The 143,880-nt window shown below is 45.1% G+C and overlaps 1 protein-coding gene and 2 long non-coding RNA genes across 9 annotated transcripts; 1 reads left to right on the forward strand and 2 right to left on the reverse strand.

Annotated features, from left to right (window-relative positions):
• Nucleotides 1–10,600: 10,600 nt before the first annotated feature.
• Nucleotides 10,601–58,724, reverse strand: LOC142837573 (uncharacterized). Of its 2 annotated transcripts, XR_012908291.1 has the most exons (6): nucleotides 58,561–58,724; nucleotides 13,969–14,078; nucleotides 13,737–13,868; nucleotides 13,416–13,487; nucleotides 12,847–12,959; nucleotides 10,601–12,605 (listed from the first exon to the last, which is right to left on the reverse strand). It is a non-coding gene; the product is annotated as an uncharacterized LOC142837573 (long non-coding RNA). The 2 variants fall into 2 exon arrangements; XR_012908290.1 differs by lacking the exon at nucleotides 12,847–12,959.
• Nucleotides 58,725–74,238: 15,514 nt separating this feature from the next.
• Nucleotides 74,239–87,360, reverse strand: Nr2f2 (nuclear receptor subfamily 2 group F member 2). Of its 3 annotated transcripts, none has more exons than XM_075953018.1 (3): nucleotides 86,547–87,360; nucleotides 78,358–78,885; nucleotides 74,239–75,702 (listed from the first exon to the last, which is right to left on the reverse strand). In XM_075953018.1, the coding sequence occupies exons 1-3, from the start codon at nucleotides 86,587–86,589 to the stop codon at nucleotides 75,428–75,430; spliced, it is 846 nt and encodes a 281-aa protein (XP_075809133.1). In that variant the 5' UTR covers nucleotides 86,590–87,360; the 3' UTR covers nucleotides 74,239–75,427. The 3 variants fall into 3 exon arrangements, with proteins under 3 accessions (XP_075809133.1, XP_075809132.1, XP_075809134.1); XM_075953017.1 differs by lacking the exon at nucleotides 86,547–87,360 and adding an exon at nucleotides 80,446–80,887; XM_075953019.1 differs by lacking the exon at nucleotides 86,547–87,360 and adding an exon at nucleotides 79,080–80,074.
• Nucleotides 85,424–131,253, forward strand: LOC142837731 (uncharacterized). Of its 4 annotated transcripts, XR_012908332.1 has the most exons (8): nucleotides 85,424–85,936; nucleotides 95,309–105,074; nucleotides 106,892–106,950; nucleotides 109,025–109,145; nucleotides 110,962–111,095; nucleotides 120,112–120,234; nucleotides 124,851–124,987; nucleotides 130,748–131,253. It is a non-coding gene; the product is annotated as an uncharacterized LOC142837731 (long non-coding RNA). The 4 variants fall into 4 exon arrangements; XR_012908330.1 differs by lacking the exon at nucleotides 106,892–106,950; XR_012908333.1 differs by lacking the exon at nucleotides 106,892–106,950 and having other exon boundaries at nucleotides 85,470–85,936; nucleotides 104,921–105,074.
• Nucleotides 131,254–143,880: the final 12,627 nt, after the last annotated feature.

Genomic DNA, 143,880 nt, shown 5'->3' on the forward strand with positions numbered 1-143,880 from the left:
GCCACCCGCATGCATAACCAGGGCTAACTTAAACAGCCTCAGCACTCTGTAAACTCAGCAAGAAAGCTGATTAGGCTCCAGATCTTTGGGCACTATCTTATTTTTGATAGCTCTGCTATGGAAAGGGAATAAAGAGAAAGCTATCCACGATGAAAGCCGGTTAGGGTGTCTGCTTACTTAGGAGCTGTACTTAAAAGGAAGGGGGGGGGGGGAGAAATGTGTAAACTAGTGTAACTATTTGCTAACTCTCAAAGAGAGCAAGGTTTAAAAAGGAATTTATTTACAAATTAGAGACGCGCTATGGTACTTCCTTCAACCTCACTTTCTGCATACAGGAAACAAGAGATCGTAGGGTTATCCTAATAGCTGTTTGGTGGTTTAAAGGCAGTTTTGGTACTGCTATTTGCTTGGTTATGAGAAAGTCCAAAATTTATTTCAGGCTTTTGGAACAACAGTAAAAAATGTGAGAAGAACAATTACACATTTCAGTAAGGTTTTCTTCATCTTCATCTTTAGTTAGGGCAAAGTTCAAAAAAATGTGTAACACTGAAGCTGAGTTTACACACCTAAAATTCATTTTTCGTTCAAGTGAAGCCATAAGAATGGCATTTGAAAAAGAAAATATTTTCTCTGATGCACAGAGTCCATCCCCAGTTTGGATCAGTTAACCGTTCACGAAGTCCAGAGTCTCAGGACTTCCTGTGTTTCTGGTATACATACAGAAGAGAAAAATGGCTACCTTCTGAGTATAAAGGCATTGTAAAGAAAAGACATGAGTTAGGGCATGGGATACTGACTGAAAGAGAAGAAGGGTGTGGTTCTAAGTGTGAGGGTGATGTTGACACTTCTGAGAACACCAGCTCCTGCCCTGGCTTGATCCAGGCGTTCCTTGGAGGAGGAAAAAAAAAAAAGAAAAGAAAACCACTCAGACCTGAAGTGCTGGGATCTAACTGCAACAACAGCCAGCCTTGTTCTGTGTCCACACAGGGTGACTCGCAGAGGAGGGGAGGGCTCTCTTTGCCACCTCACAGGTGCTCTACTTTCACTTGAACCCTCATCTCAAGTTACCACTGGAGGTGACAATAGACCCGGTTCACAAACAAAGAGGCTCCAGAGTCTGGCAATGCTGCCACAGTTTCGAGTGGAGGTCGGTGTTGTTATAACCCCAAACTCAACATGGATCAGGAAACGATCAGAATCGAATTTTTTTATTATTATTATTTCAACCTATCTATGTTTCACATTGATGCCCTAGTTTTTAATCACCTGTTACCAGAACAATATCACTTTCTCCTAGAATTCGGGAAACCCAACAGGACACACATAAAGCACATATTGCGAAAGGATGCTTAACAAAGAAAGCGGAAATGCCCCTACCATGTCAAATATTAACAGAGGGAGTTGGGATGCACTATGAAGGATAATATACTTAGCACACAGCAAACATGAGAAAGAAGCATGCTGGTGTCCTTATGGAGTACATGGCTATTTGACTCTTCCAGCCAGGATCTTCTGATTTGATGTGCAGACATTCTGGTGACATTCTCGCCACTTTCTGGAGCTGAATTTTTGGGGAGACTTTACACATTAGGACTTTTTAGTGTGCCTTGAGCATAAGGAAAACAAAGATTGCTTTGCTTCTTTGTGGCCGCTTCATTCTGCTGACAGTCGACTATACTATAGATTTTTTTTTTGTAGCAGTCTTATTAGAACAAATTCAACCTTAGTTTGAGTTGTGGGGTATGGTCATCAAATTATACGTGACCCGGGAAAACATCATCATTTTCAATAGTGATATTAAAACAGCGCATACCATGGGCTATAACAGATTTTTTTCAAATCTGCCTAGTGATAGTATAGAGTTACAATAGCAATTATTAAACTTTCCTTCTTCATTTCTTCTTTATTTTTGAACAAAGAATAAAGCTTCTAGATGGCTAGAAGTGACACCTGCCCGGCTCTGCTTTAAGAGCCTCTCAGGAATTAATTCACATAAAACCCATTCCATAAGCCTTGGTAACAGGTATGATTATTATTTCTCTACATAAAGGAACTTGGGGACAGAGAAATGGAGTAACCTGCCCAGAGCTATACAATTAGAAGTAGCCAAACTTCAAAGGGGTTAATTTGTATGTGTATCAGCATGTATTTAAACTAATCAAAATATTCCCTCAAAAATAGTTGGGACCTTGCTGGATTTGATTTCCCCAGGAAAAAAAAAACATAAAATAATTGTATTCATTCTTGTGGATAATTAACATAGTGTTCTATTACGAAAACTGATGGGGCTGGACAGATGGCTTAACAGTTAAGAGCACTGACTGCTCTTCCAGAGGACCTCGGTTCAATTCCCAGCACCCACATGGCAGCTTAAAACTGTCTGTAACTCCAAGAACTGACACCCTCACACAGATACATATGCAGGCAAAACACCAATGCACATAAAATAAGAATAAATAATTTTAACAAAAATAAGAGACAAGAAAAAAAAACTGGTATCAAATGGTTTTTCAAAAAGTTCATTCCCAGGCCTGGGAATATGACTTGGCTGCTAAAGTACTTACAGAGTATACACCTGTCCCTGAGTTCAATCCCAGCATCACTTAAATCAGGTATGATGGTACATGTCTGTCACCTCACACATGTCACAAGGTGTACCAGAAGCTCAAAGTCACCCTCCAACTACATAGCAAGTTAGAGGACATCCCGGCAACATGTAACCTTGAAAAAGAAAGAACGGAAGAAGGAAGAAAAAAAGAAAGAAAGAAAGAAAGAAAGAAAGAAAGAAAGAAAGAAAGAGGGAAGGAGGGAGGGAGGGAGGGAGGGAGGGAGGGAGGGAGGGAGGGAGGGAAATATTCACTCTCAAAGGAAATCAGTGATTTCTAAATGTTTTGGGGAATGACCATCAATGGATTCACATGACATCTCAATGCTTCCTAAATATATGTGACTGAAATGCATAGAATTTCTTCACTGCAAATAAATCGCCCTTTACTTCACATCACTGGGTGCACCTGGCTGCCATGGAGGTATGGATAAATATTTCCTTTGCCAGCTTGCCTTTCTTTCTCTCTGGATATTGTGTCTGGACTTAAATTTTATTGTGCCTGCTTTCTCGGCAAAGAGATGCCTTTCCTGGAATTCTCAAATGTTCTGAGTATTTTTTTTTTTTACATTGAGCATCATCTAAGGATAAACAGCAACATCTAGAGATAAAAAGAGTTGCTGAACACGATATATATTATTGGCAAAGAAAATGTGCCATTGGTATCTCCCTAACCTGCCCCAAGTATGAGATGATAGAAGGAAGGCTTTAGTGACAGCATTAAAATTAAGGGACATTTAATAAAATAAATATTGATCAAAAATGGGAGGGGTGTAGGAACTTCGGTTAATGTCTTGTCCTTATTTAAAGGCACACACCAAGTCCAAAAAGAGCTTCTGTGAATATTGCTCAAGAATAAAGATGAAGAAGGAAGGCTTAATAATTGCTATTGCTACTATCTACTATCACTAGGAAAATTATAAAAAATCTTTTTCTCCCAATAATAACCTACGAAGTGAAGCAGAGGACTGCATTGGCTATGTTGACCTATGCAGTGTTAATTATGACCTTGACATCTTTCTTTAGTGTCTACATATCTACACCCTGGATATTCATACAATTGACCATTTTGATAATGGTCATCCCATCTGACCTAGAAACCCCAAGCAAACTCTGGAGAGTGGTGTTAGATGTCCAATACTGCCAAGATGACCTTTCGGGATTCGAAAATCTCTAAAAATCACAAACGCAAAACTCACAAGGCACAATAAGCATGATTTTGTCACTGGTCACAGCATACATTTCAAACTTGGATTTTTGCATCCCTTAAAATTATATTACTGGCCAGAATAGCAGTAGTACAAGAAGAAATGTGTGTCCCATTTTTCTCCCAGCAAAATAAACTGTAAAAATGCACATGAGTTAAAGCATGTGCTCTTGCTGTTGCAAACAAAAATGATTATTTTTCCCAATAAACTTCCTTCCTCTTAGAAATCGCGTGAGAGAAACTATTTATTGGTGCTATACTAGGTCTTACTAACTTCGGGTTACATTTTTGCGATATTGAACACAGGCAGCTGAGATGGTTTTCTTTTTTAAAGTACACAAATATTTTGAATGCTTCTTAGGTACACTGAGGAGTTTGTCTCCTGACGGGAGGGGTGAGTCTTTTCTCCTTCATGGAGTTAAATAATGGTAGTAATTCCAGCAAAAGACCTTATGAACTACATTCCAAAGCCACACAAGGGGAGCATCTGTGGGGGAAAAAAAATTCTTTTCTATCTATGTCTTCTATACCCCAAGCCTGTTAATGCGAGAGAAAGAAAAGGGGAAAAAAGAATTCTAGGCTGTGTAACCCTCTCCCCACTACTTCACCCCCAGTCCCAGTTCAAGAAATGCTGGGTCAGCCACAGACTCAAAATGAATTTTCTGCTACCACTTCGGGGATACAGGGTAAATAACAGTTGAATGTCCTGTGGTTGCTAATGATATAAACTGAAACGTTTGGAGAGGTGTTTAAAATATTTGGGGGTTGCAGGTAGAGAAAGGTTTGCTGCCGGTAGTTGTTCATTGAAAACTCTTACAGGATTTTTTTTTCTTCTAGCCTAGTCTGTGATGCAGAACCCGCTGTGCTAAATTATGAACCAAAGGCTTTGGGGTGGGAACAATCAATCAAAATACCTGGGGTAGTGTGTAATGTGCATGCTCTTGTCAGCGTGAGCAGACTGCCCCTGAACACAGTCCCCCAGCAGGTTAAATAAATATGATACTATAGACAAACCGACAGGATCACACGGGCATCAATCAGCTGTTGATAAAATACAATCTTCCTTTAATACATGCTGGGAAAGTTATTTAACGGTTACAAAACCTATATCCATTTCTTGCCTTGTTTTTTAAAAAAAAGTCTTCTTCGAAAGTGTAACTCTTTTATAGGGGCAAGGCGAAAAATGGCGAGGGTGGGGGGTGCGTTTAATGTGTCTCGAAGACACATTGTGGCTTAGCTCGATTAAGGAGGAGGGATGAACTGGCCAAGGGATCTTGACCTGCAAACCATACCTGAAACAGTGCCAGCGTCCTGTAATACAGGGTTAGCTTGTTGAATCAGTCCCTGCCTGGAAACCCCTGGTGCATTTCAATCCCATTTTTATTTCCCTTCCTTTGAGCCCTGAATGTTTGGGTACCTGGAGAACAAATGAGGTACCAGCAGCAGCGCTACTCTCGATTGATTCCGGGGGAGAAGAAAAACAGGACAGGAAACAATTTAAAGCCGGGGAGGATAGTTGAAATAGAAGTGTCCCCAGCCGAGCCGGTGGTAAGAGGGAGGTGGGGACTGACTCTTCAGTCAGCGGCCGAGAAATGGGAGGGCCGCCGAGCAGGCTGAGCTTGGGAGCTGAGCTTCGTGTCTTAGAGAAAACATCCTTACAATGAGAAAGCGCCCTCCTCTTTCGCCCCTTACAAAGAGGCAAAAAATAAAAGGGGAAGACTCCACTATGGTCCTGAACTCCCTCAACTTTGCTCTCATCTCCTGCACGGCGGCGGCGGCGGCAAGGCCAGCCGTGTCCCTGCTTTGCTCTCTGGTGTCGCACGCCGCTCGGCACGTCCCCACAGCCCAGGTGGAGCTCGGGACACCAGCGGCCTTCAGAAGCGGCTGACAGCCGATCTCCTAACAAGTGAAGATTAATGTCCCATCTAAAAACTAAGGTCTCCTAAGTGCTGTCGGTAAAACATAAATGCGGGGAGCACGCAGATGCGTCCCCTGCCACTCAAATCTGGATCGTGCAGGTCCTGTAGAAAGAGCTCACAGCACAAGGTGTTGATGGCCACCTTTGCCTGTGTGTAGTCCTCCCTGTTGGTGAACCTGGCTCCTAAAAAGGCTGAGTCTGTTCCTCCGCGCCTGTAAGAAGTGCCGCGACTCCCTCAGTCTATCTGCACCCTCCCTAGTGGTTTCTGGAATATTCCAGACTGGAAAAAGGCTGAGTTGCTGGCTCCAAGGCCTAAACTCTGAGAGTTCACTCAGCGCTGCCAATGGACTGTCCGGGGACTTAGGCTGGGAGTGGAGGGATTGGGAGCCCATGGGTCAGTTTACGATCCCAGGACTGCTCCGTGACTCTGGAGGTGATGGCAGCTGTCTCCAAAAAGAGCCTAAGGCGGATTCTGAGACCAGTCCTGAAGCCTAGGACGGGGGCTGAGTTGGGGCTCGGGGGAGGGGTCCATGGGTCTAGAAGAGAGTGGGAGCCAGGCTTTCCCAGTACCTCTTCCAACCCCAGAAAGCCACTTGAGATTCGTTAACACGCGCGGTTGGAGTTCCCCCCTCCCCCTGGTCCAGGGAGCTTTGACTTGAGGAGGCACTGAAACCAACTGCTGCAACCTTTTTGGAAACCTGGCGCTCTCAAGAGCTCTGTGCCCGAAACTGACACCCGCAAGCACTCCCCGGGGGCCTGTTGGGCAGATGGAGTGGCAAGGCCAGGCGGGGCCTGTTGGCGAGACACCGGGACATTTGTCATGGGTGACCCTGCGCCTTGGCTTCTGAGCCCACTCCGGCGTGGGGAGACCAGCACTAATGTAATAAAGCGAGAGCGACAAGAGGAAAGGCCTCTCTCGCCCCGGGGCCGCCACATGCTCACTCCGTTTTACTGTCAGGGCCGGTCGAGGCTGTGCCTTCATTTCATATTCCATTAATATTTACAGCAGCTATTGAATTTCCCATTACAAAGTTCACCATACACAGTGCTAATATGAAATTTTAATAGTATTGTGCACATTATGAAAAGTCCCGCCATTAAAAGGGGAGGGGGAGGATCGCAGGGAGAAGTTACCCTGAGAAGTTACTTGCCACTGAACGCTGGAAACACTCCCAAGGCGGGGAGATGGGGGGATGGGGTGGGGGAGTCGTACTCATTTGCACCTATTATCATAAAGATGCGAAGCAGTGGGCTTGTTATCAATATTGAAATCAAAAGAGAGGGTGGAAGTGGAACGTAAAAATGCAGGCTGACTGAATTGAGTTTTCCAAGTTGTGTGTGCCGGGCTTTGCCCTCACTTAGAGAAAACGATTCTGTTCTCGTGCTTTGTATGAGATGCTTGAGGGACAAGGTAGAAGATGTCCAGGTTGGCTCGGGTTCCAGCAGTTCTTGGTGGTCCCTGGAGCTGTGCAAGGGCAGGTGTGCCTTCCTCAGATTCTGCCCCCTTCCTGCCAGCCCCCAGGGTCCTCAAGGTCCCAAAACTGCCATCCTGCCTGTGGTTCCCAGGGAACAAACTTGGCTAAGAGTCGTGGAAATAACCTATTTCTCTGCGTGGAGTTCAACTTTCCTGAATTGATGTCTTAGGAGCTGCACTGGGCACCCCAAGCGAAGGCCAACTTGGGGTGAAAAAGAATGGAGACACAAGGAAAATGAGGCTGCCCAAGGAAGTGAGGCAGAAAGTGGGGGATCTAGAGCCTGTAGCTCAGGTTAGGATTCCCTCTTCGGCCTCTGGAGGGCTGCTTAGGAGGGTCAGATCTGCTACAGCTTCCGGCTCCAATTGGTAGCCCACCTTCTGGCACCCAGGAGCAGGTGGCAAAGCACACCCCTCTGCTGGAGGGCTCCGAACAGAAGCAAATGGGTCAGTTCTCAAAGGTACCCTTCTCTGCTTTGTCCAGATGACCAAGACCTTTGTACAACTGCTAGACGGTGTCACCAGCTCACTGGGAGGTATACTGTCAGCCTATCCGGTGTGAACTCTCCAACTGTTTGACTTCCTAAAACACCCCAAGTTTCTTTGAAAATATCATCTGATCCTGCAGAGTGGGCAGATAAAGTAGAAGGGAAGTTTCTCCCCATCCCCTTTTTGGTTGGGGGGCGGGGACAAACTGTCTGCACTGAGCTTTCTCGCTCTAGCTCTATCCACCCACCCTCGCGCGCCATCCCTCCTCACTCCTCCGGGTGTGAATTAATGGCAGTACTGCAATTCTTAATAGGCTTCTATTTCTGCAAGGAAAGGGCAATTCCTGAAACTTCAGGTTACTTTCTAGCTAAAGGAAGATGCCGGTGACAGAAGGTAAAGATGGGTGACAGTTCTTCAGGATGATCTGCTGGAGACACCACCAGTCACTCCCCTTTAAAACGTATTACTGTTATTGCTATCCCCCATATTCTTGTGAGTTGCGTGTTATGCGAGTGTTAAAGCCCCTAAATGTGTCACACTTTGTCACATCGTCTGTGTGTGTTTTTAGAGAACCTTTGAATAAAAGGCTCGATGCCAGGTATTGGTGACACAGGGGGTGGAATTTTCAGCCGTTCCACAAAGAGTTGGCCGCCTCTATTTGCATAAGGTCAGAGTAGGGCTTGTGGTAGAACTTCACCAGCATCTCTGTCTCTTAGCAACACTCTTGCACTCTTGGTCCCTGCATTAAATTGACTGGTCCCTTCCTTTTCTTCCTTTCATTGGGAGGCTTACAATAAAATGTCACCCTTCCAACCTGTGCCTGTCACCCAGTAGGTCATCTGTATCTCCCACACACACACATTTTCCCTCCCTCCCCTTCCCCTCTCCTCCTCCTCCCCTTTCTCCAAAGCTCCAATTAGAGACTGAGAGGATTCACTGGGTGAAATCCCAAAACTGTTTCATTTTATGGTGTTAATTAATATTAATACCACTTCTCCCTTTGTTATTATTTTAAAAATCCCTCGTAAACAGGCAAGATAAGGAGTAAATTGCCATCACCTGCCAAACAATGGGTTTGGAGAGGGGCAATAAGGCAGATGGAGAAGGAGGGAACAGGGTTTAGTCTCTACACCATTCAAATGGTGAGGGGTTCAGCACAGCCTAGAAACCCTGGAAGTGCTTGGACTGTACCAGGCAGCCCTCTTGGCTCTAGCAGGGGGACCAGTGACAGGATCCAGATGCTGATAGGTAGTGTTAATGGAGGGTCACGTCTGGACAATAGTATCCATCACTTGCCTCCTGGCTCTTCTGTCAGCTGGAGTCATTTCTGACTACTCCATCACTCAGATTTAGGATAGATTCAATTATTACCTTCGCCTTGGCAACAGGATACACAAATTGGTACCCAGAGGACCAAACAGTAATGGTGATAGTTTTTATTAGCAGTTCTTATTATTAGCTTACTGTGCATCCCTTTCTTGTTAATTTTGAAAGAGCATCCTCGATATCTGATGAATCCTTTCCTCTTTTATTCCATCAACAGTTGCCCAGAAACACAACCCCACCGGATAATGGTTGCTTGATTAGTAAACAACACACACACACTTCTGAAAGCCCGGATGATTTCACCTGATTTGTATCATTTTATCGGTTGTGCAAATGAGATACTTTCTGAATTCTCTACCATTTTGCAGTAGGAAATGTCTGTCTATAGACCCTGTTTTATAGTGCACAAACAATGTTTCTTGCCATTTGAGAAGTGCTTATGCTGAATGAAAGTAGAAGTTGTATCTAAGATGGAGGGGGGAGAGTATGAAGAGCCCTTGATATGTTTTTTTTTGTTCATAAAGCTAAGAATTTATTAAAGTAAGTGGAGTTTTAAAATCGTAAAAAAAACTGAAGATGAGGAAGTTGGCAGTAAAGAGGCTAAACTTTCATTGAATTCACCTCTTTCCCCTTGGGCATAGAAACTCTCTTTCTCTCTCTCTCTCTCTCTCTCTCTCTCTCTCTCTCTCTCTCTCTCTCTTTCTCTCTCTCTTTCACACACACACACACACTTCTTAAAGGAACGGTTAGTTTTCTGAAACATATTACTCATCCATTTGAGTGTCGGGAATGGTTAGATATACACCCAGCTTTCCCTGGTATTTTTACAACCTCTTACCTCTGCTTTCTCTTCTCCTCTTTATGGCTTACATACCCTGTAATTCTTGTAACACATTCCCCGATAAATGCGCAGGTAATGGGGTCTGAGCAATGCACCCAGGGTTAAAAGTCAACCAGCTCCTCTTTAATAATTCACAAGTCATGTTTCTTCCATGATGTCAAGTTTGCTAAGGAAGATAGACAAGGTGAGGGCAACCACTTGAGTTTGTTATTCCGAGTCTCAGAAGAGAAGACTGCAAAAACTAGGGCCCCCCTATACTTTTCTAGAGGGGCTGCTCTTCCCTTGCTGACCATTTTCCAGGGCCTCAGCAAGATGTTTGAAATGTTTGCAAAGGTTGTGGTGAAGGGAGGATCCTGGGAGTTTTCCCATACCCATTGATTCAAGTTTACAAAGTCACCCACTTCCTGCTTCTATCATATATTTCCCAATGGCTTCTTCTGCCCATCTAATTCCCGAGGTAAGACCTCCTCAGCAAGAGCCATTTCATTTACAAGGACGGCTCCTACTTTGACTTTCTGTAGGTGAACCTTCTTCATGGAGTGACTAATTTTCCTCCCAGAGGCATAACTGTCGACAAGCTTCCACAGTATCTGACTTACCACCACCGCCACCCATTCCTTTCCTTTCTAGAAGGACCTGGGGGAGATCTCAGATGCATGCCTCTTTCAACAGTTTGTCCTTTGCAGGAAGAGAGAAGGACGCAATGCATAGACAGAAACGGGAAAATAAAAAGTCCAGGGATGTTAAAGTGCACTGGAGTTTTATTCTGAAGCATAAATTGAAACAAGATTCCATATTGAAAGAGGGAAGGAAAAATATGAAGAGTGAAGTGCACCTTTGCCTTTTCCAGATGCACACAGGGTCAGGGAGTGCAACCCCAGCCTGGCTCACATTGCTCTATGGCCCCTGTTACCCTCTCTGATATTTCAGGATTCACTATTACACGGACCATGCCGAGAAAGTAATTTCGTTTACATTGTTCCCCTCACAACCATTTCAAAACCAAAATATTGAAGGAACTTTTTTGACAGAGTTTTTAAGAATTATTTCATATGCTACTTATTTAATGAGAAGAACCACAGCCTTTTAAAGATTTATTCGGCAGTAGTAAGCACACGGTTGTTTTTTTTTTTTTTTTTTTTGAGAACAAACATTCTGCATTTGTTCAGTTCTGCAAGATTTCTAACAAAATAACAGGGGAGAAGAGAAGCAGAGTTTTCTCTTCAGGGTCCAGTTATCGCTAGTCTTATACCATGCAGAGGAAGAAGCAGCACCCTTTACATTCATTCACCTTATAACTTTCTTGTTAGTAAAAATCATGTTTTGTGGTATGTTTACCCCCACCCTCTTAGTTTTGTGGCTATTTAATTTTAATATCTATTTCTGTGGTGGTTATTCAGCACACATTGGGTACCCAGGGCATTGTTTCAGCCCTAGCCACAGGAACCTTCTAACCTTCTCCAACCGCTGTCAGATCTTAGAGGTGGGGATCTGCTCCACGCTGATGCAAGTGAGTGGGGAGTGTCGCAAAGCTCTAGGAAGAGGACAAATAATTCATATTTATCCAAGTCAGAAACACTTTGGCAGAAACAAAGGAAAACGCATCAAGTTCTGAGAAGAAGAAGAAACCAAAAAACTTGGGGTGAGGTTGAGAAAGAAAGTTGAGTAAACAAAGTTAGAAGGCACTGTTTTGTTTGCAAGGGGTGGGAATCTGGCAAAATGTATCCAAGATCCGGTCTTTTTTTGAAACCACAAACTTTTAAAACCTTTAATTCTTGCCACTTCTCCAGTTAAAGAAGAACCCAAAAGCTTCAGCTAAGTTTAGTTTTGTTTGTTTGTTTTTTCTACCAAGCAGGACACAGGAAGCCAGGAATCATTTGTGCCGTAAGCTATGAATTTACAGCGTAGCTGCTCTTTCTGTCTCGATTATGGAATTATTTAAGATTGCTAGTGCTTTTACTTCCATGGATTTTTTTTTTTAAAAGAAGGAGAGGGAGCTGCAGTTTCTTTGTAACCGTTTGCACAGTGCCCTGAGTATTACTGTTTGTCATCTTTCTTATTTGGGGCTTCGGCTGAGCTGGACCCTTCAAGCAAATCAGTTTGGGGGGCAGGAGGCACAGCTGACTTTGACAACTACCAACTCTGCCTTTCTTGGCAAGGATTCTGAGCATGGAGTTGTGATAAACATATTTCACCTTTTGTATTACAAGGTTCCTCCGAAGTCCCTTCTCCAGCACTCTCCAACTGAGGGGGCATCCTCAAATCAACCTGAATTCTCCGAGGTCCGCCTCTAGCTGGGGTGTTTATTTTCTAGTAGGGGTCCCCACTACCGCCCTTTAGGGAAGAGCAGTTCTACCGGTCTGCACAGTTTCTAGGCAGCACTGTTTTTCACTGGGAGATAGGTTGTTAAAAGCGCCTACAGAACTGCTGGGGGCGGGTAGGGAGGAGGATATGCTCTCCCACTCTCAGACAGCAGTTCCTAGAAAGACCCTGGGTAGCTCAGACTGAGGCCACTTTACTAAGCAGCAAGCGGGGTGGGGGCAGAAAATATGTTTCTTCCCTTCGCTGGTATCACTTTCCCCCTCCCGTGCTAACTTCGTGAGAAGAGGGGAGCTCAGAGGAAGAGAGGTGGGGGAAAACTCTAGTAAAGTCTAGTAGAAGTTTGCAAAATGCTGATCGCAGGCAGACAGCTTCTCGCAGAGGACCAGGAAGAAACCAACTTGGGAGAGGGAAGCATCCATTTCCCGCCTGCCAATGAAAAACACACAAAGTTGCAAATTTGAGGAAGGGGTAGGACCAGCCTTTTCTGGGGCAACCAGCTGCAGCAGCCGGCTACCGAGAGAGTGCTGGGGCAGCCCACCGGCTCTGGGCGTCGGCAGCATGGCCACCAGAGGCCAGGGGTGCATCCCGTGCCTCCTCGGCGGGCAGTGTCGCCGCGCGGCTTCCACCCCGCCCAGCCCGCAGCCACGACCTCCAGTCCTGCCCACACCTATCATTTGGAGCCATCTTCGCTCAGTCTTCCAAACATTCCGAGGGTTTTTGATTCCATTCGCTGCTCCTTCTTATTGAGTTCTCCGCGGTCTCCCTGCAACTTGTCATAGCCTGTAATAAAATGCCCTTTCTGTCGGGAGTTAAAGTACAGAGGGCAGCGGTTCTATTTGCAACTGACAGCCGAGAAAAGGAGCTGCGGCAGCCTCGCTTTTGTCTGTCTGGGGCTTTAACTCATGCAGGGCCGGCTACAGAGAACTAGCTGCTCGACAGGCAGCCCCGAGGACCCGAGAGGGCCTCAGGTAGCGGACTAGCATCCCTAGACAGCCCCAGAGCAGAGATCTCAATCCTGACCTATGCCCCGCCCTGAATAAGGAGCTCGGTTGTGAGAAAGTTCTGGACCTACAAAACTGCCTACTATACTCTGTTGAGAAGCAGTCCTCAGATAAAGGACCCCTATTTTACTCTTTGGGCTGAGTGGGCTTGAGGAAGAAAAACAGTGTGGGGTAAGGACGGAAGGAAAGAAAAATGTTAAGTGATTCCAATGTCAGTTATCCAGAGAGTTTTCACCTGGTTTAGTTACCAAACCGCTTCATCTATTTCTTCAGGGAGTCAAACTGTCCAAAAATTATTTCCATATCCCTGGGAACAAAGAAAGAAAGATTTATGCACAAGTTTTGTGGCCCACCAGGTACCTGAAAAGATGCAGTATGGACAAGCGCTCTGAATCTCATCTGCTTGGGAAGTGCCCAGCCTTTAGCCTGCATCCCCCCCCCTCCCAGTTGGCAGTGTGTTGCACAAGGTACTTGGTGCAGTCCCAGGCTGTCTTCTGTATTCCCAGACCTGACCACAACTAATCTGATGCATTTAGGAAACCAAGCCACTTCTTACCTGGCCAACCCCTTCAGAAGTCACTCTAGGATACTCTAAGGGAGGGTGTGGGTGGGTGCCAGAGTCCCCCAGACATTGTGCGTGTGTCTTCAACACCTGAAGAGTTTAGGAAGTAGATGGGAGTGATACCACCTGGTGGGGGAGGAGAATTGGGAGCTCTGGTCAGTGAGGACGGTTCACACTGGGAGAGGGGAGGCAAACAAGAGTTTCTCAAACTACTTTACCATTTTACCTTTTGGGCAAAGGATGTGCTGGCCATATGGGGAGCATGTAGCAGGTGTTGCCCTATCGTGGATTTCTTCCCAACTTCTAGGTCCTCACTCCAATCCTAGAACTCCTTTTCTGAGTTCCAAAGGGAGAGAGAGTGTGAGACTGTCTCCATCCAGGAAAATAGCCCTTCCTCCCTCTGGTTTGCTGGCTGGTCCTCATATTTTCTCATGTACAGTGTCCAAAAGTACATCCCTTACACACAGTGTGCGTCTTGCATACGATGTACATACAATGTGCATAAGTACGTCTCTTTTGGCTGTCCCCATGGGGATAAACATGCCTGTCTGGCCCCCCTGTACCTCTCTATCTTCATACCCACCGCACACTACCTTCTTCTAACTCTGTGAAGATACTAAGCACTTGAAATCAATAGTGTCAAAACCCAGGAAAGCTGAGAAATTGACCAGCTGACCTCCGCAGATGATTTTCTTCTAGAGGATGGGAAAGCCTGTGTTCTAAACTGATAAACACCAAGAAACCAAAAGGATTCTGTTGAGAGTAGAAGTTATACAATATTCCTCAACAGAGAGTCCATTGTGCTTAGCTTGAAAGAGAGAGAGAGAGAGGGAGGGAGAGGGAGAGAGAGGGAGAGGGAGAGAGAGAGGGAGAAAGAGAGAGATTTGAGCATTCCACATCAGAAGTCGCCTGTTAAGGGCAATGCAGAGCTGTAGTAGGGGAAAGTGTGCTGTCTCAGAAAACTTAAGCAGAAGTTTTTTTAATCCCCTAAAGAAGGGGGAAACAGCGGCATGGGGAAACACTGTACAGCACGCTGCCACCTTGTCAGCTACAGTCCTCAGTTCTGTGTTTATCTCTCAAGTTTGATCTCTGGATCTCTAGCAAGGCTCTTGATGCAAACCCAAAGTGGTAGTTTGACATTCTTCCGCCAGCACCACCAGCTTTGTGTAGGTGACCGAAACCGTCCTTTCCTATCCTTAGGAAAAGTTAGAATTCTCTCCCCCACCCCAGGAGGCCAACTTTTACAGGAACCATTGTTCATTTAAAGCACTGGTTGGGATACTCAGGTCATAGCTGAAGATTTGGACAATAATACCCTTATTCTCCCAGTTAGCTGGTGGCTTCTATTCCAAACGAAGCTATTTGGGGACACGTAAAAGACAGGAAATTTCCTGATGCACAATAGAAAATGACGCTGCCTGCCTTCTGCCTATTTCCACTCCAAAGTGAATGATGCCCCAGTTACCACCCGGCCTGACTTGATTTATCTTGGTTAATAGGATTAACGTGTCAGCCTTTCTCCAGAACTTCCAAGTGCATACCCGGAGTGTCACTGGCTGGCTGGTGTCTTCTCTCCTCTCTGATGGGCATAATGACATACCTACAAGCGGAGGGCCTTTGTCCACTGGGAGCAAGCAGATTATCCGTCTCCAGTGCAATAAGGCGTGCGGTAGCCTCCTTTGCCAAGACTCAGAGCCAGAAGCCAGTCACTATAAAATAATTGTGTCACTACCTCCCCAGCACACTGGCCCTGCTTCATTTGTCTTCGGACTGTAATTGAACGGTTGAAGAGCAGAAACGTAGACAAATTCCAGCTGTATTGAGATCTGTTTCTTCCTCCGCTACCTCGGCCCATCATTAGATACTTTCCCTCCCTGTGCAGGAGGTCAGAGTGTATAAATATAAATTGCATTTTGCATTACTTCGAGATGAGTGAAGCTGTCAAAGCAATAATATGAGCTTTCAGTCCTACATTCTACCACTTCTTTCCCATTTTTTGGCCAGGAGGTCATGTGCAAATTGAACGTGACAACCCAGAAGACATGTCCAACAGACTCGTATTGTTACCCGGCTCAGCTGCCTGGCTCATGACAACATTAAACCCACATTAGTCCCCAGCCTCTGCCAGGCAGGGCCTCCCAAAGGCAGGGCCCAGGCGGCTCTGAAAGTTCACTTTGGTGGTGACATGTCATCTGCGAGTCATCGGCAGCAGTGACTGAAATATTTGTCGCGTAAGATTCGGGAGGATGTCCCATTACAAAGACCAGGACGGTGCTCTGTAAGGCAGAAAGCGGAGCACAAGGTGCACAGCCAAAGGGGTCTCCAGCACTCAAATGTTAGAACACACACGTATACACATATGTGCACACACACATACATGCTGTAGAGATACCCTTGATCCTGTCTGATAATATGCATACTTTTCAGAATCCAACTGAAATGTGGTTGGACATAATTTTTGTTGCTATCTCCACAAGGAGAACATCATTTTGAAAGCCACCTGAAAACGCCCATTGACTTTAGCATCTCATTAGCAACTCTGGCGACTTTTGATAATGAGATTCAATTCCATAACAAAGATGAAGCCTCAGCCGCTTACAACACATGCCTAAAACGGTGGCGCGCCCCAAACTGCACTGTACTGAAGGGATATGAAACTATCAATTTCAAGGACATTGAAAGACTTGGAGGATCTGATCAGCAAGTATCTGTCTGCGTGACCCATTCATGTCTTGCCCATATTGCAGCGAAGGGAGAACTGTTGTTCGCAGACAGGGTGTTTGATGGTTTCTAGGAAATGAATGGCTGTTTCCATTCGTGTTCCAAATGGACAGGTGTCGACATCAGAATTGGCAACCTGGTTGGCAGACTCAGAAAGCGGCCAACGGACAAATTGTTTATGCAGAATAAACTTCCATCCCTCCCGTGATGACAGTGCATATGTGAGCACTGGCGGTAGGTGGGGCGGAGATGTGGAGATGCTGGGGCCGAAAGATTGATACAGGGTCCACTGTAGCCCTTTGATTCCAAGAGGCGCCATATGCAATGGCACTTCTGGAGCTTGCCGGGCTCTAAAGGCACGGACGGATGAGAGTCACTTCACCTTCCATAGGAAGCACATATCAATCTCAACAAGTAAAATTAATCGAGCCGCCCGTCTGTGCAGACTCTGTTAAATGAGCCGCAGTCCCACACATCCTTTCTTTCGCAAAGGAAGTGTCCTTGTTTTTAATCCCCTTGAGTGATCTGGATGTGTTTAAATATTGAGTGTGAGAACATGGCAACTGAGGCCCACGCCTGGGAATATGGAATTCAAGTGAGAAGTTCTCCTTTGTTATTGGTGGATATATACATTATATATATAATCAAATACTACCTAAGGGTGACTTCTGGATTTGTGGAAGCTTCCATGTCTCCTATCATCTGTACTCTCATAACTCTTAGGATCCAGATGTCTGTGCTGAATTTTGCTTCTGGAATTAGCACACTATACAGTATGATGGTTGTGCTTAAGGAAAACAATACTATGGCAACTCGGGATCCAAAGTCTTGTCATCCTTCATTTTTATTTTTGTTTTATTATGCTATGCTGTTTAGGAGAAGATCTCAGGTATCCCTGGCTAGTTTCAAACTCTCTGTGCAGCTGAATATGGCCTTGAAATCTTGGTCTTCCTACCTCCACCAGCTGAGTTCTAAGATTCAAGATATGCACCACCACTCCCAGTTAACCTGGTAGCCTTTTGAAATTATTTACTTGTTTTATTGTATGAGTATAATGTGTGTGCACTGCATGTGTGCAGGAGCCCATAGGGACCAGAAGAGGGCATCAGATCCCCTGGAGCAGTTGTGAGCTGCCATATGGGTAGTAGAAACCAAACTCAGGTCCTCTGCAAGAGCTAACTGCTGAGCAATCTCTCCAGTCCCCTCATATACCCTCATTATCACACTTCTCCTGTCACATAAATTAAGGCTGTTTTAACTTGAAAGGTGTTGATAACAATACTAGAAACACCTTTGATTGACTAAAGAACCAAGGTAGCCATGTGTTGACACTGAAAATATAGACTCATAACTGTGGACACTTTTTTCTGGGTGCCTACAGTCTTTTTATTACATGTATTTGTGTATGTGTGTGCGTGCACATGTTCACAGTCACATAAACACGGGCAGGCCAGAGAGCAACTTGGGGAAGTTGGTTCTCTCCTTACACCATGTAGGTTTCCAGGGATCAAACAGCTTTTCAAACTTGGTCACCAGTCTCTTAATCCACCGAACCATCTTGCCAGCACCTAACTATAGTTAAGCATGTCGAGCTTTTAATTACACCTTGAATCCCAGCACTTGGGAGGAATAGGCAGGTGGGTCTCTGTGAGTTCGAAGTCAGCCTGGTCTAAATACTGAGCTCCAGGCCAGCCAAAGTTACACAGTGAGACCTTGTACCAAAAAGCAAAGGTATAGATGTTTGAAATTTAAAGCCATTAATTTTCCAGTCACAAGTAGAATATAGGTCCACTCCTATATTAAAAGGCTTTGATAAAGCTAACCTGTATTCTTCATAAAAACTTCCCATTAGCCTTGAGTGGAAAATTGCACTCTCTAGCCTAAGAGTGCTGGTAGTTTTTAATTGATAAATTATTCAAAGATTCTTAAAGTCGTGTTTCCCAAAATCAGAGCAATTTCTCAGAGGCAAGTATAGTTATTGCTGCTACTCATGATAGTCACAACAAAGCAATGAAGCTAGGACCTCCTTAAATATCATTATCTTCCCTGTGAAATGGAATTCCTGATTCCCAAAGTCAGATAAAGTGTATAAAGTATCCAGCACGGTGAGGACACTGGGACTTGCTGGCCTAGCCCCAGATTCGGTGAGAGATCTATGTCAAAAGAATAAGGAACAGAGTAATAGAGAGAACACCCAAGACCTTCCTTTAGCTGCCACGGGCACATACCACACCCATGCACTGGGCACACATATACACATAAACTTCACATGCAATGCTGATGCAAAGATATGTCTAAAATCTGAAGAAGAATGCAGAGCATTGAAATATATTATTTACTCTCTGATATTGATGATTCATTTGTAGAAATGGGACCAAAACTTTCTAGGTGCACTTCTAAAGACAAATAGTGGCATCATCTACAGATCGGATGCTGAAAGGATGCTGAAGCCAGCAGCCTCCAGCACCTAAAGATGTTTACATCATCCGGAAAGATCTCAGCACTGCTGGTTCTTTGAGAACTTCACGTGGAACCAATAATTCAGTGGGGAAATGTCTGGGAAGTGCGGTGTACCCTACACAAAATTTCACAGTGATAATAATATTCCATATCTTAGTAAACTTCCTCTTATAACAAAGTTCACAGTTGTATTCTCCTATGGGCATTTCAAATGCTCTTGTGCTGAAGGTTTGGTGGCAGCTGATTATGAAGTAGAGAGGTGCTGGGGCCCATGAGGAACTCAGATGGTGCTGACTCTGCAGTTCTGTGTTAAAAAACAAATATCCATTAATTGCTTAGGTGAAAACCAAATTGTTCCAGTAACTACCAATTGAATCAAATGAATATGTGTGTGTGTGTGTGTGTGTGTGTGTGTGTGTGTGTGTGTGTGTGATTACTGCCCAGTAATATTTAAAACATTTGCTATAGAAGTTCAACAAGAAAGTCAAACGGAATTGACTTTGCTCCATTCTTCCTGAGCGTGTCATGTTCTGCGAGAGCAAATTGGACTCAGGGAACATTAAAATCTGCGCAAAGAGAAACAACTCCTCTTTCCACTCACGACCCAAACAGCCAAGTGTCTGGCATTGGCCTGTCAGCTGCTTTGCTGACCATAGGGAGCAGCCCGCATGACAGGAACACAGATGGACACCCTGAATGATTAATGTGTCTACCAGACCTGGTAGAGGGGAATGCAGAAAATGGTGGCCGATATGAACTAGTTTCTTTCTGTAGTGCTCCATCCAAGGCTGACATGGAGAAGATCAGGAAAAAAAGAATCCAGCTCTGTCCTTTGCTAGAAAGTCTGACTGAACCTACCTTTCTTTCTCAAGATCCGGCTTTCCACCGGAAGCTGTACCAGCTTCCTGCCTGATCCCTCATGGTTGTTTTCACCCACCCTCCCTCCTCTTTTCCTTTCTTCCTTTGTTCCTTCCCTTCTCCCTTGCTTTGTGAGATGATGTGTCTTTCATTGCTGTGCCTTTTCTCAAGCACGGTCTCAACTCAGTGACCTCTGGATGCAAACCAGACAAGCAGAACTTGCACTTCAGAGTGAGGGACAAAGGGAAATATGTTGCTCTGAAGGGAAGGGGGGAGACAGCATGAGGGGAAACCTGATGTATTTGAACACACCCTCCACTTCCTAACCAAGTGGGCCACTCCTCTGCAAGGTGTTCCTAATGTAACAGGAACACAGGACACCAAGAGTTCACCATTAAAAATGGGTCCCACATGAGACTATAGCCTCGGGGTCATCCCTCAAGTTGGGGGGTTCTCCTTTTGTAGTGGTTTTCTTTGTTTTGTTTGGGTTCTGGATATTGAACTCAGGACCTTACACATGCTAAGAGGATATTCTACCACTGAACCACGCCCCCAAGCCACATGGCTTCAATATTTTTAGTGTACTGTGAATATGTAATAGAGATACTTACTTTTCAAAATTAATGTGTTTTGAATAACAATAGAAACATAGAAAAGGTAAAAAGGAGAGGAAAATATTCTGCTGGTCCTACCTCTTCACCCCTCCCCTACCCCATACTTACCAATGCTTCATTTCAAAAAATTAACTGAAACTGAATGTGTATACTTAACATGTTAGAAATCTTAGGCCCTTAGGCATCACCACAGTGTGTGTGTGTGTGTGTGTGTGTGTGTGTGTGTGTGTGTGTAGAGTTTTAGGTAGATAGAAAGTTTGAATGGGATATATAGAGAGATCACACACATCCCCTGCCAACTTCTTTTATTATTTATGTTTTGCTTTAGTATAACACATTTTTATAATGGCAACATCATATATGTGTGTTACAAAATTTAAATATTATTTCAAAGTTGTTATAGCAAAATATACATTATAATTCAGTGTAATTATAAATCATTTTTACGTAAGTTCATTTGTAAACAATATTACTATATGCACAACTGATGTAGGAAGTCCTTCTGTATATGGGTTGCTTTTATTGGCTAATGAATAAAGAAACTGTCTTGGGCCTGTGAAAGACAGAACAGAGCTAGACGGGAAAAACTAAACTGAATGCTGGGAGAAAGAAGGCAGAGTCAGGGGAATGCCACGGAGCTGCCAGAAGAGAAAGATGCAAGCCACCAGTCGGAACCTTGCCAGTAGGCCACAGGCCTAGTGGTAAAACATCAAATAATAGAAATTAGTTAATTTAATATGTAAGAGCTTGTTAGGAATATGCTATAGTGATTGGCCAAGCAGTGATTTAATTAATATAGTTTCTGAGTAATTATTTCAGGGCTGAGCAGCTGGGAATGAACAAACGGGCTCCAACAATACATAACAATGTACAGGTATTTGAATTCCAAGTCCTAAAGTGTTAGAAATATTTACTGTGTGGCATTATATATTGTTGCTGAAAAAAACATTTTGAAGAAGGTTTTTTGTTTTGTTTTGTTTTTAGCCCTGACTGTACTGGAACTCACTTTGTAGATCAGACTGGCTTCAAACTCACAGAGATCTACTTGCCTCTGCCTCCCAAGTGCTGGGATTGAAGTGTGCACTACTACCTCCAGTGAGAAATTTCTTTCCTTATATTTGGGTTCACTGTTGGTTTGGTATGATCTATAGATTTTCACAAGGCTGCAATGACATGTCTGTGCCCTTATTACTACATGCAGAGTTGTTCAATTCTTCTCAATGTCCTGTGTTCTCTGCATGTCTACCTGTCATCCCCTCCCCCAAACCAGGGAAATAGCTGATGGTTTTCTGCCCCTGTAGTCATTGTCTTTTTGTGCCTTATTGTTGCAGCCTTCTCTAATCTGCTTCTTTCACTTGGCACCATGCCTTTAAATTTGTGCTCTGTCTACTCATGGCTTGATGACTCTTTTCTTTTGATTGATGCACATCCCTTTGATTGACACAGCTTGTTCACTCACCTGCTTAAACACATTTTAGCTGCGTCCATCTTTTGGCAATTAAGAAGAGCATTATGGTATAGTACTCATCACTGTGGCAAAGTATGTCACAGAAACTACTTGGAGGCAAGGTGTATTCTGGTTCAGGGTTTTGGAGTGCTCAGTTCATTGTGATGAGGAAAGGATGGGTCAGGCCAAGTTTGTGATCTTGTGCTGGAGGCTCGTCCCACCATAGTGGGCCAAGAAGCACAGATTTCAGAACTGAGGGTGGGTAAAACTTTTCAAGACCACCCTTTAGGGGCTGGAGAGATGGCTCAGAGGTTAAGAGAATTGCCTGCTCTTCCAAAGGTCCTGAGTTCAATTCCCAGTAACCACATGGTGGCTCACAATCGTCTCTAATGAGTTCTGGTGCCCTCTTCTGGCCAGCAGGCATACACACAGACAGAATACTGTATACATAATAAAACCTGCTTCCCCCAGTCAGACCCCACCTCTTAAAGGTTCCATTCCCCCCCAGCCCACTAACCGGGGGACAAGCATTTCAAACAGGTAGAAGCCTGTGGGAGACATTTCAGAGTAAACCATGACAGCTGCTGTAAATGGTTTGAACACAAAGCTTTTTTTGTTTGTTTGTATTTTATTTGTTTGTTTGTTTTAAGATTTATTTGTTTATTTTCTTGGAGTGTTCTATCTGCATGTATGTCTGCAGGCCAGAAAAAGTCATCAGATCTCATTACAGATGGTTGTGAACCACATGTGGTTGCCTGGAATTGAACTCAGGACCTTTGGAAGAGCAGCCAGTGCTCTTAACCTCTGAGCCATCTCTCCAGCTTATGCACCACAGGCATTTCCAAAAGGTGGAGAACCAGATCCTGATAACAAAACCCCTCACAGTCATGAACACACTGAGGCAAGAGCTGCCTGCAGGTGGAGGAACACAGGATCACTTAAGAGAGTGACTTGACTGGCCACAGGGCTTCTCTTTTCGCTTTGAAACCTACTTACTCTGTGATCTCTGGAGAGTTATAAACCTTTCCATGTTAGGTTTTCACAACTCTAATTAGGCAATAGCAATAGTATCCGAATACTAGGATCCCAAACATTACCTAAGAAGTCCCATACATACCTTAGCAAAAACACTAGGGATAAGTAAGTTCTCAATAAACATTAGTCATTTTAATGTCCTGTTACCTAATAACCTTCAAATAGCCATCACATCCCTTAGGGATAAATTTGCTTGGCAGTGCACTCAGAAACACCAAACATAGAATAATTGAATGTGCTGATGAAGTCTGATGAGGAAAATCCAAGTTACAAGGCAGGTTAAAAAGAAAAACAAGAAAGAAAAAGAAAGGAAAGCGGACCTGGGAATGGAAGTCAAGTGAAACTGCTTTCTCCTTCGAGGTTTTGGTCCATGAAATAAACTTCCTTCTTGTACTCTCAGCCCTGGTTCTTACTTGTTTCTTGGCTTGGAATCCTTTGGGGCAAAGCCTGAATTACGAAATACCCTCTCCCTGGTGGCCTGCCAAAGCCTGCTCTGCGAGCACCCAGGCTGACTGGCATTCCTACATGTGAGCAGACTCCTCACCCTCAGGGCCTGAGTAACTCTGGTGCCTTTTCTCTCCTCAGACAGCTCTGCAGGAAGGTGGGAGGGGAGCCATATTAAGCAATCCACGTGGTAATTGTTTTTAAAGTATTCTTTGAGCAGTCCTTATATGACGATAGAACAAAAGATGCCAACGCTGGAAAATAAATACACAGGGACTATGGCTTCTTGGGATTCGGTTTGTATTGGAAATTAACAAACGAAAGGCATTCTCCCCTGTGCATTCCTAATTAATAATCCATGGCTCTCTCCGCGGTGCTAATGTGCCAATGGGAGCAGAGCTGTTCCAGGGTGTACCAGCTGATTCGCCATCATGATATCGAATAACTAGTCTTCTTGCTTTAGCGACATGAGTGGAGTCTAAATGTCCTGAGGTCAGAACATATGGAATTGTTTTTAACTAAGAGTAAACAATGAAACCCAATAGCTTAGGTGGGGCAAAGGCTGCAAAGCAAGGACTCACTATCAGAATCCGCTCCACAGTACCAAAACACAAGACGATGTTCATATTTAGATCAAAATATTGTTGAGCAGCTATAAGACTAAAATATGCCAGAAGAGCTCAGAATCGTGAGTCAGAATTCTAGACAAATCGAATGTGAAAGCTAAACCGCGGGAGATGTGACTCTTCGGAAAGGATGGCGACAGCTAGGTTTCAAAACTGTCTCACCGGTGTCCTCTGTGGAAGAGAAGAGAGGGCAGGGAACTGAAATGAACTGGTTCTTCCTTGTTCATCTCCATTGCCCCATTGCTATATCCACGAGAGTTCCTGGTATATAAAGTGTTCTGAGGCTGGGCATGGAAGCCTATGCCTATCATCCCAACTCTTAGGAAACTGAGAGAGGAGATTGCATGCAAGGTTGAGGACAACCTGAGCATCGTGGTGAGTTCCGAGGCAGCCTGGGCTATGGACTGAGACCATCATTCACAAAAAGAAAAAGGAAGAAAGAGAGAGAGAAAGAAAAGAAAAAAGAAAGAAAAGCAAAAGGGGCTGGAAAAAAGAAATGAAGAACAAAAGAAAGGATGGAAAGATAAGTAAGTTTCATATTCTAAATTTGTTTTGGATGTGCAAGGACCTAGAGAAACATCTCTGTTTTTTTCTAAAACATTTTTATTCTTTCTGATCCAGCATGATGAGTTTGAACACAAAATCTGGAATCAGACTTTTGACATGAGCTCTGATCTCCATTCCTCTGCGCCACATTTTTTTTTATTTGAAATATGTCAGTGTGTAGGTTAAGAAGGATATGCCTGCCCAACAATCACATGACCTGTACAGGGAAAGTCTCCAAACAGAAGTGGCCAGTTAAACTGGCTGTACTGTGAAATGCCCTTGCAAATAAAAGACCCTCTCAGCACATAATATTAGCTTATTTTTACATCTGTCTGTTGGTTGGGGGGGGCAGTGAGAGCTGGGGTACTCCTGTACGGTAAGAGGACACTTGATGGTATTAATGTCCCTACCTTGTGAGTTCTGGGGTTCAAACTCAAGCCTCCAAGCTTGACACATGCCTTTACCCAACGAGCCATCTCACCAGCCCAGAGTAGCTTCTTAAAACATAAAAAAAATGTTCAGTTTTTCCAAAGCCTTGTGCTCCCTAAAATATATAGTGTCTTAATTTAATAAAAATAATATCAGTATCAATAGAGCTGGCGTTGATGATGTACAGAGGACCCGGATCTGAGGACCATGGATCAGGAGAACTGGATAATCCCGTCAGTAGGTAAATCTATTAGAGTGTGAACGTGAGTAGTTGAATTGATGCTGTAAGATTTAGAATGCTTAGGGAGGAGGGCGTGGCCCACACCGTGTTCTTTATGGACAGTGAGTCAGACCTCTGCCAGGCACACGGTGCCTGACTCCTCAGAGGCATTCTCCAATAGCAGTTTCCTCCTGGAGACCCAGTTGCTGTAGCTTTTAGTTCTGCAGTGTGTGTGTGTCTGTATGTGTGTGTGTATCTGTGTGTGTGTGTGTGTCTGTATGTGTGTGTGTGTCTGTATGTGTGTGTGTGTGTGTGCGCGCACACATGAGACACACACTCACAGGAGGAGGAAGAGTAGAGCTATTGCCTCCAATAGAATAGGAGCTTGAAACTAGCATTCTCAGTCAATATGAAGCCAGGCAGAGGAAATATGAGCCCAACCTTTAAATCCCTCTTACTGTCAAAAGAATGACCCTGTAGGGTGTGGGATCTCAAATTGCCTAATATTTATTTTATTTGTATGTATTGCATGACCCCACCCGCACCCCCACCCCCACCAGAAAGTGGGAAAGAAAGAAACAGAAAGGGAAGAAACGAGTTTCTTCTGAGAGCTGACATTAAAAATGTTAAGTGTCTGAGTCAGGCCCACTGTCACATGCACATGACTGTAGCCTTGGGTGTGGAGCACAGAGGGAGTGCCAGTTCAAGACCAGGCTGTGCTACAGCTGAGACCAGGAGCTAGAGATCTAATCTCTGTAGTTCAGCTCTTGCTTTGCATGCACAAGGCGCTGGGCTCGACTCCCACTACTAAAACCAAGAATGTTGCGTATCTGGAATGTGCTTTCTGTAGTGTCTCAAAGTTATGAATGTTGATGCTGGAGAGAAGGTGCCTTGGTGAGCAATTCCTGCATGCCGCTGGGGTAGGCTCTGCCCGTCCCCAGGCTCAGTGGCCTCTGCTGCACACAGCCCCAGCTTTCAGTGGCTGCCTTTCCACATCTTTAGGTCCTTGTTGAGGAAGGAAGAGACAGATGGAGATATTTCAAATCATTCTGAGTCAATTAATTATCGAAACAGGGTCATATATAGCCCAAGATTACCTCAAACTTATTTAGTAACAAAGGATGACCTTCAGCTCCTCAACTTCAGCCTCTACCTCCCAAGTGCTGACTTTAAAGGTGTGGAATCCCATGCCTGGATTTTTCCTCTTCCTTCTTTCCTTTTTTCCTTCCTTTCTTTTTTTCTTGGAAAAGGGGTTTCTCTGTGTAACAGTTCTGGCTGTCCTAGAACTCACTTTGTAGACCAGGTTGGCCTGAACTCATGAGATCCACCAGCCTCTGATTCCCAAGGGATTAAAGGTGTGCACCATCACTGACCATCCCATGCCTATGCTTTGTAGCCTCGGTGACAGAACTCAGGGCTCTGTAGAGACTACAGAAGAACTCTAGCAACTGAACCCATGCCCCAGCTTACTTCCTGAATTTTAAACATGCTTTTTGAGGTTCTATTCGAAAGCTACTTCAAAGAGAGTTTTTAAAAAAATAATTTCCACTCTCACTAATCACTATATATTAGGAACAAATACACTTTCTTTGTCTCCGCCTCCTCATTTCCTGTGCTGGGGATCAAACCTCACACATGTGGGGCAAATACTCTGCCATAATCAAGCACCTCAGCCCTTCACTGCTTTCTGAGTGCTGGCATTTTCTTCTCTTTTCTTGAAGCATAAACTGGTTCTCCTTGTAGAGGAACTCTCCCCCTTCAACCATGCCATCCAGACCTCCTGGTCTTCCTTCAGCTCCTCTGCAAGGATTCCTTTTGCTGTTTTTCTTCTCCTGGTGGCCCTGGCTCATTTCCACACACCCCCTACATTATTTCTTAGGGGAACCCTTCTCTGTTCCTCCCCTTTTTCTAGGTCAACACCGTACAATTACTTGCTGTTTGCCTGGTCCTATACTTCAAGCCTCTTTGCCTTGTCTGTGTGTCCCGGTGCCTAACCCAATGCATATACATAGGATCTGCTGTATCATAGTTCATGGAAGAAGAAGAGAAAGCAATGAGATGGAAAAAAAAAAAAGGAAAGGGAAATAAAGGAGGAAAAGAGGAAGAGCCACTACGGAGTTCTTCCCTAGCTGTCAGTCCCCTAAACACAGCGTCTTCCTTCTCTTTCGTGCCCATCTTCTTCACAGAAACTCCAAAATTAGCAAAGCTAAAAATCAACCCTGCCTTAGCGGACACCCTCAGTTTCAGCCACATTTCTGTTCTTGTTGATGGTGTGAATCAGATGTGTGTGTGTGTGTGTGTGTCTGTGTGTGGATTGTGTTTCTCCACCTGACTCCACCATCCCAGGGACTTCCAAGTCCAATTGTCTCAACGAGAAAAGAAAAAGGAATCAGGATTCTATCACACACATCTCAAATAAGTGGCGACATAGACTTGGTCAAAACCTAATTTTTATTTAAGGCTTAAAATATTACAAAAGCATATTTTCTGTAGTAAACAATGAGTTCATCTTGATACATTGTAACACGAATGAAAGACAGTAGAAAGTATACCATTCCAGGGTGAAGAGAGAAAAAGCTTATTTGGGGAAAGACTGCAGAAAATGTGGTCTTCGGATGACGACATGTTTTATTTGTCCGTTGCTTCATTAGTAGCAACGCCCGAGGCATCTATTTCGTAAGACAGAAAAACATTCCATTTAATTAAAAAGAAGGTTTATTACTCTCCTCACGGAATGCAGAAATTAAAACTAAGATAATCCCAAGATCCCTGGGCGTATTTCCCACACGCATTTCCTGGAAGAAGTAGCAAATTCAGCTCACCCTTAGAGCCCTTGACAGGGTCCAATCCTTGGCTTACGTACTCACAACACACGCACATCCAAACTCATAAGCATGCAGTACTACAGTGAGCCGCATCACACTGCACACGAGGATGAAGTAGATTTAGTTTCTGTTTGGTTTTGTTTTGTTTGGTTTTTGAGATAGGGTTTCTCTGTGTAATCCTGACTGTCCTGGAATGTAGACCAGAGTGACCTCGAATCCAGGGATCTCCCTGCCTCCACCTCCAGAGTGCCAGGATTGAAGATGTGTGCCATCACACCTGGCTGAGGATGAAATGAAATTTTTAAAAATACTTTTAAAGAAATTTTCCTTTGCATTCAATGAATTTCCTCATTTTTGTAAACAGATGTTTTCCTTCGTTTCAATGAAAAGAATAAAAATAAGAAATAGCATTAGCACACCAGTGTTCTGAGGGAGAAACAATGCTTGTTCATTCGGATGGCTGTCTTGATTCTTCAGATCCTTCCCTTAGAGAACGCTGCTTGGGATGGCCCACAGAAATAGCTGTGCAGGTAAAAGTTCCTGCTATGCAAACAAAATGGCCTGAATTCAAACACCAGAACCCAGATAAATGCAGAAGGCCAGAAGTGACTGTGTCAAGTTGTCCCCCCGACCAAAACATACAGATCATGCACACACAGACATGATAATAACAATAAGTAAAATTGTAAAATTAAAAGGAAAAAAACCCAATGAAGTGCAGGGATGGCTTGTTTCAGAACAGGACAAGGACATGAATGGTACAGGACTTTTCAAAAGTTAGAATGACTAAGTCCAGATGAGACCATAGCAGAGAGTTAGTTAGGTATTTAAGATTTGTACTAGGCAATAAAACTGGCAGATCCTTGTTCTGTTTTCCCATAAGAGACCAGGCCACTCGGAGACACCACTACTAAGGAAATTTAAAGCAAGCTAAAGGAAATATCTCTTCACCTGCTGGAATCCACGCTGAGGAATTTTCAGGCCTGGCAGCTGTAAAATCAATCACTACATCGGATTTTTCAGTCGGGGTAGGATAATGTAGGATCCACTCCTGTGGCTAATTGGAGAGGAGAGAGTCCATCAATTTGCTTGCCTCTAGGAGATCACAGTTGATTATAAATAGGTCAGGAAAGGATATACCCCATACTTGATCAGGATAATTAAAGACTGGTGATCCATGCTTACAAGTCCTAAAAGCACAGAGGATATGAAGACCAAATGACTAGATCCGAGATTCCAAATATTAATTGACAGAAACAAAAAAAATTAAACAATACCAAAAAAAAAATCCTAGGAATTAACAATCTTCTTAAAGTCATTTTTGTAGCATAAACATCCTCTGGTAATTTAGATAAAATGTGATATTTTGCTGTGTTTCACGTTTTGCCATGCGGTGTTGGAGTTTAGGATGGAGCCTGGGGTCTTGTGCATACAAGACAAGCCCTCTCCCGCTGAGCCTCATCCCAAGCCCTGATTTGCATTTCTCAAATCTGATTCTCTGGCCAGCATTCTTGAAGTATTCCTGACAAACATGAAAACAGTTAATATGTATGACATTTTTTTCTCCTGAGGGAGAGTAGAGTCTGGCTGAAGCTCCAAGTGCAATGCAGATGTTATTAGTAAGGTGACGTTAATTTTGAGGCTGTCATGTTGAGCGTCAGTAAGAATGCCCTTCGATAAAGTTATCAAGGTTTGGATACAGTCTGTTTTGAAAAGCTGTTATCTTCTCTTCTCTCTCTCTCTCTCTCTCTCTCTCTCTCTCTCTCTCTCTCTCTCTTTCTCTCTCTCTCTCAATGTTCCCTTTCTTGAAAACAGGACCAGTCTTGTAGAGCTTCACTGCCTAGGATTACAGCCGGCGAAAGCAGTATTTTGTCTCAGGCATGCTTCCAAAGAACTTCTGAGAGAACTCATGCCTATGAGGCAGAAGCAAAGCCTGCACTTCCATTCGAGGTAAAACACGGTGTATAGTATACCAAGGAGAAAAAATTTGCTCTAAGAATGACAATGCAATAAAATAAAGTCCTGAATATGTCATGGCAAAATCTAGTCTTTGAATAAAATCCAAAAAGCATGATAGTTCTGAAAAGGCAAAGTTGTCAGCTCTTAAGACTCAGAAAGTGCTGCTGACTGTAAGGGACAATGACATGTTCAGTCTTATTATGGATGCTAAAGAGAACGTCAAAGAAAAGTTAGACGGTCTCTGAAATCGCCTAAAAGCAAACTGGACTAGTAATGTTAAAATTTGGAGCTTACGAACATTTTTTTTCCTCTGGACTTATGGCATATTCCTGTAATCTCATCACTCAGAAGGGTGAGGCAAGAGGATTGTCACAAGTTTGAAGCCAGCCTGTGTTCCATTGCCAAATACCAGATAAGCCAGGGCTACTAAACAAGACTGTTTCAAAACTCAATTAAATAAATTCTTGTCTTGTAAACCTTATTTAAACATTGTCTCAGTCATCTCCACTAAAAAAATAATTGATACTGATAGATGTGTGTGTGTGAGATGTGTGTGTGATGTGTGTATCTGTGTGTATATTGTGTATATGTGTATGGTGTGTGTGTGTGTGTATGTGTGTGTGGTGTATGTGTGTGTATGGTGTGAAGGTGTGTGTATGGTGCATGTATGTATGGTGTGTGTCGTGTGTGGTGTGTATGTGTATGAGTGTGTGGTATGTGTATGTATCATATGAATGTGTGTGTATGGTGTGTGTATGTGGTGTGGTGTAAGTGTGTGTGTCTGTGCCTGTGTGTGTATGGTGTGTGTATGGTATGTATATGTGTGTGGTATGTATATGTGTGTGGTATGTATATGTGTGTGGTATGTATATGTGTGTGGTATGTATATGTGTGTGGTATGTATATGTGTGTGGTATGTATATGTGTGTGGTATGTATATGTGTGTGGTATGTATATGTGTGTGGTATGGCGTCTGTCTGTTGTGCGTGGTATAGGGTGCATGTGTGGTGTGTACTGGTGTGTGCTAAATAGCTTGTTCTAGCAGGCATGTCTACAAACCAGAGACCAGTATTAGATGCCTTTCTTGGCTATTTCTCCACCTTATTCTGTCACTAACTTTGGAGCCCACCATTGCAGCTTGACTGGATTGCAGGTGAACCCCTGAAATCCACCTCCCAGGCACTGGGTTTACAGACGTTTGCTACCACCCTTGGTTTTCACGTGGGGACTGAAGATCAATATAAAGTCTTCCTGCTCACACAGCACGTGCTTTCCTCGCTGAGCCATCTCTCTGGCCCTAAGAATGTCAGATCTCTTAACGCTACCAGGAGAGATTTTACATTCGGCATAGCACTGTGTAGAGAGTTCTAGAGGGCATTCCAGCACCAATAGACTCCTAGCTGCTGAAGACCTTTGGGGCGAGGGCAAGTGGAGCCAGAACATCAGGATGGAGCTCTAGCCCCGCCTCTCACTAATTTGGTTTTCCTGGGGAGTGGAGAAGGAGGACAGATGAAATCATTTGGCTCATCTAACATCTATCAGTTCATCTCTACCACAAACAGAGCCGGGCCTCCCACATCATAGGATCGGTGGAAGTTTAAATATCTATAAGGCATCTGCCACTGTGTCTTCATCATTGCTATTTGTATTCAGTCTCCAGAAATCATGGCTGTTCCGGAGAGAAAAGGACAGGAAAGGGGCACCAACTTTTATGGACTGGAGCCTAGGAGCCAGATGTTTCCATTGTATCTATGCCTCTTTATCCAGCTCCAACCACTTCTTACATCTCCTGTCTGACTGGTTTGCCGCTGAAGACTCCACTCCACGAGCCAGATAACTGCAATCCCTGCATCTGTTCTAGAATCCTCTTTAGACCTGAGGTAATTGCCTCCTTCCTTTCTCCACTAGCCCTGACCTGGATAGAGTCATCCCTCTGCTTGAACATCAGCATCTTGAAGGGTAACCCCCGCAAACCCGGGCTAGATGTTTTTCCAGCATTCACTAATAGCCTTCCAACTTTCATCAACCAGCTCCGGCTTGTCGTTTCTGCATCTGCACTAGACTGGAAGCTGCCCTTGGAAGCTGGCCTGGCTCTTGCATTGAGTTCTACTTCTGTACTCTTCAGTGGTTCTGCATAGATGGAACAAACAGCCAAGGTCACCAGAACAGGTGTTGCCACTTTGGAACATGCTTTGCCTCTCCATATGCTGTTACTCTGCAAGACTTCCTACTGATCAGAGTCTGGCCCAAGGAAACTGATATCTTGACCATTACATGCAAAGCCAGCATTTCAAGAGCACCCAGACTGGAGCTTTGCGGGAACAACTAGTCTGAAATTAAAACTGAGGAAATATAAATCGCGGTCTGAATTAGGAACGTTCAAAACAAGGCAAAAACAAGGGAAACACTTTCCATGAAGTGTTTAGGATATAAAGAAGGTTTCCGATAAACTCATGTGGGCTTTTAGATGTGCAAATTCCACTCATTGAGTTGCAGCCTTTCTGTTCGTCTTGCAGAATGAGCAAAATGATCTTGATCCTATCATCAGGAAAGTCTGTATGGTATATCCTTGGCTCTGTGATGGGTGCTCAGAATGAGGCAAAAACACAATTAGAAGGTGAGGTAACGAAGTAAGCAGCACCTTGAGGTGATCTGTCCTCCTATGGTACCCGTACTTGAAAGATGTGAGGATCAGAAACAGAAGCATAGTGCAATCCACATCAGGGATCCAGATCTTGATTTCTCTATGTCAGTGCAAGTTGAGTCTGTGTTTCCAGACACGTGATGATAGCAACAGCAATAACTGGCCTATGTAAAGCAAGAGCAGTGTTTAGAGCCCCTGATGAGGGCTAGCCCAGCATTATTTCATTTAACCGAGCTAGAATTTGATGAGCTACGAAAGGCTCTAACAGTCCACAGCAGTAATTTGAGGTTAAAGGATTAAGAAACCCGGCCAAGGTTGCATAGCTAACAATTAACAGTGCCTGGCTCCAAACCCTGTCTTGGTCATTTGATTGCAAAGTCTTTTTGTCAGCTTCTAATCACCACACTGCCCTCAGCCAAAGTCAGACACAGATGAGCATTGAGGAAGATTCGAGATCTGAATCTAGAGACCCACTTTGATTGTTGCTCACACCAGTTTGAGTAAGTCGCCTCCTCTCCGAATCTCTACTCCGTCATCCGTCATATGAGAAGATAATATTACCCAGCCTTCCAAAGTCTCCGAGATAATCAAGCAGATAGCTCACACGCGAGAAGTTAGGAAATAGGAATGTGCTGTACTTATAACAGCTGATAAGATTTGTTTTAGAAGAACAGCTTCTTGGTGGAATTGTATGAATTTAGTTGTTATTTACAGAGCACTTTCGTATGACAATTTAAGATTAGTTCCAAACCAACATGACTGGGACATATAAGTGGTGGATCTTTGTCCACAGAGGCGAATGGGCCTGCTGTGGAGGACATGGCTGGCTGTCCCATAACCATGCAGTCTTGCCATGGGCCGCGACACAGAAATGTGACACATTCTAAAGTTTCCTTCCCAAACCTAATTGTCATTACAGTCATTTCTGCTTGCAGATTAGGCCAGAAGAAGTGTCAGATATTTTCTGAATATGAAAAAAATGTCATCTCCCATACCATAGCACACACCTGTAATCCTAGCACTTGAGACACAGAGGCTAGAGTATCTAGACTCCAGTGTCTTCCTCTGCTACTAGACAAATTCAAGACCAAAACAATAAAAATAAGGAAATAAATAAATAAAAGGCAAACAAGAACACAGGGAGAAAAGTATTTTCATCTAAAGAATGAGCCAACAGCTGAATGTTGGCTTGTTTAAAAATTCTGCTCACGCCAGGCAGTGGTGGTGCATGCCTTTAATCCCAGCACTTCAGAGGCAGAGACAGGAGGATCCCTGTGAGTTCAAAGCCAGCCTGTTTTACAAAGTGAGTTCCAGAACAGCCAGGGCTGTTTCATAGAGAAACCCTGTCTTGGAAAACAAAAATAAAATAAAATAAAATAAAACAAAGACAGATTACTTACAATTCTACAAACTTAAGCTTTACAGTCTATAGTCTATACACTTATTTTTTCTATTTAAAATTAAAGCACAAAAAGATTTTACCTACTGTTATTACATTTTCAAGGCTCTAGGGAAATGTAGTGCTATAAGGTAATTTGAAGAAATGTCAATTATCAGATTTTTCTACGTGTCTACAGCATCCAAACTCTCACTTCTTTAAAGGAGAGCTTCTGGTACAAGAATTTGCTTTCATTCGTAATCTTTCTATGTCCAGCATCTGCCCCTCCCTCATCTGTAATAATATCACCTTGGTTTTCCCTTAAGCTTTTTCCCCCTTCCCTATTCTCAATCCTTAAGGCTTAAAAGAATTCAACTCTACTGTCCCCAGCTGTTGGCAGGTCTCCTGAGCTCAACAAGTCAAAATGATAGTTGTTGTTTCTCTCCCCAAGTCTTGGCATGTGTTGCAATCAAGAGCCACAGATACAAACAGTGGAGTGTCCGAAGCAGCTACTGAGAAAGATATTAGACAAGGAGGGCAGAATGCTTGGGATACTGGTAGACATCTCCACTGCAGCCGAAAAGGACCTATTTGACAGCACATAAGCTCAGCAGAGACAGGTGACTAGGAAAGGGACTTCCTAGAGGCGTTGATTGCCCATTCAACCCTTCCCCTAGTCCTGGCCCATTGTATTGCATAAGTCCTCTTCTTCTCTTCTCTTCTCTTCTCTTCTCTTCTCTTCTCTTCTCTTCTCTTCTCTCTCGCTCTCTCTCCTTCTCTCCCCTACTCACTTCTTCCCTCTCTTTCCCTCTTCCTCTCTCTCTCTCTCTCTCTCTCTCTCTCTCTCTCTCTCTCTCCCAGTGGCTTCCTGGGAGCAGGAAGTAAAACAAGCAAATTTTTGAGACATGTTCCCTTTTCCATCTCTACTTAGTTATGTTCGAAATTAGTGGCAGAAGTCACCAACGAGCACTCAGGATATGACAGGAACTCTTCTAGTGACTCGTTTTGGGTATTGACGTTAGCTACATCACATCAAAAACATGTTTACTATATTTCCAAGAGAATCCAAACACTGGAGAGATTAGTTGTGCCTCAATTAACACCTTCCAGATATTAGCATGGATTATACTCTTATTGACATAAGAACAGAGAGAGGCTAGAAAGATGGGTCGGGTGCCTGCTGCATAAGCATGGGGACCTCTGTTTAGATGCCCACCCATGTGGTATCGAGCTGCTGGACAGAGATGGGAAGATGCTAAAGATTTGCTGGCCCGCCAATCTAGCCCAAGTAGTGAGTAAGCTGGATGGAGACTGACAAAGACAGACAATCTGACCTCAGACTCTGGGTTCTGCATACACTGGCCCAGGCAAACACACTTGAACACACTAAGAAGTAAATCAACCAGAAACATTAACATCGTTTTGAGAATGTAAAGAAGAAGAAGAAGAAGAAGAAGAAGAAGAAGAAGAAGAAGAAGAAGAAGAAGAAGAAGAAGAAGAAGAAGAAGAAGAAGAAGAAGGAAGAAGAAGAAGGAGGAGGGGGAGGAGGAGGAGGAGGAGGAGGAGGAGGAGGAGGAAGAAGAAGAAGAAGAAGAAGAAGAAGAAGAAGAAGAAGAAGAAGAAGAAGAAGAAGAAGAAGAAGAAGAAGAAGCCGCCACTGGGTTGACACTCGGAAGCTAAACATGATAATGCACTCTGGTAATCCTTGAATGTACTTGGGAGGCCTGAGGGTGACTACAGTTTTATCTATATTTGTAGTACCAGGTCTGCTGGTACTACATTGTGAGACTCCTCCCCAACTCAAATGAACAATAAAAGAGATGCTTTAGAGCCAAAGACCCAGATTCTACCCCTGGTTCTGCCCCAGGTTTGCTTCACGTCCTGTGGTTTCATTTAGGCCTCAGTTTCTTTATCTGTAACGGCGTAAACGAATGCAGACAGATTGTAAATATACATATATATATATATATATAGCTTTAATGGAGAAATAGACTTACAGAACCACCTTTCCCGCAGAGACCAGGAAAGCAGAAGCAAGCGCTGCCAGCATGCTCGCCAGATTTATAGGTAAACATTAGCTCGAGGCGAACATGCCCCCTAAGGGGCGGGACTTATCCCTACATTTATCTGCCCAATGCTGATCACATAATGTGCTGTGGAACACAGTAGCCCTCCCTGATGCTTGTCAACATGCAGCTGGCCTACCTTTCTAGAAGTAACACTGACTCTCTTTCATGGGCCATTCAAGTTTATGATTGACCAAACAGCAGTTGAGTCAATAGGACACGCTCATGTGGTGTGGCCTAAGAGAGACCCTCCAGTGCTTTCTTTCCCTTGCTAGGACCCCAGGGAACATTGCTAATATGAAACGGCCCACTCACTAAAGGCTGAGCCTCCTTCACCTCAGCACCCCCGAGCTGGTTTGTGGGTCAGAATCACCCAGCACAACCAAAATAAACATGTGTTCTGCATGAGAACAGTCTTATGCTGTGATAAGCCATGGCTAGTCTAGGGTTTCATTCCTAAGAATATCTTGGGCATGTCAGCTATAAAAATAATATTCCCTTTGCTTTCTTTGGTCAGCTATATTTACTGAATGCAACATCTGGGTTTTAACCTCCATAGTCTGGGAGGCTTCTAGTGAGAGACTCGTAAATATTCCTTCACAAAAGCATGGCAGATGCTCAATTAGGCTCCCAAGTATTTCATAGCTGAAGAGACTGATTCATTGACAGATAGAAGCAACAATAAATATGTGTCGGCTGACTTAACTTTTAATAATTAAAGACATCCTGCCCCCAAAAAACTCTTTTGTGAATCTACTTTAAAAGCGGCTCTCAAAATCCACAAAAATTATGGAAGGACGTAAATCAAACCTTGCCCTCGTTCATCTTAACTCATACCTTCAGCAAACGTTTAGTAAATGCATTTGTAATCAGTACCAGGTACCCTATTGGTTCCTTCCTAAGGGTTTACTGGTTAGCCGTTTCTGCCGCAAATTAACCAAAGACACCACAAGTTCAAACAACGGACATTTTGGTTTCTCATCATTTCGAAGGGTCAAAAAAGGGAAGTTGGTTTTCCTGAATGGTTTCTATTTAAGATCTCTAGTGAGGCTGTCATGAAGCCGGTGGGTAGAGCTGGCATGATTTGAAGACTCAACTAAAATGTAAGGATCCGCTTTAAAGTTTACTCTCATGGTCGGTGGGCCCTTGGTTCCTCGGTAACTACAGATGATGCTCAAGTTGCTCTCTACCTAGACCTCCCCTGGGATGAAAGAGAGAGACACACAGAGACAGAGACAGACAGACAGACAGACAGAAAGAATCTACAGGCCAGAGTTGGCCTTTTATCACCTAGTCTTCAGAGTAGGGCCACGCCACCCTCAGAAACTGGCGGTCGGCACTTAAGGGGTGGATTATCAGAAAATCAGCAGAAACAACTTTAAAACTATGAAGGAAGATTGAATATAAAGATAAAAGGTTAACATTTTCTTCATTTATGCTCCATATTTTTGCTAATTATAATCAGCGTGTGTTGTTTTGAAACTCAATTTTCTGTCCATAGACAATATACATCGTTCTATGTTTGGCACGGGAAATACTTAGACTTGTGTCAAAGGCAAACTTGACCTCTCTCAATCCTTCTAGAAAAAAAAACTGGAAAGCATCAGTCCCTCTTGAAGATGCTGACGATCTTTCCCCCAAAAGATGCTATTTTCTGTTCATATGGCAGCCTACTGCATGTATGCAGAATGCTAGGAGGTTTGGGTACTTGAGTGGCTCAAAGACAATAGGGAAAAATTAAGATGGCATTTATTTCTTCTGGAGATGCAGTGTGCACAGCACCCATATAAGTCAGAAGGCAATTAATGGAAGTTGGTTCTTTCCTTCTACTACGCGGGTTCCAGGGATTGAGCTCGGCTTGTCAAGCAAATGCTTTATCCTCTGAGCTATCTCAGCAGCCCACAGAAATTTAATAGCATTGGAGAATCTAGGAACTTCCACAAAAATACACTTCCCAATGAATTTTAATTCTCCAATGTATTCAACTTTGGGTGGTTTGACTCTATTTTTGATCTGCTGAACTGTCTAGTAGATTCAAATTTTTCACCATTGTCCTTCACCTTCTATAATGAATTCTGAAGCAGAAATTCCATCTGTCACTTTAGAGGATACAGCGTCTCATCTCCGAACTGAAATCAAGTTCAACAAGCGAAGCACCACTTCATCACCAGCAACGTGGAAAGCTGCAAATCAGTTAAACTCCCCTTGCATTCAGAAGAACCTGGGAATTGCACCTACAATGGGTTTACAAAAGGGGTTGGTGGTTTGTGGTTCTCAGAAGCGCACAGGGGTCAGCGACACTGACTCTTTTGGTCTTCTCTGTGACTCAGAGCCCCCCCCCCACTCTTCATCTGTCCCTGCTCACTGCTGCTCCGCTGTCACACCAACACCGCAGTATCCCTCGTTGCGTTATTTTTTAAACGGCAGAAGAAAACCACCCACATGCAGGTTTCTGAAGAGCTGCATGTGGCTAAGGAAGCTGCGGGTTGGAATGTGGCCCTGTAATCCTCTCATAGGGGTGGCGAGGAAACAAATCCAGAGAGGGCTCCAAATGCCACCGATGCCCCTTCCAGCTAAATTTTGCATTTCGTTTTCTCCCTTTAAAATCTCTACTGGCTACACATCTGAGAAGGCTTAAGAGCATAATTTATTCCATATAAGGTTCCCAGTAATTTATGCTCGGTAAATTGGCAACATAGGAAGAGTTTTTTTTTTCATTGACTACCCCGGAAGATTATTAAAGGCGGCCTTGCGCAAGTAAAGACTGCCCGAACGGCCATACTATTCACATAAGGAAATTGCCTGGCTCCTTGGATTTTAAATGGAAACCATTTTTAACTTTAGAATTCATAAGTTGATAATGCCATTTTTTAACAATTGTCACTTCATGTGCAAGCCTTCTCTATGTCGTCTAGCTCAGGGATGGACTTCATCTTACCCAGACAGAGTAAATACAAGAAAATCTTCTCTCTATAGCTCACTCTATTTCTGTATTTTTTTTCAATTTCAGATTTATACCAAGATAATAGCTCAGTGCCCTGCGATGCTTGCTTTCTGACAGGTAAATATTAACTATTTGTTCTCAGCTCTGCCTTTCCCAGCAAGAGATGGAATTAGTACCAGCGACTTCGCTGTTTTGCCTTTGGATGAAAACCAGATTGGATCTATATGTACAAGGTCAACCCTATGCTGGCAAAGCAGGAACTAGGCTCCATTATTTAAACAAAAGATCCCAAGCGTTTAGATATTCATAGTTTATACCCAATGATTAATGCATCTTTTGAATTTCCTTCCCGAGTTTTTTGCATCCAGGAAATATAATCAAAGATCGAAGAGTATTATTTGCAATTATTCAATAACAAGGTCATGGCACTTCCTTCCCTGATGTTTATTATGTTAGGACTCCTTGCACTGAGAATACCAGACAGACAAATTTATTGAAAAAAAATTGTTTGGATTCTTAGTAGTAGGAATTTGCGTGAGAGCAGATTTCTGCAAGTTGGTAGGGGGGAAATAAGCTGTTCTGGCTACCGTGTTTACCAGCTTTGCATGACTATAATAAATACCTGAGATAATCAGCTTATAAAGAGAAAAGGTTAATTGTGTTCACAGTTTTGAAGGTTCTGGTCTATCAATGGAAGGCAGTACCCCAGCGCGGGAGCATAGCAGCAGCAGAGCATATTCCAAGGCTGGGAAGGAACGTACCTGGGAGGAGGATTGAGGCCAGCATTCCCCTAGTGGGTACGCCACAGTGATGTCAGGCTTCCTACTAAATCTCATCTCTTAAAGATTCTACTATTGCAACAGGACGTGAGGGACTTTGGAACAAAGTTAAGATACAACAACAGGAAGCTCACATCAGAATCCTAAAAGTAAAACCAGCCTACGTTATATAGCTTGTGCGGAGCAGTCAGAACACGAGAGAGTTGAAACAGGATCTTCCGGGTGCATATCTGTGTCATCTACTTCCACTTGAATCTCCTGAAACGGGCTGTAGAGGCCCACAGTGTAATGTTGACGCCAAAGTTCGATTCTGTCCGGTGAGGGGTTGGAAGTCTCACAATTTTGCCTGTCTTTGAGTCATGTGACAGTTGCTAGGTATTTGTACATTTCCTCAATTGTCCAGATACCAAGACACAGGCAAATATCCCAGAGATGATGATTAGGGCTAGTACAGCCTTCTCAACTCAAAGCAAACAAAAGCCAGAAACTTCTTTACTGAAAACTTCAACAGTTCCCTAGAGCTGTGAACACCAAAAGGCATATGATCCAAAAATGTGTTTTTCTTCACTCATGAAGCCCTTTGAGATCTGAATTCTTAAAAGATAATTCCCATGAGTGATGGGGCAGAATCCAGAATTTTTAAAGGAAGAATAAGTCTAGAAAAGAATAAGACGATGTCTTGCCACTAAGCCAGTGGGAATTTGAAATTACTCCAAGCCAGATAGGAGAGTGGCTAAAACATAAGGTAGAATTCAGAAGGAGCTGATCATGTTTTGATTAAATTTAATGCTTTTCTCCATGCTTGGTTATCAGCTCTAATTGATGTGTTGAAACATGTTAACATAGGGCAGTGGTATAGAAGGAAGGCATTAAAGTCTCACAGGTGTGTGGATCTTCCCCTGTATAAATCTTGCCCTCTGCCCAAGACACTGGCCATAAGACATTCTTAGCTTTTAAGAGTCCGGGTTATTGCCATTTTCTAGGCCACTCCAAGTTATAAGGAAGCTAGGTGTGGGGGGAGGAGAGAGAGAGAGAGAGAGAGTTCGCCTTCACTCATTCTTTAGCTGAACTCAAAAAGTATCTTCAGAGTTGCCAATACTATACATGATGTAATAAATATATATGCAAAGGTCAGGTTTTAGTTCTGTGAGATTTTACAATGGCTCTGAGATATAGAGATACCCGTGTGGGGAACACGGTTGAGCACTAACATCAAGCTGTGACTCAAGCAACAAATAATAAAGCATTGATTGGAAGACTCCTGAACGGTGTTTTTTACACTTAAGTTTCTTGAAAGTGAGTATCCAAGGTCAAGGTTGAGTGCCCAGTTCAATGTCTACACCCAGACTCTTCCATTTCCCCATGCCGGCCCCGCCATAAATAATAAACCATTTGACAATGACTATTTTATGCAATCATAATTAAACATCCCAAATGGCAAACATAAAAAGATGTTCAGATGCTCCCACCATCATTACATAAATTAAAAACCTATATTCTTCAACATGCATCATTCATTCATTCAGAATATACTGAGCTTTAATTACGAGCCTGGCACAATGCCAGGAGCTGGAAACATAAGTGAAGTCAGCCAGCCTCCCAGCCTCCAAGGAGCTTCCAGCCCTAAGGGAAAGACCCATTGAGAAGGAACCAAAACAGTGTGTTCCATCTGTTCTGATGGAGGCACAGGCTCTGAAGAGGAAGCCAAAGGTACCAACATTTTTGGCACCTGCGCAAAGTTAGCAAACCATTCTGGCAGGGTTGTTTTGGGACGCCGTTCCTTCTGTACTAACCTCCTCTGCTGCTTCGACAACCGTACCTAGTTGGAAGTGTTCTCTCTGCCTTAATCTCATATATGAATGTCCAGGACACAAGGTACTGAATCGATCCCACCTAAATTTGACTAGAATAGAAACTTCATCTTCTAGGTTATGATTTTAATTCCCCCTGCCCACTCATAAAACGACACAGAGAGAGCACACTGTGATTCAGAACTGTGTGAAAATTTGTAGATGCTTTATGCAAATTCTAGTGATCTAAAGAACAATGATCTTGACCCTCCCCCAGCGGAAGTAGAACCTGGCTGGCCCCTGCTTTTGCTCTGTGCTTCCCAGCATCAGGGCTCTTTCTGGCACCCTTGTCTCCATCCACAACTTCTGAGTCTCATGTCAAAGCCATTTCTATTTGCGGCTTGTCTACAGAGAGTTGTCCTTCTAAAGTTCTTGTCATTAGTTACCCGAGTGCATGTTTTCTTGCGTCACGATGGACATCTCTTGCCTATTCAAGAAATACATAAATGTGTAAGTGAGCATGTTCGCATGAAAAGCACTAAAGTAATTATTCTCTCTGTGCTACTAGATTCTCACCCGTTGACCTTAAGCGTGTCACTTGATTCTTTGGAACTTTTCTGTTCATGCTTAAGGTCTTGATCATAAAGGCTGTGGAATATAGCTAAAAATCAAGCTCTTGAACATTTTGGACCTCCTGAAATTACTATGAACAGATAATGGAAGCAGATTTAAGAGCAAGATGTGGAGCGACGCCCTTTGGTACTTGTTCCTTCACCAGCACACAGGAACTGGTAACAAAAATGGAGATTTCTGTGCACCACTCTTAGAGCACATGTGTGGCTCTGTGCAGAATGTGACAGTTACTTAGGAGACATATTATTCTCGTTGTATTACCTTCAGCATTGTGCCCGCCATCACTGAGCACGTGCTATGGTAGACCGGATGTTCTGGTGTTGTGGATAACATTGCTTTCCTGTCTTTCAGCCTGTAGTAATTGGCCACTGCATCGTTGCCCATATCACAGGTTTTCTTTCTTCCCCATTCTCTTACGAATGTAAGGTCCTTCTGATGTGCTCTCGCAAAGGAATCACTCATAGGCTCCTTGAAAAGCATCACAGCCCCTAGTTCATCTCTAAAATATGAAAAAGACTGGAATCACAGTGGCCAAGCCCTGGGGCCATTTTGGCTTTGTCATGGAGGGGTCTCCACTGGCCACCTGTCTGCTACTTTACAGTTGAGCAGTCAAGATGCTGACGACCTTGCTAGGCTCCCTGCAGCATAGCACAGATCTCTAGATATGGGTACTGCTCTGCCCCCAGAGAGATTCCCATAGCATCTAAGAGGACTTAATTATCTCCTGAACCAATCTGAGAGTAAAGTTGGCTGCTGGCAGGGTCAGCATGGCTGTATCTGAAATAAGCTTCGTTCTGTTTGGTGTAGCTTGATATAGGATTGGTTAGCTCCCTATGCCCATTTTCCTAATAATAATGAGAGAGAGAGAGAGAGACAGAGACAGAGAGACAGAGACAGAGAGACAGAGCAGAGAGACAGAGAGAATAGACAATTTTGGGTGTAGTGGGGCTGTGAATAAATAGTGCATTTGGGCTGGAAATATAGCATAATGGTAGAGCGCTTGGCTTGCGCACATCAAACTCTGAGTTCGATTCCTAGTACTGGGAGGGTGGAGAAAACATCATTTGGGGCTGTGGGTATAGCTCAGGTGACAGAGTGCTTGTCTAGCAACTGTAAAGCCTTGGGTCTGAGTCCCCTCTATGCCGATGCACGGTGAACAATCAGGCTTAGTGCTTCATGCTGGTAATCCCAGGAGTCAAGATGTAGCGGCAAAGAAGATTAGAAATTCAAGGTTATCACCAGTTTGCATAGCAAGTTTCAAACCAGTCTGGGCAACTTGAGACACTATCTCACACAAAACAGAAAGGGGAGGGGATAGAAAGGAAAGGAAGGAGAAGGAGAAAGAGAGAGATTTGGAGAGAAGGTGCTTAGTTGCATGGGACACAGAACTCTTAGAACTCTTTTCAGCTCTCCTCCTTTCTGTTTTCTTGCTTGTCTTTCCAGAAACCCGTTTGGGGCACCATGGTTTTTTATCACGAAGGTTTCACTGTGAGTAATAACGTGAGACCTGCCGCAGCCAAGTCTGGAGATGCGGATGTCTAAATTGCGTGGATATGGCTTCTATCAGGATCAGTGGCCAGGCAGACATAGACCAGGGCAGGGAAACCAGAGCCAGCGGCAAAACCTCCCTCCTATCCTTGAACCTGGTATCTTGGAGCCCTGCCAAGAGGATTTTCTCTGGGTCCTTGGGTGCTCTGGAGCCCGTTCTCCCTTGAGTGCCCCACTCCCTGCTCTTGCAAGGAAACCTAGAAAGGCAGGCGCAGCCCTGCCAGCTCTTGAGGATGCTGAGGAAGGTCAAATAAATATTCTTGGACCACCTGCTGAAGGAAGGTAGGACACCTGTGCTGTTTCCTGGTGGTTCATCATCAAAATTCATCCTTACCCCTGCTCCCAGGTCAACTCCAAGTCAAAGCCCTCATTTTCCAGTCTTCCAGGCAACCCATCCATTTCATCCAGTTCTCCTCCTCTGGAGCCTGAAGCCCTGGTGACAATTCACCCACCCTGCCTCCAGGACACACAGGAAGATATGGAGGAAGACAGATACAAATGAGGCTAGCACCTGGGTGGATGGGAGGAGGGATGGGGTGCACATCATACTTCTCCCCCATGGCAGCTCCAATCCGGCCTCCCCCACCCCAAGTACTTCCAAGACAGAGGCCCTTCTCCCACACCTAACCAGGTGTTTGGGAACGGGTAAAGCAAAGATGACTGAGCCGGTTTGTACCCTACTAGGTTCTTTGGTTAACCCCAACCACAGTCCGAACGCTCTCCCAGGAAGCCTTGCAGGACCCACTTTGTAGCCTTTACCTTGGAGCCTATCAAAATTGGCAGTAAAGTGGACAGATAGATGTATGTGCAGCTATGAAGCCAGTGACCCAAAGACTACACTAAAGGCTGGAGGATTCTGACCGTTCGCAAAAAGGGGAAAAAAAAAACTAAGATGTACTTTGTACCCCAAAAACTACACTGCGGGGGTGGGGGGATGGGTCACAAAGAGTGAGAGTGGCGGAGGGGGAGGGGAGTTGGTCCTTCCCACCAGAGGGCAGACAGAGAGGGCCGGTATGAGGAAGAGTGTGGAAGATGAGGGATGGCAAAGTAGGAGGCGGAGTCTGGGAGGTGGTTCTAGCAAGGGAATTAAGTGGTGGAGGGCACTGGATGAAGCAAATAATTCAACTCTGGGGGGGGGGGGGGGCAGGGGTGAAGTGTGTGTGGGTCTCTAGCCCCTAACCATGTGGCAGCCAACCTGATTTCCTGGGGTCACCAGGAAATCACCAGGGCAGGATGGTGGAGCGCTTTGCAGCAGATACCTCCGGAGTTCTAATTAAACGGAGATGCGAAGGCAAAAGCCTAAGCGATGTGGAACCCCTATCAAAATAATAATTCTTCTCGATGTCTGCCATTTTACATCTCACGTCTGCCACTTCTGGAGTGTAGCTTTGGACCCTAGTTCGAGAGGGCCTCCCACATTCCGGGAAGCTCCTGGAGTATCAACAAGAGCAGGGACACTCGCGGCTCAGCAGGAATTCTCCTGGGATCAGCTTCCGGATTTTCCTTGCTGGGTCGGCCAAGCGGTGCCCCAGCCAGGTGGGGAAGCTCTGCCTGGAGTGTGGCCTGCGACACAGGCAGGGACACAGCAGCCTCAGGCCGCAAGCACAACTTTTTTGAAAAGCATTGCTGTCCCCCTGATAGGTGTTATAACAGCAATTCAATTACAGTAAATGGCGCGCATCGTCCGCACAGCTGGGAAGTCAGTAACTAACTGCGACTAAATCCAGCTAGACACCACACACACACACACACACACACACACACACACACACGCACGCACGCACGCACGCACGCACCAACCCTTCTGATTCCTCCGGTTCTGTCCTTTTATTTTCCACTCGATTGCAAACGCAGCTAGGCCATAGGTTAATAAACCCCAAAGCGCTTAGTCTATCTGGACAAGACGTGCTGAGAAATTAGCGCCAAGTCCTAAAAATTGAACCCTGGAAATAGAAAGATTTCCAAAAGTTTCCCCCCATTTTCTTCCTTGCCTCCGAGGGGCAGAAGAACTTTTAGTCTCCTCTGTGACAGAGTTGCCCATGGTGATCCCTCCCGGGGAGCTGCTCCGAATGCATTCACCTGGCTGTTTGAGAACTTAAGTAATGGAGTCTCCTATCGGGAAACGGTGTCCTCTACCCAGCCAGCGTGGTCTGCAGGCGGCTATGTTCCCAGATCTAGATTACACACACTGCAAATTACAGACACCCTGGACACTTTCAAGAGTCAAGGCTCATGCTGCCCTTGCTAAATTTTCAGCAGCCTCCATGAAATGAGTATCAGCAAAAAAGAAGCAGAGGAAGAGGGGGCTGAGGCTGGAGAAGAAAGAGACCTGCTCCGGTCAGCCACAGCAAACTTTTAAGTAAAATGTAAAATTGATGTTTTTTCCTTTAAAGTTGAAATGATGATAGTTTGAAAGAAGATTTTTTTTGTGGGCATCATACCCACTTACCCAGCCACCAATAAATAAATAAATAAAATGAATTAATTAATAAAAGAACAAGAAGAAAGGGGTTGCCTGGAGTTTTGGTTTCTTTATACTTTTTTAAAAATATAAGGTTTTAGTAATGTCAACATGATCCCTCAGGGGGTTCTAGCATGTTGTCCCCCACTTGTCGGGACATTCCACTGCCTGCGGTGGCAGAAGCTTTCCTGAGCGAGGCATAGTGGAGCTTCAAATGGTTTGGGAATATTTTCTTCTCAAGCAACACGCTGTTGCAGCGGGCCAAAGATTTCAGTGTTTGCCTTTCGGGAGGGCACCTGTTTGAGTGAGACCAGGCCGCAAAGTGTTACTTAGTTCTCCACTTGGGCCAACTCCGGTTCTGCTGTGGGCTGCGCCCTTCTCTGGCAGGCAGCTTACTGAGAGGGTGAGCAGGATCTGATCCGGGTCTCTTGATCTGAAGCCACTGGGCATAGCAATGTCAAGGAAAAGTCTTCGAGTTTGAGTCTGTAAAGGGCCTAGAGTTCGAAGCTCTCTCTGTTCCGCCTTCGTTCTGCCCCAGAGACAACAAGGGAACCCAGGTCTGCGCACTACGAAAGACGTTTGAGCTGCTTTTGGCTTTGTTTGCTTTAAAATCTAGCTATAGTGTTTCACCCTAATCTCAGAGAAGCCTCTGACCTACACTGTTTATGATCCTTCTCTAAACTCCTGTTTGTTTGTTTGTTCAATTTTTTTTTAAGAGAGAGAGAAACGGTGGGGAAAGGGTTACCCCCGAGCTGGAGGTGGTTAAAAAAAAAAAAAAGAATTGTTAACTATCGGAAGAGGTCGCGGGCTGCCTGTGATCTGGGGTTGCTGCCCTCCAGGGTCTTTGCCCCTGGAGAGCTTGGTTATGAAGTTGCCGAAGGGACGTTCTGCGCCAGTCCTTGGCAGGTCCAGGTCGCCAAGGATCTCATCCCTGGCCCCCTAGCCGTCCTCTTTTGTAAATAAAGTTAGTAGTCTACCAGAGCTCTACATTGATGTATTTTGTTGTTGCTTTTAAGAAGAGTCAGGCTAGCTTTAAACACTGCAGAAGTTGCCTCCAAGACCTCCACATTCTGCCTGGAATCTCTCCGGCATCTTTCTGGAGACCTCTGGGGCTCTGAGCCAGCTTGTGACTGCGGAACCCGATGCGAATCCCAGCTGGAACTGTCTCTTCCCTAGCTAGGGAGCTACACCGGCCAGGATCGCTCAGGAGTCCTTTTTCCTGCTCTCCCCATTCCCTCCAGTTCTTGCTTCAGCTCCATTTTTTCTCTCTAGCACTCAGTCAAAAGTCCCTTCCAATTCAAGGCGCAAAATCCTTCTTTCCCAGCGGGAGAGGGACGGAGGGAAGGGCTGGGAGCCTCAGAGGTAGCCAGCCCTTCTCAGCACTACATCTCTCCTGTTCTTTGCGTCTCCCTTCAAGTGTTTTACCGAAGTGCTTCAGCTTCTCTCAATCCTTCTACTGTGGATTTGATGATCCGAGGAGTAGCAGCAGCTCCCACTGTTATTCCACCTCTGCCTTCAAATTTTCCAAAATAGGAAGTTCCCTGCTTCAAATGGACAACTTGAGTGCCTCTGGTGGGCCCTGGATGTGGGTTGCAGCCAGGGGCCAAGTTCTCTTCTGCTTAGTACACGGGGACGGGGAGAGGGTGAGAGGAGTTGGGTTGCCCAGCTTGTCAATCACCTCTATAGTTTAACCTCTGCACCCCAACCCTGAAGTGTCTACCTTGACCAGGACAAGACTCTTCAAAGTTAATCTAGAAAGCCAATCAGAACAATTCCTACACTTTTCTTCCTTTGCCTACCTATGAAACAATTACATTATTAATGGCTTTAGTCCAAAGCTGAGGAACAAGAAACCTTTATTAAAATTCTATTCGCTTGTTAGGTTGTTCTCGTCCACACTTCTCAACACTTAATATATGCACTGCAGGTGCACCCTTAGAAATCTCACTTCTGATGGTCTTGGTTTGGGGTTTTAAAAGACAAACTCACACCATTTTCAAAAATACCCTGTTTGTTTCCCTGAGATAGCCAGGGAAAGTTACAACAATCAAAGCAATGTTGAATTGGCCGCTTTTTTTTTTCTGCTCCGAAAGTTTGCTCAATTGTATACAATTCTTTCTTCTGGTTCTCATTTTTGCTTCTCTGCAGTTGCTTTTGTTCCCAAGGCAATGTCTTGCTGCTCCCCTGACTGTCTACCCTACCCTTTTGCTTCTTATTTCAGAGTTTCTTGGATTATTCTATTCTCGTCAGATTCTTCTCCTGTTTTCTCTCTGGTGGACCAATCACAGGGACAACTGATAGAGCTGATAGCTTGGGGAGAGGGGATAAAATTCAAGTGAGCATTTACCCCCTGGGAAAAAAAAATCAGGTAGTCAAGCCAACCTTTTAGGGATTGAAGGTGCATGGTGTGTGTGTGTGTGTGTTTAAGTGTATATCTCTGCAATAATGCTCACAGATGTGACTATGTATGGAGTTGACAATGTTGATAAGCTGTCTGGTATCAACATGAATATTAGTCTTAGAGTGTAAACTGAATGAGAAATCATCCCAGTGTGGGCGAATGAGAAGCAACCCTAAGCATTTAGGAGTTAGTCGTCAATTATTACAAACAAAGTTCTTTTGAGCTCCCTTCACTTGCTAGAAATGAACCATCAGCTCTCTCTCTCTCTCTCTCTCTCTCTCTCTCTCTCTCTCTCTCTCTCTCTCTCTCGGAAATAAGAACCTAAATTCTTTTTGGTTAAAAAGACTGAGACTAGGATGCAGTTTTGTCTTTCTTTTCTGACTACTCTTTCATCCACACAGAATCACAATCATGTCAGGATATCTGTCTAGAAAGAGGAGAGGAAGAGGGAGAGAGAGAGAGAGAGAGAGAGAGAGAGAGAGAGAGAGAGAGAGAGAGAGAAAGGGATGGAGGGAGGGAGAGAGGGAGAGAGGGAGGATGCTAGTGAGAAAAACCCTACAGCCATGGCCATCTTTGCATCAAAATTTTCCAGACCTCTATTTTTTACTGTGATCCCGCTGATCTGAGTTTGAAATGCGAGCACAGTGAAGCCCCTAAGCCTTCAATCCTGTGAAATTTTCAAAAGATCTCTAGAAGCAATCTCAGGCTGCCTGACCCCTGACAGGCACCGATCTCTTTATTCCTCCGGCTGCCAGCACTTCATTTGTTGGAATATCTTTCAGATTTGCACCTCCAGATGACAAACCTGAGTGTTTATTATGTGAACATGAATCGGAAATCTCCAAGCCCGTACAAAAGCACCATCTTAAACATAATATTTAATTTCTCAGCCTAAGTGCCAGCTTCTTTATTTGCTTTTCATTAGCTTAAATATTTTTCCAGGTCTCCCCATGTGTCACTTTGATATTTAGATGATTCTCTTTTTTAATCATCATTTTCCCCTTGGAAAAAAAAATCTTCTGTCTCCAGTGTCTGCCTTGCTTGTACAACATCACAGTGCTGCGGTCAGCCAGGATGCACGGCCTGACATCTAGCCCTGGGAAGGGAGCTGCATCTCCAAATAGGGTGGGGGCCACTTCCACACCAGGGGGGGGGGAGCTTGTTTCTTAACCAACACTCAGTGCTGGCAGTGAACCTCCAGTTCATTCCACTTTATCTTCCTCCTGGCCTTTTAGATTCCTTTTATTATTATTTAAAACAAAACAAAACCTCAGGTGGCTTGAGAAAGTGCAGGGGAAACCTTCCTTGCTCCCCAAGCACGCCCAGCTTGGTGCCAATGCCTCCTTGAGTATGTTGCCTTAAAATTTTCTGTCTAAAATTCCCAACTCCTGCCTTGGGCATTCATTTCTGCCCTGCTATTCTTTGGGGTTAGAGGACACTGCGGGTTGGGAGGGGTCAGGGGAGGTGATGGACATATTTCCCGAGATAGAAGAGTTATATTTAAATGCCCTCTGCCAAATAGATATTCCACCCACAAAGCATTGAGGTGGAGACATTGGCCACCCGTGTCCTAGTTTCGGAGATCAACAGGTCACCCTGGTGAATGAATGAGTTGAGATCTAGGTGAGACCCTGGTGAGATTGCAGGGGTGCATACCCTAGGGATGAGTCACCAATATGAAGCAGTCCCAGGTCCAGCGAAGGTGGGCTGACACCCTTTCTACGTGTTTAGATGCCGTGTTGCTATGATTAACTTATTAAACCTCCTCGTAATTATTTTAATTTGACTGGAAAAAAAATACTTTGGGCTGAGACAGGACGTGTTTGTATTTATCTACCCCCCCACACCACACACACACCCATAAAACCTGTGTTAAAACAAATGTTACTTTCCTCTCTCTGTACATAGGCCCTCCCTTTTTGAAATAGACCAGAGGAACTGCCATTAGATCGAATGGCAAGTCTTTATGGAAAGTGTTTTGCATAATTACATACCAAAGCCAGAACAGTCACCTCCACATTTTATGGGTCACAAACCATCAACAATTGCCACATTATTGTCCACGAAACCTTCGTCCCTTCATTGATGGAGCAGACTCCACTGCCTAATCTAGAACGGGAGAGGATGGAAATTTCTTCTAATAAGAACCCAAGAAGATTATGTCTTCAGTGACGCCGTGTTTACACAAAGTTATAAAGTTCAGAGAACCGAAGGGGAGAGGAAAGGCCTGATTAAGTACGGGCATCCATCTAATATAGATAGTGCATCCAAAGAAGAGTCTGGGTACCTCTCCCTTTCAGTTTCGACCCCTTTTCTACCTTTGTGATGCTGTAATTAAGATATTCTTATGTAGACAGACAGCTTCGCCGGTAACTGAATAATATTAGCCCCTTTGATGTCAAACTTTTGACAGTTATCACACCAGCACTGGGCAATTTAGCACAAATGCCCTCCTTAAAAAAAGACAGAAAGAAAAAGAAAAGAAAGAAACCCCCAATGTCTTTGAAGAAATCTAATAAGTGTGATCTTTATCACCAAATGATTGAAATCGCCACCGACAGGCCGCCCAGCTATGAATTACATTTGGTCATACATAATAAAGCTGAATTTGGGTTTTAGTTCATTGGTGCAGCACTCGTGGGGAAGGCTCCCAAAAACGTTTTCCCCTCGTCTGAATCCCGAAGTAGTTGCTCAGAGCAAGAGAAAGCACCCAAGATTTACCAGGCCAGGGTACGGAAACAGCTGGGATGGAAGCTAGTGAGGGCAGAGCCCCAGTGCCCTTTCCTCAGCTCCGGGGAGTCGGGCAGGGGGCAGGACCAGACACCCAGTCTCGGGATGAAATGTCGTTTTTGCTTTCCTAGCTTGGTCGTCAAATTTGGGACTTGCCAGATGGCGAGATTATCTTCGCGTCTGTTGTGTGTGTGTGTACGGATGCGGGGTATTGAACAGAGAGTGAAGACAAGAAAGTCCAGAGACTACTCTGGCTCCTTTAAAATGCTCGCTTGTTAGCTCTTAACCGACTCTGGGTTCTGCCACCGCTTGGACCTTCGTCAGAGCCTTGGCATCTTGGAGCGGCCTCGCCGCAGGCACAAACAACACCAGCGCCACCCGGGTCCCTCGGTATCGACTCCCTGGTCGAGTCTCGGGACCTGGAGCCCAGTGCCCAGATGCAAAGAGCAACAACGCGTTGTGGGGTGGAAGAGAGGAGTAGGGTGGCTGTTAGGAAAGGTGGCAAAGAGGACGGGTTGGGAGGGGTGAGATAGGGACGTTGACACCTGGAAGGCTTTGTCCTTGCGAGAGACACCTGTCAATCTCCGCTGAGGGGTCCTGGGACCAGGGGCGGCGGAGGCCGCCTTTCTCCTTGGTGATGTCATCTCGGAGTCTCTTCCCTGAGGAGGGTGGGAATAGCTCCGAGGGGCACAGAGCCCAGAGGTCTTAGAAAAGCGTGGGGGAGGAAAAGAGAAAATAAACAGAAGTAGCTCTTGCGGCTGGCAATTTACATGGAAATCAATAATCCAACTTTAATGTTATTTTTAATCTTGCCTGACCGTCTCGCCTTTTCACTGGGGGAGGAGGGACAGGGTTACAGCAGCCCATCTTTCAACCCACACAATCGCTGGGGAAGTCTTGTTATCTCAAATCCCGACGTTACCGACCCTTCCCCCAGATCCAGCCCCCCTCTTTTTCTGCCGGTTGTTCCGAACGCAGCCTTCAGGCTTGAGAAGGAAACACTTGGGGATGAGTTTTGAAAGTCTTCCGATACTGCACAGGGTGAAGGGGGAGTTAATTAACGCCAGGCTTGCTCAGCGAGTGGGAGAGGGAGCCTCGGCGTGGGTGGGCGGGCCAGGTCGAACGCAGAGGTGCGCGCCGTGAGGGAGGCGCGGGATCTGGAGGCCCAGGCTTGCAGGCCCTTGCTAGCAGGAGGTGATCGGAGGTGGCTCGGGCAGGGGACGCTGAGATGCCCCCAAGGAGTCTCTTGGTTAATCCTGGGGAATTCTGATCTCCCACCTACTGAGCCCCCACTCCCAACCCACCGTGTGCTACAGAACTCTCATTCTTTTCGGCCGGAGCTAATTAGCAGTCTGCCAGCGGCCTGATTTATGGAAACGCTCGGGCGGGCGGAGACGCACCGCTAGCGGAGCTCTGGCTGCCTCCAGGCGGAGCGGAGGAGGAGTCTCCACCGACCTCCTCCGACAACGAATTCCCCTCCTCCCTGCAGGGGGGAAAAATGGAAGTTGCAGTTTCACTGCTTCGACCAGGCTAGTTCGGGAGCCTCCCCTAGCACTGGCCACCTTAGCCTCGGGCGCAGGGACGTCTAGGCTTCTGCGGGAAAGACCGAGGTTGTGGCCCAGCAGTAGTTTTTTTTTTAAGTGTTGCGACCGCCAGGCTTCAGTTCCAAGCTACCTGGGAGGGTAGGCTGGAAGCAGATAGAGCCTGAGCCTTCCAAGCCTGGGTTGAACCTCTGTCTGATGTCCCCAATGAAGGGACGTCAGGTGTGAAGGCTCTGGCGTTGTGGCAGGAGGCTCAAATCAGATCTCTAGGAGGTCAGGGTAAATGGATGCCCGCAGAGGGCCAGACCCAAAAGCTCAGGTGTCTGGATCTTCCTGAAGGGCTTGATCCTTTCCACTTTCTAGTTGTTTCTTTTAGGTCCTCCAATGAGATCCTCTCTTCAGTCCAAGCGAGTGTCCAGAGTGTCCAGAGAAAGGCCACTACTAGAACCACTTAGCCAGGCATTTACCCTTAGGCACAGCACAGTCTGACGGCTGCCCTTTCAGGGATGTTGCCGGTGACCAAGGAGAAAGTGGGCACGCAGTTCTCCCCTTTCGCCTTGCACCCCAATAATGAAGATGGAGAGGAAAGTGACCGAGAAGGTCAGAAAGGAATCTCAGCATGGACCTGTTGCTAGCGTTCGGGCCGCCCTTCTGTTCTTTTGGTTGCCAGTGTTTCTCCAAGAAGCACCGGAGGTACAAGACCGTGAGAATAAATATCCGTGCCCCGGAAGTATTTGGAGGGGAAAAGACAAGCAAACCCAGAGGCCAGAAGCTAAGGCAGACTTTCTGACTCGGGGATGAACCCGAATCCGGGGCAGCACGGTGGAAAGCGTGGACAGGGTAGAAGTCCCTGGCAAGAAGACCAGACCGACTCCCTTAAGCTCAATTCTCTCTCAACCCAACACCCCAGGCCTTCAGTGGCTGAAATGGAAGTTGTGGAGAACTGCTACCTTTAAAAGCTCACGCAAACTTGATTGTAAAACATCACATCGTTTTGTTTTGCCTTTTACAGAAGTCAGAATAAGGAACCTTCATGGTTCTCCTCAAACCTGCAGACACCTGTCATCTCCTACCTGTTGTACTTTCACAGGTTCCCCCCCCCCTTTTCTTGTGAAGACCAGCCAGTGTCATAGAGAACACTACGTCCCCTCTCAGGCCAAGAAAATTTAGTTGTAAGCGGCGCATGTGGGCACACACACACACACACACACACACACACACACACACACACAGAGAGAGAGAGAGAGAGAGAGAGAGAGAGAGAGAGAGAGAGAGAGAGAGAGAGAAAAGCTAAAACAACAACCCACAACCACCATTTCCAAAGGGAGTCTTCCAAACCCTGACAGACAGAGCTGGACGGGAGGTCCCCTCTATACTGTGACATCCAGTCCCTAGAGTGATGGCCTCTCTGAATTCCCCGCAGTCCTAAAGCTTACCATCTGCCTGGCCTGGGCACATTACAGTAGCCAAATCCACTACTGGTATGCAAGTATGAGAGGAGGAGACACAGGCTGACCAACAAGTCCCCCTTTGGATCTTTCTGATGCTTAACCCCCCCCCACACACACACACACACTCCCCACTGTCATTTTTCAGACCTCACTAAGCCCAGTTGCTGACAAGCCAACCCGGGCACAGCAAATGCTGGGAGGTAGGTGCCCAAATAACATTCCCCATTTGTCTTTTTCAAAGTTGATTTATAGCGATCGACAGGTTAAAGGCTCATCTGACTTCATTATTTTTAAAAGCTGTCTATTTCACAACTGTCCCCTTTCATCACTTAAGCACAAATAAATACTTGAAGAAATGAATTGGAAGAGACTTTCCCATCATGCTTATAATTCTTGGTCGCCAGTTAACATTCCTAATGGCCTGACCCTCTGAGCTTCTGTAGACTCCTAAACTTGGTTTCAACATCCCACCATTTCTACTTTAAAAACTTCAAGGGAAACGGGTGAGATGGGGGGGATTAGCCGGAGCATAGCTAGGCTACAAGCAAGCAACCGGGTAAGCAGAGAGCAAAGTTTCCCCGGCAGCCTGAAGGCTACGGTACTGGAAGGGCAGGGAAGAAGGGATGCCTCGCGAGTCAGGGGACCCAGTAGAACCAGAAGCTAAAAAGAGGGCCTCAGACCAAGAGAACAAATTCTGCACGTGCGTTGGTCCTGTTGCAAAACCACGGCGACGCTCCCATAGTACAGAACTGTTTGCCCAGAAAGATTACCGCCACTATTATTTCCAGCATAGTTTCCAAAAGGGGTCTAGGAGACTACAGGACATTTTCTCTCCCTCGTCTTTAACTTGGAGCTTATGAGCCTGAGCCCCCGGGAAATGCAAAGGCGACGTGGAAACGAACGGCGTGGATTGAAATCCATGCAATAAACCGAAATTGTTTCTTCAATTTTACTGTTATTTATTCGGCATTCAGTCTCTCTCTCTCTCTCTCTCTCTCTCTCTCTCTCTCTCTCTCTCTCTCTCCCTCCCTCCCTCCCTCCAATGAGGGTGCAAAAATAACGAAAGTAGAAGGAAAGAAAATACACAAAACTAAAACAAAACAAAACAAAAAGGAGCAAGAGAGAAGGTAAGAAAATGGCAATAAAGAGAAAAAGGGAAACCAGAAGAAAAAAAAAAGACCTAGTTTGGGAAACAAAACTTGGGTGCATCAGATTCCCCCCCCCCCTTTTATTCTTATTCCTCCTCCTGCTGCTGTTTCTTCGACTTCTTCTTTTGACTGGGGTCGGGGCTGAGGCCAAAGAATTAACTAAAGCGGGATATGTGAAACTTCTGTGAGTTTTAGGCAGCCAGCCTCAGTTGGGAAGGGTGGCAGGGCGAGACCGGGCCGAGGTCCCTCTGCAGCATCTCTGACCCACTAGACCAGGGAAGACCCAACGCTGAGCAAGCCCTGGCGGGGTTGGCCACACTGTTGCCACCACCTTGTCCCGAGACCTCGGGTCTTTTTTTTTTTTTTTTTTTTTTTACCCTTGTAGGCCACTAGGCCTAGAAAGGTCTGAGGACCCTTGGACTCTGCATCGAAGGTTAAGGAACTCTGCGTTTACAGCGCTCGGGTACTGAGGCTTTTCAGAGCGAAGGCTGCGCTGCTTGGCTGCGGAAACCAGGGCGCTGTGCAGTGCCCTGGAGCGCCACCTCGCTTCGGAAACTGGAATAACGCGGCTAAGCCTTCCACTCTCCCGCAACCTAACTTGATCTTCACCGGTTCTATTTCCTTTATTAACATCTCCAAAGAAGCCTAAATGCCTAGGCCTCCTTCCCCACTGGCATAAATAAATAATAATAAAAAAATCATCCGTGACCCACATAGCTCAAAGTAACTGCACAATGGAAGAAAACTACAGAAGCACAATTTCACTAAACAAGGGTAGTCACCTAAGCTGTAAAACTGTTTTCGGAGGAAAGAGAAAATGAATTAGACACGTTGTCAGGAGGCCACCAGTTCGGGCTGCGCTGTGTTTTGAGTCATTCGGCTGTGGCCAATGCAAATGTCTCCCACGAAGCGGGTGCCTATGAAGTTAGAACCTCCCAGTTATGATTTTCACAGAAATCCATTCATTGTGACCCGTGGAGTATCAGAGAGGGGGGGGGGCTTTGCCAGACCACTGGCTGCCCCATTGAAGCCTGGCTCCTCAGCCTTACAAAAAACAAGGGGGGGGGGGGCTCTAAATGCAATCCTCAGCGTGTCCACCTTTCAACCAACGAAAGCAGCAGCTGCCAGAAATTATGAGTTACAAAACATTGCTCCTCCAACGTGCAACTTGCTATTTGCCTCCTTTTCAACCAGTTGGTCAATTAAGATCTTTATCCGCCCTTAAATAGATCCACTGGACTAGACTATAAAATATATAAAAAAAATAAACTCACTGATACACTATGGTCAGTCTTTGTTCCATTTTTCTTCCCATGCCAGAGCCAAGTGAGATAAAAAAACAATCTATTTTCCACTTTGAACATAGTTTTGGATGTGGAGCATCTTGCTTATGGCCCAGTGAAGAGCTGTGTGGTTCGTTTCATTTGTTTTGAAAAGGACATGGAAGTTGCATTTAACGTAGTTTTTACTTATTTGTTTAACCTCTCTCTCTCTCTCTCTCTCTCTCTCTCTCTCTCTCTCTCTGTGTGTGTGTGTCTCTCTCTTTCTCTCTGTGTGTGTGTGTGTGTGTGTCTCTCTCTCTTTGTGTGTGTGTGTATGTGTGTGTCACTCTCTCACACACTCTGTGTGTGTGTTCAGGACATTCAATAGATTAACTGGGTAAAATGATGGCTACCCTGGGGACAGTGGATAGAGGAAAAGCATGGGGAAAAAGAAGGTGGTGGCATCTACGCCCCTGTAGTTTTCTGCTTGAACAAAGCAAACTTAGAGACCCTTTTAGGAAACTTTGGAGTTGGTAGGGAGGTCCCTGGGCAGTCAGGCAGGAGATGGAGAGAGCGCTGTGCCTCTCTGCTCCACAAGACAGATTAGAAGGCTCTTAGGGCTCCCACTCAGAAATTATAGGGCTGAGCCAGGAAAATAGCCAGTTTAGTTTTCTGGCCGGCTTGTCCCTTTTTCACTAGGTTACGGCAGGTTCCTGAGAGACCACACTAGAGAGAGGTCTCAGATTCCTAGCAGGCCTTAAGGAGCAGTCCCTCAAGTGGCCAGCTGTAGAGGGGTGGCCAGGTTCTTGGGAGTTCCAGCCTCTGAGGTGAGAATGCCAACTTGTGGAGAAGATGGCTGCTGACAGATTCTGGGAGCTAAGTGACAACTCCAGAGAGGACCCTAGCTTCCCCTGAGGGGTGGCAGTAAGGAGCAGAGACAAAACAGAAGGAAGTCACGGAGCAGACCGCACTTCAAGCTTCAGGCCTTCGGTTTGCAGGAGGTTCTAAACTGGAAGACTTTTCTCCCTCTTTCTCTCCGTTTCTTTCTCTTCCACCCCCATTCCTATTTTCTAAGATTCCCCCCCCCACCCCGCCACACACACAGAATAGAGCCTGAGGATGAAAAATGACTTTCTTGCTATTACCCTTCCTACCACAAGATGCGGTGCAAGAGTTAGTGTTACAACTATGGCACAATGTTTCACCGACGCAAAACATGCAGCCAGAGGGGGTTGCTAATGACTCCTGGACTAGAGCGAGCCAGCGACTGGGAGAAGGGGAGGGAGAGCCAGAACTACGCAGGAGAGGGACATTTTTCATTAAAACCCCGGGTAAGGGCGAATCAGGACTAATAATCCCATCCGTATTTCCGATTTCAAGGTTCTTTCTGCTTAAACGTGTGAGCTAGAGAGAATCCAGCATCCTTTTAAGCACCACTTTTTGCCATATTAATAACAATCATGTTTACAGTTACGTTGCGTGAAGAGCTCTCCTTTGGGAAGGATCAAACACTAGAAATCGCTTAATACTAGATTCAAAGCTACTCCGATACGCAGGCCCTTTGAAGGCTGTGGGGGCCTGGTCATCGTTAGCCGAGGGGTCTATGCAACACAGGGCGGCCAAAGAAACTCAAGCCTCGCTCCCCTATTAGGGCACACAAATGGACAAACGCTTGTGTTGAAGTGGTGGGAACCAGAATGACCCAACCAGGCTATGGAGCCTGCAGGTGCAGCGGCCAGCGGTGGCCTGCCCGGCCTGTGCTAGATCTTGACAAAATGTCCCCACCGGCCTCGGAACTCCCCTGTGCCCTCCCTTGGGACCAGCTATTTGGGGGTGCATGAGGTTTCGAGGTTCCTACCGTGGCCCAGGCTGGTCCCACCGCCCTGCAGTCTGCTTCTGCACCCCAGGGCACACGAGGAGGGCATCCCCTTGGGCTGCGGGCCCTTTGAACCAGGGAGCCCTTGGCTCCCTCCCGGACCCGGACGCGCGGAGCTCGCTGGAGGCCCGGCAGCGGAGCGGAGTGTGGGTGGCGGGTGGGGTTGAAGGGGAGTGGGGGAGGCGGGAGGGGACAGAGGGGCGGAGGCAGGAGCGGGGCGTTAAGCCTGGAAGCTTGGCTGTTTACCCAAACGATTTTCTTTTCAGGCCGGAGACGCCAATGAGACAAGATCAAACTGCCCTCCAAGCAGTGCGTGTGGGGCGGCGTGAGTGTGTGTGTGTCCCCTTTGCAAGAGGGGCTTTGTGAATGGGGCCGCCAGCACTCTGGCTTGGAGGGATGAGAGGCGACCCGGCCACCAGCGCCTCCTCCCGGGGGCTGGGAAAAGCCTGGTGTGTAGCGTGCCTCAGTACAGGGAAGGGCAGCCCGGGCAAGCGGTAGTCCAAAGAGACTGGGCAAAGAACTGCAGCGGCACGCTCTTGAGAGCTAAGGCCTTAAAGATCTAGAGCATCATACAAATTCCATCCTTCTTCCGACCCGTTGATTTTCGATCCGTCTAAAGCCTACATCCAGCTCTTTGGGCCATTGGTTTGTTTCTTCCTGACTGACTGACTCCAAATCTATTGCCTAAAAATTAGGGCAAGGTTTTAACGATTAAGTTACAAGGCAGGCTGGGAAGTGCACTGCCAGCCCTAAGCCTGGGTTCTTTGCACCACAAAATAAAGATCGATGGGGCAAAGATGGTCTGTATTAACAAAATTTGTGATTTTTTTTAAAGGAACCTAACCCCAAGGATATTCATTAACCGGGCAAAAAGTAAGAGAGAGAGGCAAGAGGGGAGGAGGGGGTGAACTTGGTTAAGTTCGAGCTACAGCGCAGATGGTGACTGTCCTCCTGGATGTCGCTCCTGCAGCTGCCCCAGGAGCCACAGGAGTTGAAAGGTCGTTTGAAATAATAATGGCATTCTATGTGTGACAATAAAAAGAATGGTCAGCCAGGGCTTTTTTTGTTTGTTTCTTGAGGTCGAACTATAATTAAAATGTGAGAACATAGACGTTGTGCCTGTATCTTCTATTTCCCGTAGTTTACTCTCCAGTAGGGCCCACTGTAAGCTTACCTAAGGAATCTGAAAGAAAACAACTTCATCCCAATGTTCCTAGGGTCTTGGTCTCTATTACTCCTCAATGACCCCATCCTTGTCCCTCCCATTCTTTGCCACTTGTCCTTTGGATGAGGGAGATTAGACTGGGACCTAGGTTCGGGTTCTTCTCACACAGGCATTTCTACTCCTACTCCCATTGGAGCGGACATTTCATTGTCCCATTTCCAAGAGTTCTTATTTACCTAAAACTCTCCTTCCCTGGGGCTGTCCCAAGGAGGGCACCTTGAGGACCTGCTGAGACTTGCTGCAGGCTCCTGTGACCTCCACTGTGGTGGCCCAGGTTGGCACCAACATACTGAGAAGAGCCTAAAGGCCTCCACTTTCTTGCCAGAACCTCACTGGTGGAGTTTGCAAGTTTAGGACTGAAGGACCAGGGACACCGAATGCCTCCTTCCCTAAGACAGATTAAAGACAGGCCTGAGGACTTGCCTGAATGCTGGCTGGTCTGCCATGGGTGTAGGCCAGTGGTGGCAGATGTGCCTAATTTGAGAATGATGAACAGTTACTTTAATGAGAGAGTGGACTACTCTCTTAATGTGCCCATCACTGCCCTCATCCAGGGTGGTTTCTAGACTTGACAACAAATGGTCCCAACCAAGAAAAAAATCAATAAAAAATAAAAATAAAAAAGCCTTGAAGCAAGGCAGCCAGAAAGGCAAAGCTGCTTGGCTAAGGGGGGGAGGGAGTCAAGGTTCCTGGGCTCGACACAGTGCCCATCAGAGGGTAGCAGAGTGTTGTTGAGGCATCCAAGAAGATCCAGACCCAAAGGATGTCCACCTGGAACCCCAATTCCTTACTGACAATGTGGCTCCTGGGCCTCCAGGCCTCCGATCTGAGAGTTGGAAAGGCAGAGCTGTATTCTTGTTTCTTCACGCTGGAATCCTAAGAGGAAAGACTGGTGATGGCTGTGGTGTTTATGTGTGGGAAGGTGGCAACCGCTAATAACCCAAAGGCCAGATCCACATCCTGGGTTCCTACCACTGCGCTGCTCCAAGCTAGATAAGCTTACCTTGAGTATCAGGGGGCACATGACTGAGTACCAGGACCCTCCAGAGAGGGGCCTCCTAGTCGGTGCCCATGCGAGGACCCAGAAACAAGGGGCTAGGACAAGTCACGGGGCACTGTCCGGACTGCCCCTGGCAACATACACAGTTCTTTCCAGGCCCCCTCCTGCTGGGCTTCTCTAGCCTCCAGCCACAGGAGACGGGGAGAGTTTTCCTTTACTCTCCCTGTTTCTCCCATCCCCCCCCCCCCACACACACACACACTAAAGCTGAGGGCCGAGACTAGCTGGTAACCAGGGGCCGGTGGCTTGCCCCCTGAGTGTGAGTGCGGAAAACACCAGGCGCTGCGCTGTCTGCAGACAAAAGACCCGAGATGGCTGGCTCCAGCAGGCCCAGACACTGCGTCGTTCGCACCCGCCTCCACCTTTGCCTAGGCAGCAGGCGCAGGTGGAAGCAGGGGCGCTAAGGAGCAGAGAACTTTTATTGATTCCCTAAATTGAACACCTCCGAGTCCGCGGGCATAGGCAGGGCCAGGCATCTGTTTCAGAAAAAAAATAAAATAAAATAAAATCTGCCCCCGGCACTCAGCCATCCATCCTCCATAAAGGGCTGCTCTTTGCTGGTTTTTTCCCCCCTACGTGTCTCATAGCAAGTCACCTGGCAGCTAGGAAAAGCTATCCTCCTCCCACATCGACCTGCAGGCGTTACCCCCCCCCCCCAAAAAAAAAGGCTCTTGTCTTCTCTTCCTCTACTAGCCCCAGGGAGAATTCACTGGCTTAGGCATTAAGGAGTGGGGGAAAAAAAATCTTTACATTCTCCCTAGGTGTAAGATGCTGTAAGAATTGAGAAAGGCTGCTGGCGCTCCACACCTCTCTCTCTCCCTGCTGCACCTGGAAAGCCAGCTCTGAGAAGAAGAAATAGTCTTTTCCTGCAGTCTGTCATTCTGCCCCCACAAATAACCGGTGTGAGAAATACCCCAGGCTTGAGAATATTGATAGATGATAGTAGCGATATTCACAATCGATCCTTTAATAGGCAGACGTCATAAATCATGTTCAATGCCCTGACAGAATGGTACTTCACTTAATAATATAATTAAGATTAAAACTCCAGAGGTATTGAGACAGCAGCTATTGATAACTGCAACAACAACAACAAAAAATGCATTCTGCAGTGGGATGCAATAGGATTTGGGGAAAATACAACCTCCTTTCCAAGGCTGGAGTTTTACCAGGGTTCCCATCTTTGAGTTCCTTTGGCCTTGATTTCCAGCCCCACCTCCAACCCCTCTTTCTTTACCAGTCATATTGTCTAAGGACAGCTCTCACAAAGTTGCTTTGTTTTCTAGCCTTCAATATGAAGTTTTAAAAATTATCACGAGACCTAAGAAACGTTTGTTCGTTTGTTTCAATACACTTAAATCCCTCAGTAAAGTTTTCCAAATTGCACATACAGGAGAGCACATACATATACATCAGGCAACTCCAGCCCTGCACCCTAGCCTCTGCCCTTTGCAGACTGCTCCACAGTCCAAAGCATGGGCCTCAGCATAGGTAACAAGGTCCTGAAAAGGATCGTGAAGTGGCAGGCTCCTATCCCAGGGTGATAGTCTGCCATCTGCATCGCGCGCGTGGCTAGAGTTGATAGGAAGTGCAGCTTGGGAGAAGTCTAAAGAGTGGAATATTAATCAGATCAATGGAAGCTGACAAATGAGAAATATCTGATAGTTAGTAGCAATTTACAACTTTGTTATTAGTTAAGAATCACCTGCCTTGTAAGAGGAATTCATAATGCAGAGAGGAGCCCTTTGGAAATCCCCCTCCTATTCTTCTCCTTTCCCTCCGTCTCTTAAGGAAGGAAAGGGAAAGAAAGAAAGTGAGTGATCAGCAGAAGCAGGAAAACAAACCAAACAAGCAAACAAACCCAAAAAAAAATGGCTGCATTTGTGGGGAGAACAGAACTGGGGAATATAAAAAAAAGGGGGGATTAATTCCCTGGGAAGCTATCAGGAAAGAAAGAAAATATGCAAGGGAGGGCTGATAAATGGGAAAATAAATTCTGTAACCATACACCATGAACTGGCTAAAGGTTGAGTTTCAAATGACCCAGAAATGCCATCAAAACGGACAGTGTAACTTCACAGCCTAACTCAGCCCTGAATTCCAGGCAGAGCTCAAGGCATTGTCTGTGCTGTTGTCCTTAACAATGTATTTCTTTACAGCCCAGGAGCAGACAGACGTGTGCAGGCTCTTTCCCAAATTCCATCCCTGGAGACCCAAGCCTGCTTTCATGTGCCTAGCATCAGCTCTCTTCTAGGTCCTAGACAATCCTCCCTGACCCCAACACACACACACACACACACACACACACACACACACACACACACACACTCATTTTACATTGATTATTGGATGGTTTCAGCCTCACCAAAACCACATTCCAAAATAAAGACTTGTTGAAAAACTGTAAATCTTTTCAGCACTGTAGTTTGAGAAACCATTTCCATCAACAGACTGGCTGTAAAAAATAAATAAATAAATAAGAAATCTCCAGCTTTCTGCCCACAGAAGGAGAAATTGCTGTTTTGTTGAATCTTTTATTTGTTAAGTGGACTAATTTTTTTTTCAGATTTGGTTTTTTTTGTTTTTGTTTGTTTCTGGCTTTGTTTATTTGTTTAGACAAGAGGAAAGAAAAATAATCTCAACTTTAGAAAACTTTTTCTGGTCATGATTATAAACTCTGGTTTTGCCTCACTAAGTCCAGCCTGGATGGACAAAAGGTAGCTAGAAATTGAGACTGATTGGCCTCTGAATGAAAAGATTCATTTGCTAGAAGACGTTAACTCTGAGTTCCTTCGCTGTGACCGGGCTCGGCAAATGCTTCAGAGGCGTGAGCATTGAAGCAGCTCAGAGAAGCTTTCAAAGGACACAAGGCAGACACACAAACACATGCATACTCCAACCAGATGCGTCTCCTCTTTGTCGTCTCCACTGTCACTGTGAATCTCCAGATTCTCTCCAGGTAGCTAGGATCATCTCCGCCCCACCACTTTGTATCTTTTGCTTTTCCTAGAAATTATTGAAAGAATAAAGGCAGGCAGAGAAAGCAGAAAAGAAGGAGGGAAAAGAACTAATTCAGATAAACCAGAATATGTTTGTAAACAATGTACAGGGAGAAGAAGGATAGGATGGAGGAAGGGGTTCCAGGATAAAAATAGGCAAATTGGTTAGTAACCATGAAATGACTTTCAGGAAATGGGGTTGATGTGGGAGGAGGGAGAGAGAGAGGGAGGAAAGGGGAGATGAGAGAGAGAGAGAGAATATGAATATGAATCTATCAGTAATACTAAGCTTAGAGAAAACAGCAAACAGCAGCCTGAATCCGAGCAGACTATGGAGATGCTAATGAGAGGAAATTAACCTTCGGGTTGGGTCCCTGACATGGGCCCTCCACTGAATGTCTGACCCAGGGGCTGCCAGCAGCTTCTCTCTGCACCAGGGAAATGAGATAATCACTCTGAAACCCACCAGCCTTGGTACAAACTCGCTCTGAGCTACTGATACCGACAGCAGAGAGGAACTCGCAGCTCCTTGCAAAGGAGAGGAAAACAAACACAGGGCCACCAGTTCTGCAGTCAGGAGTGGAGAGCAAACCAGGCTAGGTTCTAGCTCAGAGCGTCGCCAGGATGGAAGGGGGTGCAAAGGCAAGGAAATGAGAAGTCACTTCATGCTTTTTGCTCTAGTCTACCACCAAAGAATCCAGAGAACTGGGCCTCAGGAAGGACATATAAAAGAGAAGTGGATTTTATGTCTAGGAGCATTGCCACTGGGCCAGAGAATTTCTGCCTAGCCAGAAGGAACATAATGGGTCTGGGCTGTGTTGGTAAAAAGAGGCCGTGAAGAAAAGGGACACAGAAACAAACTGAAATTCTTAAAAGTGGTTCCCTGTTTTGCACACATATATATACACACACACACAGACACACACACACACAGAGGGGGTTATTAGACAAATAAGCCAGCAACTAAACACATTTCTACTTCTGTAATAGACCAAAGGGGGTTGGAATCCTGGGCCTCTGCCTTTCTTTACCACCCTGCTCAGTGCATTCTCTCCTTTCCTCCCTCCCTCCACTTCTCCCTCCCCCTTTCTCTGCAGTGTCACCGTGTCCCAGAAGTTCCTGATGGAGAAGAGGTGGCTGGCTAAAGCAGGGACGACTCCTTATTGGAGGCAAAGAGGTCGTGTTTCCAAGTAGAGACATCAGCAAACCGCAATCTTAGTGACAATGACAGCGCAAAATTATGTTTAATGTTGGAAGGGGGAAAGGGGAAATATAAAATTAGCGCAGAGAAAATGTTTCCCAGACCTTCTAGCAATTAGGGCAGAAGCGTTGCCTGGCCAGAGTAGTGGGGAGTCTACTGGAGGGAAAGAGCTGTAGCCTGCCAGGCCAGCGCCCTAGGTCCAAGCTAAGGCCCCACCTACCATAGAGTCTTCACTCCCTGGGAAGGAAAGGAACACTTCTAAAGGCGATTAGGGACACTCCACTCTGCCTTTACTTGGCTCTGAAACTTTTTGGAGAAGAAGGGATGTTCTAGACACCTCACCCTGGAGGAGGTGACAGTTCAGCCACTGGCTGGCTTGTCCCGAAGCCAAGGGGCTTTTTAATTAGTGGTGAGGCTTGTGAAGGGGGCAGTGCTTTTCAAGCCTCAGGGAGCAATAGGGAGAAGATGCTGAGCGGAAAGGAAATTATATGTATGAATATATATATATATATATATATATATATATATATATATATATATATATAACCTTTCTTTTCAGAATTTGCTATCTGCCCGCCTCTGCAGCCTTCTAGGGATCGCGGAGACATCATAACCTCCCTGTCTTTGTCCTCTGGGCTAAACAGGCATACCTCAAGGGCAAAGAGACTACCAATAGCCAAAAGGACTGCCCCAGAGACAGCCAGGGCAATGGAAGGGGTGGCACTTGGACAGAAACAGCAGTTTCTGCTCAGGGTAGGTGATTAGCTATGAACTGCTTTCATAAGAGAGAGAAGGAGAGGAAGAGAAAGAGCCAATAAAGAGACCCTCCCTTTGCAATGGTTGTAAAGAATAAATTTTGTCTTTGTTAGGAAGCCAGTGTCCTATGGTAGATATTAAACAGTTTCCCTCCTTGGTGTTAGGCTGGGTGTAGGGGGTGGGGAGAAAGCAATAAATGAAAAATTCATTTGCAAATGATACACATTAACAAGTAAATTTATTAAGAGAAACCTAAAACAGGCAGGTAAAAACAGGAGACAAGTCCTGCTGTGAAGACAGGCTGGGGTGGGGGTGGGTCTGAGAACTGCAAAAGAATTCCGAGGAAAATCTGGGGGACAGAGAAATTGTCGTTCTTTATGCAGCATGAGCTAGCCCGTCTTCTTTTTATAAAGGAGGGGAGCAGCTAGCCCGGGAGGTGGTAGTTTTATATTTGTATTTTAGCAACAAGTATCAAAAGATCTAAACTAATTGATTGCCGAGTTCCTTGGCCCTCCTCCAAACAGCAATATAGATTTAATTGTATGTTGCTTAAAACTCCATTTCTGGAACAGTGTGAAACATGTAATAAAAGCCACAAGCCGTATCGAAGATTCTCCCCCCCCCCAACACACACAGAAAAGCATAAATACCCAACTGACACTTGAAAAAAAAAATCTTAGCTGAAGCTCCTAATGGGTTAAAAAAAAGGAGGGGGCATCTGAAAGGGGTAACTACATAATAAAATTTAAACTGTTAATCCATTTTAACTCATTCAAAATAACCTGCGGTTGTGGGTGGTGTTTTATTCCAGAGGGGTCATGGTGAGGAGACCCCACACCACACACCTGACTTGTTCAGATGCATTCCGTCTAAACCGCATTCCACTTAAAGAATGAAGTTCTGCTTTTTCGAACAGGACAGGCACAAATCTGAAAGTTGCATCCTAACTACCGGGCCAGGAGTTCTCCGGCCAAGAGCCACCGAAGCCACTGAACCGCCCTTGCTCTCTCTCCTCCAGCCTCAGCCTTTCTCCCGTGCAGCGACTGGGTTGCAGACGCGGCAGGGAGCTTCTAAATCGTGCAAGGAGCGGCGACGTCCTTCTTTTGCCCCTCCCGGGCAGCCCCTGTCCTCCCCATTGTCCTCTGTTATCGGTGACCCAGAGTGGCTGTTTCAGTCTAAAGTCAGCCCAGGTGCCCCCTCGGGCAGCTGCATCGTGAAGAAGGGAAGAGCCCCAGCGCCACGCCTGCGATTTGGTCCAGGATCAAGCGCTGCAGCCAAGTTCCTGGCCGCCATCAAACAAGAGGTTCTACGCGTCGCGGCCGTGCCCTGTCGCGGCCACGAGGGCCGGCTGCAGGCGGAGAGCTGTAAAAATCCACGTGAACTGCCCCTCCTCCTGCTGCCCGCAGCGGCCCCTGACACTGCAGCATTGAAGCCGGTCCGGAGGTCCCCAAGGTCTCCGAGTGTGACAGTACTCAGCATAGCGGGTAGATGGCACAATTTTCTAACATTTAGAGAGAGGAACCCACGCTGGGAGCAATAAGTCCATTTAAAAGCCCTTTATTTAAGAGGAACAAAGATAACTGACAAGCGAAGTACAGAGACATCTCAATGAAATTTCCAATGAAGAAAGAAATCAGAGGCCAAAGCAAATGCGAACTGCTCTGGAAGGAACAGGCCAGCACTTTCCTCCGCCTCAGAAAAAAAGGAGAAAGAGAAAAGACAAAGACAGAGAGAGAGAGAGAGAGAGAGAGAGAGAGAGAGAGAGAGAGAGAGAGAGAGAGAGTAGTCCATGGGGCTGTGGGTGTTAACGACCACAACCCAAACCGAATTCTCAAAATCCATGGTCCTGAGAAATTTAAAATGGCCAGGTGAACAAGACAGGGTCCAGTGGGATAGAAACAAGGCCAGTTTAGGGGAAGAGGGCTAGAAGTATTGCCCAACTCCTGAAGGCCGCCTCTGGTTGGTTTTGGTGGGATCAGAGGGTCCGAGGTGAGGTGAATGGGACCTGAAGATCAGACTCATCTTAGAAGTGTGGCTTTCTAGAATGGTGCCCACAGTGTCCAACCAGGATCCCAGGCCTGTAAAATCTGGTCAAAGCCAGGACATTTAAGCTCCACCAATTGCAGACTCGGGAATAATTGTGATCTCTAGAAAAAACAAGAAGGATGCTGGGCAAAGTCAAGACACTTTGTCCTGCCTGTGGAATCTCTCCTCCCCACTTCCCACCTGCAGGTCTGTAAGCCAGGCACCCTCATACTCTCCAAGAGAGAAAGATCAAAGGTCTTTGGCAGAGGATGGAGGGGAAAGACACCAGGAGATGGATGAGACCCCCCACTTCTGGTCCTCCCAGTTGGGAGTTAGCCCCGACCTGCCTGCCTAGCTTGTGAAGGGGGCACAGCAGCTAACGCCCGCAGGGGGTCAAATGATTGTATTTGGGTGGGTGCTCGCCGACATATTTGCTGAGTAAACCTCCCTCGCTGTGCTGAAGGCGAATCCCCGTTGATAAATCCATCATTACCGTTTGGATTCAGGGAGGCAGCCGCGCCACTAAATTCATCTTACATTTGTAGCGCTTTAATAGACATTTATTAAATGCTTTTAGAGAGAGGCATGGGGCGCCTGATTACATCCTAGTTATAGACAGAACATAAAGACCCACGTTAACACCCATTTGCAGGAAGGAAGGAAGAGGTGGGGAGGGGTGGTAAGGCAGAGGGATGAAGCGTGGAGAGATGGGGAGGGCAGGGGGGGGCATCGAGTCTGGGTGTTATTAACAAGGCTTGCCTGCCGAGGCGAGGCACAAGGCGAGAGCCACAGGAAGTCTCAGGATGTGGAGGGAAGCATCCGCTCCTCTAGCAGCTCGGGGCTTCCCTTCCCTTGTCCCCATCAATTCCTGCATGGGGGTCTCTTGTTCTCTCTGTCAGAGCATAAGGGGCGCCTGCGATATCTCTGCGCCCCTCTTCACTTTATTTCAGGTCTCTCCAGCTAATCTAGAAAGAAATAGAAGGGCTATTCTGAACTTCAGAGTCCTAGGAACCCCTTTAGGGCATCTTCTGTCTCACACTAAGCCAGACCTTCAGCAATATAATGTTTCTGCCACCTAGCAGGGTATCCTCGCTGGCTTAGAGGGCTCTTTGGCCTGGCAATTTGTGCAGTAGGATCTCTCCTCTGGCCAGCGCCAGAAAGGACTCCGATGCCCACTTTGAGCACTGGACCATCTCTTAATTGGAAACTTGTCCTGGGCTAGCTCTTCAACCTACAAACACACACACACACACACACACACACACACACACACACACACACACTGAAAGTTGAGCCTGAAGGGATGCCTAGGTCATTAAAGGGCCTCATGCTACCCAGAGAGCCCCAAAGGCCTTGCCCTAATGGCTCAGTGCCTCTATTCGGACATCCTTGCGATGGCTCTCAGCTTGTCCTTAGTCCTTGGGGACACAGCTGCCGACCCCATCCTGGATAGCAGCGCACCGATCTCTTGGCCCTCTCTGGCTCCTGGTAAGGAGCACTTCCGCTATCTCAAAGTTGCCATAAGAAAATAAATACAAGTGACATTGTACTGGGCCAAAGCTCATTAGTTCGTTGTCCAGGCCTAATAAAGGAACAGAAGCGCAAATTATAGAGTTCAGCTTCAACACACGCTCTGTCACCCGAGATCAACGTACCGCGAGCCTGATTCCAATTGCTCCGAACTTGCTGTGCAGTTCGCCCCCCACCCCCTCCTCATGAGCAGGAGGTTGGGTGGAAAAATATAGTTCCAAAGGGAGTAATGATCAAGCTTTTCCTCTCGGAAGCCTGCGCCACCTCATTTCCCATCAGTAATCCCAATAAAATTAACGTCGTGGCTGCAATTGAAAAGAGGAGAACCCGCGACACTCCTGAAATAACACATTCTTCCTAGCAAAAGGTAAAAAGCAAAACGGCCCTTTGTTCGGCTAATTAACGAAGGAAGGCCCAACTCCGAAAGCACATGTGTTTGCCTAACTAATCACAAGCATGTTTCTTTCAAGGAATGTCATTTTCAGGAGCTACTGGGGTGGGGGCTGGAGGGAGGGATACCACCCCTATAAGTCCTTTTTTTTTTGCTTGGGGGGTCTCTCACTCAGGCCTAATCCAAGCAGCCCATCTTTCACACCTTTCTTCTCATTTGCCCAACCCCAGAGGCCCAGTAGTAAAGGACCTCCACCTACCCCAAAGCCAGACCAGCAAGTCACCAGGAGAGGGGGAAAAAGTTTTAATGACACAGATGCCATATTAAATGAGGCAGTTTTACAATTCACGTTGAATAGGACGCTAACTTATTACAAGTGTGTTATCAGAAGGACGATAAGATTTATAACTCGGAGAGTCAGCTTTGTGCCTTAATGACAATGGATGCTGGGGGAGGAAATCTGTTCTGGATTAGAGGAGCTAGGAGTTCCTTCCCGGGGTTTCCAAGAGGACCCATACCAGCCTGGCCCTTTGTGTGTCCAGAGGGGAAGATTCTACCTTTCCTCTTTTACCAGGAAACTGGCTCTGCTTGTGGGCTTAGCACCTCGCTCAGCTTTTTTAACCCGAAGCATGAAAGATTAAACAAGAGAGAAAGGAGACTGAATGGGACCTTGGGATGAGGGGTACGGTGGCACACAGTCCTGAGCCCTCTCCTTCCGAGCAGGCGAACTCTTCTCCACTTTCTATACCATACAAAAGATACCTTTCCCCTAAACCAATACAGTCAACAAACTTTAAAAAACCGGGGTCCTATTACAAACCAACGCCCAGCACTAACTACTTTAAAATTACTGCATAATTAGATTTAGTTGAATTTCACCATTAATTAGGCCGTCGCACTGCAGGGGGCCTTTGAAATCTGAGAAAATGGGAAAAATCATCTGAAGCACGTTTTTGAAAACCCAACTTCAATACATCTTGACGGGGCCTGGAATCCAGAAGACCTCCCTTCCCTCCCAGGTAGTTGATAGGGTTCCCCAGGCTCAGGCTAGGTTTGGAACTGGACCGAGAAGACAACTTCCCCCATCGTTCCCCCAGAAGGGATGGGTTCCAACTTAGGGTCTCTGAAGAGGACTGGAAAGACTTGCTGGGAGGCCCGTCTGTCCCCTGGCCGCCCTTGCCTGCTCTTAAAACCTACTAGAGGAAGACATTCTTCCCCTGAAGATGAGCATCAGCCAGTGGTTGCAGTCCACGAGGGTTCTCACATGACTGGGCCTTGCGACCACCCTCCTGGAAGCGGCCCTCGGCCCTACTCCGTTCTACTCCCCAGCTAAATCTCTGTCCGCAAAGCCACCTTTCCCTGAACTTTGATGAGCAAGCAGCAAGTTGTACCAAGCAGATAGGGTTCGCAGCTCTCCCCCCATCCCTGCCCTTAGCATGTCCCAGGCCCGCTGCAAGCCCAGAGCTAGCTCCGCTTTAATGAGCGCAGGGAACTGACCCAGGTCTGTAAATACTGGCTTCTCCCCCTCCCCCTATACCATTCAAACACTTAAGATCGTTTGTGGATACCAAATTTTATTCTTCTCGTTTGGTTCTGGGAGGAGAGGGGGACATGAAGTCAACTCTCCTGAATATATGTGTGGGGGGGTGCTAAAAACAGAGGTTTGGTTCCTGGGTTACCAACATTTTCCCTAGAAACGCTATTGCTTTAATTACAGAATAATCGAGGACTGCTTTCACTTGCCAGCCAGAGTTTAAAAGAGGGATTTCTGCCTGTAGACCGAATGGCCCTTAGTCCTCTCCCCCCCCCCCCCCACACACCCCTTTTTTCTTCCTTCTTTTTGGTAACCAATGTGTTTTCTATTACCCGGCCGTGCGGTGCCTGGCAGCCGGCGCTCGCGGTGCAATGGGAGACGCCATGTTGGCTCAGCTCATAGGACCAAGTCAAAAGCGAGCTTGCAGGCAGAGTTTTCACACGCTCGAGCTCCCCCTGACCGTCCCCCGCCCCCGCCCCCCGCCCCGTCGCTTCTCGGTGCACGTCCCGGGAGAGCAGCTGGGCGATCTCGGCACCCCGGACTTTCCCGGGCTCGGGCCGAACACTGCGGTACTGGCGGTGGGGGCGGGGGCGGGGGGCCAAGCACTTTCCCGCAGCCGCTGCCAACTCCGACCCGGTCCCAGCCGCCTGCCGACGCTACCACCAGGCCGTCGCCAGGGACCCAGCCCCGGACGCCGCCCGCTAACTTTGAGCCCCAGGCCCTGAGACCCGCTACCAACACCCCCCTCTTCCCCAGCCGTCCGGGCCAAGCTCTAAGTGAAAGGCCGAGGCAGGGCGACCGCGAGCCGAGCGAACTGGCTAGAACCAACCCCCCCCTCCTCCCCCGAAGCTCAATCTTCTCCCAGGTTTGTTTGAAAGTGGCAAGAAGGAGCGATCGCCCCTCTCTCTCTCCTCGAACCTTTGTTGCATTTCGCCTCTAACTGGGTTCTCTCACACCACCGAGCGCCAGGAGGAGGGGGAGTGGGGTTGGGAAAAGAAATAAAGCGAGCTCAGATCAGATGGAGGAGGAGAAAAAAAAAAAAAACAGCAAGGAAAAAGAGACACTTAAAGGGAAAGAGTCGCCATGTTTAGCAGCCTTTTTTTTTTTGCTTTTTTTTTTTTTTTAAAGATCTCGTCAATTTCACACAGAACGCACTCGCTGGGTCCCAGCCCTCGTCTTTTGTCTAATTCAGGCGCAGCAAAGATCTTTTGTTCTAACTCAGCGTGAAAAGAAAAACTTTCTTTAAATGCAATAAACTTAAACCGAACTCAAGACTCTAAACAGATCCTCCTCCAGCCACTCCAAAACGTATACAAGGGGTTTTGTTTTAACCCGTTGAAATTTTCTGAGTCCTGTTTTTCCTGCCTCGAAGACCCCCAAGCTCATTGCTGAAACTTAGAGAGAGCAAGAGAGAGATTTAAAAAAAAAAAACCGCCTAGAACACATACTTAAAAGCATAATAAAACAGGGACTGTCTTTGCTTTGAAAATCATAAATTATAATTTAATGCCAATAATAATTTACAACAAATGGCTGTTTACAATAAACTAAGACAAAACAAACAAGGAAAAGGGCCTATGTTTTACTTAGTAGAGAAAACTTCACACACTCACATGGATAGCACTTGCAAGGGGGAGGGGGAATAAACCACCAACAAAACCTCCTTCTAAAGGTCAGATGCTGTGCTGTAAAACATACTTCATATTTATAGATATGTACAGAGAGAAGAAGGTGAGGGTCAGAGGGAGAGCTCTGCCTAAATGAGGCAGAGTTTTTCAGGTCTGTGTGTATGAACCAGAACTGAGCATCAAAGTTTCATGCACTTTGCAAAATGATCCCTTTCCTTCCACCTCTTTCATTGAGCCCCCTCCCTCATTTTCAGATTAAACCACAACATGGTAAAAAAGCATTGTCAGGGAGGGGAGCTAGGAAAGTCTAAATAAGAACAAATTGTAGGCTCCCAGCACTGAGTTTTTCCAAACCAGGAAAGGAGAATAAGGGACTGAAGGAACTGAAACAAATAGTAGACTTTCCAGATCAGTCAGCACACCCTGTAAAGTTTTTTTAAATATTCTCTCTCTCTCTCTTTCTCTCTCTCTCTCTCTCTCTCTCTCTCTCTCTCTCTCTCTCTCTCTCTCTCCTTTAAAAAATTGGCTTCCAAGAATGAAGGATCCCAAGAGCAGTGCAGATTGTACTTATACAATCTGATATGTCCAAATGTCCATGGGTTTTTATGTACAGAACTCCAATGGAAAAGATTCCCTTGACCTGTGGTCATGCTCTCACCGACTGAAGAGGGAGGGGGAGGGGGAAGGCAGGCCAACTGCAAGTTATCATATATACATGAAAAACAGACCCTTCATCCCTAGCAGCTACATCACTGTATTCAAAATCCTCTCAACAGCCACGCTAGATGAGAACCACAGAATATTTTTTTTTTAAAAAAAATAAAACAAAATCACACTTAAGGAAAAACTCATTGAGAACAACTGCCCTCTATTTACAGTGCTGTGATTAGCTTGCTTGAACAATCCTCTGCATAACTGTCAGAAATGTACAAAAGAGCATTTTTTTTCTGATCATAAAATAGATACTGATCTCAAGCTTTCTAATACTTCTCACAATACCTTCCCTAAGCAGGCACTTAAGTGTGACAAATATAAGGGCCTCTTTTTTTTTTTCCTGGAAAATCCATTTTTAATTAAAAGGAGGATTAGGTGAATGGGGGTGGCTTACTATATCAGTGTGGCACTTCCTAAACCATAGATAAACCATTAACTTCAGCTCCCCCCACACACACCCAAATTAAACAGGCAAATACACTAGTCTACCTTTGAACAAACTGATTGAGGGGAGTCAACAAATGGGGCCCCCGCTGGCTCAGCGAGGACTCACAGGGGCTCAACCTGATGGAAAGACAGTGAGTGGGGACAGCCAAGCAGGTTTCAGATATCAAATAATATTTTAATTTCTGAATACTTTCAATTTTCCTTGGAATATAACACACAAAGACTCGACCAAACAGTTCAGTTATTATAACTTTTACAGTATACAGAAATGTTGCACTTTAAAAAAAAAACCTTCAGTTTTTTTAAAAACACAAACTGTAAACTCTAAGATACTGAATCAATCACGTTACCTATAAGTGCCAACAGTGTTATTTTGTCATGCTGATTTCAATGGTATTTTTTAAAAAGGGGGAAATATCAACAATTATAATACAAAGGGCTTGCAAATATACAAACAGATATAGGATTCATAACAATTCAAGAACTAAGGGGGGGGACCCAATTCAAATTACAAAAGTTCACTTTTTATTCAAAACCTCAGGTTGTGTCTTGGACACATTCCTTGGCTGCCAATAAATTCCACAGTTCCTTCTCTTTCTTAAAATATGTTTAAAAAGCTAGGTTTGTCTTGGTCTGGGGAGGGGGTAGGGGAAGCTGTGTTGCATGTGATTCCCTCCAGCTCGCTAATTGGAGTGCTCAACTTCACCTAAAAAAATTTGGCCACCACTTGTAAGTGCATTTCCGTCATCTCTGAGTTGCCTTCTAAAGTTTTATGTCTTCCTATGATATTTTCATGGACTCAGTTTTAATTCTTGCAGAACATATATTTTAATGATACACAGTTTTTTTTAAGAAGCCAAGATTATATCAAAACTTATTATAGAACCACAGAAAAACTGGTTTGGAACCAGAAAAGTACAAAAAAAAAAAAACCAACTAGAGGTACACAGACATAGGACAATTAATAATTTGGAAAAAAAAAAGACTTACTTTGTCCATTCTGCTAATTTTCTCCCAATCGCCTTAAATGCACTTTTAGCAACATTTTTTCAAAAATTTACCAAAAAGAAAAAAAGACTAATTTCCTTTTTATACAAAAAAAATGATAAGTAGCAAGTTGTTCTGCCCAACACAGGAGTTTTTCTTTTTTAATGCATTCTGTAAAAGTTCGTTTGACAGTCTCTCTCTCTCTGAAATTCACAGTCCATTAAATTCTTCCCCTCTTCTTTTAGCAAACTTGTAACATCCTTTCTTAACAGAAGGAAATTAAGCAAACAAAACCAGTCTTTTGCCTTTTCTTTCTCTGCTTCTCTCCCCCTTCTTATTTTGATTGATTTATTTATTGAATTGCCATATACGGCCAGTTAAAACTGCTGCCGGACAGTAACATATCCCGGATGAGGGTTTCGATGGGGGTTTTACCTACCAAACGGACGAAAAACAATTGCTCTATGACTGAGGAGGAGACCGTGCGGAGGGAAGGGAGGCGAAGCAAAAGCTTTCCGAACCGCGTTGGCTGGTTGGGGTACTGGCTCCTGACGTACTCTTCCAAAGCGCACTGGGACTTTTCCTGCAGGCTTTCCACATGGGCTACATCAGACAGACCACAGGCATCTGGAAGAAAGTTAAAAAAAAAAAAAGTGGGGAAAGAGGAAGAGAGAGAATCCATCAGATTAAGAGGCCTGAAATGGGTCACCTGAGGTGCGCACACAGTGCTCTGTCAAAGTGCCCCATCCAGACTTGGAGCAAATGCCTAGACACTGAAAACTTCAAGGGGGAGAAGCGAGGTGACAAAGCTTGAGCTGGTCCTGGAGTGTTTACTTTAAAATAAAACACGCTTGGGGTGCTACAGGCTTTCATTGCCCAGGTCCTCAGGCTGGGTCACTGGGAGGCCCAAGAAAAAAGTACATTGGTGTATCTGGCCCTATTTAGTACACAGACAGACAAAACCAGAACCACCAATGCTTCTTCCCCCATCCCCTGAATTTGGCTTATTATATAGTGTGTATAGGGAGGAGGGGTGACAACCTGGCCCAGCTTGCAGTAATGGCGTCCAAGACCCAGCCTCAGATTCTCCCCAAAGAGAGGGACTCATTTTTCTCCAGTCTTTGAAACTGATTTAAGTGGCCCTTTAAAACTGATCTTGTCAGTTTAGCCTATTGAAGGGCAGCCATGCAAACTGTGATCTCTCTGTTCATTTGAGCTGTTTCTTTCCCCTCCTTTTCTTCTCTCTCCCTTTTCTCCCACCCCCTTTTATTTATTTTTTTTTAAAGCCCAGGTCTCTCCAAGAAGCATCCCCCCTCCCTGTTATCTTCAGGAAAACACTTTTCTTTTCTTTCTTTTTTTTTTTCTGATACGTGAAATTACAATAAGTGCCTTTGAAATGAGAGGCTTCTTGGTGAAGGCGGTTCAGGTTGTGACCTGACCTTTCAGGGCTCCCCAGACAAGACTGGGGTTAACACATGCATATTGTGAATCATTAAAACAGTTTTCACCACCACCTCCACTCCTACCACCAGAACACACATGCGCCCTCCTCCACTCTGTCCAGGACTCTGTGTGTCTACAGATGCCTAGGTGTCTGTGGTCAGGAATGAAAAGATCTGTTTGTCTAGGACTCCTTCCTCTCCCTCTGCATCAGATAACAGGAACCTTTATCTCTTTGTGAGGCCTTCTGCATTCTCCATACAGGCCTCCACATCTTCAAACAGTGATAAATTAAACTGTTTCGACAGTACCAGGCATTTCTCTTCTTGAAAGACCAGGAGGTAAAGGCAAAGAACCAACAATGGCATCAAGAAATTAACAGCCACCTCCATCATCTGAGGTTATGAGAGGGGGGGCGAGGGGCAGCTATGGGGCAGGACTAGGGTGCCATGACACTTGTGCCAGGCAAAGTAGACATGAGAAGCCCATGAGGAGAAGAAACCCCCTCTATACAGCTCTGGTCTGGCCAGAATGCTGTCCTCTGATTGATTATCTAAGGACTTTGGAAGGTAGGGTTTAGAGTGACTGGGGTGGTGTTCTATGTGAGAAACAGTAACTCATCCCAGACAGCACAGTGAGAATGAGCCTGCAAGGGGCTCAGCTAATGAGCTGGTTCCCAGATTTCTTTGAACAACAAAGAAGAAACTGTGGTCCTCTCATCTGCCTGTCCTCGAAACTTACACATCTCTTCTAGCTTCCTCACTTAAAGATCTGGAGTAGGCTGACTAGGTCCCAGGACCCTGCCCACATCCAAACGGGTTTGTTATTCTTAGTCAGGAACCCCAGTCCCTTCTCAGCCATGACAAAGGAATCAGCTGACAACTTAGTGCAAGAATGTGAAGGGTGGGGGTGATTTCCACCCACCTGGGCTAGGGCTGAACTGAGTGAGCCTGGAGGCAGCCAAAAGGCTCAGGTGTGGCCCGAAAATGGAAAGCCAGACACTTTCAAAAATCATTTGGCCTCAAGAGTTAATGAATATCAGATCTATTACTCACACAGGTTAAACTACATGCAAACTAATTAGATTTCCTAATGCAGTCAATGACGGTTTCCTATCTCCAGCCACATTCATATCCAGCCCAAGTTGGCACACACTACACTGTGGGTTGATTGAAAATTGCCTTAAGTGTTTGCCTGAACAGGAGAAGCCAGAGGCCAGCCTTCAGCCCCCTGCAGACATTCTTGGAATTATGGTAGTCCTTCCGCCCCTCCTGCCCTTCCTGACAGCACAGCCCTTCTCCTGGCAGTCTGCATTATTTTCATGAGAAGGCAATTTTGAAAGCTGCTGCTCTCAGGTTAGGGTTGCCGGGAGCCCCAACTCCTACTGAGTTCACAAGCAAACTTTCCCCCCTGCAGGGACAAACTTTCTCCTACAGGGATGATGCCAGGGCTGCGATGTGCCCAGGGGCATCTCCTTGAGGTCTCAGACAGGGTGCCAAAAAAGAAAAGAAGAAGAAGAAGAAGAAGAAGCAGGAGCTTGAGATTCCCTGGGGGCCAACTAGGCCCAAAGGGCCTGGACTTAGGGAGGAAGCAGGAGAGAGCCTACCAGGTTGGGTACTAAAAGAGAGAGGAAGGGGCCTGAGAGACCTAAGGTCCCTCTGGGAGTCAGTGTGTGGAGCATCCTTCTGCACACCAGGACCAGCCAGCAGTTATAATAAGTTCCCACTTCAACATACACTCTGCAGTTTGACCTTTGAAAGGGGAAATAGGGCTGGCCACTTTTCCAGGCCCTAACTCTGTCCTGGGAGTTCTTGGGTACCTGGGAACAAGTCTCTATCCTACCTGAGGTGAACAGGACTATGGCCTTGAGGCAGCTGTACTCGGCTGAATCGACGTGCAGTGCCTTGAGCTTCTCCACTTGCTCTTGGAAGATCCGTATGTGGTCCATAAAGGCGACCACCCGGTCGGCCGACATGGGTGAAGCGTGCAGGCCAGCAGCGGCAAGGAGCGGGGCGACATGGAGGGGCATGGAGCACTGCGCCGCATTCAACACGAACAGCTCGCTCCAGGTGAGGCGAAGAAGGGCCACCTGGTCCGTGATCTGCAGGTCAGGGAAGAAGGGGATGTTCCGGGCCCACTCCACGGCGCTGAAGAGCATCCGCGCGGCCAGTTCGCAAATGTTCTCGATGCCCATGATGTTGTTAGGCTGCATGCACTGGCTGCCGAAGCGAGACGTGGGGTAGGGTTCCGCACGCAGCAGCAGGGAAATATATCCGGACAGGTACGAGTGGCAGTTGAGGGGGTCCCCGTTGGTCAGCGCGAACTGCCCGTGGGTAGGCTGGGTGGGCGGCATCCTGCCCCTCTGTACAGCTGCAGGGAGGAAAGAGGACACTCCACAGTTAATGATCAGCCTTGGTCCTGTATCTTTATACAAGACCCCAACCGGTCCCAGGCCTTAGAACAGCGCCAAGAACCAGGCAGGCCTGCTATAGCCAGGCACCAGGCTACCACTCCTCACAAATCACCTCCCAGGCCGGCTCTGACCGCCAGAGCTCAACACTTGCCTGCGAGGCCCTTCTGGGAGCTGGTCTGCCGCGAGGACCCAGAATTGGTCACTTTGCCTCGGGGTCCCCGGAGCGTGATGTAGCATTCTGGGGGCACCTTTCTTTCTTCTCCCCCCCTTTTCCCCCAGCTAAACAGCTGATATTTCTTATTGATTGGAGAAGGAACGGGAGCGGAGCGTAGGGGGAGGGCGAGAAGCTTTTTGCACAAGACATCAAGGTTTTACCCCAGATGACCAGTGGCCAACCCCCGAACGACTGTCCCCAAATCATGTAACCTCCACCCCAGTCCAGGAGAAAAACCCCCGGCGAGAAACAGAGTCTAAGACCCGCGTTTTTGCCTGATCAGTGAGCTCGGAGGAGGGGAGACAAGGGAGAAGAGGGCGGAGAGAGAAAGAGAGGCCGGCAGAGACAAGAGGAAGCCGGAGAGAGGCAGGGAGCCGGCGGCGAGCGCTGGCGGAGCCCGGGCAAGGCCCGTGAGGGCCCGGGAAAGCCAGAGAGGCTGAGGCTCCTGCTGTTATCTGACTCTGAACCGAGAGAGTCGCTCTCGCAGAAACACAAAGAAACCCCGGCTTTGGCTCGCCCCAACCCGGAGCCCGCGCCCCGCGCGGAGCGCGCCATTGGTAGAGCAATGTTCCCGGCTCTGGGCGAATTTTATGTCACAAAGACCCAGCTGGTGCAGAGCGAAAGCAGCGACCCAAGGCCCCTTGTCCACACTTTCCTACTCCCTACAGTGCTCTCTCTTCGTTTCAAAAGTGAAAGGAAAAAAAAGAAAAGCAAGAGGCATTTTTTTTAAAAGCAGAATGTTAATCCATAGAAGGGTCACATGAGTGCTGCCCAGGAGGCAGCGTTAATACGGCGAAGTGCATAAAATTGCCATTTGTAATTTGAACCTTCTGTACAAAAGTACAATCTCAGGTTGGTTTTTTTTTTGAGAAGGTGGGGGTTGGGGAGAGGGGTAAGGAGGAGGGACATATGTTGAACATGCAGGAAAAGCAAGGAAAGAGAGAGAGAGAGAGAGAGAGAGAGAGAGAGAGAGAGAGAGAGAGAGAGGACTTTAAAACAACAACAAACAACAATCCATCCCTTGCAGAAAGGTGAACTCAATGAACTCTCAATCAATGCATAGGAAAGGAAATACAGCCTGAAGAGAGAGTGGAGAAGGAAAGTCTGCTAAAGCGTGCGGACTGGAGGATGGGGGCTGGGGGTGGTCAGGGTTGCTGTGCAGACCCTGCTCCTAGTACCAAACCCCCTCTGGCTGCAACACGGAGGGCTTGGGGCTTCTGTGTCCTTACCCAGAGCAGGCTAGCCAAACGCACCCAGGGCCCCGGGACCGCGGGCGAAGGGGGGAGAAATGAGAGGCCGATACCTTCCCGTCTCATGCCCACTTTGAGGCACTTTTTGAGGCGGCAGTACTGGCACTGGTTGCGGTGGTGCTGGTCGATGGGACAGTTCCGGTTGGCGCGGCACGTGTAGCTCAGGTTCCTCCGCACGCTGCGCTTGAAGAAGCTCTTGCAGCCCTCGCACGTGAACTGGCCGTAGTGCTTGCCGCTCGACTTGTCCCCGCACACCACACATTCGATGTGCTGCTGCTGCTGCTGCTTGTCGCTGCCGGGGCCGCCAGGGCCGCCCTGGCCGCCAGCCGCTGTCTGGGCCGGCGTGCTGGCTGGGCCCCCTTGGCCCGGCGTCTGTGGCGTGTGCGGGGCGCCAGGCGGCGGGCCCGGCACGGGCGGCGCCTGCGAGGCCTGGCTGCCCTGAGAGCCGGGCACCTCGTCCTGGGGGTCGCGCCACGTGCTGACTACCATTGCCATATCTATGGGGGCCGCGTCCGGACTTCTGCTCCCCTGGCTGCGGGCGGCGGCGGGGTGGCGGCGGCTCCCGGGTCTCGGGCTCCTGCGCGCCGCCTTTTGTGTGTGCGAGGGTGCGAGAGGGCGCGGGAGGGCGCCCCGGGTGGCTCAGGGCTAGTTGATTGAGGTTGGTTAGTTTTTCCTTTTTTGTTTTTGCTTTTGCAAAGTTTTGTCGATTGCTTGTCTGGCCCGGTGTGTTTGTTTTGTTTGTTTCCCTCGGCTCAGCTTTGTTGGTTTCGGGGGGCTTTCCGTCAAGAGGGGAGGGCAAGAGGACAGGGGAGAGCGAGTGGGAGCAGAACGTGGAGAGAGGGAGGGGAGGGAGAGCTGCAAGTCGATTGTCTGGCTTCAAGACAGAAGTAGGAGGCCAAAAAAAAAAAAATCTCTCCAAAGATCTCGCTCGCTCTCACTCTCCCTCCCTCTCTCCCTCTCTGGTTCACTCTCTCGCTCTCAGATCTAGTGTGCAGCGGAGGAGTTGGAGGAGGAGGAAGAGGAGGAGGAGGAAGAGGAGAAGGAGAGGCGACTGTCCGGGGGCCAAGTCCAGGGCAGCCCACAGTCAGCCATTCAGGAAAGCCATCGAAATCAGAAGGACTGGGAGAGCAGAGGCGCCGGGCGCGGGCGCGCCCTGGGGGCCAGGCAGGCCGGGGCGGAGACCGGCGGCCCGCGAAGTGGCCGGAGCTCTGCCCGGGTCCGGGGGAATCAGCATGAAAGTGGTCCGCGTCCGGCGCTGCGCGGCGTCGTCCTGGCGCTGGGCCGCCGCCGCCTCCTGCCCCGGGCGCCTGGCGCGCGCCGCGCTCGCTCCGGACGCCGCCGCCGCCGCCGCTCTTGGAGGCCGCTCGCTGCTCCCCGTGGGCCGCCCGGGCCGCCGCCGCCGCCGCCGAAGCCTCCGGGTCGGGCCCGGAGCCGCCGCGTCTAGCGCCGCCGCCGCCGGTGGAGTCGCTGCTGCCGCTGCTGCTGCCGCCGGAGCTGCTGCTGCTGCTGCCGCCGCCGCCTCACACACATAGGGAAAGAGTCAACTCGCCGGCGGCGGGGGAGAGATGATAAGAGAGAAAGGAGGGCAGATCAGCACCTAGAAGCGCATCCTTCGTGCGCAGAGGGGGGAGAAACGGAGAGAAAGAATGAAAGAGGGAAGAGCTGCGCGGCACCCGGAGAAAGGAGGCAACTCCGGCAGAGGAGGAGGAGAAGAAAACACACACGCGCGCACGCACGCACACACCGCGGAGAGAAAAGAGCAGAATCAAAGTGATCAAATATGCTAAAAAGGGGGGCGCGGGAGGGAATGCGATTTATAGGCGCCGGGGCTGGCAGAAGTGGCTTCTCCGCGATCAGCTCACTGAGCTCTCTATATAGTGAACTTTGACACGACTGCTGCAACTTAGCGCACGTTACCATGGCGACGGCGCGCCTTATAAGGCAGCCGCCGGGGTTGGCCTGGCCCGGCGCGCGCGCGCCGCCCCCTCGCCGTCATTGGCCGGACCGCGGCGGCCCCGCCATGGCGGCAGCGGGAGCAGCTCGGTCCTAGTGCGAGCGGCGTCGCCAGTGCCGCGCGGGGCGCGCGGGGACGGAGGGGGGCGGGGACGGGTGGCCGCGCCGCCCCAGCCACCGAGCGGGGGGATGGGCCCGGGCGGGCCCTGGGAGCGCGGACCCCGCTCGCCCCGCACCCGGCACCCGAGGTTACCGCCCCGGCGGCTAGGCGAGCGTGCAGCGCACACACTACGCCTCTTAAAGGCTCCGCGAGAGGTTGAGGATGGAGCCGAAGACTTAGTCTGTCGCAACTTGGCTTTGCAACTAAATGCGCGGCTCGCTCTCCACCCGGGACTCCCGGCGCATTATGTAGAACCCACGATACCAAAGACGGAGAGCGCTTCCTTCTTCTTTGTAGAGGGGTACGCAACGGAGGTGGCAAGGTGCCGGGATCTGAGCTTGCTAAAGAAATATTTGGCTAGATCCGTGTGGTGGCAGATCCTTTGCTTAATGAACTCTCATCACTTGCTCAGTTAAGGAGCTCCTTTTTGTTTGTTTGTTTTATAGGGGAAAGAAGCCGTTCAATATCTGCCTTTTTCTTTGGAGGGTTAATATTTTATAGATTTGTGGCCTGACATTTTAATTGCTCAAATGGAGCATCTCGGATGCTGAGAAGCACAAGTAGACTTCACTTCATTGTCATGACGCAATTAAAATAAATTCCCCTCAACTTGATCCTCTCTCGTTGGTTTTAGCTAACTGGCCAGCCAGTGACCTGTCACACACCCGGTCATGAAAAGAGAGCAAAAGACCTTTCTGTCCGCTGATGGACAGGCACAGGCAGCCGCTCAGCTTCGCCTGTGCACACCCTCCGTACACACATGTAAACGCACATGTATCAGATGCACATTTGTCAATGTACACAGACAAAGACGTCCAAGACGATGCTTCTAGGTCACAGAACAGTTGAATACGGACTTCATTGTTCAAATTCTCTTTAGACATCCATATAGTCATCAAAATACACCGAGAGAGCCTGCTCCCAGTTGGAAATATCACCAAGAGAACTCACAAGAACCACACACAAACCGCAGTCTTCCTCCAGAGAGTCACGGTAGAAAAACCAGTACCCCAACCTATCTCACCCTGCTCAGGATGCTCAAGCCATTGATATCGCTGTGTCTTTGAAAGTGTGCCTGAGTTTTAGACATCAAATATATAGAACCACCCCCAGGACACATTTGATTCCACTGACTAAACTTGCTGTCTGATTGGGACCAGTTAGTTGATTGTGAGGATTCCACATTTGTATGAGAAATTTGTGTTTAATAGGGAGTCCCTTGCACCAAGCCTAAACTTAATCCATAAGTCAAAATGGTTTATCAGCAATGAAATTATTTTCTCACAAAACATGCTGAGTTACTGGGGTGGGGGGGGAGGACACCACAAAGAGAGAACTTCACAAGAGCATCCTTGACAGCATGAAAATTTGGCAATATAAAGTTACTTCAATAAAAATAAACCTGTCGTGTAATTGCCATTTCGGGCAGTTTCTTTTACACACACAGGCAGGGTGTGAGATGAGGAGCACATGAAGATGTGGGCAGACAGAAGTTGGCTTTTCGGCAAGGAAAAAAAAAATCTTATTTTTTTTTAAAAAGTCCTTCTTAGCCTTCTCTCTTTTTTTTCTACTGAAATCACATATTGCATTTAAGTGGCAGGTGCTGTAATAATTTGAATGTTTTAAGAAATAACAAGCTATAGCAGGTACTAGACTATCATAAACCTGGTGTGTTCAATAAGGTGGCCACACAGTAAGGCCAGGCTGAGCGTTTCTGGCTGGTTAGAGATACTACATAACTCTCCTACAGAGAACAAGAAAGGAAGAAGGAAAAAAAATCAGAGAAGTCTGGTTTTTTTTCTTTTAATTTTTCTGATTTGGGGAATTATCTGATGCTAAAAAAATATCAGATTATAGAGGCGAGCTCAGCATATAGTGAGCCTGAGGTTGACACAGGAAATCTAATAGGTATTCCCATCTCGACTTAATAGATGAGCATAATTGATTATAGAGAAATGTTAATCTTGCCTTTCCAGTACAGCCATTTTCATAGCAAGATTACTTTTTCCACACACACGGAGATGATTTTTGAGGAGGAGAAATTTCATACATGTATTTATATATATGCATGTATATATGTATATATGTACATATATTGAAGGCTATAATTTCATTAGATAGAAAAATCAAGATTTTTTCCCTCTTTTACAGAACTGTAGTCAGCTAGACACACGGCCACACAGCTAACATCAAGTCAGGGGTGCTTCACTTTGTATTTTTGAACTCATTTAGCTATAGAAATGCTATTTAAAAGGGGAAGAAAAAAATCACCATATGAATTGTAGTTAATTTAATGAGTGGACGAAGAGACAGGACAGCCAGACTGAGGAATTTTTTTTAAGAAAAAAAGCAAAAATATTTTTAAATGCCCTTTTTAAAGATGCTCAGTTGTCTTAACTCTAAGATTTAAAGATCCTGACTAAAAGATACCTATCTACATATTATTATTTTTAAAAAACTTAACCAAGCCTTTTACTACGAATGTAAATTTATTTTAATGAGAATTGTGGCAAGCTTTATTTGACTGGTCAAAGTTAGGGAAAAAACCATTTGTCTTAATCTGAAAAAAAAAAAAAGTCCCTAACTCCCAGGAATATGGTTTCCTTGCAGAAAGTGGTTGGCTGGTCTGTAATTCTTTACAGATTAAATCACAATATGAATACAGACCCCAGCAATGCCGAGTTTAACTCTGAGCTCAGTAGAATCCAGGATCCATTGAATTTCTCCTTTCCCTCAATCTAGTCGTGTGTGTTTTTCTCTTCCACCACACTGGAGCTCCGTGAATAGGGAAGGGGCTTCCATTGTGTCCCTCTGAACTTCCAAGTCAATGCAATTTTTAACCACTGGCTTGTGGTACTTTGAAAATCACCAGGGGCTGTCAGAGTTGGGTCCTCTGAAAAATTTACAGTGCTAAATCAGAGCATATGCTGGGAGGGAAAAATTGCTTAAGATTGGAGCAAGTACAGTATCTGTCTGCCCCCTAGTGTAAGAGTCCTCGCTGCCTAAAACCCAACTTTATAAGAAAAGGAGCCCTTAAAGGGAAACGACTTGGGGCTCATGTAGGCATAGGAGAATGAAACTTCTGTACATTTTAATCTGAATAATTCTTCAGGATTTAAAATTATTTGTCTGTGGCTTGGTTGGACTGCACTCGGATCTCGCCGGTTCTACGTTTCTCGAGTCACTGGTGAAGGGATGATTTTTTTTTTTTGAACTGGGTTTATGTGCGTCCCCCTCACCCCTCCTCTCTTTTTCTCTCTGCCTCTGTCGTCTCCCTCGCTGGCTTTTTAAAAATGAAGAACCGTTCCATGATCATTTTGCACACAGCACAGAATTGCTTCTTAAGTCAGCCCGGCGCGGTTGCAATAGACAGCAAAAAGGTAAACCATTTGCCTGAATTCAGCACGCCAGCACCACCACCCCGCCCGATGGTGAGTACCCTTCTCCTTGCGATTCTCCTAGCTTAACAGAGCTCGCCTTCAGGAACCGCAGCCGAGGGCGCCGGGCAAGGGCTTTGGTCCCTGCCCGCCCGCCCGCCTGCCTGCCTGCCTGCCTGGCTGCATGTCAGCTGCACAAGGTTGCAAAATGAAGCGCAGAGGCAATTCAAACAGGAAATTCTGTTACCTAAAGCCAGCATAGCAGCAGCCCCTGTGCTAACAAACCCAGTCATTTGCTGCTTGGACAACCAGGCTTCTAGGACTGGTTTTCGGTCAATTCTATGGAAGGAAATGAGTTTGAGAAGACAGGATGAGGAGATGGGAGGCAACCGCAGTCTTTATGCTTCGGTTTAATCATATTTTGGCAGCTTTGCAATTGTATTTCCCCCCCTCTCCCACCTCTGCTACCACACACATGTAATAAAATATGGCAACGCACTGAATTGACTGCCCCCCCACCCCTTCAACCACAGTCCAAGGCAATGCATACACGTTAGCAAACCGATTTTCTGGAAAGCCCCAAGTCATCCCCAAACCCACATAGCATAAGGAGAAAAGTGAGAAAGAGGAGAAAGATAAAGAGAAATACAGTAAGCAAACATACCAAAACCATATTTGCCTTGTTCAAGGTCCCAAACGGCTTGCATCTTCCTTCTAAACTGGAATAACTCTCCTTTAGTTTGGCGGGTGAAATAAACGCTTTGTTGGCCCCCTGAAAAGATGTGTCTTTGATAATTAAAGAGACTCTCCTCCACGGTGTTTATCTAAGCGATTGTGCAAACTGATAAAAAAGTAGGCATTAGTCTGCAGGGAAAAAAGGAAAGGTGAAGGCAGAGCTATTCCACCTCAAGGAAGTGCTTCCCTGTGTACCAGGCGCTCTCAGCCTTTGGAAAAGCCTGCACACTAACTTTAGAGAGAGACGCGGCTTCAGGGAGCTTTGTACATAGCTGCTGAGGAATGCAAGCCTCGCCTTTAAGAAAAAAAAACCCCAAACCGTAGGTAGGAGATGTCTGGAGTGATCCTTGTCTCTCATCTGATGCCTTAGAAGGAAGAGTGCGTTGTTACACCTTGTTTGGGGCTGGAAAGAGGAGACTTTAAAAACACCCTTCCAATTGGAAAAAAAAAATCTCCCAACTTAATGAGTTTAGTCGGAGGCTGGAGCAAACGGCTCAGCCTTAGCAGAAAACCGCAAACAACTATAAGCAATATTGCAAAGCAAGACAACTGGAGGCACAGCCAAATTCCACTGTTTGGGGTCGAGAAGGATGGAGGCTAATCCTAAAGCAAGTTGGAAAAAAAAAACAGAGGTGGGAGAGGAGGGGGAAAAGCTGCAGCCTAGTAGACTGGCAGACAGGGTTCTCTCACCCTGGATCAAAGATAGAACTTGAAACAGGAGGCCAACATTTTTTCTTAGGAATCAGTTGGAATCTTCATTTTCTACTTTTAACTCAAATCGCCCCCACCCAAATGATTTTTCTTCCTCTCCCCTGTGGGTTAGTGCCTCCCTCCCCTTTCTACTGTCCATTCTAGAACTTTCCTGAAGAGGAAATCTATTTCTTTTGGGGGAGGGGTTCCCTATTTCATGCCTTCAAATAATGAATACTTAATTCATTCCCTCCCTTTATCAGTTCCCCCCCCCAAAGACTAAAGGAAGCAGAGATACAATAACTAGCAAAAATTGAGAATAGACCGAGCTCCTTCTTGCAGTTTAGTACAGTTTTAACTAATGGATTTTTGTTGTTGTTGTTGTTGTTTTGTTTTAAGAGAAGAATAATGGGGAAACATGGATCTTTTATTTTAGGAAACTGTTATGGTAAGATGAATGTCAGACTTGACAAATGGAACTAGCGCTCTTCACTGCTTCTTGTCCTTGTCTTAAACAGGAATTAAGTTAAACACAGTGCTGAATGTTAATTGCATGTTTACTGGCTAATGGAAATTACAAATGGTTTTGCCACCTCAAACAATGATGAAAACTCTGAAGACACTGTAATTATATACTTTGAGGGAAATAACTCAGAATATTGATCATAAGAAGTGTAAATCTTTTTTTAACTATTCATTAATACCATAAATATGGGCTACAGAAGTTTTTCCTTGCGGTTTGTCTCATCAGTTACACTGAGTGGATGGCTGGAGGGACTCCTCCCGAGAGGAGGTGAACTCTGTCTCTCAGAAGGAGGCCACGTGTGTGACTCAGGAGTGCCCCCTCCCTTCCGCCCCGCCCCCTTCATCCTAGCGGAAGGTCCAGTGATCTCCAAGAGGGAGGCCCGGCTCAGGGCAGGTGAAGGTGATCTCAGTCGGGCCTCTCTAGTCTCCTTCTCTTGCCCTCTTCTCTCCTTCTCTTCCCCCCCCCCTCCTTTTTCTTTTTATGCCAGGTCTGATCGATGACCACGTTACCCAGCCTGGGCGCCTCGGATAACCTAATGAACGACCAATTAGACCTGGCAACTCATTGCCACCCAGAGATGCAGTCCTGACCACTCTAGCTCCCTCCTTCAGAGGTGGCTAGGGCACTTCATTGCCAGAGAAGGGGGAACAAATTAGGGATTGAGGTGGCCGTTGGATAAGGTGACTTAGGCACTGAACCAGAACTGGATTTTGGAGTAATTATTTTGTGGTCGTTTTCTTTCAACTTTAGCCAAATTTAGAACACTGGCAGCCACTCCAATCTTGGGGGTCAAAGGTGAGAGATACACTAACCCTAAAAGGCAGGCCCGCCGTGTCCGAGAGGCCAATCAGGCAGTGGCATGGGGGTGGTGATGAAAAACCTGCGTGGCTCTTAAGGGGGTGGGGGCGAGAAACACACATGCAGGAGCCCAGCCCCAAGTGCACGTTTAAAGTGAAGTATTGAAGATTTTAAAAGAAGTGTTCAAGGCTTGTGGGACTGGAGTCCTCCTTTTCCCTGAGAATTCCCAAGGCTCTGGTCTTTGTCTTAGAAGGAATGGAGTTTCTGAATGGTGTGAAAGGGACAGAGAGGGTCGCTTCCAATCGATTTTACTTGTCCTTTCTGCCTTTTCGGATCAACGCCCTTCAATGGACACAGAGGTGCTCTTTCAACCAAAAACTTGTGCTACATTTTCTGCCTGTATTGGTGCTAAATACAATAAGCATCGGGTAGATTTTCTTCTCTTTGCTCTCCAAAGCTAAAAAAGAAAAAAAAAACCCACCCTAATTAAATTGTTTTTTTTTTCTGGACAGTCAAGACTGACCAATTAAGTATGCATTAGTATAAAGATAGACTGTGCAGATATAGCGTTTTAGAAAGCCATGGTGATGACAAAGGCGAGGGCATTGGGGTGTGGGGAGGAGTGCCTGGATCCAGCCTGGTCGCACCTTCTTCTCTGGGCCCCAGGGGAAATTGCAAAGGCCCAGGCCTCAGGTGAGAGGAAATCAGGCCAGTTAACAACAGGTGGCCGGGGGTTGTGGTGGAAGACTTGAAGACCCGAAAGCACAGGTCTCAGAGAAGAGGAGCCTCCCGAGGAGGATTATTCCTCACAGACGACAGCTCCCGCAATTTAGCAATCCCAGGTGGCAGGAATCACAGTACAAGACGAGGCCGTGCAGTGTCCACTCTGCATCAGGCCCACTTCCTGGGGTCCCCGGGCCAAAGTGAGGCTATGTAATCCTGAAGTTGTGTGGGTACGCCCGGGGTAGGCGCTGACACCGCAGCCACCTGGACCACAGCCCTCTGGCTGCCAAGAGTAGCCCCCCTCCCCTCAACACTTCACAGCTAAGCGCCTTTTTTGCTTCTACGGATAGGGACATCTACGGAAAGTTCCCACCAGACGACCTGCGCGGTCCGACTGGCGACAAGGACAAGATGTTGGAGGAGTAGAAAGGCCAGGGGGTCACAGAAACGGTGGCGGAGAAGCAGGTCTCTAACTGTCGCTGCAGCACTGAGCTCCTCCACCTCTTTTCCGCCCTAGGAGGCATGGGCCGGCGAAGAGCCTCGTGTCCCAAAGGGGACGACTGTCAAAGCAGGGGGCTGGGGCCTCCCTGCGTGGCTACGCAGTTCTCTGATAGGTGGTCCTGGGCCACGGGGACGCTAGCGCGTCTCACGATCTCCGGAAGGGCTCTCGGGGTGCAAGGAGCGCCCTGAGAAGGGAAGGGGGGAGTGGAGGAGACAGTGGCAGCCGGCGGGAAGGGGCTGAATGTCAAAAGTAAAAAGGTTGAAAAGGCAATTTTCCAGATGCGCTTTGTCCCCCCACTTCTCTCTTACTTGGGCCTCCCGCCCGGGCTGTAAATCTACGGCCGGAGGCCAGGACACCAGGAGTTCCCTCGGCTGCGGGCCCGACGCGGCCCCGCCCGCAGAGCGCACACCTCCCGGTGGGCCCCGCATCGATCCAAAGCCTAGCTGAGGATGTCACCGCACTAAATATTTACTGATCACACACGAATAGCCAGGGCTCGAACGATTTTCCTCTGTGAGGAGAGCGCAGAGAGCAGGGTAAATCATTTTATTAGTGTGGATAAAGCCCAGAGCACACTCCGGGCTGGAGTGTTTTAAGATGTGTCTTCAACGGGATGAAAAGAGTTAGGGAAATCGATACGGAGTGATTAGAAGCCCCCGGGGTGAAGAAGGGGGACCTGACTTGCGGGGATTTGGCGGGGTGGAGAGGGAGGAAGCAGCCCCGAGGGGAATCGGCGGGACCACCGCCTAGGAGCTCCAGCGCAGGCCTTGGTCCCTCTGTCCTCGACGGAAAAGGTGACAGCGCATCAACGGTAAGAGTAGGGCAGCCCGGCTTCACAGATAGGGCTGAGCGGGCCACTGCGGGGGCCAAGGGCTTGGGAGTCACGGGCTCTACACTGGGAGTGGCAGAGACCAGGTGGCCACCGGAGTTGACGACTCGCGTGGAGCGTGGACCACGGACACGTTTCGTCGCTTGTAGTGTCTTCAGGAAGCCTGGGTAGCCAAGGTGTGGCCCCAGTTGATTGTATTCTTATCCTGGCATTTTGGGGACGCCTTTTAGATAGCACGCCAAGCTTCCCCAACTTTCTCCTTGATCAGTCTCCCTCTTTCATCTTTTTTAGCATCCCTAAAGTAGCTCAGTCTCACTGACTGCTTTCTCTGCTACTCACCCAGTGGCCGGGAGGGCCACCGGGTGGCGAGACACCCCCTCCCCTCTCTGCCGCTAGGAATTTGCCAGACCAGCGGATTCCAGGTTCGCTTCTGGGCAGGTGAGGGGAAGAGTAAAGCCAGCGAGGATTAAGGCAGGAGCTCCGAGAGAAGCAGCAGGACCGTGGGCTCTTGCTCTGGGTCACAGGGAAGTCAGTTTTTGCAGGATCAGGCCCCACCCCAGCCGTTGGGGACCTGTCTGGGGTCCCCAGATTGGATTCTGGGAGCTAAACTGGTCGAGGTATAAAGTCTTGGGGTTCATGAGGTGTTGGGTAAATTTTACTGGTAGGGAGCAGAAAACCTTCTCCGCAAAGCCACCAGCAATGTCTGGCTCGAAAATGGATTTTTCACTTCTTGAACGCGAGTCTCGCTACTGTGAACAAGCGTAGACCTTCGAGACAGCTGTAAACAACCTAGAAGGCGCTTATTTCTGGAGGTGAAGGGTTGGGGCAGAAGGTGAGGAAAGAGAACAATTCTTTGCCTTTTTCCTCCTTCTGGCCTTTTCCTCAAAAGGCAAGAAAAAAAAATCTTTCAAAAGAAACCGATAGCTGCCTACTGTGTGTATGCCTGCACACACGTTTTCATGTGCATATGTGTAGAAAGGCGGTCTTTCCCTTTGCTCGATTTGCTTAGCAGCTTGGACTATTCATGTCAGGCTACCCTGCGTGTGCTTCGGTGCAACAGGAAGCAAGCTGAAAACTCAATTCACCACTTTCCAGAAGGGAGATTTTTTTTTTTAAATATGAATCCCAGTGGATTAGAATGCTGTGTTCAGGTGTGAGGCAATCAGCCTCCCGCTCCCTCCTTGGTAATCCTGATTCCTGCTTTGGAAGCTTGTGGCCCCGCTGACCTAGAGGAGAGTCAGCTTGGTCTCCATTAACCCTTATTGGTCCTGACTAGAGAATCAGGGTTAACAACACTATCTGCCCAGAGATTGATTTTAAAAGGGATGTAAGGAAAGACATAAAGAAAAAAAAGAAGGGAGAGGAGGGAAGAAGGGAGAGAAAGAGAGGAGTGGGAACACTTTATGCACTTTGGCTGGAAGGATTTTAGAACACTTTGCTTTTCCCTTACGCCCCACCCTATCTTCACCCCACCCTACTCCCCTGCAAGCAGGGGTTTCATTCAGAGACAACAATCCCATCCATCAAGGCAAGCATACTCCAGGGGGATGGACTTTAGGAAATAAGAAAATAGGACGTAGTGAATTCCCCCTCCCCTCTTTAACTGACCACCCAAATCACCAAATCACTTTAAACCTCTCTCTCTCTCTCTCTCTCTCTCTCTCTCTCTCTCTCTCTCTCTCTCTCTCTCTCGATCACACACACACACACACACACACACGATTATCCTGCAAGAGATTAAAAAAAACAAATCTCAAGACACGGTTTACCTTCTCTCATTGAAGTAAAAGAGAATTTAAAATCGTGTCAGCAGCCGAATTATAGCCATAAAATCTGAATGAGATTAGAAACTTCCATTCAGCTGGCTTCAAATGTGGTGGCATTTCTATGGGTCCAAGGATGATGGGCTTGTCCAGGAGGGTGCAAGCCCATGGTAGAGGTTCTCTCTTCATTTTAGAAGTACCTTGATGGATTAAAGGTTCATATACTCAAACATTAGATAGAGGCTGCCACTTATGTGTACAGTCCTGGAGGCTGGCAGAAGGCAGTGCAGAAAGACTTCTGAATGAGCCCACTGGAACCATCAGTGCTAGGAGACAAGCTGGAGCAGCCCAGCAAGGGTACTACTACCTTTATGACTTGCAAAACCACAAAGAGGCACCTCAAAGCGCCAGCTTCAGACTTTCAGTTGGTAGCTTTGGCAGGGTATTTAAGCACACAGTGAATATCTTTTGCCTGATATATTTATTCAAAAATTTAAGACTCTCTCTCTCTCTCTCTCTCTCTCTCTCTCTCTCTCTCTCTCTCTCTCTCTGTGTGTGTGTGTGTGTGTGTGTGCATCACCAGCAACTGGTGATTTAAATCTTAAATACTGGACTATAGATGGTGGCATCAGGAAACTTTCTGCCCCTTTTTACCAAGCCTAGTATGGGCTATCCATGATTTCAGTATTAACGTTGCATTTCAAGTTACCTCCTGTTGAGGAAGTCCCAAGGTCATCTGAAACCATGTGAACGGCAGTTCCCACTTAGACTTGGACAAAGTCAAGGATGATGGTTGGTCTCCACATATTTTCATTATCAATCGCCTGTAATGAAATCTTTAAAAAAATGACAGTTAATTTTTTACAATGTAAGAAAAGAGGAAAAAAATATTAACTGATAGGATCTAGTGCTACATGTGAAGGTATTAGGAAGGAAAATATCCGGGAAAATTAATATTGTTAATTAGCTGCATGAACGAACTTCAGGCAAACACCAGCAGCACAGCAAATGAGGGTTCATTTGATTTAAATTCCTTAAACCGCGCACTCAAGTAAACTTCAGAGGGAGCAATAGAATTTAAGGATTCACTTTTTCCTTTAGGACATTTACCAAGCTCCAGTTTCAATATAAAGATAAAAGTTGAGAATAAGTTGATGACCAGAAATAGATATACTGCCACATAGAGGGACAACTCTATAGTAATCTAGAGAACATTTAGATACTTATATCACCAGCTTTGCTTCTCTTCTTCAAAGGCGGCTTTTTGGAAATGTGCGGGTACTTATTACAACTAAACAAATTCCATACAGAATGTAGGAAGGATTTTTAATATCACGTTTCATTTCTTGGTAATAGAAAATATTATCTTGAAGGTATTCAAGCCATACATTTGAGAACAAATGACATTGACCCTGTTATTTTGAGGATAAGATAGAAAACAGTAAATTTCCTATCCGTCTATTAGAATTCATTATACATTGATAAATTTTATCGAGGAGATTTCTTTTTTTTAAAATATTCATTTATTTATTTATTATGTATACAATATTCTGTCTGTGTGTATGTCTGCACACCAGAAGCGGGCACCAGACCTCACTACAGATGGTTTGTGAGCCACCATGTGGTTGCCGGGAATTGAACTCAGGACCTTTGGAAGAGCAGGCAATGCTCTTAACCACTGAGCCATCTCTCCAACCCCCTCTAGGAGATTTCTACAGAAACGACTATGGTGAATTGACTGAGACGGGGCCCTTTCAACATTCAAAGTAAAACTGAAACCATGAAAGGAAAGAAATATTGATTTCAGTGACAGATGTCACACTGGCTATTTCTTGACAGGACCACATCACATCATATGTCAAATGTCAAAGACAAGAAGTTAAAAATCGAGGAAGACTATGTCTTTGCTTATTGTGCGTTAGCCTGTTTAGTCCCAAACATGCACAGTTTTCTGTTGCATATTTTCTCGTTGTCGTTGGTTATGTTTTCAAACACTAAAAAGAATTCAGTGTCATGAGATTTCAGGGCTAAGGTGTCTTAAAAGTTTTTTTTTTCCTTGATAGACTTGTCTGAGTGTTAAAGACTCAGCTTATTTACCCATTGATTTTTTTCCCAAGTGATTTTGGTTAATTTAATGGCTTTCAAAATCATGTATTATCTTGCAAAAATCTATTTTTTCCTATATACATTAGAGTCAAATAAAAGATGTCTAATCTTTTTAAGGATGTATAGTTCAGTGTTCTTCAATTACTGAAGAACTACTATTTCAACCTCCAGGGTTTTATTTAAAAAAAGAACTCCAAAATCTGTACTTTTTTTTGTATTTATGTGTATATGCCTGTAGGTACCTGCTGAGGCTATAAGAGGGGTCTGGTCCCCTGGAACTAGAATTACAGGAAGTCGTAAGCAACCCAACATTGGTGCTGGGAATCAAACTCTGGTCCTCGGCAGGAGCAGCAAGTGCTTTTAAGGACGGAGAGATCTCTCTCTCCACACACACACACACACACACACACACACACACACACAAACACACACACACACACACATCCCACTTTTTAACAAGTCTTAAAGTTGACACTGTTATAGTGTGATATAACATGTACAAGAAAAGACTTTGACTCTCCCTCTTTATTCTGGAAATTTCTGTTATACTTAAGTACTTGGATGATCTTGGGTCAGAATTACCCATCCCCTTTAAAGATCAGTGAATCAGATTTCTAGACAAGCACTGTGATGTTTACTTTGAAGTTTCAGTTACACAAAAGTTTGCCTAATAACTTAGAAGCAGTTCTATCCTAAACAAATTAAAATGGGGCATCTTTTAGCCACCATTTGAGTTTATGTTTTTCTGCCCTAGAGTCTCTGATTGTCAAGTAGGCGGCCTCGGTCTTCAGTTACTGTCTCGGTACTAACAGGGTAAGTGTTTAAAATTAAAAATGTTTCCAACAGTCCTGCTTATAGAGCTAGAAACATTATTAAATATCATTTAGATTTCTGTTTAGATTTGTATGTCCAGTCAGGAATGAGCAGTGTATAGTACCCCCCGCACCATCTCCTTCCTTTAAACAAACAAATAAAACAATACCACATATGTTAGCTAAAGAGAAGCCCTCCCTAGACAAACAAATAATAACCCTTCGAATGCAATGTCTCGGAAATACAGGCACATTGCTTTCATAATTGAATTCTTAATAAGGTTTTATTTCTTCTCGTCTACCTACTAATTCTTCTTCTGTGTTATACAATTTATGACTTTAAAATCAAACGTTAACAACATGCCATCATGGGCCTTTCTAAAGTGGGGAGAACTTTGGAAGCTAAATCCCTCTCTAAAAAAGGTGACAAGTGGCGGAGCAGGGTGGCATGCCCCTCTTTTTGGTGATGTCAGAAAAGTTTTCTTTTTAAAATTACTATTTTCATCGTTTTCACCAAGGGCAAAAGGGCAATGACAGGGGGAGGCAAACAAAAGCATTCTCTTCCATTCTCTGCCTCTTCAAACCCCACACGATAAACAAAGCAAAATCCACTTCCCACCTACCTCCCAAAGCAGCCCCTAGCACTGGGGAAGAGTTTCTGCAGAACTCACTGGGAAGCTTTCAGCACTCTGAGTTACCTAGCTTCTCAAGGGGGCCAGGCAATGGCCAGCCTGGTAGAGCGGGAAGCAAGAACCCATCACTGAGAGGCAAACTTAGGAAAGTAACTGTTGAAAGTCTCCAAAGGAGATTTGAAGAGGCAGGACAGTAGAAGCTGATAGAACCAGTTGTATTTTTTTTCCAAGGCATTTCTAATTTTTACGATTATCTCCCCCCCCACACTTCTTTTACTATCTGTCTTTGTGCCTCCAGGGCCAGGGAGAGAGTGGGGGCAGATCTGAGATTGCTTTCAGAGTTTCCTTCCTCTGATGATGGATTACCATGTCAATTTAAACGGCATAGGATTAATTTGTTTCAATGATTTCTCTTTAGGCTGAATGCCAGGCATTTTCTATCTCTCCCCCTTGCTCTTCAGAACAACAACAACGAGAGAGAGAGAGAGAGAGAGAGAGAGAGAGAGAGAGAGAGAGAGAAGAGAGATTTTCCATATTTTAAGTTGAGAGACAGTAATGGAAATAGACAAGTTGGGTGTACTGTGGCAACACAGTTACAGGTTTGAGTCTTTTTATCTCTGAAACATACAGTCAGTCACATTAAAATGAAATTGGTCCCAACGTTTATTCAATAAGTACTTGTCTTGTAGATAATCCAGTGTAGAGTGCTTCTGACATATAAGGATTTAATTTCTCTTGGACAAGTTATTAGTACAACACGTTTAAACTCACCAATACCAAGAGGTGATTGAGATCTCTAACAATCTTAAATGCTCACTGTGCAAAGAGAGTTTGTATGAGGGAGGACCCTTGGGAGAATGCACGTTTTACACATGCATCCATGCACACACGCGAGCAAGACAGGCACCCGTGCATGTCTGTGCCTGTATTCACACATCTCCTGAGTTCCCATGTCCACATTCTGCAGTGACGCTAAAAACAATTCCATCCATTATGCAGGTGTATCTAACCTTTCCAGAAATGAAAATATCCGGTTTTAATTTTTTGAAGGATTTCTAAAGTACACAAGAAAAAAAAATGCTTTTCAAATTCTCTTCCTCTGCAAGAACAGACCTATTATGAGGTAGAACGTGGTACGAGAAAGCACTTAGGTGCTATCCAAAATCAAGCACCGCCCTCCCCATCGCCTACCCCCCCCCCCACTCTTCTCACTTATACTAAACTTACAGCTAGCTAGGGGATGCTGCTGAGAGAAAAAGGGCAATTTAAGTGAAATGGTGTATCCTAAAGTGATTCTTTTATTTCCCAGTTTAAAGGGCATTCCTTCAGCAGTCTCAGAAAGATAGGAGAGGGATTCCAATCTAAGTACTGATCATCTCGGGAAAACATGATGGTTTCCACTCTTTTTTCCTAATGATCTCTCGTTATTCCAGGACCGCGCCCCAATGAAAATTTAGCATCATAGTTCAGAATAACAAATTGCATTCGAAATCTGAATACAAATAGTTTGCAGAGCCTTCTCCCTTTCTCTCAGCCCTCCGAATGCTCGGACGCTCTTTATTCTTGTAGCTTCCAGTTTGTAAGGACAGACACAATCAGAGGCCAATCAATGGCTGTCAGAATTGAATCTATGCAATTTTAATTTGCTAAAAAAAATAGTTGTTGTTTGCTAACCTTGGGGAGGAGCACTGTGTATCTCTGAGAAAACGGAATCTTGGAGAGCTCTCCCTGGGAAATGGTATTACATGTGAGCAGAAAATCCAGGCAAGAAAGGCTAATTGAATGGAAAGAGAGAATTAGGTTAAAAAATAGAGTACAATCTAATATCACATTTTCGCTAGTGTAACTTGAAATGAAGGTGTCTTCGAGTCGCCAGTGATGCCAGAGCGTTTAGATGTTGGCCACAGATGGGAACACCTATTGAAATGTGTCTGAAGAAGATTAATAGGGCTTGTCACTGTTGGGAAAGCACGGCTTGGCTGTAACTTTCCACCAGCCCAAGATGAATTACCGATGAATGCTCACTTATCAACCCCATCGCTATCGTTCGACACTAAATCAAATTGAGAAGTTATCTGCAATCAGAAAATTTCTTTTTAAAATAGACATATACCTTTAGGCCCCAACTCCTTAATAATCCCACTCACAAAACAATCCCCAGCCCTAGATGCTTCTTCGGTGCAAGCCGAATTATAGCTCAGTAATGAATATATTTTTAAAGTTCACACGCAAACGGACAGCTGGTCAGGCTGAGGAGTTTGACAGTATTTTAATGAGTATGAAGGCTTCTTGGAAGTCACCGTTTAATATTTCAGCAAATGCATTCATTTTTTTTCCCCGTTTAGATCCACTACTTCCTTAATGGAAAAGCAAAACGAGAGAGTGGATTTGCTGTCCTAACTTTGGGACCTCACAGTTTTCTAATGCTCTGGTGATATAAAATTATGAGGATTTTTAGTTCAGGTAGAGAACAGAAGAACAAAGTTAAATGGATGATTGAGAAAGGTACCCATGTGGAGTTTTTAATGGTTTAACGATGCTGCATATGTCTCATTTTGGGAATGTGTTGAGACTTCTATTGGACTAGGCGTTTAGTCGATGACTGAAGTAGACTCAGCCCCCCCCCCCAGCGCCAGTTTCCTCTTTTTAAAATTTTATTTATATTTATCTATTTATTTATTTTTGAGACAGGATTTCTCAGGAGTTATGGAGCCAGTCCTGGAACTCACACTGTAGACCAAGGCTGGCCTCGAACTCACAGAGATCCACCTGCCTCTGCCTCCCGAGTGCTGTGTTCTCTCTCTCTTTTTTTTTTTTAAAAAATAGCACCTCACTATGGAGCCTTGACTCACCTGGAACTTTGAGAGTCTCTGTTCTCTGTCCCTCCAATGCCATGTTTAAGGGCCTGAACTACCATGCCCAGCCTTCATATCTCATTTTGAAGGTGATTTATTTGAGAAGCAAGACAAGTCTTTATCTCCTTTTATTATTTATTAACCAACTCTGGGCAGCTAGTATCTTTCCAAACTTCGGTTCATTTTGTTTCAATAAAACCACCAAGTGCTGTATTTTGCAGTGCCCTTCCTACTTATGGAGTCCTTTCGCATGCAGGAGTCATTTGACTTCTACTGAAATTCTGTTCAGGCAGATTTTTGTTTTGAATTTCCATTTTGCTGATGAATAAACTGAGGCTGGGATGTCTGAAGTCAGGGAGTCAATAGAGACATAGACAGAACTGGAAACTGTGTTCCTACGTCTCGTCGTTTCCATGGGGAATTTTTTTTCTTACACCCCGAGTCATGACACAAATCGAGACCAAAAGACTATGGCAATGCTGATTATGACTAGCGTCTAACACGTGCTAGAATGTGAACACTAACATGCTACTTAACCTCTCTTCATTTCTTCAGTAGATCAGACAACAAAACCAGGTTTCTAGATGTTAGGGACTTGTCTAAAACACACATTGCTGGGCAACTGGGGACACTCAGGAAGTTTGAATCAAAAGCCAGTGATGATGGTAGCTGATTCTAGGTCCCAGATGTAATTGCAAGAAGTTTTGAATTGCACTGAGTGGGCGCAAGACATCTCTCTTATTTTCTGAATATGAAAAATTTTCAGATTCGGAGGTAGCGTGGAATAGCTCATGGCTCAGTTTCTTTGTATTTACTTATTATTTATGTATCTAATTTGCAGTGCTTGTGACCAAACCCTAGGGTCTCACACCTGCAGAGAAAGTCATGTACCACTGAGATGCATTGCCCAGCCCTGTACCCTGACTGTAAATTCCAGCTTTGCCAGTTACCAAGTATATGACCTCCATTCCACTGGCCTTTATTTTCCTCTTCTCAAAAAATGGGATGATTAGATTCAGTGTACTGAACTAGGATGTTTGGAGATGCTTTTCTCACTTCTGAAAATGAGGAGCGGAACCAAGAAGCAATTGCCATGTCCGAGTCGAGGGTCTATAGGACTCATTCACAGGTAAGAGGGATAGCTCCCCCCTTCTAGAGGCTGTCAATAAGAATGCTCAGCACTATGAGAAATTATTTTATTTGCTTTGCCTCTAGAGAATCTGGAACTGTCATCTCTAATGGGCCTGGACCAAGACCCACGCAGGCTCAGGTCTCTTCTCCCAAGTAGCATCTTATTTGTCTTCAATTTATACGCAGCATTTGATGATTTGAGATCAGCACCAAAGTCCTCATGATGCTTAATACAACTCAAATGCTCTGTAGATAGTTTTATTACATATAGTTACACTATATATAGTATAGAAAATATGTATGTATATATATACACATATATTAGATATATATACTTTTCTAAACTATATATATATATATAGTTTAGAAAATAAACAAGAAGCTGTAGCCGTTTGGTAAAGGGACAATGTCCTTCCTTCCTCCCTCCCTCCCTCCCTCCCTCCCTTCCTTCCTTCTTTCCTTCCTCCCTCCTTTCCTTCCCTCTCATTCCTCTCTTCCTGCTTGTCTATCTTGATTTTCATGTTCAGACTGGCTTCAAATTCATGACCCTTCGCTCTGGGCCTTCTGAAGATACTAGGTCTAATATGGTAAAATTACATATTGAACTTCAGTTGTTTGAACTCTCTGCTAGAGTGGGCTGACTGGACTTGAAGCAGGGAAGGTTGCTTAGAGCATCATATAATTTAAAATTCTGGCTGTTTTCCAGGCGAATTAAGAGGACTCGAGGTCTGTAGCAGCATGGGAGACTGGTACTACTGAGATGGAACACCTTTTCTCTTGGTCCCCACACTGTGAATCAATACCGCTTTGACAACATGGTATTGTTGTCCTGCCATGCTTCTCGTTCAACCAGTATATTTATTTGGTCCTCTGGCTATTTCTGCATTATAACTTTTTTTGTTTGAATGGTGGTGGGATTTGAGACAGGGTTTCTCTGTGAAGTCCTGGCTGTCCTGGAACTCACTCTGTAGACCAGGCTGACCTTGAAATCACAGAGATCCTCCTGCCTCTGCCTCTGCCTCCCGAGTGCTGGGATTTTGTTTTTGTGATATGATAGTTTGTGTGAGTTGTTAACTGATTGTAATGTGGAAATTTTTCTAAGTCTCTATCACAATTATTTCTTGCGATACTTATAAAGCTAATCAGTTAGATAGCCAGAACTAATAATCAATCCTACAGTAAGAATGTATTTGGTACTACACACCTGCAATCCCAGTCCTCAGAAGGCGAAGACGGACAGATCAGCAGTTCAAGGTCATGCTCAGCTGCATAGCAAGCTTCAAGTTAGCCAGGGCTACAGGAGACCCTGTGTGCAAAAATAAACAAGTAAAAATGAATCTTTAATTTCTATTAGATCGCAGCAGTACTCTGCCGAATTGCTATTTATTTCAGCTCTCCTCTGATGGTTTCCAGCAAGAAAAGTCTGTCTCTTAAACCTTCCCTTTCCTTCCCGTCCCAAATTGTCTTTGCTTGGTCACTGCCTGCTTGGGGAAGGCTCGTCTGGGTTTAATCAGAAGTTACAAGACAAAATGTGCATTATTAAGAAATATAAATATTTTCAGAAGCAATTAAAGGGATGAAAGATTGATTCATCGTGTAGATTAGATGTAATTTGAAGCGGCTTGTTCTAATGAGAGCTACTGGGACCTAAAGTCAGGAGCTGGCTTGGCCACCAGTTAGAAATCCCAAGCATTCACAGTAGTAACCTGTAAGCGGTTCTCATTTCTGATATGCCCAGACACTTTTTTTTTCTTGCCAATGTCTGGGCTAAAACTCCTTCCTTACTCTGCTTCGGGACTTAATAACAGTCACCTTTGAGAAATCGTGAGTAATTCTTTCTTCTCTTTAGTGCTTGTATAGAAGGGAGATCCTTCCATTTTACAACCCCGGAAGTTGGCTGAGCACTCACTTTCATAAAAACATTTTGGCTTGGAGGCGTCTGTATTACAATTTCTTTCCTTGGCTTAATAAAAGGTATCACATTATCTACCTGGCCAATCTCTATTGGCTTTTAAAATTGAGACATGGAAAAACCTAATAAGCCTCATTAGGATATCTGCTTTAAAACAAAACAAAAAAACCCACAACACACACATATGCACACACACACACTCACTCACTTACATACATAAAACCACCACCACCAACAACAACAACAACAAAAAAACCCAGGCTGCCTCATTGAGCATATTACTTTGAAACATCCCAGCAGAGCTGGGTGGCCGGGACTTGAATACAGGTATCCTAATTTGAAATCTTTGTTTGTCTGGTAGTTCTGGGGGAAAAAAAAAGAGGGTCTCTGCCTAATATGTAGGTGGAATTTTAATACACAGGGGATCAAAACCTGATTGTTGTATTTTGTTTTTATTTTCTTTCTTTCTTCCCTTTAATCCCACCTTTTGTCCCCATGGCTGCGTGTGAGAGATGGCTTGATTTTTCTAGAGAGGCTTCACCCAACCACAGCTGGAAGTCCAAAGAGGACCGAAAATGTCTTTAAATCAACACAAGTCCAGGAGCCTGAGAGAACAAGTTTTCCTTTGTTATGGGGGATAGTATTATTTGCTGTAGGTTTTTTTTTGATATACATTCTAAATTAGGCCTGCAAAGGCATGCTTCATCTTTAATTCATCACTCTCAGCTGAAAGAGATTAGCAATGTCTAGCACGCACCCCTCGTATGGTGCTGACCTCATCAAGTATGGCCTAAAATTAATTAGCCTCATTCATTCCAAATGGACAAGGATAATGGAGCAGCAGCGTCTTAGCGATGACCATCACACATTGTATGCGGCATGTTTAAAAGGCCTTGAGTTTCATGTAGATTAAAATTCTTTCCAGAGCTCACAACATGCCTGAGTTATCAAGGACCTAGAGCAGAGCCCTGTCGCTTTTAGACATGCGTGGTAGCGCATGTGGCTTGTATGTGCCACGGGTCTTTTGCCCGTGTCTGTTAGCTATGTCTCCTTTCAGCTGGTTGGCCCTCCAGAATCACACCTGGAGTACTTGCCCAGCAAAAAACCTGACGCTCCATCCTGTGTGAACAGATCCGGTAGCCCTGTTAGCATGCTGAGTGCATGTTTTTGATTGCTACACAGAAGACAAGGACAGAGGAAAGGCTGCAGCTATTTTCCACCAAAATCCTTGTCGGTCTCTAATGTGGACACAGAACAGTTCCTTAAAGGAAGACTCAACTTTTCTATTTTGAGTTATTTTTTTAAACTTCCAATGTCATTTCCCAGTCTTCACTGTTTTGATCATATTTTAAAACATGACCGAGGATCAAGTTAGAAGAGCAAGTCCCTTCAATTTACCATCTTACTAAGATTAGCTTATTTTTTTTCCTCTACTGGGGATTGACTAAGAGAGGCCAAATTTTTGAATATCAAAACGGCTTTCTTTTTGAGCCAAAAAAATCTTGACTTGAGTTCTTTGGGATCCTCAAAGACATCGTAAAATTTATTTTTATGAACAGTACTTTGGGACTATAGTTCAGAAGAAAGAACCCATGACTTCTGTGTTTTTAGGTTTTAATTTTTAAATGGTAAGAAATATAGTCAGTTTCGGAAAAAGGTACCAGAAGCATTTTGGTAGCCAGGATCTTTATATAGTGTACGCTTCTTAAGAAAAGAATTATCCCAGAATAACTTTGTCTGGTGAAATAAAGAAATAGATTTTCAGTGTAATTTAACAGCAAAGCTTTCATTTAATCAAGCTTACAGTTTTAGGGAAGTAATCTTTTCAGAGATCGTTGATGTACTAAGCTGCACGTGTGTTATTTAAGATCATTTTGTCTTATGATACAACAAAAATTGGAAGTATGCGTTCACTCTTCCTATAGACAGAAAAGGTACCCTTTTCTCGAAACTCGCTCTTGCTCATTGTTTATGGCAGAAGCCATTTCTTTCTAATGGCCAGTAATCACCTATGTGCAGAAGCTTATCAATTAGTAACGGCGAACCTATCATTTGGATGTCAAAGATTTGCCTTTAGATCTTCCCAAACCTCTGGCATATGATTGGAGGAAATTAGCTTAAAGTCTGGGCTTCTGCTCTCTAGAGGAATAAGAAGTGAAAGAGGAAGAAAGATTAACTTATACAAGTTTGATTTTACAGTCACAGTTTAGCAGACCCTGGGATAAGCAATGACATACTGAAGACCTTCAAAGGTCGAGAGAAATAGGTAAATTGCAAATTATCATCTAGTCAACTTGGAATGTCTTGACAAATAAATGAAACTGTAAATAATGAGAGATATTTGGCAGCAGTCCTCACTGAAACACGTGCTATGAAACATATTTTGCTAATAGTAAAAATGAAATTATATTTACTATTGAGACAAGGGGACGCAAGCATTCTGCACACTGTAGTTTGTTTAAATAAAACGCCTCTCACATTTTACTTAAGCTATTATATTTTTTTAATCAACAGAGGTGAAGATAGCAGACATGCTCTAAACGCAAGGGTTAGCGTTATGAAATGTGAGTTCATTCGAATGACAAACTCAAAGCAAGATTCAGATTAACTTACCAGATCTCAATTGGTGCCCAGGAAAACCACAAATCTTTAAACTTCCAGCATTTGAAAGTGGAAAAGGGAGGCATTAAACTTTAAACAAGCGTGGGAATACCCGTACCTCAACTCACTGCCATTGGGGTAAGCTGCAGTTCCTGTTTGGGTTCACAAGGAAACCTTGAGCCAAAGATGAATAGAAGTTAGCTTAGGCTAGACGGAACTGAAAGGTGTTTTTGGAATGTCTTTGTCTTAGTTTTCTTTTTTGAAATTCATCTGGAGATGAAGAGAAGGACGGTATATGAAGAGAACTTGCAGTGATGTGTATGAAAACAGCCAAAGGGGAAGAACAGGAGAGAAAGTCCTAGCCTTTGAGTTGGTAAATAATCTTGTCTTTTTTTGTTGTTGTTGTTGTTTCTGAGATACAAGGACTGGAACCCAGGACTTTGCACACCTCAGGTGATCTTTCTGCCATAGAGCAAAACCTCCAGTCCACAGAGCGGTTTTCAGCAAAGAGACGGTGAATGGAAAATTGTCAGCTAACATCTCAAGGACACTTCATGACCCCAGGCCCTGTGCTAAGGTAACTTGGTTTTTTACCTCAGATGTCAGGAAAGTGTTACGACTTCCACTCTTCAGGTGACGATGATAAAGCTCGGGGATGCTATACAAGCTGCTCAAGGTCACACTGTTTATAAAAATGACCTGATCCAGCATGTCCCATTCTGTTCTGTCTAGTGCTAGACTGCTTGTCAAGAGAAAATGCAATCATATTTGTTGGATAAATGAATGGCTGTAGACTATGCATGGGAGTGAACTTCCAATTTCTGGACAACGAAAGCCAATAGGAAGTACCGATAGCATTTTCTGGGGGGAAAAAAAAACCGAAGAGAGGAGAGTGTGTCCTGTCTCATATTCTGGTCTCTCAGGTCAGAAGGTAGGGGTTTCCCAGTCCTCCCACAAATCTCTGGTCTTCTATCTGACAAGTTGAATTAGATATAGGGAGAGAGAGAGAGAGAGAGAGAGAGAGAGAGAGAGAGAGAGAGAGAGAGAGAGAGAGAGAGAGAGAGGATTGAGAAATAGAATGGAATTTAAAGAAAAAGTCTTGGCAAGACATTGACTTGGAATCAAAGATGAAGAGAAGAGAAAGAGCAGTCTCCTCCTAAGCAATGATTAGCAGAGACTTTGACTACATGTTCTGGAGATAATTAACAGAAAAATGTGACAAGGGAAGTTTTGAAGAAGCAAAAAGGAAGGCGTGAGAGGAAAAGAAAAAGAAACTAAGAAAGAAAAAAAGAAAAAGAAAAATTAAAGGCACTCTGAGATTTTGTTACTGACTTGAAAGATACAAAGAAAGCTATGCTGTTTATTTCGTTTATTTATTTATTTAATCATTTATTTATTTATTGCTTTTTCCTTTTGAATTCTAAGCTAAAGATTTCCCAGCATAAAGAAAATTTCATTTCTTGTGTTGCATAGGTAGCTGCACTACCAAATCTGCTATGCAAATGCTTTGTATCATATGGTAATATATGAAGTGTCCTTATATCTCTTATGGCCCATAACTTTTATCTCTTTTAATGTTACACTGAATGGGCAAGGTATATGTATTTGTCTCTGCTTTGTAGAGGCCTCCTCTGTGAGGTTCTGTAGCCTGCCCTCTACAAGACAGCTTAAATCACTAAAGAGACCATCCCAATCTTTTGCCAGAACTGCTTTCCTCACAGAGCATGAGAGGCATAATTTTAGCCTGAAAATGATGTCAGGGAACAGCTGGTTTAGGCTAGCATCATGACGGCGCACACTGGTAACAATATATTATTCTTGGTTGAAGTTCTGTCTTGCTCGGAAACCTGCCTGTTGTCTTGCAGGTGGTGTTCACTCTGCGAGACTCAGCCAAAACTGTTCATGTAGATTAAACACGCTTCCTTCCACTCTTGAGGATGGGGGACCAAAGAGAGAGGGGATGAACGTAAGAAAATACGGTGGAACTCTGCACAGAGGCTTCTGTGTTTCCTGTGTATTTACCTGGCTGTTTCCAGGGACCTTAGAGTTGAGGAACAGACTGAATTCACACTCCAAACTGTTCTCTGTCAATTGAGAAAAGTTCCAGATTTTTTTTAAAACAGCATGCCAAGCTTCTATCTGGAAAGGGGTAACAGCATTTGGGACCAATTACCTAGATTAGGAGGCCACAGAAATCTGTTTACACTTTGTAGCCCAGGGCCCTCTGGCTCTGGTCCACAAGCTGGAGCGTATAACTGGCAGGAACTCCAGACTGACGTTGTCTTCCCCCTTGACCTCTGTGTCTGACCAGAGAAAGGCAGGTAGAAAAAAGCCCTCTCTCTTGTCCCTTGCCTGAGATATCCAGTAAGTAGGTCACAAACTATTATCTTCCAGGTAAAGGAGATGATACAGAGGTTCCCTGCAGTGATGACATGGGTTCATCGCTCAGCACAGTGAGTATTGTGTCAGGGTGTGGATTTTTGGCTTGATGCTCCTCAAAACTGACCATTGGCAAGAGAAATTAGGTATAGCAGTCTCCTGCCATCTTTTGTTAAATGGCCACAACACTTTGATTTAACTTTGCTTTTGAATACGTTACAGATTAGTCAGTGGCCAAGGGTAGATAGTAGATAGTAGATAGTAATATTATCACCATGAAGACTGTGCCAAACAGAGTGTGCCTAGAAATAAATGGTAGCAAATTGGAGATATTATTATTATTATTTTTGAGACAAGGTCTCATATGTGGCATTGGCTGGCCTGGAAATTGCTATGCAGACCAGGTAGACTTTGAACTCACAGAGATCTGACTGCCTTTGCCTCCCAAGTGCTCAGAACATGATCACCACTGTGCTTAGCAAATATAGATATCTTGACCAAAATAGAATCTTCTAGAACATTCGGTCTAACCTCTTCAGAGTACAAAATGTACTTGTTTTTCAGAACTCTGGTAGTTTCAAAATCCTTTGAAGTTACTTATCTTTCCTTGACATAATCCTGAGGCTAGTGGCTTGCCCTTGCCTGTAGAAATGTCCCCAGAGGTGAAGAAGGCGTGAAGAATGAGGGGTACCCATCCCACAAGAGCCAGCCTGCCAACTGGAGCAGGGCTGAGGAGACAGGTACAGTTTCACCTGTGGTCAGAATGCCTGTGTGCATCGCTTAAGCCAGACCACACTAAATCCTACTGGTAGTCTGGTAAATTGGAAATAACCACAGGTAGGGACTGGGCTCTTTTTTCTAAAGTTCTCTCTCTCTCTCTCTCTCTCTCTCTCTCTCTCTCTCTCTCTCTCTCTCTCTCTCTGCCAGCAATTTTGTGTTCCAGGCATGGTGGCACACAGCTTCAATCCCAGCATTCGGGGGCAGAGGCAGGCACATCTCAGTGATTTCACAGCCTGTCTTGTCTACCCAGCAAGTTCCAGGCTAGCCATTGTTACATAGTGTGACTCTGTCTCAGATATTGTGTGGGTGAGGGGGGGGAAGATAAGAGAGAGAGAAAGAGAGAGAGAGAGAGAGAGAGAGAGAGAGAGAGAGAGAGAGAGAGAGAGAGAGAAGAGAGAGAGAGAGAGAGAGAGAGAGAGAGAGAGAGAGAGAGAGAGGAAAAACTTTTGGGATAGATTCTCATTTTCTACCTCATTGATACAGGGTCTCTCTTATACATGGTGTACTTCTGGCTAGATGTTTGGGTGATTCTTCTGCCCATCTTCCTGTAAGAGTGCACCCACCTTTTCACATGGGAATTAGTCAAGTGTGCTATCTGCTGAGCCACCTCCCAGTCCTCTGAAATCGTTTAGAAGGACTTAGACGAGGACCTGGAGGGATGGGTTATAGCCAGGAAGAGAGCTTTTTGCTCCGTGAGGGAACCCAGCACCCATGTGGGATAGTAGCTCACAACTGCCTGTAAATCCAGCTCCGGGAGTCATCTCCAAAGCCTTTGCCCTCTGCAGGCACGTGCACACAGGTGCACATACCCTCTTACAGACGCACGTGCACATACATAATTAAATCTAATAAAAATAAATTCTGATATAAAGAACTTAGATTGACCCTGCGGCGTGAACTCTTGGAGGCATTCTGGTCCCATCATCCAGTGGCCCTGAAGGCAACTAAGAGACAGCGCCACTCCACCCCTTCACACCTTAACACGAAACTGGCTACAAGACCCCATCTTCTTCTATGTTGAATTTCCCTGATCCTGGCTTATCTCAACCATTTACCATTTTCGACAATGTCAGAGCCTCTGACACTCACAATTAGATCCCAAATTAGCTTAGAAATGATAGTAAGCGCTCAGCTAAATGATAGGGTGGCCCCTGGGGACCAGACCAATTTCCTAGAATACGGTTAGGACCAAGTTGCTGTGGAGCGATGCTAAGGTGGACCCTGGCGACGTGCCTGCTCTGATGGCAGCAGGGATTTCGTCTGACACTAGAGATAACATCTATAGCTCTACATGGTTAGTTGGCATGCTGATATTCCCTTACCTGGAGGACAGACAATCTTGAAGTAATGTTTTTGTTTGGATTTAAGGTTCTATAACAGAATGAAGAAGGTGCGGACACATACCCATGGGCGGAGGCTTGGAGGACATTGTTCATGTTCCTGCTGAAGCCAGAGTTCTAGAGATAGACGGCTGGTCAAGGAAATGAAGGTAGAGTTTGTGAATTTCAGATTCCAAGAAGGTGACATACATGCATGAAGGCCTGGACCACAGCCACTAGGAAAGACAGAGGGGGAAAGTTTCCTGTCCTACAGTCCCCATTCTTCCAATCGCTTGTGTTTTGAAGGCTTTGGTTGTATATGGGAGCAGCAGTCACACTGGGTTGGATTCTATCCTCAGAGCCATCAGAGTTGCTTCTGCCTAGGAGAAAATTTCCAGTATTTAAGAATAACAGACACACCCCTCACCCCACTACTTCTGTTTCACTGGGTCCACTCCCTAACTGCCCTAGAGCCAGACCTCCGCTTTCCCTGAGTTGGCCTGGATCACCAGAGTACCTTAAGAGGGCTCGTGAAAAAGACAGAATACTCAGAACTTCTGTGACTGTCACAGACAGTGTGCCATTACTGGCTTTAAACAGAGCCTCTCATGGGGAAGAACTCCCGCATCCTGGAGTCAGATGCCAATCAACTTGGGCATGTACAAGGGATTTAATGCTTTTAAGGATGTTTCATGTTTATCCCCATTAAATTTCGGTTTGCTTTGGCCTTTTGAGAGCTTCTAGAATCTATCACTCTCATCTTCTGCTGCTTTACAGACTGGCTAACACTAATTTCCCCCCATAGTTTTGCTCAATTACTGAACTAAATTTGGAGCCTATCGGGGTTTCTGGCATTTCCAGTGCTTTTATGGTAAAAAAAAAAAAAAGTACACATTGATTCTGTTTGCTTTTAAGTGGTGCTTACCAGAATATTTTCCAAAGTGAGATTTGCTTGGATCTAAATCCTGGCCTTGCCAATACACCATGTGTGTGAGCATCTTAATTTATGTGGGACTCAGTTTCTTCGTTTGTAAAATGGAGATACTGGTAGAAGTAGTGTCTACAGTTGTTTTAATAATCAAATGAATTAACACAACATATAAAGCATGCACATTAGAACCTGGGTCATGATGGGCATTATTTATTATAAAGGTAAGATGAATTGAGACTGGATCTTAAGAGTGAGGTCACCGTCTTGTTTACAGCTATCTTCTGAAAGCTGAAGAAATGTATTTGCCGTCAATAGGCTGAGCTTTTGAACAAATAATTTCCATAATGATAGCAGCAGGTAATCTACTCAGCACAGTAGTTTCTAATGCTAACAGATATTCAATGTGTTAATACACAAACAAATAAACCAACCAACCAACCAATCAATCAATGAATCCATCACTCTTGGGCCAGAGAGACAACTCAGAAGGTAACGGTGTTTACTGCCAGCTCAGCTTGGGACCAGCATGGTGCAAGGAGCGAACAGACTCCCATGGGTTATTTTTGGATGTCCACACACGCACTATGGCTCATGTGCATGGACACACACACGCACACTCACACACATACACACACACGAAAGAAAATTTTTAAAAAGTAATAACTAATAGTTAATCTTGGCCATGGAAAGAGCAGTGTATATATTAAATATTGGGCCACCTCCATGGTAATTTTTTTTTCCCTGTGAGATAGCACCAGTAGGGCCTGTACTAGCTAGACAAGTACGCTACCGTTGAGCTATGTTCCTAGCCCCAAACCGAGGATCTTCATCAAGGCTAAAATATTGTGTTTCTGTTCGGCTAACAAAACCAGAAAAGTCCTGCTTGCAAGTCCAGTCTGACTGAATTGAGAGGGGGAGAAAAGCATTCCGCTCAGTCTGTGCCCGTAGCAGGCTGAGCAAAAATGCTAGGTATTTTTAACATGAAAAAGACCTGAATGAGAACGCTAGTCTTTTGCAGATCTTCATTTTGCTTAAAAAACGTTGTACATTTCTAGGCCATAGGAAGACTCACTTAAAAAACAAAATTCTTGGAAGAAAACTGTTCAAAGTGTCATCTACCTCGTGGGCGGCTCTGCTCTGTCCTCTCCATAAACACCACCAGCGAAGCGGCGACACTGGGAGTTCCTGAGTAAGTCCATGGCACTACAATGCTCCCTTGCGTCACAGCTGCGAGCTAAATCAAGTTCTCCTCCGGCTAGACATTTCGATCTGTAGGAGACAGCCTTCCCAGGCGGATCTCGTTGAACTCCAGTCCTTGCTAATTTAGGTACAGGTTGGGCATTTCTCTATTAATACAGCGGAGCTCAAAGAACGAGACCCCCTTGTATGTGTTTAGTAGGTCCCCCCCACCCCCATGTTCTCACCTGCTGTGCGGCCTGGGAGGAGTTTTGCTGTGGAAGCAGAGGCCAGAGGGAACACGATACACAGTTGTTGTGTGTGGAACGCGCTAATGCTTTTGACAGCAGCCACCTGAAAGGGGTGTAGCAAGTCATTTGAAATTTGTACACAGACTGCCCTATCCATTACACTCTCCCATATCATACCCATAATCTCCAAGGGCAGAGATGCTATTACACTCGGCAGGCCAAGATCTTCTGAGCTTACACACACCCAGCTCCCACCAACTCCGCCGTGGAGGGGCTTCCGTGGGAATTTTCGGCAGAATGTATTCAGTCCAGTTCAGTCGCGACCACAGCAGGCCAGGCTAAAGAGAGAGACCTGGCTGCGTGTTAAAAAGGCTGAAGGAGAACAAAAAAGCTGCCAGTTTTCACAAGCAACCTTGTCCCTGGAGCGTTAAGAACTGTAGCTGGATACTCACCACCCTCTTTCTCCTTGTCCCGCCACCTGTGGACCCCAGGCCTTGACCGGAAATAGCTGAAACAGTCACATTTTTAAAAAAAACGCTGGGTTCTTGACTCTAAAATGGACAATGAGTTAATTTGAAAAAAAAATAAATGAATAATCCAACATAGAACCATAGGCATTTTGCACAGTTTCCTTTAGCAAAGTTCTGCTTGATCATTGCTAAGGGAATCCGGCACAAGCAACTCCTGGAGAGTTCTCTTCACAGATGCAACCATGTATTTCTTTCTTTTTTTTTTTTCCCCTGTGGATCAGGTTTATTTTTTTAAATAAACAGATTTTAAGACAATCTCACAAAGCGACTAAAGTGAAACATTTGCTTCAGTTATCACAGGGAATCGATAGAGCTGTACTTTAGTACCCGGGACTCCATCATTGATAGAGATCATCTGGACTCGTATACCACACTCCAGTGGCAATTCAAACTATTTTCAAGAGGCTGCAGAGATGCCTCCGAGGTTAGAGTACCTGCTGCTCTTGCAGAGGACCCAGGTTTGGTTCCCAGCACCCACGTGGCAGCTCACAACCATCTTTTACTCCAGTTCCAGGGGTTCCAATGCCCTTTCCTGACCTCCATGGGCACTGCACATACATAGTACATATACATTTATCCCACACCCATACAAATAAAATAGAAACAAATCTTTAAAGCATTATCTCAGAATGAAAAGAGTTATCAAATATACGATTATATTTTGGTATTAGATATACAAATATCTAATCACAGTTTATCTGAAATTTTGACAAAGGTGCTTTACATTTCTAAATGCTAAAGATGTTATGTGTTTGTCTAAAACAAAAGTCATATGCATTTTACTTTGCAGGTTCACAATATCATTCTGAGAAGGGCCCATAAAGTTCAATAGAATCCTACAGGGCTCTGTGAGACTAGGAAAGTTAAGCTTCTCCACTTAAGAATATACAGTTTCCACGTACACATTCATCGACTATTTTATTTCATAGCCTCCACCACCAATGGTTGATTTAGGATGCTGGTTCTACAGGTAACGGTATGTCTGAAAAGACTGGGGGTGGATACTGTAGCTCTTGACAACAAAATTGGCTACACCGTTCGTCCTTTAGTTGGTCAGTGAACAGCCATGCCCACATGCATTTCTTTTAAAGACAAAAGTAATCACTCAAACTAGTATGTTTGCAGAAGACACTTTCAGTGTATGTGTGTGTGTGTGTGTGTGTGTGTGTGTGTGTGTGAGAGAGAGAGAGAGAGAGAGAGAGAGAGATAGAAAGAGAGAGACACACAGAGAGAGATATAGAAAGATTGGTGATCGTAATGTAGCCATTTCTATTTATATAATAAAGCCAGCAGGAATAGAACTCATGGACCAGCATGATGGTTCAGCAAGTAAAGCCGCCAAACCTATTGACAGGATCCCAATCCCCAGGATCCACAAAACGGAAATAGAGAACTGACTTCTGCACATTGTCCCTTAGCCTTCCGGTGCATGTGCTTGTCATGAGTGCCCCTCACAATCCCACTCACAATCTAAATAAATAAAATGTACTTAATATTTTTTTAAAAACGAAAAAGCAGGTTTACTGTGACCATAAATTCAGGAGATCAACTTCTAAATGAGAGGTAAAGTTGACGAACCTCTCTGAGACTATCTATGCAATGCTAACAACGCCAAGTTCACAAGTGATGCTAAGTTCATTAGTTATATCTTATCAACCAAGCAGAAAAATATTAAAGAAGAAATCTGTACTCCGCTTCTCACCTCACATCCATACATGTTTACGTAGACTCTCAAGTTCTGCCTGATTTTTTGTGCATCTAGCCTAAGAGAAATCCTTGAGAAAAACAAGGTACCCTCCTGCTTTTTGTTCATGTTTTGCCCCATTTTCTGGTGTCCCTTCATTCTCTCCGGCTTGTAATATCACAGGAATGTACTAGCTGCTGCAAATTGATTTAGGACATGAAGCATTTTCTTAAAAATTAAGTTCTTCCTGAAAACGTAGCAGGACAGGCAGCATCCACAAAGCATGATGGGAAAAAATGCCTAAGGTTGAGCTAAAATAAAAAATGCCGAATGCTTTATGTCAAGGAGGAGGGGAAAGGGATCAGACAAGAGAAACGAAAGGAAAAGCGGGACAGCAGGGGAAGCATGGCGGAGAGGAGGGACCAAAATTAGAACAAGAGGCACTGTTTATTAATAACCTTACTGACCCACAGGCCCCTGACACAAAATACATTAAGGATTCTTGGGACACTCTGGCCTGTCACTCACAGGAGGAGCCAATAAAATAGCACTGGAGACTGCAAACATTCTGATAAGAGATGAGGAAGGACAAGGTAATCAGAGTAAGGAGCAGCATAGACTCAGAGCATTTAAATGCCCTGTGGTCCATTTTCTTCCTTTCCAGCACCCTACCAGGATGTTACCTACTATTGATAACTGAAGACAAGCCAGGAGGAGAAAGTACTATGCTCTGGGTTGCTCGAAGAATATGCATTTAGGGAAGAATGTTTAGAAATGATAGACACCATGATGAAATAGCCCCAAGTCACCTCTGATTCTGCCTCTTTGGTGTAGTTATTGCTAACACGTTGGTATATACAGCCTGACCTTTCCCATCTGCTTTTTTCTTTCTTTTTATTTTTTCTTAAGACCAGGTCTCAAGTAAGCCAGGATAGCCTTGAACTCACTATATAGCTGGAAGTGACCTTGAACTTCCCGATCCTCCAACCTCCACTTCCCAAATGCTAGGAGTATCAGTGTGCACCACCAACATCTAGTTTTCTTTTTATAAAAGTAAAACATAAGATCATTGAGGCTCTACTAAATAGTCCATTGATCTATAAATGCTTTTTTCTTTTTGGAAGCTGTAATAAATATTTGCCCATATTGTTAAAAACGATTTTAAACATGTTTTATGCTGCTATTATATCCTTACAGGTAGGTCCTGGAATTCTCTGGGCAGTTATGCCATTTGACTGTGATGCTGGGACTGGATCTGGACAGGGACTTATGGATGTTAGGAAAGCATTCTGTCACTAGGCTACATCCCAGCCCTATCATGACATTTGTAATTGTGCCTTTTGTAAAATATCGTGTCTCCAGTTTTTTTCTGGATACATTGTTGCAAGTGAGACTCTTGGGTGAAAGTTTATCTTCCTTCCTTCCTTCCTTCCTTCCTTCCTTCCTTCCTTCCTTCCTCCCTCCCTCCCTCTCTCCTTCCCTCCCTCCCTCCCTCCCTCCCTCCCTCCCTCCCTCTGTTTCTTTCTTCCTTTCTTAATATTTGCAGAGTTTCCCTCTGAAGTCGTATGCCTTATTATCGTTTCACAGTTATTAACGGGGATGTGGAATTCTCCAGATAGTGGTGGTAACCCAGGTTGGCTGGAAATCAGTAGGTAGCTGAGGCTGGCCTTGAACTTTCAGCACCCCTCCTACGTCAGACTTGCATTGCTGGAGTTATAATTGTGGACTGCCAGGCCCAGCTTTTTTTTTATATTTCTTGGTTATCTTGTTTTTTATATGTACGTAGTGATTTTTATGCTCTAAAACATTATTATTTACTTAACTTTTGTTTGCCAGTTCTATGGAGTGGTATGCTGATTTTAAACTGCACATTTAAAAAAATGCAATATTGCATTTATTACTAATATCTGACATTAATATGTAATCTCAGTGCTCTGAAGGCTGAGGTAGGAAGGTTGCTCAGGGTTCAAGGCTAGCCTGGCAGACAGTCAGCTCCAGGTCTCAAAAAACTAACCAACCGATCATTTCAACCACTCAATCTTAAATTTATTAACCCCTTCACTATCCAATATTTGGGACACTGTTCTGTCTAAGCTTTTTAGCTGTTGACTTGTCTATGTGCATTTGTGAATGCAGATGTCAACTGCTCTTCTCTCGTCTTTGCTGTTGGGGCTGACTAGGCTCTGTGTGTCGCAGGGTGAGATTGTGCAGACCCCCTATTTCTTTTTTTTTCCTTTTCTTCTTTTTTGTAACCTTGGAGATCATTTATGTATCTCAGTTCTCCTGTAGTCTGTTTTGGTCCTTGCAGTGAGAATTCACTTAATAAAACTATTTCTCAATTCCGATCAAAGAGCTTTATGATACTGACCTTCTTTCTGTTTCTCTGTATTTTATTTCTTTATCTTTTCTTCTTCACTTTGCCCCAATCCTTCCCTTTTCATCATTTTAAGTATCTTCCATATCCGGTAAGCTTTCCCTCAACGAGCAGTAACTCTTACACCTCACTGAGTTCTCCAGGTGATGGAGGTGCATTCCTTCAATCCCATCACTTAGGAGGCAGATGCAGGTGGACCTCTTGAGTTCGAGGCCAACCTGGTCTGCAGAGTTGGTTCCAAGACAGCCAGGGCTACACAGAGAAACCCTGTCTCAAAAAAAAAAAAACCAAACAAACAAAACAAACATTCCTAAATTTAAAACATGAGAGATACACACTTGTATTAATTAATGTTGGGAATCTAAAGTTTCTAATTTTGAGTTACCTCATGCGTTCTCATTTATCTTTTTATATGATTCATTACATTTGGAGCTGCTTCTTCTTCTTCTTCTTCTTCTTCTTCTTCTTCTTCTTCTTCTTCTTCTTCTTCTTCTTCTTCTTCTTCTTCTTCTTCTTCTCTTCTTCTCCTTCTCCTCCTCCTCCCTCTTCCTCTTCTTTTTTCCTCTTCTTCCTCTCCTCCTTATCCTTCTACTTCTTCCTCTTCCTCTCTTTCTCCCTCTCCTTCCTCTTCCTCTTCCTTTTCTTCTTCTATAGCCTCACATTCAGTGCTTTTCTGCATGTAATTTTTCTAAGATATTTTCTTACTGTTTTCTGGAAAAAGTTATTTGTTTATACATTCTTTTCTGTCATATTTGCAGTTTGACTGGTTTCTTACTCAAATAATTAGCTAATTTTGGTTCTTTTTGAGTTATCTAGATGGATGATATCATGACTCATAGACAAGAATTTTTCTGTGCCCCAGACTGCCTGAAAATGTAATTTCTATATCTGCTCTTGTGTTTGGGTCCCCTCCTGCCCTCCACTTCCCTGTAAATCTCCCTTCCTGAGCCTTCTGTTTGTTGGCTGTCACATCAGATGCCTCCTGGGCCATTTTTCCAAATATTGAATAAGTGTGACCCTTTCTATGCTTGAGCGTTCTCTGTGGATGCAGACACCTCCTGCACGTAGCATTGATTCTTCTTTTCATGCCCAACTACCCATTGTTCCCTGGCAGTAGAGCTCCCCTTTAATTCCCAGGCAGTAAAGATCTGAGCTGCCCTTGTTTTATTTTATGTGAAACCACCAGGCTATTTTCTGCCAGCTGAAAAGTTAGTGTCTTGCATAAGATTTTTATATTTTTCACATTTTTAAGGAAATGCTAAACTATTTTCTCACATAGAAATTATCATTTCATTTGAATTTGCTGACTTTTTGCCAGTGGGAAGTAAAAATAACGCAAAGCTCTGCATATGCCATGCGAAAAGAATTGGTTCCATGGGTTTAGCCTGGTTAAAACAATACGTGAGAAGAGACTGAGGGGGAACAGTAAAAGACTCCTACACCAACAATCTCTGATGAAGTTTGGGGTACCTATGTTGGGGCAGACTGGCAGATGCCTCTGGAGTAGGCTAGGGCTAATGATGGTGGAGCCTTGAGCATGTCACATTGTCACCTTCTGCCTGCATGTCTTCACCTACAAATTGGGAGATAGTGCAAGAATTAGCGACAACTCGCATTAAGCGTTTAGTTTGACACATGTCACCCAGCACACCCGTAGTGTAGTTGCTGTTGCGACTATCAGATTGGAAGGCGGTACGTGGATACTATGTAAGAAAACAAATGGAAAATAAAGACCCTTCTCTCCCTAGAGCCAATCCCACATATATACTTAAGAGTTTTAGGACTTAGGCAACAGAAAGAGACGTAGTAGGGATGGACTTAAACTTCTGCCCAGCACAGGGGAAACTGTTAGTTTTCTTTCCCCTCTTCTGACTATCGGGTTTTCTTTGGACCTGACTTGCTGTCACACACTGTTGGGGCAAGCCTTTTGCGTGCGGAGACCCTGCTTTTCTCCGGAAATGCTAGATATTAAACCACTGAGCTCATGTGCCTGTCATTTAAGAAACTTGTCAAGACTCCTTAATCTCGCCAATTTGCTAGCCCAGGAAAACATCCGTATTAGTACGAAACTTGGATATTAAAGAGAAAGGATACTCACAACTTTCTTCTTCTATCTTTCCCCACACAGATTGAAATCTGTATATTTTTAAAAACATGACAGGAGGTAACCGCATTATGATTGTTTAAAATCAATTATCCTTTACTTATATGTATTTGACCTTGTTTATTTTATCTGTCCTCCTTTCCCACAGGGGTAGACTGGAGGCCCCCATTTGGTTTTTATTAGTGTAATCAGTTAATAGCTGTTGTATAATGCTTTACTTATTGTGTTAATTTTCTGTATTTATGTCCAGAGGCAGCTTCCTGGAAGACCACATTAAAAAAAAAAACCCTCCCCGCCCCCCACCAAAAAAGCCTAACCTCTTCTTTAACGGGTTTGGTTACCACTGATAGCTTCAGCTCAGATTATTGAACACCATTGGTCTACGAGGGTATTGAAAATACAGATAGACTGTAGCTATTATTCTAAATATATATCTGTAGTAAACCTAAATGTTCTAGTCGCATGACAGAGCTCAAATGCAAACCCTAATGGCTGCAGTGACATCAGTGCATCAGTTCCTTGAAGTCACTCAATCACATGCACATGTGTCTTAGTTCTGAGGCTCAGGACACCAGTGTCCACTGCTGTTAGAAGTCTTCATGGGAAGGTACCCTGGGTGATTTTTGGTATTTACAGGGCTAGTCCTCAATTGTAAACGGGGCATCAAAGAAGACCACAGTGACAATGAACTTGTCTGAAGGAGAGCTCAGGAAATATTTGTGCAGTAAGCAGCAGATCAGGCCCTCCCATTACTTGAATCTTGAATTAAATAAGTCATCTCTGAAGTTAATGCCATGGGTTCTAGGTCTACCCGATGTGGGAGCTAGCTGGACTGACTCTCCCGATGACACGGAGCTCAAATGAGTACGTCTGGCTGTGATTGTTTTGCGTAGTGGTCCATGGAAAAGAACCTTTGACAGGTGATGGGATCTATATCAGATGCTACTTGATCATTGTTTAGTCCCTGGAGATGGTTAGGCATTCACACAAAACAAGCTTTCATTAAGTCTTCAGAGTGGTTGAGCAGTCTTTATGTGATCTGCTGGGTTCTAAAACTGTTGCATGTTTTATTTTTATTTTAGAACATTTGTGCACACATAATGAGCTGCTTTGGGGCTGGGACTCAAGTCTAAAGGGGAGTTTTGTTTTCTGTATACTTTGCGATAAATATTTACTGCAGCTGCATTTTGTTTGTGACTTGTCACATGAAATTAAGCGTAGCATTTTCCACTTGTGGCATCATGTCAGCGCTCAGAAAGGTTTGAGCTTTGGAGCAGTACAGACTCTAGATTTTGAGTTATAGTAATCTATCATGAAGTAAACCTGTGTTGAAGATAAAGCCGAAGTAAAGTTTTAATTGAAAAACCGATTACATATTTGTTAACTTGACACGAACTAGGGTCAATGTGTGAAGAATGAACTTTAATTGGAAAAATGCTTCCATCACATGGCCTTGTAGACAAGTCTGTAGAGCATTTTCTGGATTAATGATTGATGTGAGAGGGCCCAGCTCAACTGTCAGAATTGCCACCTCCAGGCAAATGGTCCCAGGCTGTATAAAAATGGAAGCTGAGGGTCTGGAGAGATGTTCTATCTGTTTAGTGAATTGTTGCCCTTGCAGAAGACCCAGGTTCAACTTCTGTCACTCACATGGTGCCTCAGTTGTCTTTAACTGCAATCTCAGGGCAATCAGTGTGCTCTAATGACCTTCAGAGATACCAGACACATCCTTGGTGTACGCCCAAACCTGCTGGTAAAGCAGCAAGTCATTAAACAGTACTCCTCAATGACCTCTGCTTCAGTTCCTGCCTCTAGGTTCCTGCCCAGAGTTCCTGTTTAGATTTCTCTCAGTGATGGGTTGTGACTAGGACCTGAGAAACAAGTAAAAGTTTTCATCCCCAGGTTGCTTTTGGTCATGGTGTTTTATCATAGCAATAAAAAGCAAACCAAGATAAGAACTGTTGTAAGCAATGTCTACGAGAGCAAAAGAGGGACCAGGGTATGGCAAATCACAGGGAAGAGCTGTAGACCTTGGCAAGTTAGTCCTCTCTCAATCTTTTTTTTTTTCTTCTTTATTCACATGAAGGCCCTGGAGAAGATTTGCCGAAGAAACTTACTTCTAAGGAGGCCCATGATCTCATGAAAATGATCAGCAGATAAATCAACTCAAGAGATTCAAATGCTCTATAGTCCCCAGCATCCAGAGCAGGTAGAGCACGTAACTGGCGCCTGAATGAATGTCCCTGGGGGAAAGTTCCCAAGGTTGCTATGGGGATGGGTAGCAGGAAGAGGAAGGATGAGGAGATACATGGCAAGGTGTGGCTGGAATGTTATGTAAGGAGGGAAATGAGACCTTTGGCCATTGACTGACTGTTGTTAAGGGAGACTGTGAATGAAAGTTTGTGTTCAAATGTGCCCAGCAGAGTATGCCACCCAGAGTGGCTCTTTCCAACTTCTGTACGTGGTGGTGATGTTTGAGAGATGCTTTGCCTTTAGGTAATACCCTCAGAGGAGGTAAAGAAATATTTGTAAGGGAGAAAACGGAGCACATACGAAATGAAAATGAAGTCCTTTCAAATATTCCAAGGAAGAGTTGGAGAAACAATCCAAGTTCAACAAGAGGGAATCTTAACTGTGATATATTTTCTTTCAAGAAGCAATTTTGGATACATTACTTCAAGCACTAAGCTAAAAACTCAGTGGATAGACCTTGAATGCTTGTATTTGTGTCTTGGGATTTCTCTTCCTTCAGTTGAAAAAAAAATATTAAAATGATTTCCCAGCCAGGTGGTGGTGGCACACACCTTTAACCCCAGCACTTGGGAGGCAGAGGCAGGTGGATCTCTGTGAGTTTGAGGCCAGCCTGGTCTACAAGAGCTAGTTTCAGGACAGGCACCAAAGCTACAGAGAAACCTTGTCTTAAAAAAAATGATTTTCTAGAAAAATTAATGGGTACAGCATTGGCTGGACAGCTCTCATAAAAACTATTGCAGCATAGAATCACTGAGATTAAGAACTAGGCTTAAAACATGGGGACACCTAGTAATATCAGTACCTAATTAAGAAATCTGTAGCATTGATTTAATGAAGAATAGCTATCATGGTCAGACTGGAATTTTACTTCCCAATTGTTGCTGGAGACATTAGTGGAAGCGTATCCTACACAGACTTTGAAGTCACAGGACCAGTTCTCAAATTAAAATGGAGTTTCAAATCAGAGCATAGGAACAAACTAATTTACTTGAAGGGTGACAAAGGAGGTTCTTACCTAAAAATAAATGTGATCGAGTGGGCTTCAATGTTAGGTGGCATTTCTTTCTAATTTTTTGAATCCTGAAATTGTTCATAATTCATATAGATATGAATGCCAGCCCCTTGAAGGTGAAAAATGGGTTTCATATTTTATTTTACATGCTCAATGTCTAACACCTGTTTCCTGGTGGGTAACAGATCCTTAACTGTTTTTTAAACAGCAGACTAAGTATACTTTGTTAGAGTGCGTCTGCGTGTGTGTGTGTGTGTGTGTGTGTGTGTGTATGTGTGGTGTATGTGTACATGCGTGTGCAGGAGAAAAGACCAAAGGAGGACACTGGACTCATGGTTTATCCTTTGAGACAGGGTCTCTCACTTGACAGTCATCAAGCCCCATCCAATCTCTCTCTGTCCCCCACAGCCCTGGGGCTACAGGTCTTTATGCTTGGGGAGCAGGTCTCATCCTTACTGAGCTCTTGCTCCAGCTTCAAGTTGTCCGTTTTTGATAGAGTTAGAACAAGGTGTGATGTCTTGCTATGCACATCCTTCCAAAAACTGGATGGTCTGGCCATTTGCACACCAATAAGGAAGCCCTCCAGGGCCAGGCTGCATTTGGCCAATGTGAGGCTAAGGCTGAGAAACAGAGAACCTTTAACTTGACATCACACTGTGAATTTCTTGTTCTGTTCTAGCTGTGTAAAGATGTGGCCCTGTGATTCACAGATACGAGTGATAACAATGGCCAGGGACACAGGAGTAGCTGCTCTTAGCAGACATGATGTTTCTTCACTGGTTGACACCTTTAGAAAGAGTGAAAGGAGAGCTAGGAATAATGGTGCATGCCTGGAATGGTGCATGCACAAGGAAGCCTGAGGCAGGAGGATTGGGAGGTTGAGGACAGCCTGGGTTAATAGTTTGAGGCTAGTCTGGGCTACACAGTGAGAATCTTTCTTTAAAAAATATTTTTATTTCAGGGCTTAAGGTCAGATCCCAGGTCCTAGAAACCCTAACAAACCAAGACCAACTATTTGTCCTCAATAGGCCGATCAGAGAGAGAATCAATTTAGTAGTTAGATGCAGTAAAAGCAGATTTGCTCCTTGTCACACACTGAACAAATGTGTGGAGAATAACAAAGGGATGATCTCCCCAACTCCATCTTTGAGGTCCTTCCAGCCCTGGGGTTTAGGCTTAGATAGAAGGCAGAAGGTGTTTATGACTGGTCCTGGACAAGATGTGGCCTCTGCCTGTGATCACCACTTTGGCTCCAGGTTCTATAAGGCGGTCTACAAAATAATCCAAAACACGTGAAACCTCGTAGCTCCAGGCTGGCGTCAGGGTCTTACTTACCTGCCTCGTCTATGGGAACACGCCGTGCTACTGTTTGAATCTGGCCCGTGTTGCAGAGGGTTTGTCCTTCAGCTGATACAGTTTTCGTGACATCGTGGGGCAGTTAAGAGGTGGAATGTACCAGAAGGAAGGTAGGTCATTTAGAGGCTTGCCTTGAAAGGGAATACTCGGACCCTGTATCTCTCTGTTTTGGGTGCCGTATGTGAGTTTTTCCTCTGCCACATCTTCCCACCATGATGTTCTCTGGCATCAAAAGCCCAGAACAACAAGATTCCATCCCGATGGGCAGAAGCCACTGTCACTGTAAGCCAGAAGAAACCAGTCTTTCTCCAAAGTTAATTTTTCAATATTTAAAATATTAATCTATTAAATTATTTTTTTTAGAGTACGGAAACACTAAGTAATGGGGGCCCTCAGGATTAGAAAACAGCGTCGGGTGTGTTCCTTTGATCTCAACAAGCTAAAAATCTAAACACGAGCTTAAGCACCTCTTCCAGCCCAGCATAAAGAGAAAGCACGACCCTAGACGTGGCGGGAACGGAGTGTGCTCATTCCTCCAAGTTCCCTGTGGCTCCAGTGGGGATTGAGCAGGCTCCGAGCACTAAATAACCCTAATGATATCAGGTAGGGGCTCACCGGGGAGCTGTTGGAGAGTTTGTCAGAGCATATTAAAATACAATACATCCCCATAATCCAAAATGGAACATCAGTCCATCTGCCCGTACACTCCTTTCTGATATTAAATTAGTCTGGTGGCTTTTCAAAATTCCATCATCTATTCAGGGCCCCACTTCTTTAGTGACGAGAACTGAGGTGGGAATGGAGAGAAAAATCAGCATAGTGCACACTGGTGGAAGTTCCCTAATTGAAATCATTATTGCTTCAGACACCATTGCTTTAATCAGCAGAATCATAAATCAATGCTTCTCACATGTGAAGGTTGAAAAAATAAAGTGATGTTAAACAAATTGGTCCTCTTAAAAGGCATGATGCCATTGGAAACCACTGGAAATGGATAAAAAAAAAAGTGCCTTCTGAAGGGAAACCTCACTCTACCATTTTATCTCCCACTTAATTAAAAAAATATATTACCTGCTTCTTTCTTAGAAATTACATATTGGAGGTCTATAATGGTCGAGCCCTTTAACCCATTAAAAAAAATTCACTCCCAGGAACAGTTAATATTTGACGTCTAATTGCTTTTACTTGTTGGAGAGGAAAATATGTATCTTTCCTTCCTTTCTTGATGGACTTTTTTCAAAAATCGCCTTGTGAGCTATGAAGATGGAGAGGAGAAATCGATCTCAAGAAAGGCGCAGTACAGATAAATATGTAAATGCATACACATATAGATAGATACAGCTTCTCCTGCAAGAGGACCTTGGGTTTTTCTCAGCACAAATGTGGTAGGTAGGTGCTGCTATCTCTAGCTAATGGATCGGGTTCAGAGGGATAGAGAGCCTGGGCACTTGTACAGGGTTACCTAGGTAGCAAATCATGGGCATCCTTTTTCCTTCCACCATGACCAAGTTCAATGCTTCCAGACATACTTTTTGGTAGGTGTAAAGAGATCAGTGGAGCCAGGACAGAATGCCATGCCGGAGCACCTAATTCTCACAAGCTCTTAGCCAGCCTCCTGATTCTGGGACTTTACCACGTCATCTACAAAAACCTAATTAGGACTTAGGACCTTTCTGCAAGACCTTCATGGTGATGGACCTAAAGGAGCCACCGAATGAACTATGTCACCCATATCAACCTGGAAGAGCCTCTAATCAGAGTTGTCCATCCATGAGCAGGAAGGTTGGGCTTCATCTAAACAACCCCGTGCACCAACTTTGTGTGAGCGTTCAGGTCTCACGGTAGTGGGGTAGTGGTGGACAGAGGAGAGAGACACCATTTATTTGATTTTCAGATGTCGGAAGATTTCAGCTTCTGCACGCTCCAGCTTTCCTTTTTTTCCAGGCAATAAATTCAGCACCAAAGACCAAAGTGCTTTTGCTTTCTCTTCTTTCTCTGACGCCTTCCCGCAAAGCCGGGTATTAATGATGGCCCTTGAAAAGCTGCACAAAGCAACCGCTTCTCCAGATTATCCCTTCGGAGCTCAGGTGATAGGCCTCATCGGGTTTCACCCTCTGCGGCTTGTGGTCACATAAGGGCTGTGCCTCTTACACCTCCCAGGAAAATATTTGTGAGTTGGTCTCACCAGGTTCCATTTCTCCTAGGACCGGCGCTGCTTGCTCCACCTTCACGTTGTTGGCTAACAGTGGACTTAACGGACTTACCAGGGGAAGACTGCTCTTCTGATTGGAGGCTAGGAGGCTCCCCTTCCCTTCTCTGACATTCTGCCAGAATGGATAAGGTTAGCAACTTTATGGAAAGGGGGAAGGAGGGAAGGAGATGGAAAGAAACAAAGAGACGGTGGAGGGAGTGGGAGGGAGGGAAAAGGAAAGAAGGGGGAGGAGGAGAGAAAGGGGAGGATAGAATACCCTTCAGCCAGAGGCCAGGGAAAGTGGTTGTCAGGTTTTCCTTCTAAAGCTGCAGACATCTTTCTGCCCCTTCCACCCCCAGCCCTGGGCAAGGATCACAGGCTGCACAAGCCATACCTGGGATCCGAACTAAGGACCTCCTGCTTACTCAGCTGGCATTCTTAGTCACTGAGCCAACCTCCCCACAACTCCCGAGCTGTTTCTGAGAGGGGTATTGTGAGAAAGCTCCAGGAAGGAACATGGCTTAGGGAGTGAGAAGAGAAATCTGAGCAATGTACATGCTCGTTGCCATAGACGGAAAACACACAGAAGCCAACATGCACTTAAAAAAAAAAAGTAGATGTTTTTGCTTTCTTCTTCCTTTTATTCTTTGGCATTTTTATCCCCCTCTTGCTTATTAATTTTAATTCTCACTGCTTACTGAAGAGTAGTGACAGGGATGTGCCCATATTGCTGTTGTAGGGACCATTGGCAAAACCCAAGAACAGCACTAACAGACAAATACATCCCTTCCTCCTCTCTGTCTCTCAGTGTCTTGTGCTCTCTCTCTCTCTCTCTCTCTCTCTCTCTCTCTCTCTCTCTCTCTCTTCTCTCTCTTTCTCTGTGTCTCTCTCTCCAGGGTTTCTTCTGTCTTAGTCTGGCCTCAAACAGTATGTAGCCAAGGACTACCTAACCTTTGGATTCTCACGCCTCCACCACTGAGTACCAGGGTTGCACGAGCGTACTGCCATGTTTAATCTACGCAAGGGTGGCGAATGAACCCAGGAGTTTACGCATGCTAGACAAGCAATTCATAAACTTGAGCTACACCCCCCAGCTCTTGAATCTTTAAAAACTGGTTTTGAGGCTGCCTATAATCTTATAACAGTAAGATTATGTAATAATCTCATGAAAAAGTAAACAGGAAAGCTCATATCCAGGGAAAACAAGCCAACTTGTAAGGGCTTATCTGTAACTAATTAACAAAACGTCCAGCAGCTTTGAGCAGCAAGGCTTCAGTGTTGAAAGCCTTTCCTCTGGGTGAGATGTAGGCACTACGTGAACACTCTTCAGCTCGCAGAATCTAATTGATAATCGGCCCGTTAAAGGGGGGCCCAAAGAAACAAGTCTTACGTGGCAGGTTCGAAGGTCTCCGTAGAGACAGCATCTAGATCCGTTTGAGACTTTTCTATTGGACGGAGGCCTAGAACAGTGGTTTTTCAAACTGACTCTGTGTGAGAACATATCTGAAAACATGAATGGAATTTGTGGCCCTGTTCCCCAGAGAAACACATACATCAACAACATCTTTGGTGTATATATTTACTTTAAGATTCATTGATGGTTTGGGGGTTTTTCAGTTGAAATTCCCTTTCAGTTTTGCCAGCAGCGAGTTTCTGGTGCGTGTGTGTGTGTGTGTGTGTGTGTGTGTGTGTGTGTGTGTGTGAGAGAGAGAGAGAGAGAGAGAGAGAGAGAGAGAGAGAGAGAGAGGCAGAAAAAGACAGAGACAGTTTAGTGGGGCCCTTTTCCTAATGCTTTAAGCATAGACAGTTCCGACAGAATGCTTTTTAGTCTTTGAAGACTGAAGGCTGTAAAGAAACAAATGATACAGTTTCAGTATTTTTAAATACAGCATGCTTTTAAACTTTAAGCCCTATTTATTTATGTGTCACACTCCCGCACACTCTCCCGCACACACGCACGCGCGCACACGCGCACACACACACACACACACACACACACACACACACGCACGCACACGCGCGCGCGCGCACGCGCGCACACACACACACACACACACACACACACGCGTGCTATAGTGTCACGCGGTAGTCAAAGGACAACTTTCAGGAGTCAGTTCCATCTCGTGGGTCCACGGGGTCAAACTCGGATCATCAGGTCTGTGGCAAACACCTGTACCTGGCGAGCTACCTCGCTGGCCCGTCAGTATTTTGTTTAGTACAGTGCGGTGTTTAGGCGGACCCTCGGATTCCGATGGGTTGTGAAATCCTGCCGTCAGGTTTTCAGTGGGAGAGTGACAGAACACACAGCACCCGGTGGCTGACGATCAGAGGTTGCGCCTGGCGGCGGAACCGAACACTGACAGACAAACGTTTGTCAGGGTGAGTGGACGGTATTAAGACTTGCTTTTCTTGGCACACCATCAGAAAAGTAGCTTTACCCAGTGCCTATGTCATAGGTGCACATGGGTAAGACATAGAAGTTTTAAATGAGATAAAAATGGGGCAGATGCCCACGTGTGAGGCTGTCTGAGGGTTTTGAGGCACAAGGTTTTGGAAGCACGCTGCCAGCCTCCTGGCTTTCTTCTCCCTGCCACTAATGAGATTATAGCCACCCCATGACTTCATCTCGTGAAATAGTTTCATCATCTGGAAGTCGGAAATTATTTTTACTATTTCCACTTTCTGAAATTGAAAAAAAAAAACCAACTCAGGTGCAGATCCCTAAGGACTCCGAGTGTTCTTTCTATGTCATGTTTAGAGGTCACAGGGCTGTCATCGTCTACCCCAGAACCCTCCCCCTCAGCAGGGCTCTCTGCCTCTATTACAGAAGACGGCAAAAATATGAGCATTCATGCATCTGGCCAATTACCCAATGCTGCACCAACAGGGGAAATTCCTTCCCCACTTCAGCTGGTGCACAGTTATGCCCCGGAGCCCAGGACGGACATGCCTTGTAACTTTTTAACCTAGTTAGTGTAACTGCCAATATTATTCCCGTTCATATAAACGTCTAATCCTTTCTTGACTCTTGCTAGACTATTTTCCTCAATGATATCCTGCGGCAGTGAATTCCGAAGGTGCATTATACGCTGCTTTAAAAATATTTCCTTCACTCGTTTTAAATTTGTTGCCTTTTAACATCGCAACGTGGCCGGAGCTCTTGCCTTAAGTGGCACAGGACAAAGACAAAGCTTTACTTCTCCCCAAGAACTTTCATAATTATTAGCAAAACCTTGTCTCCTCTCACTATTTTCTTTTTTTTTCTACTTATAATAGTAAGTGAGGTGATTTGACTAAGTGGTTTTATGCTACTCGGGACACATAGCAGGCACTGGCCCAAAAGCTCTCCTTGATACGCGATGTGATTTATTAGATAAATATTTACCCAGTACCTATTTGTGTAGGAACTGTTTCAGTTTTGGAGAGCAGCTTGGAATAAGACTAGGCCATTGTTCAGAAGGACCTGATTTTTCTCAAAAGGGAATGAACGGTAAAATAGAGAGGAAGCTTATATGATGTATTTTCAGGGTAAAAGAACTATCCACCCTTCACATCCCCTCAACCAGCCTGGATTTCTTGCTGTGTCTTTCTCTAAAATCTGTAGCACCCTAATTATTTACAGAGCATTTACATTGTATTAAGTATCACAAGTGATCTACAAATGATTAACGTGCATGCAAGCATATGCATAAATTATATCACGTTCCTCACCATGCAGTAGAAGGGACTTGAGCATCAGGAGATCACAGGGTACCTGGGTGAGGAAGTGTTTCTCTGCAAAAGGGGGTAGCTGGGCACAACCGCCTGTGAGTCCTTTGTGTGGCATCTCGTGAAGAGGAGTTAGTGCCCAGAGGTAGTTGTGGCTCTGTCTTTATTATTCATTGAGTATGTGCATGAATCAAGGGTAAGAAAGGTCATCTTAGTGACAAAGATCTCCTAGGGAGGGACTCACTAGCCCTGGGAAGAACAATTCTCCAATGTTGGCGTTGGGGTAGATGAAGTAGGAGATTTAGCCAGTGAGAGTCCAGCGATACTTGGTGGTGCTTTGTCTAGGCAGCAGGATGACCTTGGGCAGGTCACCTGACTGCTCTCACCCAAAGGATTCTTCATCAAAAATAGAAAGAAAGTTTTCTCCTTCCTTAGGTGCTATTATCCGGAAGTTCTTAATATACTGCCAAGTGGTACAAATTCTGTAGAACTTTGTTTTTTTTGTTTTTTGTTTTTTTCATTTTAAATTTTGTTTCTTGATACTGTCTTGTATGGTCCATACTGGCCTCAGATTTCGCTAAAATAGCAGGGGATGACCTTGAACTTCTGATCCCTAGGAATCTGCTTCTCACACGTACTGGGATTATAGGTGTGTACCACCACGTTTATTTATGCAGTGATGGGGCTTGAACCCAGGACTTGGTGCCTTCTGGGCATACACATTCCCAACTTTTCCCAACTAAGCTATATCCTGTAACTCCAGGATCTGGTTATTGTCACAATTGGCGGTTCTTACTCAGAACTGACTGCAGGCGTGTGCCATTAGCCACACCCACAGCAGCAGCAACTATGGGGTCTTTCGTTCTTCCTTTTCTCCCTTCCTTGTTTCGTCAGTTTCCTATTTTATTCCTGCCTCTACTGAAAATCCACCATCCTGGCCATTGCCTCCCTTAGAACCAGCTTACAGCCGGGTGGACTCATCTTCCTGAGATCCTTTCCTACTCCCTAAGGGTTTCTTACTTGTTGATATAGCGGACTGGAGGGAGATTTCAAATAGGGATTGTTTACTGCTTAATCTTCCGGGGTCAAGTTATCCAAACTTATACATATAAAGGCAGAATCCTTGCCTGGATTTCCAAGCAAATACTTCCCTAGAAACCAGACTTTGACCCAATTACCTGTTTTCACCTTGTCCGCCACTGCATTCCAGTATGGGAGCACATACCATTTTCTTACGTAGCCTCTCGGATTATTTTTAATTGATCCTTACTATAACACCCCCCCACACATACACACACTGAGACAATTTGAAGTAGAGTCATGCGCATCCCTGCATAACCATGTATTTTAAAAAGCATCTCAATAAATTATTAGGATTATTTACACGCATGGTTCGAATTTACTGGCAAATGGCTTGGGCCTTCGTTTTAGGATGTAGCTGCCGGCCAGGCTCCTTCTGGGTGAAAATCTGAAATAGGAGACGTTGCCTTTGCTGTCCCTCACTGGCACTTCCTCTGCCTGGTTCCTGGTCTTTCAACACTTCCCTCCTTTCCCGGGCCCTGAATAACTCGGAGGGGCTGTCAAGCCCTTTGCACCTTCATGTGAGGACGTTTCATGGGTCCCTTCCCAGATCTGCCCCCAACCAAGGTGAGGTGTGCAAAGAAATAAATCTTCAATGGTATAATTTTAGATGCTCTGGCAGCTGGAGAGGGCAGCTATTTTGGGCTGCAGGGCTTTCTCCTTGACCTGAAGTGACACAGTTTTTGCCTGTTGCTAGAGTAGCTGGCCAACTTTGCAGAGTGTCCTTTTAGCATCATGGTTGCAGTCCCCGAGGTGGCTGCTTCGTTCCTCTACCGAGGTCCGTGTTCATCCACCATTCTGTGTTCTTGTATGTGAGTCCGTTGGCAGGGGCCACGGAGGTTCATGGGAGTGCAGCACCCTAGTACACCCTCTGGAGGAAGTATTGATGGCGCAGACTCCCCTCCACACAGAAGATGGAGGAAAATTGATGGTCCAGTTTCTGGGTGTCCTTTAGTCTCCAGCCTTTATCAACAGCTTGGCCGCCATTGTGTGAGTCACTCCCACTCGGAGCCAGGCAGGTCTCCAGACCACAGTGTCTGCGCCTCGCCACCTACGCTGCCTGGCGGGAAGCTGTGTTTTCATGACGGCTCTTCTGACCACCCTGCTTGCGCTCTTCCTTAGGTTCCTGACGCAGCTGCTATCTGTAGACCTCCTGGACTGCGCAAGGAAGGGAGTGGGAGCTCCTGCGGCAGATGGGCGGAACAGTGACAAGGAGGACCGAAGGTGGCCAAAAATAACAGGGCCTTCCAGATGAGGCGACCTCAGAGCCAAGAGCATCATGGGGTAGAGTATCTTGTTCCTAGTTTTATGGCCTAAAAAGTACACAGAAGATTCAAAGATATGACAGAGGGGAGGAATAAAGTCTGCAGAGAACAAGGAAATGTGATTAGCTGTCATGCTTTTTTAAAACTGAGTTTCTCTGTGCACACATATACACAAGAAAACACAGGCCTTTTATACATATATGAAGAGAGACCTAGATCCCTAGAAAGATGGATGGATGGATAGATAGAAAGATTACAGATAGACAGAACAGAAGACCAAAAGGGAGAAAAAAGATAAAGGTAATGTTGCCTTCCTTTGTTTGCCGTTGAAATAAATTTAATAAATCTGCATTGAGAACCAAGTATGTCTGGTCCCATTACCTTTCTGCACAGTTCTTCATCCTAAAACTCACCACTGTAAAAACACGGCCATCGCCGTGTCCTGATAGGTCATGGTTCTGAGCATCAATGGAGATGAGCTGGGTGCTCTCAAAGGCTTTTGTGAGCTTGAGGCTGGCAGGTAGCAGAGGCTGATTTTTATAAGGCTTATTGTCGCACTTCCGGAACTTGATGCTGTCTGGGAGCGGGGATGTCTGAGCCAGGTCATTCCGTGCAGCCTGAGCCTCATCACCATCTCCTCCCTTGGTTTCTTGCAGCTGATCAGTGCTCTAAAGCTGGCTGTCCCGAGATGCAATCGCGCCTTTGGTGCAGCTGAGTCACGTGTTCTGTTGGTTCAGCAGTCACAAGGTCAGCTCAGGGTCAGGAGGTGGACTCAGGGACGTTTCTCTGGAGTTTCAAAGTGTTACTGCACTTGTTAACATCTTAATACTTTAAGATATCTCGCCGCGATGTCAGCTGCTTCCAACTCTAAAGAGTAAATATCTAGCTGGGGCTATAAAAGACCAGTAAAGGACTGGGAAGGTACCTCAGTAGTACAGCGAGCACTTGCCCAACGTGAGAGACCCTAGCACTGCAAAGAAAAAAAAAGTAATCAAGTGTGTGTTCAATGGAAACAAATAAAATATCCACTGGCCAGGGCTGCGAGGCAACAGATGAGCGTATACAAGGTAGAAGACGATTCCTGGAGGAGCTGTGTATTGTGGGGCACACCTATAATCCCAGTGTGGTGTGTGTGTGTCTAAGGCAGGTAAAGCTCTGAGTCTGAGGCCAGCCTGGGCCATAGATAGCAGGACTCTGACTCAGCAAACAAAAGCAACAAACAGAAACCCACAAACTTTGCATACATAGAGGTCACAGGCAGAAAGCCAAAAAGTGAAGCCTGTGGCCACCTACTGCCTTTGGAGAGACTTGAAGGCCAGCTGAAGGGCACAGGGCCATAGTGGCTAGCATCTTTAAGGTCTACAGTGGGTGTTCTTGCTCAGGCCTGCGTGCTTGCTTGCGGTAACGCTCCTGTTTGCTACCTGCTTTCTCCTGCCCTGCTTACCTGGGTCTCACCAGCTCTGCTCGCTGTTGACTGCATTATTGTGCTCTGGGTGTAAACCTCGCCCCCCTCCCTGAGTGTCCTGAAGAGGAGACTCTGTCCTTTATGTGGAGGAAGGACTAGCCTTCTGTCACATTCTCTACATAGTGAGCATCGCCCTGCCCTTTCAAGTCTCATTCCTCAAGCTCATCGCTTGCAATACCTGTTTGGATTTGCTTCCCCTCCCCCCCTTAATGGCCCCTGTCTCTTATCCTCTAGAATCCTGTCTTGTTTTGCACATCTCACGCTTCTCCTCTCTGCTCTGGTCTGTCTTAACCTAGCAGCTAGTGGCCTGCCAATCACAGGACGTCATGCCCCGGTTTGCAGTGCCCAGAATCTCCTCCAGGTTCAGCTTTGACATCCTCCTGCAGAGGGCTTACTCCAGTCTCAGGACTTTCAGGTGAGGCTCGCTGTTCTGTCTTTGGTGTGCATTTCCTCCATCCCGTCATCACTAAAAGCATTTTCCATTTGGACCTTTAGTCTCTAAATACTAACCGGGAGGGGATTCATCTTTAATCCTAACAGAGGCCGTGTTTCTTTTCTCTTAGTACAAAGCCACGTCTATCAACTGTGGAAAATTTAGGACACACAGAAAAGCAAATATGATATTTATATATACCGTTACTATCCTTTGATGTGAGGCCCTTTCAACAATCCCCTCTCCTTATGATGATTTTTATAGACAAAACCCAGCACCTCTTAGATGGGAAATACTTTCTCCTGTGCCACTTGCTGGCTTGCAGAACCAGTTCTATGGAACGTCAGTGCCAGGCCCCAGCTGATTGGAATAGGGCTGGTTATCTGGCCCTGGCTGGGTGTGTGCCTGCTCTTTCCTTGAGATTAAATCAGCTAGTATCTGAGACTGGACCTGTAATAGCTCATGGAGGAAGGATTAGTCACTGTGCCTGGAAACTTAAGGCTTTGCTGGGGAAGGTGGTTTGCAGGAGAGAATGCAGGAGACAGAGAGACACTGGGGAAAAGGAGCAAGGACTCCTTACACCTGGAACCAATGTTCGCAGTGACTTTTCTCAAATGGCCTTGTGTCCTTATCTTGCCTCTGTCCTTGAGCAGTCTTCGGGATTCTGGTATTTCCACCTAACAATGCCTGCTCAAGACTGTTGCTTTTTGTAAACGGCCTTTGTAATGAATAGAATGCTAGAATTATCATATATCATCCAGATTATAATTTTCAGTGTGGAAGGACAAGTGCTGTGAATTCCTGATATTTCTGGGGGGGACGTGCATCTAATATGAGCATCTTGAGCTCTGGTGTGGAGTCGTGCTGAGTTCACATGTCCCTCCTCATCTCCTTTGCTCTGTGATTTGGATGTATTACATTCTGTTTGTCTTAGTATTTTCATCTGTAAAATGGCAAAGCACAAGGCTAAATTATACACGCACTCTTAAAGTTCATAGACTTAAACTTGATAACAACATAGCAGAGGATGATCCTAAACTGAGTCTCCTGGTTCCATCACTCACATGCTGGGTGATCCGGTTCCTCTACCATTATTCCTAAAAGTGGACCAGTTCTCTATCAACAATCCTCATATTTGTACCATGATAAACCCAACTGTAATACTGGACCATGAGTGTGAAAAGTGCATATCCGTGGGCCACAGTAGTGGTTCGAATAGGAATGGCCCCAGAGACTCATGCCTCTGAATACTTGGCTCATGGGCAGAGGCACTATTTGGAGGTGTGTCCTTGTTGGAGGAAGTGTGTCACTAGGGGGCAGGCTTTGAGGTCTTAAATAGTCAAACCAAGTCTAGTGTGACATCCACTTCCTGCTTCCTGCCAGTCGGATGTACAACTCTCAGCTCCTTCTCCAGCACCACGTCTGTTTATGTGCCACCATGCTTCCTGCTGTGATGACAATGGTCTAAACATCTGAAACTGTAAGCTAGCCCCCATTAAGTGTTTTCCTTTATAAGAGTTGCCATGGTCATGGTATTTCTTCACAGTAATAAAAAAAACAAAACCCTGACTAAGACAGCCACCGTCAATCATGCGGCCTGTGGCCTTCTTGAAGCGCCCCCACCCCAATTCTTTGCTATCCTTATATTTACCCTTCTTGTGACTTTAGAGACAGTGTATTTCCTTCCCTGTCTGTGGTGTGATCTATATTCAACTTCCAACAAAATAAAAATACTGTCACATCTGACTCTTTCAAAAGAAATTTAAAACTAGTGAGAACACTTCCATGGCAGGAATGGAGTAGGCTTAGAGATAAACAAGGTCTATGGATTAGCTTTCCATTTGGAGGTAACTCCCAGGTGACTAACCGCAGAGGGGGCTTTGCAGCCTCTGTGTGAAAAATTCCCAATGGTTCTAAGGATGTCCGATATTGGCTGTGTTTTGATGATCTCTATAAACTTTTTAGATTTTATAAATGTTCTGAGTAATAGGACCACTGAGAACACAAACATTTTTGTCCTTTGTTATGTCTTTGCTGTGCCTTCGTTGTGTGCTGTGGACCCTGGGAGAACATGGTTATGGGACTGAGTGAGCTCCTTTGATGTCTTTTGTTTGTTTATGCTTTTTTTTTTTAAAAAAAAAAAACACACTATTTCATTGTGCAGCCTGGAACTCGCTGCATACTCCCAGACTCTCAGACATCTGTCAGTGCTGGGATTAAAGGTGTGCACCACCATTCCTTGTCTTGGGGCTGATTCTTGAAGCCCACACTGCATTGGGCACTCAGGGGGAGGAAAAGACTTCCTGCATGGTTCTGATCTTCAAGGAAGAGAGTGGATTGGGGAAGCAGAGGTACAAACAACGATAGGCACAGGAATCATACCAGGATGGGGCCGTGTATCTTTTTAAATTTTTGTTATTCATTTTACATACCAACCACAGTTCTCTCCTCCCCTCCTCCCACTCTTCTTCTCCCTTTCCCCCCCACCCCACCCCTGTTAACTCCCAGAAAGGGTAAGGTCTCCCATGGGATGTCAATGAAGCCTGGCACATCAAGTTGCGACAGGACCAAGCCCCTCCCCTCTGCATCAAGACTGAGCAAGGCATCCTACCATAGGGAATGGACTACACAAAGCCAGGTCATGCACCAGGGATAGATTCTGGTCCCAGTGTCAGGGGACCATGCATCTTTAAGGAAGCCTAGAATTAAATATTTCAAGAGCCAAGGTCTACATATTTAGTCATCCAGTCCCTGAGTTTTGTATTTGTTTTCAAGTGATAGAATCTGAGATTTTTTTGTTTGCTTAATATAGTTTCCACCAATGGACAACAGGAAATTTTTAGGCGAAAACTTCTGTCTTTGGAAACATGGAAGAATTGGCAATCTTGAGAACCAGGTAGCATTCAGGTAGTGTCAGTAGTGAAGAGGGGTTGACTTTTTAGGCAATAAAGAGATTTTTCTTCATTATGTCAAAACATTGTCCCTACTACCCTCTTTTGTCTTACCTCATACTGCCTTACCAGTTTCTGCTAGTTCTATGTGAGCAGCAACCACACAGCTTAGGGGAGAAGCCTCTGTTCTTGGACAAGGTGTCTGAGAAAGCTCAGTAGGTTCTTCCAGAAAGGAGGCATGTAGGGTAAGGGGGAATTGGAAAGGTATGGAGTTAAACACAGAGGGACCCTTGAACAGCAGGAAGGAGACGAAGAAAGCATGGACGTTTACTGGATGATGGATAGGATAACAGCTACGAATCTTTCACAAGACTCATGTTATACACACCGTATGGATGTGTGCAGGACCACATCACAGGTGACGTAGAAGAGACGATGCAGGCGGGAGAAATGGGTCCAGAGACCGCCGGCAACCATTACATGAGAAAGCTGAAAGGGAATACCAGGTTTTGTAACTACAGAGCTTACAGCCTCGCCATTAGGAAGCTGTGCATACGGGGCTTCAGGGCAGTTCCCAAGGCACGTTTGGAGCAGCACTGGGAGCCATGAGAGGGATGATGGAATAGCAGATACCTTGGCGGCAACTGTCATGGCCATGCCAGAGAACAGGTGGTCTTCCCCAAGGTAGCCTCAGTGCTCATTTGGAGGAGGGGCTTGCAGTGGGAAACCCTGGTGTCATGGACCAGTGACTTTCCATGGAGCTTTCTAGCCACAGGGTTTTCTCCTCTTTCCTTGAATTCCTGGATACTTTGTGCTTCTTTTCCAGAGACTGCTGTGCTATGCACCTTAACAGCTGCTTGCAATGTCTTGTATCTAGCATATTTTCAGTTACTTAGGGGCAGGAGGCCTTATGCTTTATTCACTCAAGTGTATGTGTATATATACATATATGTTATATATATGTTTATATATGTATGTATATATGTTATGAATGGCATTGTTGAATCTAGTCTTTGGTAAATGAACACATTTCAAAATTATTCTTTTCCAGATCATTCCTCCATGAAGTTTGGGAGTTCCTGGCAAGTTAGATACCTTTTCTTTCAAACTATGAAAATAATTTCCTTAAATAATCTACTTGAAACTACTTTGACATGTAAAGAAAAGAAAGACCGGGAAGTTGTTTTGAAACGGCAAAGCTTTTAAGAGTCAATGTCACATTTATTGCTATAAAATATTTTTCTCTCTCTGTTAGACATCTGGATCCCATTACATACAGTATTGGGTACTTGAGTTCGCCAGCCATTTTGCATACTAAGCAGGGTGCACACAAAATCCCCACAGACATCCACCCCTACGCATTTGCACCGTGTAATTCTTGCTTCACGTTTACAGATGACTCTTCTGTCACCGACTCAGTCCTTCCGGTTACACTTTTGAAGTTCCCTTCTCCTCACTTACCTTTTAAGGACCAAGCAGTGTGTGTACACGGCCAAGGACAAAGCACTTTCCAAAACACGATCCTTTTACTTTCGGTCTTGTACGGTCCGGCTATCTATAATCTCGTACTGAAGTCAAGGAAACAGCAAAAATCTTAAGTCTGTATTTACCAGTAACATTGACCCAGAAATTAGAAACACAATAAGGAATGTTGGCTAATGAGTCCTGAATTTCCTTCTAATTGTTTCCACATTCAGGATAGTTCCCTTAAACCGTGTAATCTGGACATATCCTGAAACAATCCCATGTGTTGTAAATGATTTTGTTTTATTTCTTGGGTTACTGTTAAGGGCTTATTTTCTGGTTCATTTCATTTTCTTAAAGAAAACCACACACTCATTGCGCATATGAACATGCAACAAGGGGAACATGCATGCTCCCGTGATTTTTTTTTTTTTTTGCCCCAGACTCTGTATTTTCAAGAGGGAAAGAGAAGAGGCTTCATCATTTGGTCTGGAAATCAAAATAATCACACGAGTGAGGACTATTTTAGGGTTCCTATTCGTGTCTGTGAGAATGAAAGTCAGCATGGAGCAATGTATCAACCGGCAGGCCGTCTGTCCCCTCGCTAGGCTTGAGAATCCGTAATGGGAGAGACAGATACAACCAGCATTCAGTACAGTAATAATGGAAAATTAAATACGACTTTTAAAAACTGCTCACATTATAAAGTGATCTATTAGCATGATGTGACTGGAGCACTTAACGTGACTGATTCTAATTGCAAGACTTGGCCCATAGCAAGCGTTAAAGAGCTGCACACGCGAAGGCATTTTATCTCTTTGGAGATATTTTAAAGTGGGTTTCCTTTGGAGCACAGCTATAGCCTTGCTGCATGAAAGGTTGTGTGGATGGACTCTCTCCATTCAGATAGAACTGTTCAGAGGTAATTAGAGTTTCTGCTTTGATTCAGCCAATCAATAAGCCAAGAGCAGAAGCATCTATGCCTGCGTCCTACTTTTCGTTCACAGCTCATGGATGTTGTGCAGAGGATGTAAGGGCAGATGCCTGCCCTGGAGGTGCTTTTCCAGGGAGCAGACAGGTTCTGCTGTCATTCTCTATCCTTCAGAGTGTCTTTGGGCCACACCGGTGGGTCTGGGAGATGAGGATACCTAGTTTTGCCTTTGTGATGAGACTAATTTATATAGATTACCACTACAGTGGAGACTCTGAGCACACACACACACACACACACACACACACACACACACACACCAAAGAGTTTACAAGATTCAGGAAAGTTACAAAAGCGAAGGAGAGCCATTCAGCTTTGAATGTAACTTTATGTTTATGATGGTCAAGGTCTTTGTTTTTCATTTTTTTTCCTGTCCTAGCTTTTGCTTTTATCCTGCTGAAGACAGAAGGTTTGCTAACTGAGTAGCATTGGAAACTTTATGACTTTACACCAAGGGCATCCTTGGTGAATGTCTATCTGTAAAAAGGTTAACTATGCTGAAATGTTTTCGTGATCCCATGATCTACATGCATAGAGATTTCTGGCTGGTGGTTTTCAGATACCCCAAATAATAGAAAAAAAATTGCCAACCTAGTTAGACTTCCCAAATTAAAGCAGTAACCCACATAGGTATCCAAGTAGCCAACAGCTAGCTTTTGCATATGACCAGAAACACTAGTGAAATTTATTATTCTTACCATTGTCCTGAGTGGTAAACCCAAGGCCTTAGACATACTAGGCAGATGCTCAACCACTGAGCTACAGTCCCAAACATAGATCTTGTTTATTTATAAGGTCTACTTTTAAAAATTAACATGAATTGGACGGACAACACTTGGCAGAACAAAATTTAAAGACAGCCTGACTTACTGAAAATTGTTGTCATATACACACACATACATATATACATACACATATATGTGTATATGAAGGGGATTTATTTGGATGGTTTATGGGCTGTGATCTAGCTAGTTAAACCACGGTGTCTACTAATGGAAAATCCAGTAGTTGTACAGTCCACACAAGGCTCAGGTGGCCTTCAGTATATGTCAGAATCCTGAAGAAATAGACTCCAATGCCAGCGAATGAATGAACACGTCAGCAAGAGTGAGGGGAAGCAGGCAATGAAAGAAAGCCGCCGTCTTCCATAGTCTTCATATAGGCTGCCGTGAGAAGGTGTGGCCTAGATTTAAGGTGCTTCTTTCTACCTCAGAATATGCAGATTTATGGTAAGTCCTTCCACCTTAAATGATCAATCAGGAAAGGCCTCCCACAGGTGTACCCAGCCACTTGGGTTCTAGCTATTGCATTTGAAGTCTCCATCACAGTAGATAATTCACAACACACTGTTCAGTGAATGAATGAAAAGTCTAAAGAAACATGCCTTATTATTGCTGTAAGATACAGAACGGTTCAAGGTGAGCTCAGAAAGTAATTTTTTTTTGCTTTTCTTTTTTTTTGTTTTTCCTTTTTTGCTCTTTGAGACAGAGTTTTTGTGTGTAGCCTTGGCAGTTAAGGAACTCGATCATAGACCAAACTCAATCCAGAGATCTCACAGAGATCCAGGAGCTCACAGAGATCCGCCTGCCTCTACCTCCCAGTGCTGGGATTAAAGGTGTGTATCACCACTGCCTGGGTCAGGAAGGATTTATATACTATCCTGGGCTCATTTGTTTCCTGCTTATCTCTGCAGTATTCCCCCGCTTGTTCAGGCAGCTGTAGCTTCTCACAGGGAATCACGGTACTATTGACTTGCTCACTCCAGTGACGTCTGCGTTGGATGTATCATTCGATAGCATTATCATCTCAAGACCCTTTTAAATTGGAACTAACCTTTAATTGAGTGTCCAACTCTGATTGAAGCTGTGGCCATTCCTTTGCCAGGGACACCCATAGCTTTGCTCTCTGGCTCACTGGCAGCCCTTAACGTGACAGGGCCATGAAAGCAGGAAGGTCCACACATCTTTGAAAATAATATATGTGTTTCAGATTTCAGATATAAATCGTGCCTTCATGACTTCACAAGGGGAAAGGCCAGTGATGAAATGAAGGAGGCTTCTTCATGGAGATAAAACCAAACAGGTCTTTGGGACAAGGATAAGGAGACCTCTCTGAACACAAGTGATCTTTGAGCTGACTTCTTTGGTGACCAGAATTGAGTCACGTAGAAAGGGATTTGGGACATAGGGTGAGGCTGTGAGAATATATATGCAAACGCAGGCAGAGATGTTTGGTGGCAGGACTCAGTCAGGTTTCTGCCCATACTGATCCCCATCACAATTCTTGAATTCCCATCACTTGGAACATCCAGTTCTTGAACTGTGAAGAGTGACCACCTCCATGACTCTCAAATACAAATTATCTGAATAATGGATTCAGTTCTGTGGCTGAGGTAAAACCCTTTTACCTGTCTGTTTAGAATGCACCATAGATTATCCATGTGACATGTAAGTAGGTGGGTAACAGCGTAGTGTGACTTGTGACTTTCTAGTTTTTATTGAAGCATCTGTGTGTGCATGTGTGTGTTTGTGTTTGCATGTACACTATGTACGTCTTAACTTCATCTGTTAATCTTGGCCACATATAAATCAGGATCACTAGGCTTATTAGCATTGAGAGCTGTATAGTCCTGTAGCTGGGTAGCAGCTTGCTATGGACGGGGCCGCAGAGCCCACCAGTGAGTGCTAAGATCTGGGATTTGACAGCCTGAGGACAAGGTTTGCATTTCCATTGACCAGTGTGTGGGTTTCGGTGAGTCATGTCACCTATCTGAATTTCAGTTTGCTACTCTTACCTTTGGAGTAATAACAAAATTGTCAGTCAGGCTTGGTCATGGAGACCTATAATCCCAGCTACATAAGATACTGATGCAGGAAAATCAGATTTTGCCTAATAATACTCTGTGTAAACAAACAAATTAGGCTGACCCAAGAAGGTTGCATCAAATCCAAGGCTAGTTCAAGCTAAATAGAATGTACCTGAACATCTGGGCTCTGTGCATAGCCAGGTTCTTCATATAGTCAGACCCTGCCTAAAAAATGCATATAAAAAGTTTAAAAAAAAAACCAAACAATTGCCCTGAGAAGATAGCAAATCGAAGAATGTGCACCAGTTCCAACATTAAAATTATTGAGGTCATTCTGCTGTGAAAATAATTTCCTAGAAGTTCAAATAAGATTCATATTGTGAAGAGAAAGATTAGATTTTTTTTCCTCATATAACATCAGTCCAGTAAGTAACCAAACTGGGTCACTGCTGACTGACAGGGAACTGAAATGCATGTTTGAAGTACAGACTCACCATAAATCTAAATTACTGAGACCAAGACAGATCTTTTTTGTTGTTGTCGTTTTGAGAAAGAATTTCTCTGTGTAGCCCTGGCTGTTCTGGAAGTCACTCTGTAGACCAGGCTGGCTCCAAACTCACAGAGATCCACCTGCCTCTGCCCCCAAGTGCTAGAATTGAAGGAATATGCCACCACCGCCTGGCACACTTTCTTTTCCCCTTTATTTATTATTTTTTCTTTCATTTTTTCTATCTTGCTCTTGCTCTTCGAGACATATTTATTTCATTTCCATGTTTTTAAACAGTATCTGTGGAGTGGTTATATAGATCAAGCTGGCCTTGAACTCACAATAATCCCCCTACTTCTGAAGTCACAGTGCTAGAACCGGAAGTGTGCTACATCACACCCAGCAAAGGGTTGCTTTCCCCCCCTATTTATAATCTTTATAATCTCCTCCAAAGTAAAAAGAATCAGGAAATTATTATACACAAAGAAGACTCCAAAGGTCTTGGGCATACTTGATGTAAGGAACTGATTGGTTGACTATCTCCTTGGAAACTCTACCTTCAAATATCTGCATGTAGGAAGCTACATGATGCTGTTTTTGCTATGAAAAGCATGGAGAATAGTTCGGGAGTCTGAAAAAGCAAGACTTCTTTTGAAGGAGGGGAGGTATAATCCTCTTTAAAAAAAAACACAAATCCAACTACTTATCTATTGCATAGCAAATGCTCTACCCATTCAAGATTAGAGACTGAGGCAGTGTCCCACAGCTGAGCGGGGAGACGATGGTCACAGCGCAGTGTACCGGGAACTTGCTCAACAAGTCATGCCTTGATGTCTGGTTCCCTCACTAGTCCTGAGAGCTGGCATGTCTGCTCTCTGGTCTGCATTCACTCCTAGTACCCCTAGTGTCTGGGTGCCTCTTCCATATCACAATCTTATTCTCCACACCACCCGGGGAGTCTGCTTGAATGGTACCATGGTTACTCTTAAAAGTCAGCTTGCCACAATTTGGAATCACCTGAACGGAGAGCCAAGTTGAGTTGAGGAATTAGCTTAATTATATTAGGCTGTGGGCGTGGCTGAGAGGCACTGTCTTGATTGTTAGTTAGCATGAGAAGATTTACTCCATTGTGGGTGGCATCATTCCCTAGGTAGAAGGGTCCTGAGCTACACGCACAGGACAGGAAAAAGCCAGAGGAAAGCAAACAAGCAAGAAGGCAGCATGGGCGTCTTTACTTTGCTCTTGGAGGCAGATGCTATGTGACTGTAGGAGCTTTGCATGCCTGTCTTGACTTCCTCTCAGTGATGCACTGAAACCTGCAACGGCAAGCCCCCACAGACCCTTTCCACCCCAAAGTTACTTTTTCGTCAATGTATTTGTCAATGCAACAGAAATGAAACTAGATCAAGTCCTTTGCATAGATGTTAACCCACAAGGGTTGCTTAACGCGGGCTCAGAAAGTACACACTGTATCTTTAAGAAATAGTTTACTTGTGAATCAGTAAATGTACTAGACAAAGCAGCCATTACTTATGCATTCTTGCATACCCGGCAAGGTGAAAATAATAGAATAAACATCATATACTTCATTATGATATCGGTTTACACTTCCAGGGTATACAAAAAGAGGCCATTTCATCAAGCTAATTGCCTGAAAGTAAAAGAGAGAGAACTTTGGCTATTAGTCTATTATGGAGCCTTTTTCTTAATCACAAATAGGGGCCGTGTGTCCCTGGGGGGATGTGTATTCTAATTTACAATTGAACTACAGATCAGAGCAATCAATCTTGGGCAGCACTTTCACTGTGTAATTGCTGCAACATAACAAATAAAAAAAAAGCCAAAGAAAGAAAAGAAGAAGGAGGAGAAGAAGGCTGAAGCTCAGCTTCTGCTTGAGGTAGAGACATTTCCAGGCACTAGTTCAGGGTGGGAGGGGGGAGAGCGGCCATGTCCATGAATATGCAATGAGGGCTCATTAGCGGCCTAGTGTTGCCATGACGAATGGCATTATCCCCGGCCTGGTGCTGCCTAAACATGAATTTTATAAGGACCCATTTATCATGACTTGTCATGGGCTTCTGTACAGTGCTTTCTCCAGTGCACACACCTTTCCCTATTATGGCATTAGAAATCTTTCCTTATTATTATTCTTTCCTTTTGTATTGATTCCTGGTACTTTGAAGCAAGTGTTCAAATATAGTAACATACTAATGAGAGATTTGTGACTTCAAAGTTGCAGAGCTAAAACTTGATGATTCCATCTTTGTTGTAGTTGTAGCATAGAGAAAAAACTTGGGCTAAACTTTGAAAGAAATTTCCCAATGTATAAGCTTTTCTGTAAAAAAACAAAACAAAACCAAATCCCACAAAAACAAAACAAAATGAAAAAAGAACCCCAAATGTTTTTACTGCAACAGTTTCACACAACAGACTTTTAAATTTTAAAATGACCT

This window comes from Microtus pennsylvanicus, chromosome 18, assembly GCF_037038515.1.
Source record: "Microtus pennsylvanicus isolate mMicPen1 chromosome 18, mMicPen1.hap1, whole genome shotgun sequence".
NCBI classification, from domain to species: Eukaryota; Metazoa; Chordata; class Mammalia; order Rodentia; family Cricetidae; genus Microtus; species Microtus pennsylvanicus.

Excerpts from the sequence above, each read along its gene's own strand:
- Nr2f2 (XM_075953017.1), bottom strand. The coding sequence starts at position 80,887 with ATGGCAATGGTAGTCAGCACGTGGCGCGACCCCCAGGACGAGGTGCCC. Across the intron at positions 78,886-80,445 it reads AGTGGGCATGAGACGGGAAG|CTGTACAGAGGGGCAGGATG; the intron begins GTATCGGCCTCT and ends TCCTCCCTGCAG. Across the intron at positions 75,703-78,357 it reads CATAGTCCTGTTCACCTCAG|ATGCCTGTGGTCTGTCTGAT; the intron begins GTAGGATAGAGA and ends ACTTTCTTCCAG.